The sequence below is a fragment of the Salvelinus fontinalis genome, chromosome 8 (genome assembly GCF_029448725.1).
Source record: "Salvelinus fontinalis isolate EN_2023a chromosome 8, ASM2944872v1, whole genome shotgun sequence".
Lineage (NCBI taxonomy): Eukaryota > Metazoa > Chordata > Actinopteri > Salmoniformes > Salmonidae > Salvelinus > Salvelinus fontinalis.
Window position 1 is genome coordinate 3,535,289 of NC_074672.1, and position 144,179 is coordinate 3,679,467.

The window sequence follows — 144,179 nt, forward strand, 5'->3', positions numbered from 1 at the left end:
TGGTAGCGTGTTTCGTTTCGGGGTTATCCCTCTGGACTTGTTAGGTCCTGGTTTTGGGTATCGTGTTTGTCTGCGCCCGTGAGTGTTGGCGCGCACGTATTTTCCCTGTGCCTAATAAAGCACTACTCAGTACTTTCTGCCTCCTGCGCCTGACTCCGCACCTTACTACGCTTAACTGCGTCACAGTTATAGCCAGAATTTAAAATTCATAAAATTTTGATTGTGTGTCACTGGCCTACACACAATAGCTCATAATGTCAAGTTTGACAAATTAACTAAAAATGAAAAGCTTAAATGTCTTGAGTCAATAAGTATTCAACCCCTTTGTGATGACAAACCTATATAAGTTCAGGAGAAAAAATGTGCTTAACACATAATAAGTTGCATGGACTAATAGCAATAACAATAGTTAACATGATTTTTGAATGGCTACCTCATCTATGTACCCCACACGTACAATTATCTGTAAGGTCCCTCAGTCGAGCAGTGAATTAAAACACCGATTCAACCACAAAGACAGAGAAGTTTTCCAATTGCTCGAAAGAAGGGCACCTATTGGTAGATGTGTAAAAAATGTAAAAGCAGACATGGACTATTCCTTTGAGCATTACGAAGTTATTAATTACACTTTGGATGGTGTATCAATACACCCAGTCACTAGAAAGATACATGCATCCTTCCTAACTCAGTGGCTGGAGAGGAAGGAAACCGCTCAGGGATTTCACCATGAGGCCAATTGTGACTTTAACGCTAGAGTCGATGTCTGTGCCCCTGTAGAAATCGAATTAGCATAATAAAAAAGGAGTGCTTTTTATTTACAGACATAGATCACAAAGCTCCTAACATTGTAAGCAACCAATTAACATGACATCATGAACGGAGAGCAAAATAAAAGAAGCAAGATCCTGAAAAAATCTCATGTTTTTCTATCACTCTCCATAACTCTCCCTGTAACCTACCCCCACGCTTGGCTGAGGCCCCGCAAATCCTAATGACTCCCATATTCTTACCATTACATAACATTGAGGGGAAGAGTAACAGCCATATGTTCAATCATCTTGTGGGAGCGTTTGCCAAGGAAAGCCAGGTGAAATGGTACGGCCCTCATGTCAACACAGACTGTAGCTGTCGAGGGCAGCGGTTTGGACCCCGGGAGCGATTGGGGGGTTTTCACCTTCGACCTATCAGAGGCTGTGAGTATCCCAAAGGTCCGGCCTCAAGAAACCATGCCAGAGCTGAGGGATGAGGTGAGATTGACATGGCTGGAGTCCTTAATGATATTCGTGATGTATTTAGGAGAACCCATTATTCAACGCTTATTCACTAGTACTAAACAATGAATAAACCGTGGACTATTACCATTTCTATTAAGGGTTGCTTCTGGATAATGTCTAAATATAAAACAGTTTCTGTTTAAAAAAAGGGGGGAGGGGACTGTCTTTTAGCAGCCAAGTTAGTTTCTATCAATCAATGTATTTTGGGTACTGTATTTTATTGTAAAACATTTTGGGTACTGTTTTTGATAGACATCCCAGTCTCCCCATGATAGTGACAACAGAGCCCCCTGGCCCTTGCCTTCAGCCCAGCCTCTGTTTTCAATCAGTCTGTCTGGCCCGCCGGTAGACAGAGAGGCCAACCAGGGCCCGATGGCGCGGGTCTGAGATGTCACGTCAGGCAAGTACTTCCTGTATGGCGGAGCAAGGTTTCAGCACGTCATTTGTCACCCCTATGGAGGTGGCGAAGGGCTGAGCCCGAGTCCAAGTCTAGCCAGTCTGCCAACCCCTGGGAAAGCGGCAAGAGAGGGGAGTGGGGTCCTTATACCCTAGAATAAGAGTTCCAGTCCAACCGTTCATTCTGCGAGTAATAGAGGCTGGAGGCTGATATGCTAGGCCACAGGGTAAGGTGGGATTGACACTTCTGTCACAGATGGAGATGTGCTGCAGTGTGCCAGACCGTCACAGCCTCTGTCGGTCTTCGTCTCAGATCCGGCCATATTTCTAGTCCAGGGAGAGAGAGTGATGATAAATTACTGCTTTCTACATTTAACATTTAAGTCATTTAGCAGACGCTCTTATCCAGAGCGACTTACAAATTGGTGCATTCACCTAATGACATCCAGTGGAACAGCCACTTTACAATAGTTATTTCTTGTAATTAACCGAAATTATGGAGATGGCTTGTTTGGTTAGAGGGTGGAGAGAGGAGAGGAGGCTGGGGGAGGAGGAGAGAGGAGGAAGGGCGAGGATTGGGGAGTTTCCTGCCATGGCCCAGGTGAGGTGTAGCTGGAGCGGTCTGGACTGAGATGGAGGTGTGGCGGGGAGAGGGTGCTGCCACTGTTTATTTTCAAAGCTTCAGCTCTAGCTGTGCATTGGATGGGGAGCCACCCAGCCTCTCCCGACCACATCCCTCCTGGTCTTCCCACTTTCTGTAGTCTGACCCTTCTTTCTACATTTTGAGTAAAAACACCAGAGCAGGATGCAGGCGCAGACTCTCCCCCTCATGGTCAGCCCCGTGCAGCACCCAAAATCAGAAAGGAATCCGTCATCAGTATAAGAGCACATGACTGTTGGGTCTGGGCCGAGATGACAGCATTGCATTTACCTCGGCTGCACCAACAAAGACAGACAATATAAATATTTAATTTAACTAATCATTTATTTGTCATTTACTATTTAAAGTCAGTGGTCATTGCATCAGAGGAAAATGTATAAGGAAGACTTGATAATAACACGAGTGATGAAAGGGGGGTGCATGGGGCGGAAGGCAACACCCCAAGGCAGGTGGACAATGTCTGTGTGAGTAGTGCACCATACTGTAACTCTGTGGCCAGAATGTCACGAGGAGGAAGGGGGAGGCAGCATTTCACTGTATGACCCTGCTTTTTGAGCAAGATTTCACAAGTAGTCTTATGGTTCGAGCCCTGAATGCTGAATGGCTGACAGCCGTGGCATACCAGACCGTATTCCACGGGTATGACATAACATTTCTTTGTACTGCTGTAATTACGCTGGTAACCAGTTTATAATAGCAACAAGGCACCTTGGGAGGTTTGTGATGTATGGCCAATATACCACGGCTAAGGGCTGTGTCCAGGCACTCCGAGTTGTGTCGTGCGAGACAGCCCTTAGCCGTGTTTGTCACGCCCTGGCCTTAGTTATCTTTGTTTTCTTTATTATTTTACTTAGGTCAGGGTGTGACATGGGGGAAGTTTGTGTGTTTTTGTCTAGTCTAGGGTGTTTGTATTGTCTAGGGGGTTTTGGTAGAGTTCATGGGGTTGTGTTCAGTGTAGGTGTTTATGTAAGTCTATGGCTGCCGTGATTGGTTCTCAATTAGAGACAGCTGTCTATCGTTGTCTCTGATTGGGAGCCATATTTTAGGCAGCCATAGGCATTAGGTGGGTTGTGGGTAATTGTCTATGTCTTGACGTTAGTTGCTTGTGGCTGCACTTTCGTGTGATAGCTTCTTTGTTGTTTTGTCTAGTTTGTATTAGTGTTCGTTTCTTCTTCTATTAAAAAGAAGATGTATTTATATCACGCTGCGCCTTGGTCCTCTCTTTCACCTAACGACGATCGTGACAGTGTTATATTGGCCATATACCACACCCCCTAATGCCTTATTGCTTAAATAACACCTGGTGGCAGTAGGTCTACTGTTGTGGTCACAATCATTTTGGGCTTGGATATGTACCTAAATGTTTTATGTATAATCATTTCGTTTGTCTCCCCGGCTTGTTAGGTCAAGAATAGGCTTTGCAAAGACAATGACAGAAAAAGCTATTGGCAGTTCAGTACATATTTACATATTATACTTAATGGGCAAACGCTCTCCTTCAACCTCTTTAACCTTAACTCACTTTTACTCACTTTCCATTTGTGTGTACAATCTAATTGTTTTCAAGGTACTAACGAAGGTACTGACGAACCCATTCATTCACAAACACACTTTCTCTCACTCTCCCTTTAAGCGCTCACACACACACCCCCTCGCTCTCTTTCACTCTCACACGCACACACACCTACCTGTGGACATTATAAATAGTGCCAAAGGAAAACAAAGAGCGCGATTTATGACCCCGGTTCCACTACCAAGCTGTTGGGCTTGTTAACGTAAAACAACGGATGAAGACTGCAAAATCGCTTTCACGAGGGGTGCGTTTCAATTTCTAAACATCGGCAGGGTTTAATGAAGATTGTTACAGTATCTCTCGTCCAATATTCAGGGTGGCACAGATCAAAGAGGAAGAAAATGGAAACTGAGTGTAGGGATTTTTTGCCATGCTGGATATGATTTATAGCCTGGTCCCAGATCTGTTTGTGGGGTCTTGCCAACTCCTATGGCAAATTACCATAGGTGTTGGCAAGACAGTACAAAGAGATCAGGGACCAGGCTATATGACGAAGTGTTGAAGTTCATACTTGAGCAGCTAGGTACTGTAGACCGTGCAGTATAACCCTGTGAGGAAGCAGGTTTAGTGACGGGTTGAGTCTGAGAGGGGTTCTGGACATCCATCAATCCTGACAACGCTATCCCCATATATCAGGCCAGGAAATAGTGGCTACTGTAGCAACACCTGTTTGACAGCTTGTCATGGACGGCAATACATGAATAATCCGATGATTTGGTTGGGCATTTTTGTGAAACTCCATCTCTGGGAATTCCTTTCCTTCTACTTGGAAATGTCAGTGGTTCTGTCTGACCTCGTTACTGTTCTAAGAAATACAGTGACATATTACACCAACATTTATGGAAAACAACCTAGTTCACTTTGGTTATGGATTTGTTTTGGAAAGGTTTTCAGAGCACTGTGCTACACAAATGTTGAACTAACATCGTAGGATGCAAACATTGATACATACACTACATGACCAATAGTATGTGGACACCTGCTTGTCAAACATCTCATTACAAAATCATGGGCATAAATATGAAGTTGGTTCCCCTTTGCTGCTATAACAGCCTCCACTCTTCTGGGAAGGCTTTCCACTAGATGTTGGAACATTGCTGTGGGGACTTGCTTCCATTCAGCTAAAGAGCATTAGTGAGGTCACTGATGTTGGGCGATTAGGCCGGGCTCGCAGTCGATGTTCCAATTCATCCCAAAGGTGTTCGATGGGGTTGAGGTCAGGACTCTGTGCAGGCCAGTCAAGTTCTTCCACACCCATCTTGACAAACCATTTCTGTATGGGCATCGCTTCGTGCACGGGGCATTGTCATGCTGAAATAGGAAAAGGCCTTCCCCAAATTGTTGTCACAAAGTTAGAAGCACATAATCGTCTAGAATGTCATTGTAGCGTTAAGATTTCCCTTCACTGGAACTAAGGGGCCCGAACCATGAAAAACAGACCATTATTCCTACTCCACCAAACTTTACAGTTGACACTACGCATTAGGACAGGTAGCGTTCTTCTGGCCCAAACCCAGATTCATCCGTCGAACCGTCTTTTGGTGAAGCGTAATTCATCACTCCAGAGAACGTTTTTCCACTGCTCCAGAGTCCAATGGCGGCTAGCTTTACACCACTCCAGCCGACACTCGGCATTCCGCATGGTGATCTTAGGCTTGTATGCTGTGCGGCTGCTCGGCTGGTCATGGACACCCATTTCATGAAGCTTCCGACGACCAGCTCTTGTGCCGACGTTGCTTTGGAACTCGGTAGTGAGTGTTGCAACCCAGGACAGACAAGTTTTACACGTTATATGCTTCCGCACTCAGCTGTCCCGTTCGGTGAGCATGTGTGGCCTACCACTTTCGGCTGAGCCATTGTTGCTCCTCGACGTTTCCACTTCACAATAACAGCACTTACAGTTGACCGGGGCAGCTCTAGTTGGGCAGAAATGTGATTAACTGACTTGTTGGAATGGTGGTATCCTATCATGGTGCCACGTTGACAGTCACTGAGCTCTTCATTAAGGCCCTTTTGTCTATGGAGATTGCATGGCTGTGTGCTCAATTTTATACACTCGTCAGCCCCGGAAGTGGCTGAAATAGCCAAAATCCACTAATTTGAAGGGGTGTCCACATACTTTTGTATATATAGTGTATGAAGGAGGACCCACAACCATTACCCATAAAACGTAGTCTAGCCAGACACAATTTGTGTGAACGAATTCTAAATCCATTCAGTTTTTTTGGACAATATTTAGTAAACATTCTTCGCTGCAACAACATGATCTCTGAAGAAAGTACAATCATACCATGTGTCTGTATGTGGTTTTTACAGTTAACATCGTCTCATTTATAGACACTGAGTGTACAAAACATTAGGAACACTTTTTTTTTTTTTTTAATATTGAGTTGCACCCCCTTTTGCTCTCAGAACAGCCTCAATTCGTCGGGGCATGGACTCCCATTCGTCAAAAGCGTTCCACTAGGATGCTCGCCCATTTTGACTCCAATGCTTCCCACAGTTGTATGAAGTTGGCTGGATGTCCTTTGAGGGGTGGACCGTTCTTGACACACACGGAAAACTGTTGAGCATGAAAAACCCAGCAGCGTTGCAGTTCTTGACACACGTAAACAGGTGCGTCTATCATGCACTACCATAACCCGTTCAAAGGCACTTAAATATTTTGTCTTGCCCATTCACCCTCAACGGCACACATACACAATCCATGTCTCAATTATCTCGAGGCTTAAAAATCCTTCTTTAACCTTTCTAGACTGATTGAAGGTTATTTAACAAATGACATCAATAAGGGAACATAGCTTTCACCTGCATGAAAAGAGCCTGCATGTTTGTACACTCAGTGTGAAAAACTCCAAATGAAAACAAGACCTACACCACTTAAGGACTGCAGCGGACTTCTGTCACGTATCTAAGACACAGAAACACACGTTACAGAAGAGAAAGGAACAGAGGCCTGACAAGGAGAGAGGGAGAGACACTTCTGAGGGGCTTGAAAATGTGACAAACCAAACATAGCACTGCAGCCAACCAATCGCTAGCATTACATTACTGCTCGCTAGAATGACCCCTTAGCAATGTCTTTACGCTGTACTCTCTTTTTAAATAAATGCAATAAGGTCAAAGACAAACATCAGCATTAAGAGCAAACAGACGTTCCTTTGTGGTTTCGTTTCTGGCCTGATTTTCTCATTTTCTTGATTAAATTTAGGAACAGCCCGATGCATTATTGGCAAAAGAAGAGAGGGGTATGTCGGTAAGATGACTAAGAATGTTTCCTCTGGATTGTGATGTTAACATTTGTTAATTCCTTGCTCTGCTTATTGTAACTTTTTACAATAAGCAAAACCACAAACATGCAAATGTACAACGACATGTCGCCTAGAAGTTTCCGGACTCAATCATTTTGTCAATAAGCTACAGTTGAAAAGGAAGAGCCAAATCCAACCGTTTTCTGTTCTTCGTGAAATGGCACTTTTTGTTTTTGAGCTCTTCTTTTGGCAAGCGATCACTAGTCCGGCATTGGACACGTCGTCAAAAGTGGTAGAAAAAGACAAAGACAGAAATAATAAACAATATTGGTCACACAATGACATGTGCAGGACCTTTTTATCAACAAATACTGGAAGACATTATGCATAAAATCCTCCTGAGGTTTTGGGTATTGTTCTGGTCTGAAGCTGGCGACTTTCCACCTTGCTGGAGTCTCTCTCTAAAAAAATAATATATATATATTTGAGTCAGATAATGATGCATGGTTCAATTTCCTGCTCGTGGTGTGAGGGCTGGCGGGGGGGAGGGGGGGGGGGGTTATGGGAATCTGAGAACAGAATTACGTGAGTATAGAATAAAGGAGAAACATTATTAGGGTATAGAGTTAGTCGGTCTCTAAGCAGTGTCACTGTCTGTCCATGACTGGATCTGTAGAACCAGTGAGTGAGCGGTGGGGTCATTGTCAACAGCTGTGGCGTGTAGACTAGAGTCGAGCAGGTGCCTCTGTCTGAAGTCATATATGTACTGCAATGGCAGTGGTGGTAAAAGTGAGGTTTGGAGGTGGAGAAGGCCCCTGTGGGGACAGCCCTTGCTGTGGTGACGATCCTCTGTGGACGAGGATGCAGCCATTGTGGGGTTCTGGTCCAGAGATTCTACTGCAGAGAGTTGATGTCTACATATCTTACATATGGAATAAGAGTACAAGACAAAATGGCCTCTCTAGGCCAGTAATCTCAGTTGCGTAGAACAAGGTGGGGGTTTAGAGACAGAGAAACAGTGGTGGAGTAGGCAGATGAGCTGGAGGTTGTGCAGTTTTTCTTTTCATTGGTTGCAGCCTGCATGGGGGATTTTGCGACAACACAAAAAAATCAGTCTCTCTCTCTCTCTCGGATTATCTGAGTTTCATAAATACTCCTGGTGAAGGAAAAGGAAACCGCACACTGCTCTTGATAGTATCACCGATATTTAATAAGCTTACGTATCGGCCACTATTTCAGGTTTGATGATGAATACTACCTCCAAACGAATGGAACATCGATGGGCTCTACATTTGCTCCGAGCTATGCCAACCTCTATATGGGTCTTTTTGAAGAACGTTTTGTTAATAATGAAAACGAGAATCCATTTTTGAATAAAGTCCTTAATTAAGTGGTATCGATATATTGATGACATTTTTTGTATATGGGTAGGAACCGAAGAAGAACTGTCAGAGTTTATGGCACTACTCAATGACATTGACCCTAATCTCAAATTCACTATTGAACGTGACACTAAACGTGTTCATTATCTCGATATGTGGATTGAGAAATCAAATGGAACCTTGTTTACAAGTCTATATAGAAAAGAAACGGACAGAAATACTCTATTACAGGGTGACAGCTTCCACCCTGAGCCATTAAAAAGAGGACTTCCAAGAAGCCAATTTTTTAGACTGCGCCGTATATGCCACTCCACAGATGATTATCTAGAAAAAGCAGCGGAGATGCGCATGAGGTTTCTTAAAAGAGGCTATTCGTCACAATGTGTGGATGAAGCTCATAACTTGGCATTGGAAAAAACACGAGATGAACTGCTACAAAAAAGACCCGCTAAAGCTACAGAACACTCCGTAATGTTCACAACTACATATACTTTGAATTCGCGAAAAGTGGGAGAGGTGGTCAAGAAACACTGGCATATTTTATCATCGGACCCAGCTTTGCCGGCTGAATTTAAATATCCACCACGTATTGTGTATAGGAGAGGTCGCAATTTACGCGATAAATTGGTTCATGCCAACTGCCAGCCACTTAAGAAAATTAGCCAAGCACTTTTACGCCCTCTACCAAATGGTAGCTATAAATGCAGAGGATGCGCACAGTGCAACAACATGATGAAGTGTCAATATTTCTGTCACCCACACACAGGAAAAAGGTTCCAAATAAATGACATTATTACGTGTTCCACCACCCATGTTATTTACATTATTAAATGTCCATGTGGGCTCTGTTATGTCGGTAAAACCACCCGCTCTCTTAAACAGAGAATTAGTGAACACAAAAGTTCAATCAGGAGAAACGACAGGGAGTATCCAGTCGCTGTACATTTCAATGACATGAAGCATGACATTTCCACCTTTAGATTTTGTGGCATAGAGAAAGTTAAGATATCAGACAGGGGAGGTGATATTAATAATACTCTGAGTAAAAGAGAATGTTTTTGGATTTTCACCCTCCAGACATTGTTTCCAAAAGGACTTAATGATGAAATGCCTTTGTATGTTATGCTGTGAATTGGAACATGAAATGTGTGTCTCTTGTAGATTATTCTGACGTTTTTCATATGATGTACCCAATGACTAATGAACTTGCTATGTCCTCATTGTGATTATACAGAAGTGTTCAATACGCCTTATTTATACACTTTTGTATGAGTTATGAAATGCACATTGTTATATTTGGTAGCACTTATTTATTTTCCTTTGCTTCCAACCCCCTTCGATGTGTAGAACGGATGTGGGTGGAGCCAGGTCTACATAAGGGTGCAACTTTCAAAAAAATCCCAAAAGCTCTGACGAAGGCCGTGTGGCCGATACGTAAGCTTATTAAATATCGGTGATACTATCAAGAGCAGTGTGCGGTTTCCTTTTCCTTCATCTTGTCCAATTGATGCCATGCACCTGCAAATAAGATTGCTCAGATGTGCGAGTGCCTTTTTGTATTTGTATAAATACTCCTGGTAAAAAAAAAATGAAATGTGAGCTTTGATAGTTTCAAAACACATGGTGACAGGACGGGGGACTAAAGCAGTCTGAAAGGGGGGGGGGGGGGGGGGGGGTTGTGAGTGGGGGCGAGAGTTGACATTTTTTGCTGTCGTTGTCATTTCGTACCCTTTTTAACGGTCCCTTTTTAAGGCAGACCAATAGATTAGAGTCCCATGAGTAAAACAGGAAATAAAAATGAAATAGTTATACAATATACACAAAGTGGTCCTTAAAACAGCCAAAATACATGCAGTCTCTGTAATGTGCAGTGTCCCCGCTTTGGGGTTCAGGGTTTTTAGGGGGTCGGGGGTGGGGTCGTGTTTGTGAACTAGCTGAGAGCTAGGAAGGGGTCATGGGGGGTAGGAGTACGGGTGGGGGGTGCTGCTCTCTCTCCCATCATGCTTTGCTGCACTTGCCGTTCTTCTCTTTGCGCTGGAACTTCCGGAGGCGCCGTGTCCAAATGTCTCTCCACTGGATGACCAGGCTGTTCTTATCGGCCAGGAGCCCTATCCGCTCTGCTCCCGCAGTGGCCCCTACGGCCCCTGGTCCAGCTCTGGGCCCCCCAGGCCTAGAACCCCCGGGCCCGGTCTCGCTAGTGCCCATAACCAGGAAGTGCTTGCTCATCTGGATTTTTGGACACTTGCAAGCCAGGTCCTTCATGTGGATCCACAGGACGTTGTCGCCCCGTTTGAGTGGCTCTCCACGGCTCTTGTAGACAGACACCACGTTGACAGAGAACTTGGCCCAGTCGCCCACCGTCTCCATGTCCAGCACGTTGACTTGCATCGCTGACGAGACACACAGACAAACCAACCATTACAACTGATGCAGGTACAGTACTAACAAAAATGACAAACTAATTGAAAATACTATTCAGCAAAAAAGCCAGTAATAACATAATATAATATCATAATAAAATATAGCTACTAACAATCATGTTTTGGAGTGCTGGGTTGGTAATTCACTGTTATAATTCACTGATCCAGTATGGGTACTTTCTTTTTTCACCATATTCACCAATCATGTTGGATAAATAAATAGGCTGTATTCGTCTGTTCAATCACTCACCATAGTCTTTCTTGCAGTATTTCTTCATGTTGATCTTCAGATTCCCTTTCACTGGTTTGCAATATGACTCACAATCTGCTGATGAAAGAAAGAGTACCTTTTACACACCCACTAAAAGGCAGTCTCACATCTGGAAGTCTAACTTGCTGGGGATAGTTACACACTTACACACAAAACAGGACAGTGACACATATAGGGACTATTACGCACATAACCAGACAGTAGTTACACACTGGAGACGATAAAAAAGTGAAGATGGTGACATGGTTACATTCTCAGAACTGTTACACACTTAAGGCTGTTTCACATTAGAAGTTGTAATACACATTAGGAATCATTACACGCAGCAGGCTTTTGCACACTGAAAACACACACCAAGAGTGTTTTCAATTAAATGCACATATCACACGCACGTAGCACACACACATACACACCAAGAGACACAAACATGCACACACGCACCCACACACAGGCACGCACACACACACACAGGAACACACACACAAACGGCCGCATGCGCACACGCACACACACACCAAATGTGCCGGGGTTCTGAGACAGGCGCCTGGATAGAGGAAATGTTAGGTTTGGTCGGGTTAGTTGGAGTAAAATACGACCTTAGACAAATCACATGTAAGCCCCTGCAATAACCGGTGGGGGGAGTCGCGGCCGGTGAAATATTACAGAGGGGGGAAAGTGTTCCGTTTGACATGTCTTCCTGCCTTTGTGGGGCCCAGAGAATAGACAGCGTGCAGTGGAAGTGGTCATGGTTGGATGGCTGTGAGACCACGACCAGAAAGAGACCACAAAGCTGACCGTTGTACCTATAAGGAGGAAGAAGCTGCCCTGTGGTCGACGGTGTTTCTCTGGGACTTGACCATGTTTAGTGGGTGTTGCATCATAGACGTGTAAACTAGAGAGGTTGAAAAACGTTTGCAGTTAACAGAGTTGATCGACTGCATACATACTGCAGTACGGATTTTATTCAATTGAACCCGTAGAGATCTATATAGGACATTAGAAAACACATGACTATTAAAATGGCCTATTGGCTTTAATGTCACTGCAGTGGGAGTTGTGACAAAAGAACAAAGTGTCAAGCATGTTCATTAAACCACCTCTACAGTACTCGTTTTGCCTACAATTTGTGATTATGAAAGGATGGTGTACTTTAATATATGGTTTGGTTTAAAAGGTCACAGAGGGACACAGAGTTGCTGACCTGACATGTCTTCTAGTGAGCAAGCCAGGGAGCTTGGTGCCTGATCTAATTTTATGCAGGCTTTCGAAGGGGACACACAAAAAAGTCCAGAAGACACCAGGTTGCATTTATAACTAGCGTAAAATCGCAAAGACACTGAGCCCGGGTATCTGCGAACTCCCTGGTCTCCCTCTCTAGCTGCCTTCAAAGTGAAAACATTCAGAAGTTGGGAAGGGAAGCGGTCTCGCCCTCCAAACAAAACTAAATAAAAGTGATTGCTTGCAGGAATATGGCCCAAGAAACGGTTTCTGGGTAGGTCGCATACACTCCTTTTGCTGAGGGTTTGGAGAGAGCCTGAGCAGACTAGGGCAGGAGGAGGGGGAGGAGGACGAGAGAGGAGGCCGAGGAACCAGTAAAAATGTCAGGGAGGCTTGGCCCATATGTCAAAGTGATGGGCCTTTTATTAGCAACAAGCAGAGAGAGAGGCCAGAGCAGCTGCCTAGTGCCTATACCTCTCACTCACAGCAGCTTTCAATAAACCACAGTTAAACAAACCTGGGTTGATGTGTGTGTGAGTAAGTGAGAGAGAGAGAGAGGATTTCGTATGAGTGCGTGGGTACGTGGGTTGTCGAAGGGGCGCACTGAATGAATTGATGAAGTAGGCCACACTGAATCTGTCATGGGGAGAGCTGAATAAATCTGTTGAATGTCGAACTATAGGAGTGGAGAGAAAACACTCTTAGTGATGTGGGAGAGCAGTTCAACCGGCCAGTCAAGTAGAAAAGAAAGGTTCAACCTGCTCCCTGGCTTTTAACCATAGGGGCTTGGGCTCTAAAGTGTTATTTGTATACATATATGCTTGCACGTGTGTATGTACGGTATGTATATAAAGTCTTATTTTTCTTAAAACTGCACTGTTGGTTATGTAAGCATTTCACTGTAAAGTCTACACCTTTTGTATTCAGTGCATGTGACAAATAACATTTGATTTGATTTGATACACACTATATGTAAAACAAAGTATGTGGACACACCTTCAAATTAGTGGATTCGGTTATTTCAGCCATACCCGTTGCTGACAGGTGTATAAAATCGAGCACACAGCCATGCAATCTCCATAGACACACATTGTCAGTAGAATGGCCTTACTGAAGAGCTCAGTGTCAATAACTTCTGGTGCGCTGTGTCTAATTTTAAAGAAGTCTCGAGGTATTGCTCGTCTGAGATAAAATACCTCATGATAAGCTGTAGACCACACTATCTACCAAGAGAGTTCACATCGATATAATTCATAGCTGTCTATTTACCACCACAAACCGATGCTGGCACTACGAGCTGTATAAGGGCATAAATGAACAAGAAAATCCTCATCCAGAAACGACGCTCCTAGTGGCCAGGGACTTTAGTGCAGGCAAACTTAAATCCATTTGATCTTATTTATTTTATTATTATATTTATTTTTTACTTTTACCCATTTTTCTCTCAAATTTTGTGGTATCCAATTGGTAGTTACAGTCTTGTCTCATCGCTGCAACTCCCGTACGGACTCGGGAGAGGCGAAGGTCGAGAGCCGTGCATCCCCCACAAACACAACCCAACCAAGCAGCACTGCTTCTTGACACAATGCCCACTTAACCCGGAAGCCAGCCGCACATATGTGTCAGAGGAACCACAGTGCACCTGGCGACCATGTCAGTGTGCACTGCGCCTGGCCTGCCACAGGAGTCGCTAGTGCGCGATGGGATAAGGACATCCCTGCCGGCCAAACCCTCCCCTAACCCAGATGATGCTCCGCCAATTGTGCACCGCCTTATGGGTCTCCCGGTCGTGGCCGGCTGTGACAGAGCCTGGACTCGAACCCAGAATCTCGAGTGGCACAGTTAGCACTGCGATGCAGTGCCTCAGACCACTGCGCCACTCAGGAGCCCGGTTTTACCTCATTTCTACCGGCATGTTATATGTGCAACCAGAGGGGAAAAAACTCTAGACTGCCTTTACTCCACACACAAAGATGCATACAAAGCTCTCCTTCGCCCTCCATTTGGTAATTTAACCCAAGTTAAACAATTTAAAGGCAATGCTACGAAATACTAATTGAGTGTATGTAAACTTCTGACCCACTGGGAATGTGATGAAATAAATAAAAGCTGAAATAAATAATTCTCTCTACTATTATTCTGACATTTCACATTCTTAAAGTAAAGTGGTGATCCTAACTGACCCAAGACAGGGGATTTTTACTAGGATTAAATGTCAGGAATTGTGAAAAACTGAGTTTAAATGTATTTGGCTAAGGTGTATGTAAACTTCCGACTTCAACTGTATATGCACATCTCTGTGTGTGTGCCTGCATGTGTGTGCATGGTACCCTGGTACAGTGGCCAGCTGTGCAGCCCATGATATCAGTGGTGAAATTCTGGCTCAGGGCCAGTGTGTGTTTTCCCATGAAGAGTCACTTACTGATGGGCATTCACCTGGAAACCCCCCCATGAATCAGCCATTGACCCAGAAGAGCCGCGGCTGAAAACACACAATCACATGCATTGGCGGCTCCGGTTACTCTTGCTCCCCTGTCCCTGTTCACAGCGTGGTGACAGTTACAAATTGCATCTACCACCCCCTTGCGCGCGCGCCCACACACACACACACACACACACACACACACACACACACACACACACACACACACACACACACACACACACACACACACACACACACACACACACACACACACACACACACAGACATTTTCAGGTTTTGGGTTTCTGAGGGCCTTATGCAGGAGGAGAGGTGTGTTCGTCTATGGTGGGTTGGACGGGAGGAGAGAGAGGGATGGGACATTTTCCTATATGTTGCCCACTTGTGCAGAGATGAGTTGACGATAAACAACCATTCTTGTTTGTTTGTCACAGTGGGAAAACACTTTCCCAGGGAAGCAGAAACACAGAGAAGTGTATTGTGTGTGTGTGAGGGTTACAAGCCCAAGCAGAGATTGGGTTGGTGTAAGCAATGTGGTGAAAATTCCACCTAGCCTATCAGAGGGCAAGGTGGAACTGCTAAGCCTATCTAGCTGTGGTCTGGCAGGTGGAACGATGAGATGACTCCACAACTCACACGGCCGAGATAGACATTTAAGTTATTTTAAGTTCCCTCCTATTGCAATTTCTTCAAGTTGAGACCAAGTCTGTCTTTGGCTCACTGTAGTGTTTTTTTTGGACTAAAACACTACAGTGAATAACTACAGTAAAGTCCGCAAAGCCACTACAGGGAATACTGTAGTATTTATACCATAGTATACTAAAGTATTTTTTCATGTGGGTTGTGAGAACTTCCAGGCCTTGCAGCACATATCTTCTGCACTGGGCCTTGCGAAGTGGACCGTATCTCAAACCAACTGTGAAAGCTGAGGAGGGGTTGATGTAGTTGTGGGAGGTATATCTGTGGTCGCTGCAGCGTGGAGTTATGTCGTTAAAGCCTGTGATGAATCACCGTGCTGCGATTCCACGAGACAAGAGCGTTAAAAAACGGGAGGGGGGATAATTGACCCATACTGTTGGTCGCCAACACTCAACCCCCCCCCCCCAGGTTTTAAGATAATGGAACATCTCACTTGGATAAAGAGCAGTCAAAATAGAAACACAGGGATGCCAGAAATCTTAAAAAGGGTGTTTTTTTCTCCTACACAGGTGTCAGGTGTGAAATGAGGCTGGGGGAGTAACTGACCTGCCGGTTCCTCTGTGCTGCCGCTGACCATGGCTGTAGGGTTCACCACTGGGATCTCTGAAACACATACAGAGAACAACAGAGTTTTAACAAGAGCTTTATGGAAAAAATGTATGTCCATATTAGTTTATGTAGACATAGACATTGCTTTGGCCATGTGCCTACTGTTTACATATGTGGTCAAGCAAATTCAGTATTCCTGAATTGAATCAGTTATTTGACATAGGAAGAAAGAGAGGAGGGTGTAGGTTGAAAATATCAACCTAAATACACAGTGATAAAGATAGTGATATTGGCACACAGACACAGACACACACACAGACACACACACACACACACGCGCTTTGTGGAAATATACTTTGAGTCGAACTCTCTTCCTCTGAGAACAGTAGCACCAAACAAACACATTGTGCAAAATATCAATGTATTAAAAAATTGAAATATTAGACAGATGGCAAAGGAGGGAGCCACCCATAATAGTAACATCTTTAGACAGATGCAAACTCCCTCAATACGCCTGATTAGCTCAACCAAAACCCTTCGCCGTTCTCGACCACAGTCAAAACAATGCAATCCTTAAGGAAGTCCCTCCAAAACAAGGGTCATTATTCAATACAAATGCTAATACTACGCAAAAAAATGCTAACAACAAATCCACTGATAACAACAGGCTAATTGGACGCTGGCTTGGCATCGTTAGCGTGCACCCAGAGGGACTTGCCTTTCGACTGGGGAGTTAGAGGGACAATGAACCGGGTTGGAGTCAAACAAACAGACGGGGCTTCCTTGGAAAGTGTGTTTTGAGAGGCAAGCGGCAGTTCTCTCGCTTTGAAATTATGGACACCCCCACGAAGAAAAACAAATAGGGCATTGAGCTTTGGAGTGCTTGCTAAAGGCAGAGAGGAGAGGAGAACAGCTGGTCAAAGGCACGGCAAGCTGTGGGCGTGTCCTCTGAAGGTGAAGGGTTGAGGGGCGGTGGTATCATACTAATTGGGCGTTAGCAGTCCTGGTCTCTGTGTCTTACCGTGTTAGGGGGCAGAAGGGCTTGACCGGGGACGGATGGATAGTACCAACAAAATGGAGGGCGTTTTGGGAAGAGATGCCTTCGTACATGCACGCGCTGACAGACACACACACTGAGGCCAATAAACACTCTCTCCTCATTGGGTGTCTTCAGTGGCCCTGGAAAGTGTATGGTTGGTTAGTTTGGCCGTGACCACCATTGTTTTCTCCTTTTTTGCCCTCCACCATCTGCTCTGTAACACCAATGTGAAACCAACAACACAGCACCATGTGGCACGACGTGGTATAGCGTAGCTTGGTATGGCACAGCATGGTCTGTTGTGGCTGGTTCAGGGTTACACAAGCCTGGTGTGTGTGTGTGTGTGTGTGTGTGTGTGTGTGTGTGTGTGTGTGTGTGTGTGTGTGTGTGTGTGTGTGTGTGTGTGTGTGTGTGTGTGTGTGTGTGTGTGTGTGTGTGTGTGTGTGTGTGTGTGTGTGTGTGTGTGTGTGGGTCATTGTGCCAAACCACATGGCAGAGCACGATGGCAAGCTACCCTCTTTTCCTCCAGCCCGCAGGTGGTGGACTAGTGATCCGATTCATACATACAAACACATACTCACTCACAGAGCACGCGCACGCAAGTGCACACACAATCACACACACGTGACGGTACTAAAGCCTGAACGGTAAACAAGTACTGAGGTCTCAGAGTAGACCACCATGATCTGCCTTCATATGTGTGACTGATGCCAGCTTGGAACCTCTCTATCCCTACCTTTGTTTCACCAGGGCAGGTTAACTGAGAACACATTCTCTTTTACAACCCGGCCAAAGAGTGAGCAAATGTTTCTGGGGTTATTGTCTAATTATAACTCTTTTTTTTTTAAACAATTGCTGCAAAAGGCATCAAAAACTCTGACTTTCTCTTTCAAACACAGGCAATGGTGTTATCTAACTATAGAAATGAGACCGGGAATGAAACAGGTGTAGCTGCCATATTACATGGGTGGCTCTAAACCCCTCATTGGTACATGGTTCATGGTTTCCCCATTATGTTACACACACAGAGCCACTCACAACAATCATACACACCATAATGGATGTTTTTGAAAGAAGGTTCAATACATATACAATACATGACGCTTCACTCATGAGAATGTGTTCCTGCTTTGGGGCCTCCCCTGTGTCATAAAGTCATTGACATGCACTTAACAGAACCACATATTTACTTCAGTCATCAGTGGAAGTACTGTTTTTGCAATCAGTGGCCCTGCGTGTATGTGGCTGTGAGTATATATGCAAGCAGTTGGTGTGAGTGTGACTTGTGAGTGTGTGACTTGTGAGTGTGACCCATAATTGTGAAACCTATGCGTGTGCTTGTGTGTGTGAGCTACGAGAGCTATGAGTGAATATGTGACCTGCGAGTGTGCGCGAGGGTGACCTGCAAGCTATGAGTGTGTGTGTATGTGATCTACTCACTGATGCAGGGGGCCACGGGCGAGCGGCTCTGCTGGTAGCCCTTGGCACAGCGGTTACAGGTGATGCCCGTCACGCCGTCCTTACAGGGGCACTGGCCCGTCGTCTGGTTACATGTCTTCCCTGCCGCACCCACCGGGTGGCAGTCACAGGCTGGAGAGAGGGAGGGAGAGGGGGAAGAGGTGAAAGGGAGAGAGAAGGCAAGGGGGGGGGGTGGTTAGCTGTGGCATTTTGAGAAACAATCAATGGTTTGTCACACAGATGTTCAGTGTCACTTTCAAGGTTTATTTGTGACTCGACTCAAACACGATGGTACTTTGAACCCTTTCATGAATAGGCTCCGAGGTACAACACATCCTAGTTCATCATCATCTGCCACAGTATTCCACAGTATTCCAGATGCAACGGGACTGAGTGTTCCTCTAGTCTATTTCCTCTATCCTCCAGATACTTAGGTCTGAGATTACTTCTGCTCACTTGGGCTACCCTGCCACTGTCGCCTCCAGGTTTTGGGACCTGGCAGTACCCTGCAAACGTGTGTTTGTGCGCGTGCATATGTGTGTGTTTGTGTGTGCAAGTGCATATATGTGTTTGTGTGTGTTTGCATATGTTTGTGTGGACGGGGAAGAAAAGCCTCCATTTGTCTAGTCTCTCAAGAGCTACGCTGGTGCCTGTTTGTGTGTGTGTGACACACTCTGACACACACACCCACCCACTCTGCTGTTTCATCGCTTCCTGAAAATCTGCCCGCCGCCCGCTGAGTGCCAACAGCAATACGCCAGCCAGAAAGAGTCCCAGTCCCCCTGTCCTTTATGGTACGCTATGGCCGTCCAAATGCACATTGAGCAATAGAGGGCTTTTTATGTCTAAAAAGCTGCAGAACACAAGACTCGGCTTGTCGGTCAACTCCTCTCTTCCAAGAGCTCTTTACAAGGTGACAGAGAGGAGACAGAGGAGGAGAGAGAGAGAGAGAGAGAGAGAAGCAGAACAGGGGAGAGGGACACATACAGAGAAAGTGGAAAGAGTGTGAGAGAGAGAGAGAGAGAGAGAGAAAGAGAAAAATGGTGTGTTAAAATTGAGAGCGAGAGAAGAGATAGAAAGAAAAAGAGGAGAGAAAAAGTAGAATAAAGAGAGAGACACACAGAGGGGGAAGAACAGTGAAAGGCAGAGGGTGAGAGATAACATGGTCCAAACTTTGCTTCTGGTGTGCTCATCATCGTCAACAATACTAAATCTCCCTCACCTCACCCTGGCTCAAGCCAGCTCAACAGTTAAAACAGAAATGTGAATGTGTTCTTTAAGAAACCACATATTATCGGAAGATAAACCTCTCTGTCCACACACTATCACGTATCGCCGTTACACTTTACACTGATCCAATTTGACAGACGTGACCCATCCTGACACAAAAAACACAAACTTGAATATCTCAGTAACATTCTGCTTTAAAGGGTGCGATTGAATGATTTGACTTGGAACTGCAGTTCCTCTGTCCAGAGTCAATAAAAAACAATGTTTTAAAAATTTGAAAAACTTTTTTTGTTTGTTTTAACTCTGTCCCCAGGATTTGATAATGAAATGGTACATTTTATCTTGTCGATCAGTTCTGGTATTGAGAATAGCTTTTGGCCCAAAAACTTTGAAAGGATAGGGGAGGACGCCTCTTTTCCCCTACTTAATTAGGTAGAAAACACATTCGCTGAGTTACAAAATGGCCAAAGCAAACTGCCTTACTTTAAAGGGATACTTTGGGATTTTGGCAATGAGGTCCTTCATCTACTTCCCCAGAGTCAGAACTAGTGGATACTATTTTTATGTCTGCAGTTTGAAGGAAGTTGCTAACTAGCGTTAGCTAGCATGCTACCAACTAACTTCTATCATACTGGAAACAGAGACATAAAAATGGTATCCACAAGTTCATCACACTCTGGGGAAGTAGTTAACGGGCATCATTGCAAAAATCCCAAAGTATTCCTTTTGACTGTAATGTGATAGCTGGTATTTGTCCTCTCGCTTTCATAAAAACAAAAAGAAATGGCGAAACAAGCATTTGGGGAAAACCCAGTAACCAAACAGTCTCTGAGGAATGGCAGCTGCTAACAGGAGTTTTCTTCAGGGCCTTGCTTTGTTGTTCCCCTTGGTATGAATCTGTTTATTTATGCTGCTCATTTTGCCATCAATGAGGAGTAAGGACTCTACAACCTGTTGATTTGGGAGGGGGTGGGGAGGTGGAGGGAGTCTGTACCATGTGAGCTGGTAATGAGGGAGGGTGTGGTCGGGTGGGGTGGGGGGGGTTAGTGCTCTGTTCTTCAGACACACATGTGGCTGTTCCGTCCGGGTGTCCGGCTGGGGTGTCAAAGTGCGTCGGTTCGTTTGCCCCGTAAATCTAACAAGCTCACGTTCCGTGCAAAATCCCCACCACCTGACCTGGCTCCAAACTCACGGAAGGCTTTGATTGGCCGTGGGTTGGCAGGGTTTGTAGCGCAGTGCTAGTCTGTATTGAGTGGAGTGGCGCACGGGGAGGTTGAAAGTCAAATGTGGGTCTGGACTCAAGGTACTTCTGGTACGAATTAGTTCCGTTCCATGTCTACAATGTGACTTCTCTACTGCCAAACGCTCCGAACTTGTTCCTGTGCCTAGGTGCAGCGCAGACGGGGCCTCCATCTCTATTTGGGAATTTTGGGCATCCCTGGGATTGGTGCCCCTTTAGACGTGTTATTGAAACACAGCTGATGAGTCCAGTAAAAAGTCACTGTTTCGGAGCCCGTGGCCATAGGTAGTAGAACACATCGAACTCTCTGGTTTCATATCGCAACACTCCTCTATGCACGATAGCAATGCTCTACAATCCAACTGGAGGGACTATAATAATCTAGGAGTTTATAAAAGAAATATAGCAAATCATGTACGAACTGGTTTGCTATACTAAATGGGGGGGGGGGGCAGAAGTGTAAACGTTTCGTCATTTGATCTGTCTGGTAAAGTCTGTTCCAGTCTGGATGATACCTGCATGTCTAGACCAATCCATTGTCTCACTGATTGTCTAATGACAAAGGCAACCGGTACCAAACTTAGTGTTACTAAATCAGAACGAAATGAAGGAGATGTCAGAATAGGATGGTCTTATATGGATGGGTACAATCAAAACATATTTAGCTACACGTTTATGAGTCATACGGAACACCTCATTTAAAGTCAAATATGTTGTTATAATGTACATTTATGTGTGTTCTATCCATGTAACCTCTTTAAAACAGGATTAGAGTAGTCTGTAAATCTACTGTTACATGTTGTGGGTGAACAGTCTTCGCTCAGAAAACAACAGACGAGTGCCAGGATGGTGTTTTTGGAGGGGCCTCCCCCAGCCACTCTTCTCCGTCCCCACACTGTCTTTCTAAAGTTGTATGCAGGGGCTTGGGCCAGTTAGGAAGCAGTAAAAATGTCTTTAGATGTTGATGACTTTTCAAGCCTGTGTGACTGAAGGCGTGACAGACAAGCACCGCTTTGGGACGTTTGCCCACTCTTGAACTCTGAATGGATCAGTAGCGCTCAGTGTGTGTGTGTGTGTGTGTGTGTGTGTGTGTGTGTGTGTGTGTGTGTGTGTGTGTGTGTGTGTGTGTGTGTGTGTGTGTGTGTGTGTGTGTGCGTATGCAAGTTTGTGAGCGTGCGTGTGTTTGAGCAAACAGTGCGAGTGTGTGTGGGTAAGTAAGTACACCGTCCTTTTAAAGGGGTCCAAGTATTTCACTTTTTCTAATTGGGCTGTTTGCTCTGTAGACATTTGCTCGATACTGGCATGTGTCACAGCCTGATCTGTTTCACCTGTCTTTGTGCTTGTCTCCACCCCCTCCAGGTGTCACCGATCTTCCCCATTATCCCCTGTGTATTTATACCTGTGTTCTCTGTTTGTCTGTTGCCAGTTCGTTTTGTTTGTGAAACCTACCAGTGTTTTTTCCCCTGCTCCTGTCTGTTTCTTGCTCCTGTTTCCTAGTCCTTCCTGGTTTTGACCGTTCTGTCTGCCCTGACCCTGAGCCTGCCGTTCTATACCTTGCCCTACCTCACTGGATTATTGACCCCTGACTGCCCTGACCCTGAGACTGCCTGCGGTTCTGGACCCTTTGCTCCTTCTCTGGATTACTGACCCCTGCCTTTGACCTGTCGTTTGCCTGCCCCTGTATTAGACATACACTTGTGTTTCTTTGACACTGTCTGCATCTGGGCATTTTGGTATTGGAATGACTCATCTTGGATTTCCTAATTCTGTTTCTATAAATGTATTCTATAAAATGATTTAGCTCCACTTCAGAAGCTACTTGGAGGTCTCAATGCATTAAGTATAAAGTCTATTTGTGGCATTCTGTCGGAGAGTGCTGCTGACGTACTCAACGGTCTGAATTTGAATTCCATTCATTCTAGTCAATATAGATGCCAAACTTACAACATGTTAGGAGACATAAAGCGCTGACATTGAAGACCTCATAGGTAAAGACTGGTTACAGTCGCACCGGTGATGGCCTGCAAGTTTCTTTCATTTGCTGGCTGTTTTTATGCACGTAGCAGCATAAAGCCGTGGATTGAGAGTGGCAGCGGCCGCTGCCCCAGCGCGCAGGAGCTGAGCACCCCACAGAGAGGCACTGCGGATGGGGGGTGGAGGGGGGATGGGACCTGTGTGTGTTACCTAAGCACCAGGGTGTAACTGAGAGCAGATGGGAGAGACGCTGCCACTTGACCCTCCATCAGAGTCTGGCCTGTCCATTAAACTGGCAATCCTTAAAGAGTGTGTGTTGGACCCTCACTCAAGCACGCGGACACACACACACACACACACACACACACACACACACACACACACACACACACACACTGCAGGTCCGACATGGACACTCGTCCACAAAGGAGGTCTGATTGGAAGCAGGCAGACATTCCACCCCCCAACCCTCAAGACCCACTCGCCCATTCCTCACTTCCTTTAAACATAGGGGTGGCAGGTAGCCTAGTGGTTAGAGCATTGGGCCAGTAACCGAAAGGTTGCTAGATTGAATCCCCCAGCTTTCAAGGTAAAAATCTGTTTTTCTGCTCCTGAACAAAGCAGTTAACCCACTGGTCCTGGGCTGTTATTGTAAATAAGAATTTGTTCTTAACTGACTTGCCTAGTTAAATAAAGTAAAATATATATATATCTTTTTTTTAACACCTGTGTTTTATTGCCGCTACTCCACTTCAGACATGACACCGATCATATTTTAACCCCTGACCATTATCCTGGCCCTGTCACATGTGGACAAATATACAAAACACTGCGGCAGAAAAAAAGCTAGAACGAATCAGAGGATCAGAGAGAAGTAGAGAATAGAAGAGACGAGAGCTTGGTCCTCGCGAGAGGGAGAGAAAGTGAGAGAGGAGGGGAGAAAGGGAAAGAGACAGGTCCTAAAAGGAGCTGGGATTGGTCTGATCAATCATGGTACCAGCCGCCCAGGTTGAGGGTCGTTTCCACAGGAACTTTAATTTCCGTCACATCTGGCCTTCCGAGGGGAGGGAGATCAAGTTTTTACTTACTTTGACCTGCTGCGCGCACTGCTCCGCTTTGATAAAAACAGATCGCACAGCCTCCCAGGCACGGGTTGCGTGTGTGTGTGTGATGTGTCTTGCATTGGCAACAAGGACATACGTTTCGTTACAGCTGAGTCATAGCTACCTATAATTATGCTGTATGTTACTTGTCATTTGTAAAGGCCAAAAAACAATTGCTAAAGTCAATTACTGTGTCACGTCGTGCTATGGTCAATTGCTCTGTGAGTGGAGAAATGGCATGGGTATTTCCCCCCCCAAAAAAATCACTGTTGTGGCACTGTTGTACTGTACAGTATAATGAAAATGTATTTAATAGTATTGATATAATATGGACAATAGTAATGTGCCATCACACCATTGGGAACTCCTTTTCGTTTATAGTTACTTGGGTCATTCCATCAGGTTTGGGTCGGCCCCGGAGTGGAAACCTGACCAGGATCCAATGAGGGGAGATTCCCACCATGTAATCTCCAACAAAAGCCCTTCACAGCTAGGAGTGTTGCTAGTTCTCACCATCCACGTCGTTTTGAGTTCTCTGTAAAGTAATCCCTTAACTTCTCACTCTAATCTACAGAATCAAGAAAAAATGCCAGCTCCCTCTTCTATTGATTTTCACATTTCCCCAAGCAACAAGGGCAGGAAACTGGTGTTGTTCTTGAAATGATAAAAAGCTCTCAGCCTAAAAATTTGCCCGAAAAATATTCACTGCAAATTCTAAACATTCCACAATTCAAACACCACTTTTTCCACGAGCAATAACTCAATCGGCTGCTAATTTAATGTGGCTTGTGGTCCAGTGGAATATTTTTTATGTGGGTTTTCAGGAGAACAGCTTCTGTGACAGATTCAAATTATTTACTTAAGGAGGCTTGGCATTCATTTGTTTTTACCCTAGGAGGGTGGAAAGAGCCAATGAGTTGGAAGTGAGGTTGCCAGCCTACTTCTTATAAAATAGTTTTACTAATCCTGTTATAACTGTGATACATCAGTTGATGTAAATAAATACCAATTTCGAATAAAACATCATCGACTGAATCGAAAAGGACCATTTACACTATAAACACTGTTCTGAGAGATAGAGTATACTCCATACCTTTGCAGGCGCGGCGGTGTGCGATGGGCTTGGCCATGTCCCGGTAGAAGCCTTCCTTGCAGTAGTGGCAGTGGCGTCCAGCCGTGTTGTGGCGACAGTTCATGCACACGCCTCCGCTCTTTCTCCCTGACAGCTTGTACAGCTCCATGTTGAAGCGGCAGCGCCGGGCGTGCAGGTTGCAGTTACACGCTAATGAGGGAAGGGGAAAAGAGAGAGGCAAAAAGAACGTTTAGATGTCTTGTATGTTCAGTGAGAATAGCTTTACTTCTTCATATATCAAAACATGTCCAGGGTACTTAAAAACCGGTAATAGTTGAAAAGCATTTGGTAAATTGGCATCGCCACAGGTTGAAATCAGCATTATGGGTATAGTCTGGGTATACGCCATAAATCACACTATTTCAAAGCACATTTTCAAAACACTCATTCAGATATATGATTATAGCTTGCTCAGTAGATGTAGGCCTCTTGTAAGGCAGCGTCGCCTATGGGCACAAACACACCGTCACTGGACCAGACAGGACTGGCAAAAAGTGCTCTTCACTGACGAGTTGCGGTTTTGTCTCACCAGGGGTGATGGTCGGATTCGCGTTTATCGTTGAAGGAATGAGCGTTACACCGAGGCCTGTACTCTGGAGCGGGATCGATTTGGAGGTGGAGGTTCCATCATGGTCTGGGGGCGGTGTGTCACAGCGTCATCGGACTGAGCTTGTTGTCATTGCAGGAAATCTCAACACTGTGCGTTACAGGGAAGACATCCTCCTCCCTCATGTGGTATCCTTCATCCTGACATGACACTCCATTATGACAATGCCACCAGCCATACTGTTTGTTCTATGTGTGATTTACTGCAAGACAGGAATGTCAGTGTTCTGCCATGGCCAGCGAAGAGCTCGGATCTCAATCCCATTGAGCATGTCTGGGACCTGTTGGATCAGAGGGTGAGGGCTAGGGCCATTCCCTCCAGAAATGCCCGGGAACTTGCAGGTGCCTTGGTGGAAGAGTGGGGTGACATCTCACAGCAAGAACTGGCAAATCTGGTGCAGTCCATGAGGAGGAGATGCACTGCAGTACTTAATGCAGCTGGTGGCCACACCAGACACTGACTGTTACTTTTGATTTTGACCCCCCTTTTGTTCAGGGACACATTATTCCATTTCTGTTAGTCACATGTCTGTGGAACTTTTTCAGTTTATGTCTCAGTTGTTAATCTTGTTATGTTCATGCAAATATTTACACGTGTTAAGTTTCCTGAAAATAAGCGCAGTTGACAATAAGCGGACGTTTCTTTTTTTGCTGAGGTTATATTGTCTTAAGAAAATGTTCTATTTTTATTATCCTCAAACACCAATTTAAGCATATCTAATTTCAAAATAGGCCACCGTCACTGTCAATCGTGAATGCTAATTATTCACGTTTTACCGGTGAAACATCATCTCCATAGCAGTCATTTGATCTTAATCAGTTTCATGGGAATAAACATTTCGATCTTCTTGAATTACTGTGTTGTGAACAAACTAGAGCAGATGGTGTTAACAAACTATAGCCTCGTCAACAGCGTTCCTGTATTGTGTTTAAATCCAATCACATTCGGCCTAATGGTGAGCGCGTTTGAGTTTTGGCCGCATGAAAAAAAATTGTGACTATTCAGATAACCACCCTAAAACCCCATAAGAAATGATGTGGTGTTTTTGCTGTAATAGTAACGTTATACTATGCTATTAAATTTGGTTCTGTTATGTAGAATACTAATGAATCCAAGGCATTGATTCAGCTTTTATCTAACTTTAATAGCACCATTGTGAGAAGTGGCCAAGTGACACTCCAGCACTACACCGGTGCGCTCCAGCAATACTACACTGGTGCGCTCCAGCAATACTACATCGGTGCGCTCCAGCAATACTACACCGGTGCGCTCCAGCAATACTACACCGGTGCGCTCCAGCAATACTACACCGGTGCGCTCCAGCAATACTACACCGGTGCGCTCCAGCAATACTACACCGGTGCGCTCCAGCAATACTACACCGGTGCGCTCCAGCAATACTACACCGGTGCGCTCCAGCAATACTACACCGGTGCACTCCAGCAATACTACACCGGTGTGCTCCAGCAATACTACACCGGTGTGCTCCAGCGGCACTACACCGGTGCGCTCCAGCAGCACTACACCTCTGCACCAAAGAAGCTAATTGAATTGCACCTATCCTACTCTTTTGCCTGGCGTAAAATGTGTTGATGCAGAAACGAGAGACCACGTGACTGTTTTATGAAAATCTGGGTATCTTTGGCCAAGGAAACATTTCTGTTTGGTCTCAGAGAACGTAAAACAGTTAGGAAGGGATACTTTTAAAACGCGATTGAGTGAAGTAGTAGCAAATATGTAGAATGAGCAACGAATGAGCCTAGAGAGCCTTACAAGTTTGACAAAATTACTTTATTTCTTTCAGTCTAATATGGCTATTTACTTATGCCTACTTCTGTAGCTCTTCGTCAGAAGCACACTTTTTGTAAGAAGGTCTAGTTAGTCGTGACTGTCCTCTCCAAGGTTGGCTGGAATTTAACCTGAAAGGATTTGAGAAATGCCATTGGTTGATGATAGTCTTGGGCGGAGCAGAATATCATATGTCAACAATGATTGGAGAAGTGATTAACGTCACCAGTACCACATCCTTATGATATATATCTTGTCTTAACCGCAAAGTGACTCCAAGAGAAAGGCTGGAATGTCTGACTCAAATATGGGACAAATCGACCATTTTTTCTAAATTACTGTTGTTTGAATTTGTTGATCAAATGCGGAACAAAGGGCCATAATGTGGGACATTTGGTCACTCTAGTCTGCACTGAATGAAAGCATGGTGCCATGAAGTGTTGCCAATCACAGTGTGTGTGAGAGAGATAGACTGACTGTGACAGACTTCTTTGTTATAGCCAAGAACAGTGTTATAACCACATCCAGTACAGAGATTGCCACCACGTCAAGAATGGGTTTTCAAGCGTGACTTTTAATTTGACAACAAAATTACCTTTGATGGGACCATGAGATACTTGAACGAAAAATCTCAAGGCCATATCAATAATAATGGGAATTTGAAACCAGCCGACAGTGGAATTCTGTTTCTCAAATGCTACTTCCCTCGGAAGAGGAATGCCTGGCACAGGGAGATGGGAACGAAGACTTTTCTCCACACAGTTTTCCAGGGTCGCAGGCCCCAGGAAAAGAGCACATTCTCAGACTCCTTCCCTCAATTCCATCTGCCAGTTATTATGCAGCCAATTTCCATGGTCTTCTACATTTAATGAAATACTAGTTGGATTTGAATCCCCCTTGGACATGTCCTGTTTCTGAAGCTACGCTGCTGCTGGCTCTTTAGTGGTGTGTTCTGGGAGGCTGGCGGCATGGGGTCTGGGTTTGACCCTTGACCTCAAGCCATTTTAACGGAAGGGTTTGGACCATAGACATGACATCATTGGACTGGTCACATGGATGGATGTTATTGAGGTACTGTATGAAGAACTGGGACGGATGAAACCCACAGTAGGTTTAATAAAAACACTTACCATAATTTAAAAAAATGTGGAAAAATACAGGTAGTCTAAAAATGTCCATTGATTATATCTATTGTTCCCTGGACAGCAGAAAGATGGCAGTATAGCGCAGCTGTTGAAGTATTTTTTTGTACTGCATGATGGGACTAGTTCACTGTGTCGTATTTGCCAGAAGGCAGTCGATTGTTTTAAACAAGACAATTTAGAGTGACATTTCCAGGCACACCATGCACACTTCGACAAAACATATCCACCACAAAGCAACCTCAGAAACAACAAAATAACGCAACTCAAAAGGACAGCTCAAAGGACAACAACAAGTGATGGACAGATCTAGCACTGTTGCAGAGAAAACGACAGAGGCAACATATGAGGTTGCATGGATAGTCGCGAGAAACAAACATTCGCAGACGCGGAGATTGTCAAAGACTGTTTTAAGGCCTCAGCCGAAATATTGTATGCTGATTTCACAAACAAGGAAGCTATTTTAAAGCAAAATAAGGGACTGCAACTCTCAGACTTGACCATAACAAGATGAATAGACGACATCAGCGAGGCCATCAGTAAGCAACTGATTACTGACATATCCCTGGCGCCGTGTTTTAGTATTGCGCTTGACGAAAGCACTGATGTAAGTGACATTGCCCAATTATGTGTTTGGGTCCGCTTCCCTCAAAATGAGTTGTTCAGAGAGGAACATTTCTGTTTTCTGCCGCTCCAGGGACAAACACGAGGAGAGGATATCTTGATAGTCCTTGTTACATTTGTTTCTGATAATAATATTGACTGGTCAAATCTGGCATCTGTGTGCTCTAACGGCACCCAAACATTCGAGGGAAGGAGAAGGGACTCATGGGCCTGATGAGAAAGAGAGCATATTCTCGAATTTGTTACGTTTCATTATATCATTCATCAGGAAGCACGTGTGGCTAAACTCAAAGACTGTGACTTACAGAATGTGATTCAGCAAGTTGTGTGTGTGGTGAACATTATTATTGAGAGGGCACTGAATCACCGGCATTTCCGCAAGTTGCTTGAGGAATACCAGACAGAATACGGCGAGTTTTGAAAAGATGTCTCTCTCTCCTCCCTCAAATCCGTGAATTTGTTGCAAACAAGGGGAGAGGAGCCAGAGCTGGGTGATCCACAGTGGATATTAAAGCTTTTATATCTGACATCACCTGCCACCTGAACACGGTGAATCTCCAGCTCCAAGGGAAAGCTAAAACTCCGTTCAAATGCTGCGTGTGGTCACAGCATTACAAAGTTAAATCTCCACACTGTCCATACCTGACATACAGTTTGTTCATTTCCCAAAACTCAAGAGCAGTCGCCAGATCCAACCCAGACACACTGCAACATTTTAGCTATGATGCATTTGTGCGTGTGTTGGAAGAGTTGAAGTTGGGAGTCTGAGTCAAGATTCAAGGATATCATGGAGTACAAGGAGTTTTTCTACTTCGTTGAGAACCCCTTTCATGTGCCAGTGTCACCTCTGACCCCAGTTGTCACAGCCCTCTGTCCTGACCGTGCTGGAATAGAGAGTGAGATAGTGGAGCTGCAGGCATAGGACACATTGCAAGGTGAACTAAGATCAGGTGTTACCCATTTCTGTAGCCTTGTGTCAGACACAGAGTATCCACTTCTGAAGCAGTGTATGCAAAAGGTGAACATTTTTTTGTCAGCACTTATTCACGTGAAGCCACATTTTCAACAATGAACATAGTGAAACAAAAACAGATAAACAGACTTACCAAGGGACACCTGGATTGCCTCACAAGCAACAACAGACTATAAATTTAGAATGAATTGAGTCAAGGAGCAGACGGGACGTTTGAAGTAACCCTTAATATGGGTCTTATATATGTGAGGTAGCCTATTTGATGTGTGTATATATATACACACACACATCAAATATATATATATATATATATATACACACACATCAAATATATATATATATATATATATATATATATATATACACACATATCTATATATACACCCATCAAATATATATATATATATATATACACATATATATATATATATATATTTGTGATGTGCTGTACATCTGATCGTTGATACAATTGGAAGACAAAGTACAAAGATCTATGCGGCCCTCTGAATGATTGTCTCAAAGTGGCCCCCTTACAAAAAATTGTGAGTAGCACTGGTGTGTGGAGGGTGGGCGAACTGGAGAAGGGATGGAGATTGTGATCAAACGTCTTAAACACACACACAGTGCTGTGAGCACTTGTGTCCACTATCACCGTGTAGCAGGATCACTGGCACTCTTATTTTTCTCCAGCCTAAATCCTATACTGCCATTACGTCCCTCCTTCACATGGAGGAATTCAATGTTCAATTCAATATTGGGACTTTTCCACACAAAACGGACAAAGAATTTTGGATCAACGGATTGTCTAAAATGCCATTGTGAATAGGAATAAACTGGACAATAAAAGTCCAGTTCTAGAGCTGGCATCCAATATAAGAGGAACGCTCCGATGCTGGATTAGACCTGTTGAGAACGGGAGAGTGTGTTTCTGTGTTGTGAACCAGTTGCACTACCGGCTGGACCTGATACTTTAAACAAGACGTTCCCATTATTCCTCTCTCTCTTTAAAAAAAGACGGGAAGGAAGAGAAATGAGAAAGAAGAGAAATCTAGAGAGAGGTGGGTGGGGGGGGTGTTAACTTCACCTCAGTGCCTGCTCGAGGATTTGCTGCGGCACTTGGAATGTTTATGGGTTTGTTTTGAAGTGCTTTGTGCACAACTACAAGCACACACACAACACATGCACATGCACACGCACACACACACACACACACCAGACAAACTCACTCTAATTAGGCTCAGCAGGGATAATTAAACACCGGACAGGGCCATTTTTCAATTCATTAACACATCAAAGCTCCACCGGAGGTCGGGGCTCCAGATAGCATATGAACACGTCAAAGCAATATATATATATTTTAACTTCTTATGGCTGCAGGGGCAGTATTGAGTAGCTTGGATGAAAGGTGCACAGAGTTGCCCAGAGTAAACGTCCTGCTCCTCAGTCATAGTTGCTAATATATGCATATTATTATTAGTATTGGATAGAAAACACTCTGAAGTTTCTAAAACTGTTTGAATTATGTCTGTGAGTATAACAGAACTCATATGGCAGGCAAACACCTGAGAAAAAATCCAAACAGGAAGTGGAAATTCTGAGGCTGGTAGATTTTCAACCAAGCTCCCATTGAAATCACAGCGAGATATGGATGAGTTTTCACTTCCTACGGCTTCCACTAGATGTCAACAGTCTGTAGAACCTTGTCTGATGCCTCTAATGTGAAGGGGGGCCGAATGAGAGGGGAATTAGTCAGGTCTGCCATGACCTGACCATTCTTTGACCATGAACGTTCACATGAGGGACCTCTGTTCCATCGCTCATCTGAAGTCAATGAAATTCTCCAGTTGGAACGTTACTGAAGATTTATGTTAAAAACATTCTAAAGATTGATTCAATACATTGTTTGACATGTTTCTACTGACTGTTACGGAACTATTGGACATTTCGTCAGCTTTTAGTGAACGCGCTTCCTGACGTTTGATTTGTTTACCAAACACGCTACAAAAATAGCTATTTGGACCTAAATGATGGACATTACCGAACAAAACTGCATCCAACAGAAATGCATCCACAGGTTACCTCCAATTGACTCAAATGATGTCAATTAGCCTATCAGAAGCTTCTAAAGCCATGACATAATTGTCTGGAATTTTCCAAGCTGTTTAATGGCACAGTCAACTTAGTGTATTTAAACTTCTAACCCACTGGAATTGTGATACAGTGAAATAATCTGTCTGTAAACAATTGTTGGAAAAATGACTTGTGTCATGCACAAAGTAGATGTCCAAACCGACTTGCCAAAACTGTATTTTGTTAACAAGAGGTTTGTGGAGTGGTTGAAAAACTAGTTTTAATGACTCCAACCTAAGGGTATGTAAACTTCCAGCTTCAATTGCATATGCTTTTAAATAGCACTTCTGGTTTGAACGGGAAATGCCCAGCCATTTCTTGCAATTTTCTTAGTAGGAAAAACTGTAAAATATTAAACCCACGCAGACACAGTGCTTATTCTGAAATATTGCAAAGTAGCGTGCATTGTACTCCCCCGGTCTGCTAGTAGTACTCTGGTGTCCAATAAATTAGATGACACGTTTGCTGAAGAATGAAGATATAGCATGAAGAACAGAGGAGAGAGAGAAAAATATAAAGGAAGTCAAAAAGTGATTGAATTGATAAAGTACAACCCAGATAAGAAAGGTGCAGAGGAGAGAGAGCTAAAGAGAACATTTATTTTCTTTTGAGCTCTTCATCCCCCTCTCTCTAGGGAGAACAGCTGCATTTTTTCCATCATTTTCTCACAGTGGGTCCTAATTGGCTCCACTCTCTATATCCGTCTGTCATTATTTCAGTCTGATTACCATATCAAACCCCACATCACTCTTTTTTCTCTCCACCCACACTTAGCAGTCCTGTAACACACCTTTATAGCCTTGTTAATGTGTCTTGTTAATGTGCAAAGTACACAAACTACAGATTAGCGTGTTTTAGAGAACAACCTTAGCTGTTCGCAAAAAAATAGGTAAGGATGAATTGTGGCATGTTTTCCTAATGGCAGACGATCATTGACAAATGTTGCGCTCGCTCGCTGGAGCTGAACTAGCAGGTGTCTAAACACAAACTCTTTCAGCCTATGAACGAGTTTGTCAAGCGTCCTATGACAAATTGCCTCATCAAATAGTGCTATCCAAATAAAACTCAATTGCATTGAGTGTGCAACGTCTCAACTCCAGCCCCATATGTTGGGGATAAATCTATCCTCATTTCTCCTTCGCCAAGCCGGTGTGCCCAGCCATGGATGCTTGCACAAACCAAATCCCATTGCTAAAATTGGTCTTTGAGGGCCCTCCCCCATCCTTGCTATGTGGGACCCTGCCATCCTCTGTGAGTGTGCTTCTGTGTGTGTGTGTGTGTGTGTGTGTGTGTGTGTGTGTGTGTGTGTGTGTGTGTGTGTGTGTGTGTGTGTGTGTGTGTGTGTGTGTGTGTGTGCCACCATTTACTGGTGGGGTAATATTGAATATGTGTATATTACATTTACCCCACATGCAACCAGTGATAAGACATTGCATTTATTTTACTTAACCTTTATTTAACGAGGCAAGTCAGTTAAGAACAAATGTTTATTGACATTGACGGCCTACCCCGGCCAAACCCTAAGCCAGACGACACTGGGCCAATTGTGCGCCGCCCTATGGGACTCACAATCACAGCCAGTTGGGATACAGCCTGGAATCGAGCCAGAGTCTTTAATGACACCTTTAGCACTGAGATGCAGTGGCTTAGACCACTGCGCCACTCGGGAGCCCCAATTAGCCTATTCAAATGTTTATCTTACACCATAAATAGCAATACGTAACAGAATATATAATTGAGTTACAGTAACAGGCAATCAAGAAATGTCTGAGAATGGAATTCTAAATACAAGTGTACTTAATTACTTCGTAAAATGAATGGATTCACATACAAGGCATAGAGCTTAAGTTACGTAGCATTAACAAGCGTTACAAGGCATTATCATAAGCATGATCACAGAGGGATATAGAGAGACAAAGAAACCATGACTTGTGCCATGGCCCATAGCTCATGGGAGAGGGAAAATTAAAGAAAGAGTGAGTATCTCACCAGCGGAGATCGGGAACAAAAAAGAGAGAACAATGAATCTAAGACCCTTTTATAACAGTTGTTTGGATTGAAAATTGGATTTGTTGACCGATGGTATTACTGTACAGTTAACCTCCAATCAGATATCTGACCTCCAGACCTGTAAAGACAACAGAACCTCTACTTGTTAGAAGTGTGACATTGGGGGATGGCAAGATAACAGAGAGAATGCTTGCATGTAGTGTAAAGAGTAAATTGGGGGCTGCCCTACACCAGCATGTCCGTGTGTGCCAGGCTGCAGGCAGGTCCATATTTCCCTGACCGGGGTATGGCCACAGGCACGCCCCTGCCTGTGTATGTGCTCTGTTCCGCCTGGCCTGGTCCAGCCACCTGCTCCAGAGCTCTGGAGGAGCCAGGTTACTTATCTTCTCATTAGGGCCAGGTCCAGTGTACACACACACACGGAAACACGAATGCACACACACATAGGACCAAAACGAATGACCACACACTGAAGACAGCAGCTGAACACCAGACAGCAGAGAGACATGAGACCATATCAGACAACCACAATGACCAGAAACTAAAGATGGAGGACTAGATTATGTGAGTGTAGACTAAGGCTAGACACCTGACACTACTAGGGCCTAAAGCCCAGGGGAAACAACAGACCCTTTAAAGGATTCTCAACAGCCCCATATCTATCATTTATCTAAGAGAGACACTTCTGGCCCAGTAGCACAAGGAGGGGTGGGAGACGCACACACACGCACGCACACACACACGTCTGTGTCTCCCTTCCTCCCTCTTGACTCCCCCTCCCCTCATTTTGCGGTTAGCCAAACAGCGTCGGCTTAAGAGCCAGTTCTCAGGAGGTTATTTGAATTGGGAGTCCCTTAATTCCTCCCTCCCTCCCTCCCTCCCTCCCTCCCTCCCTCCCTCCCTCCCTCCTTCTAATAGTATCACTTTCTTTTATACATCCTACTCTCTCTATCACTCGCTTTCTCTTTCTCTCTTTTACATCCCACTTTATCCCTCACTTTCCCTTTTCCTCCCTCCCTCTGGATGGCACCAACAGGGCGAAGAGTTTGACAAGATAAGGCTGGAAGGTTGCCAGATTGGGGCATGTTGCCAGTGGGAGTCTGCTAAGCTCTGGTCTTTCTAGTCCACTTCACCTCGCCACGTATAAACATTGTTATCTCTATCCCCTCTCTCTCTATTTCTTTCCACTGGAAAGAACCAGGGATCCTCAGACAGGCAGGGAACCAATTTTTTTATTTGATTTATTTCACCTGTATTTAACCAGGTAGGCAAGTTGAGAACAAGTTCAACATTTACAACATGCAAGAACACAGAGTTACACATGGAGTAAAACAAACATACAGTCAATAACAGTAGAAAAATAAGTCTATATACAATGTGAGCAAATGAGGTGAGATAAGTGAGGTAAAGGCAAAAAAAGGCCATGGTGGCGAAGTAAATACAATATTGCAAGTAAAACACTGGAATGGTAGATTTGCAGTGGAAGAATGTGCAACGTAGAAATAGAAATAATGGGGTGCAAAGGAGCAAAAATAAATAAATAAATACATACAGTAGGGGAAGAGGTAGTTGTTTGGGCTAAATTATAGATGGGCTATGTACAGGTGCAGTAATCTGTGAGCTGCTCTGACAGCTGGTGCTTAAAGCTAGTGAGGGAGATAAGTGTTTCCAGTTTCAGAGATTTTTGTAGTTCGTTCCAGTCATTGGCAGCAGAGAACTGGAAGGAGAGGCGGCCAAAGGAGGAATTGGTTTTGGGGGTGACCAGAGAGATATACCTGCTGGAGCGCATGCTACAGGTGGGTGCTGCTATGGTGACCAGCGAGCTGAGATAAGGGGGGACTTTACCTAGCAGGGTCTTGTAGATGACCTGGAGCCAGTGGGTTTGGCGAGGAGTATGAAGTGAGGGCCAGCCAACGAGAGCGTACAGGTCGCAGTGGTGGGTAGTATATGGGGCTTTGGTGACAAAACGGATGGCACTGTGATGGACTGCATCCAATTTATTAAGTAGGGTATTGGAGGCTATTTTGTAAATGACATCGCCAAAGTCGAGGATCGGTAGGATGGTCAGTTTTACGAGGGTATGTTTGGCAGCATGAGTGAAGGATGCTTTGTTGCGAAATAGGAAGCCAATTCTAGATTTAACTTTGGATTGGAGATGTTTGATATGAGTCTGGAAGGAGAGTTTACAGTCTAACCAGACACCTAGGTATTTGTAGTTGTCCACATATTCTAAGTCAGAACCGTCCAGAGTAGTGAATCTGGACTGGCGGGCAGGTACGGGCAGCGTTCGGTTGAATAGCATGCGTTTAGTTTTACTTGTATTTAAGAGCAGTTGGAGGCCACGGAAGGAGAGTTGTATGACATTGAAGCTCGTCTGGAGGTTTGTTAACACAGTGTCCAAAAAAGGGCCAGAAGTATACAGAATGGTGTCATCTGCGTAGAGGTGGATCAGAGACTCACCAGCAGCAAGAGCGACATCATTGATGTATACAGAGAAAAGAGTCGGCCCGTGAATTGAACCCTGTGGCCATAGAGACTGCCAGAGGTCCGGACAACAGGCCCTCTGATTTGACACACTGAACTCTATCAGAGAAGTATTTGGTGAACCAGGCGAGGTAATCATTTGAGAAACCAAGGCTATCGAGTCTGCCGATGAGGATGTGGTGACTGACAGAGTCGAAAGCCTTGGCCAGGTCAATGAATACGGCTGCACAGTATTGTTTCTTATCGATGGTGGTTAAGATATCGTTTAGGACCTTGAACGTGGCTGAGGTGCACCCATGACCAGCTCTGAAACCAGATTGCATAGCGGAGAAGGTGCGGTGGGATTTGAAATGGTCGGTAATCTGTTTGTTGACTTGGCTTTCGAAGACCTTAGAAAGGCAGGGTAGGATAGATATAGGTCTGTAGCAGTTTGGGTCAAGAGTGTCCACCCCTTTGAAGAGCGGGATGACCGCAGCTGCTTTCCAATCTTTGGGAATCTCAGACGACACGAAATAGAGGTTGAACAGGCTAGTAATAGGGGTTGCAACAATTCCGGCAGATCATTTTAGAAAGAAAGGGTCCAGATTGTCTAGTCCGGCTGATTTGTAGGGGTCCAGATTTTGCAGCTCTTTCAGAACATCAGCTGACTGGATTTGGGAGAAGGATAAATGGGGAAGGCTTGGGCGAGTAGCTGTGGGGGGTGCTGTGCTGTTGACCGGGGTAACCAGGTGGAAAGCATGGCCAGCCGTAGAAAAATGCTTATTGAAATTCTCAATTATAGTGGATTTATCGGTGGTGACCGAGTTTCCTATCCTCAGTGCAGTGGGCAGCTGGGAGGAGGTGTTCTTATTCTTCATGGACTTTACAGTGTCCCAGAACTTTTTTGAGTTTGTGTTGCAGGAAGCAAATTTCCGCTTGAAAAAGCTAGTCTTGGCTTTTCTAACTGCCTGTGTATATTGGTTTCTAACTTCCCTGAAAATTAGCCATTCACGGGGGCTGTTCGATGCTAATGCAGAACACCATGGGATGTTTTTGTGTTGGTTAAGGGCAGTCAGGTCTGGAGAGAACCAAGGGCTATATCTGTTCCTGGTTCTAAATTTCTTGAATGGGGCATGCTTATTAAAGATGGTGAGGAAGCGTTTGACAGTGATGAGTGGAGGTCGTTTGACGGTTGACCCATTACGGATGCAGGCAATGAGGCAGTGATCGCTGAGATCTTGGTTGAAAACAGCAGAGGTGTATTTAGAGGGCAAGTTGGTTAGGATGATATCTATGAGGGTGCCCGTGTTTACGGCTTTGGGGTGGTACCTGGTAGGTTCATTGATAATTTGTGTGAGATTGAGGGCATCAAGCTTAGATTGTAGGATGGCTGGGGTGTTAAGCATGTCCCAGTTTAGGTCACCTAGCAGCACGAGCTCTGAAGATAGATGGGGGGCAATCAGTTCACATATGGTGTCCAGAGCACAGCTGGGGGCAGAGGGTGGTCTATAGCAGGTGGCAACGGTGAGAGACTTGTTTTTAGAGAGGTGGATTTTTAAAAGTAGAAGTTCAAATTGTTTGGGTACAGACCTGAATAGTAGGACAGAACTCTGCAGGCTATCTCTGCAGTAGATTGCAACACCGCCCCCTTTGGCCGTTCTATCTTGTCTGAAATTGTTGTAGTTAGGGATGGAGATTTCAGAATTTTTGGTGGTCTTCCTAAGCCAGGATTCAGACACGGCTAGGACATCCGGGTTGGCAGAGTGTGCTAAAGCAGTGAATAAAACAAACTTACGGAGGAGGCTTCTACTGTTAACATGCATGAAACCAAGGCTATTACGGTTACAGAAGTCGTCAAAAGAGAGTGCCTGGGGAATAGGAGTGGAGCCAGGCACTGCAGGGCCTGGATTCACCTCTACATCGCCAGAGGAACAGAGGAGGAGTAGGATAAGGGTACGGCTAAAAGCTATGCGAATTGGTCGTCTAGGACGTCTGGAACAGAGAGTAAAAGGAGCAGGTTTCTGGGGGCGATAAAATAGCCTCAAGGTATAATGTACAGACAAAGGTATGGTAGGATGTGAATACAGTGGAGGCAAACCTAGGCATTGAGTGATGATGAGAGAGATATTGTCTCTAGAAACATCATTGAAACCAGGTGATGTCATCGCGTGTGGGAGGTGGAACTGAAGGGTCGCATAAGGTATAATGAGCAGGGCTAGAGGCTCTACAGTGAAATAAGCCAATAAACACTAACCAGAACAGCAATGGACAAGGCATATTGACGTTAAGGAGAGGCATGCTTAGCCGAGTGATCATAAGGGTCCAGTGAGTAGTGAGGTTGGTTGGGGTCACGCCGACTCAGACAGCTAGCCGGGCCATGGGTAGCAAGCTGGCAGAGGATGGAGGACTGTTTTTAGCCACCTCGTGCGTTTCCGTCGGTAGATTATTACATTTGTTTATTTACATATTAATATTACACAATCATGTTCGCTCCATGTGGGACTGATACGGTGAGATGAGAAAGATAACTGTTTTGGAACAGCATCTCCAATGAGAATTAAGACAGCATGTAAGCAACTCTGGGTGTCATTAGTATTCACCCTCCTTGGATTTCTTCACATTTTGTTGTGTGACAAAGTGGGATTGAAATGGATTTCGTTTTTTTTTATGTCATTGATCGACACAAAATATTCCATCATGTCAAAGTGAAAATACTGAAATAGTAGTTTCAAAAGTATTAACGCCATCAGGAGTCAAATTTGGCTTAACAAAACACATAATAATTACATGGGGTTGACATGGTTTTTGAATGACTACGCTTTCCTTTGTCCCCCATACATACAACATCTTCAGTCCCTCACCTAAGTATTGCATTTCAAGTACAGATTCAACCACATAGACCAGCGAGCTTTTCGAAAGCCTTATAAAGGAGGGCTTAGATTGGTAGATGGGTACCAATAACAAATCAGACATTGAATATCTCTTTTAAGCGTGGTCAAGGTAATAATTATGATGTAGATTATGTATTAAACCACGCAGACACAACAAAGATAGAGTCATCCACTCATCCTTCTGAGCTGAGCTACAATAATGACCTAAATGACAGTGTGAAAAGAACAATACAAATATAAAGAATCAAAATATTCCAAACAGACATCCTGTATGCAAGAAGGCACTAAAGTAATACTGCAAAAAAAAACACAGCAAAGGAATACACTTTTTAGCTTAAATGCAAAGCTGCATCTTTGGGAAAATCCAGCACAACACATCAATGAGTAACTGCCTCCTTTTTTCAAGCATGGCGGTGGCTGCATCATGGTATGGGTATGCTTGACATTGACAAAGACTGGGAAGTTTTTCAGGATATAAAGTTATAGGATGGAGCTAAGCACAGGCAAAATCCTAGAGGAAGACCTGCTTCAGTCTGCTTTCCACAAGACACTGGGAGAATAATTTGCCTTTCAGCAGGACAATAACCTGATAAAAGGCTAAATCTCCACTGGAGTTTTATACCAAGAAGACAGTGAATGTTCCTGAGTGGCCAAGTTAAAGTTTAGACTTAAATTTGCTTGAAAATCTATGGCAAGACTCGAAAATTGCTGTCTAGCCATCATCACCAACACCTTGACAGAGCTTGAAGAATTTAAAAAAAGAATAATGGGCAAATATTGCACAATCCAGGTGCGGAAACTCTTGGAGACCAAAGAAGACTCACAGCTGTAATATGCTGCCAAAGGTGTTTCCAACATGCATTGACTCAGGGAGGTAAATACGTATCTAAATCAAAGTATTCGTGTTTTATTTTTCAATCATTTTCCTTCATTTTTCTTCCACTTTGACATTAGAGTATTTTGTGTAATGCAACAAGATAACATACAAATCCAAGCGGGGTGAATACTTATGATAGCCACTGCATTTGGCATTAGAAGACAAATGGAATGCGCAGGCTTTAGGTGGTGCTGGAAATTGTTTAGGAAACATGGATCATATTCAGAGACATGAACTGTAAGCTGTGGGTCAGGTGAAGAAGCGTTGCGTTGCAGTGAACAGAAAGTGGGACTATTAAGGACTGAGATATTCTAATGAAGAGAGAGAGAGAGAAAAAAAAGAGAGTGAAAGAGAAGAGAAAGATGGGGACTAAAAAAAAGAGTGGGAGCAACAGAATAACGGTGTGTGGAAACAGGGCGAGAGAGAGAGAGAGAGAGAGAGCGAGAGCGAGAGCGAGAGCGAGAGAGAGAGAGAGAGAGAGAGAGAGAGAGAGAGAGAGAGAGAGAGAGAGAGAGAGAGAGAGAGAGAGAGAGAGAGAGAGAGAGAGAGAGCTAACAGACCTAAGAGCATATTTCTTTCCCAAAATTATAACTCAATACAAAGAATTTGAAACTATAAAAGATGAAGAAAAAATCAAATATTTATTGGGTGAAAAGCCAAAATGTGCAGTTTTGGCAGCCAAATATGTGTCCTCCTGCCACAACCTGAGGGACAACCAGTGAAAAATGCAAAGTAATGTTGATAATATTTCCCATTTAGCTTAGTTTTGTTTTGTCTTTCATACCAGGTCATATGTCTTCTCAAGTCATATTGACTGGTCTACTACTGTTGCTTTAATTTATTGTTGTTCTGATTAATATTGTTGTTGTAGTTGTTGTTAATGGTAATCCCATGTCCACTACTACTGTGCCAACTATGTGAAGAATCTGTTGATGTGCCCTTGAGCATGGCACTTAACCCTAATTGCTCCTGTAAATCGCTCTGGATAAGAACATCTGCTAAAATGTAAATGTCATCCATGTTTAAAGTGTTATTTTATGATTTCTTACTAAAAAGCTATTGTTTAAAAGACCCTAAAGCTATTGTTTACCTTTTATATTTCTAAATAGATCATGTCTATTTGTTCGGCCCGCAGCCCACCACTCAGAAGACGTGTTGGGTTAAATGCGAAAGACACATTTCAGTTGAAGGCATTCAGTTGTACAACTGACTAGGTATCCCCCCTTTCCCAATTGAACCCCCATATGGGCAGACCAACACCCTCCCTCCTCTCCCCACCACCTGGCTGGCATTGGAGCGACATATGTTCACAACACCTGGAGAACAGAAAACTGAAACGAACATTCTCAATGGGATCAGGTAATATCTCCTCCGTTTCAAAACCCATTCTGTATTGAAATAACTATTGATTTTTTGGTTCATTAAGAAAGATACATTTTGTATTTTTGGTTGCTGAGTCAATTAGACCATTCCTTGCCCATTTCAAGCTAGTCCTTCTAAATCATTTTAAATTCATTTCAGAACATTAAGTCAAGTTAGCTGGCTAACTCATTGATCCTGCTTTGTAGTACAGCGCTCAGCTATAGAATAGACTATGGACACACAGCCATCCAAAACACGGATGAAACAGCCTTGACAGCACAGATGGACAGATCTACGTTCCTCAGACAGATATGTTCTGCTCTCCATAGACCCACAGATTCTCCTGCCACGATGAACAATGGCCAGGAGCCCAAACCCACATATTTTAACAGGAACACTTTAAAAGGAATACTCCACTGAGACCTCAAACAGAAAAAAGTCCTAAACTGAAACATATTAGAAATATAGTACATTTTATGATATTAAGATGATAAAAAAATATATATATATACATATTCAGCATAAAATAGTATACCCCATCCTTAAAAAACTTAACTCCCATAGAGTAAATTCTACGCTTGGGGAGGTCACCGACTTTGACAAGATTCAATTACGTCTCAGATCACCCCAATGGTGGGCACCTATGGTCGTGATTGCAAACATCTGTGGAACAGAGTGGGATGGGGTCATGGGAGTTTGGGCGGGTGGGCACACTAGCTAGCTGGAGCCCCAGCCCGGCAGCTTGCCTTGGCACAGGGATGAAACGGCACATCTCAGATCACACTCCCAGATTATACAGTGTGTGGCTCACACAGACCCATACATACACAAAACGCATGTACGCACACGCAAACACCACACACACACACACCCCGCTGCCAGCATTCACAGAAGGTTCCCAGGGTTCCAACATTACTCTGCTGATGCTGTGGATATGACTGTCTTAAAATATTGTTTTTAGTGTTTTAGTGTCTTTTCTTGCTGCCATAAAACCAAATGCGTGGCTTAATAGAAAAAATAAACACCAATTAAACCTCGGCAAACCACTCCAATGAATCAGACACATCCAATCAACAATGTCAAACAATCCCAAAAGCTTCTGTAAAAACAGAGGAAAACTACTAAACTACCAAGCCTCCCACCAATAATAAGGGAACTGCGTCAAGCACTTACCTGGTGCCCCACTCAGACACACACACAAAGGCACTGTCAGCTTCACCATACATGCCCCCGACAGTGTCTCACACTAACCACCCAAAAGGCACCATTTCATAGGGCTGATGATTTCAGAACAACATTCCTCGTGATTATTTGAAACCACTGGAGGTCTCCCCACCCCACAACCCTCCCTCGACCCAGCACAATTCATTTGGCCATCACGCTGTAAGTAATTGAAGTGTCGGGTCCCAGCGAGCCCCGGGCGACAGCAGAGGTGAAAGCGGGAACATTGCAACATGCATGTAACAACAACACAGGTTGAGGCACTCAGAGAAAGCCAAAGGTGTCTGTCTGACACATGGACACTCACGGACACACCAGTGCCCTCTAGGGCCCGACATCAGAACTGACCCCTATGGGTCTCCCTCCAACGGTGGAAATATGTAGACCTACACACACATACATCTCATGTCTAGAAGTGACTATAAGTTATTACATTCTAATGCGCTATGTTTTTAAAATTCTATGTGACCTTCAACCTGAACCGATGTTTTGTGTGTGAAAATTAAGTAATTTCATGATCTGGTGTCTAAATGTCGTGTGATGAATATGTCGTGGGGCGGAAGAGGAGAGGTGACCAGGAGAGAGAGAGAGAAAGAAGAAGAAACGAGTTGCCTGTTTTGGCGTTTGGGGCTCCTTCAGAGTTTCAACACAGATATGTTTGCTTAGCACTTATAGCTCTGTCCCGGGGGATGTGTCTGTGCTGGGTTTGGGTACGACATAAGTAGAGCCCAACCAGACACACACACCCTCCTGGACCGCCCTGCTCTCTCCTGCAACCCATCTGTCAAATCCCCCTAATTCCAGCTAATAGTTTCCAAAAAAACAGAGGCCCACCAAAAATACTGAGCCCCCTTAGAAGACAGAAAGATTTTGTCAATAAAACTTCAAAAAATCACTACAGTCTTTCTCCTCCAAAATTCCCCTCTCTCTCTCTATAGAACACCTATTTCCAAGTCAAGCTTGCCTCAATATTGCTCTAGTGTATACTGAGTAAACAAAACATTAGGATCGCCTGCTCTTTCCATGACATAGACTGACCACGTGAATTCAGGTGAAAGTTATGATCCCTTATTGATGTCACTTGGAGACAGGTTAAATAAGGATTTTTAAGCCCTGTGACAATTGAGACATGGATTGTGGATGTGTGTCATTCAGAGGGTGAATGGGCAAGACAAAATATTTAAGTGCCTTTGAACGGGGTACGGTAGTACGTGCCAGGTGCACAGGTTTGTGTCAAGAACTGCAACACTGCTGGAGTTTTTCACGCTCAACAGTTTCCCGTGTGTATCAAGACTAGTCACCACACAAAGGACATCCAGCCAACTTGACAACTGTGGGAAGGAATGGAGTCAACATGGACTAGCATCCCTGTGGAATGCTTTTGACACCTTGTAGTGTCCATGCCCCGACGAATTGAGGCTGTTCTCAGGGCAAAAAGGAGGGGGGGTGGGGTCAATTCAATATTAGGAAGGAATTAGAGCTGGGCGATTTGGACAAAATCCATATTGTGATAAATATTTTAAAAAATTGCGATAATAATACATCTGCGATAAATTACGATAAAACAAATTGTGGGGAGGTGCAAAAATTGGGCAAAATGGACAAAATGTCATGATGGATAACAAGAAATACTACGATATACAGTTGAAGTCAGACGTTTACATACACTTAGGTTGGAGTCATTAAAACTGTTTTTCAACCACTCCACAAATGTCTTGTTAACAAACTATAGTTTTGGCAAGTCGGTTAGGACATCTACTTTGTGCATGACACAAGGAATATTTCCAACAATTGTTTACAGACAGATTATTTCACTTATAATTCACTTTATCACAATTCCAGTGGATCAGAAGTTTACATACACTAAGATGACTGTGCCTTTAAACAGCTTGGAAAATCCCCCAAAATTTGGTCATGGCTTTAGAAGCTTCTGATAGGCTAATTGACATAATTTGAGTCAACTGGAGGTGTACCTGTGGATGCATTTCAAGGCCTACCTTCAAACTCAGTGCCTCTTTGTTTGACATCATTAAAAAATCTAAAGAAATCAGCCAAGACCTCAGAAAACATATTGTAGACCTCCACAAGTCTGGTTCAACCTTGCATGAAATTTCCAAATGCCTGAAGGTCCACGTTCATCTGTACAAAAAATAGTATGCAAGTATAAACACCATGGTACCACGCAGCCGTCATACCGCTCAGGAAGGAGACGCGTTCTGTCTCCTAGAAATGAACGTCTTTGGTGCAAAAAGTGCAAATCAATCCCAGAACAACAGCAAAGGACCTTGTGAAGATGCTGGAGGAAACCGATACAAAAGTGTCTATATCCACAGTAAAACGAGTCCTATATCGACATAACCTTAAAGGCCACTCAGCAAGGAAGAAGCCACATCTCCAAAACCGCCATAAAAAAGCCAGACTCCAAACATCATTGTTATGTTTGGATTCAAAAGGGGGAGGCTTGCAAGCCGGAGAACACCATCCCAACCGTGAAGCACAGGGGTGGCAGCATCATGTTGTGGGGGTGCTTTGCTGCAGGAGGGACTGGTGCACTTCACAAAATAGATGACATCATGAGGGCGGGAAAGTATGTGAATATATTGAAGCAACATCGCAAGACATCAGGCAGGAAGTTAAAGCTTGGTCGCAAATGGGTTTTCCAAATGGACAATGACCCAAGCATACTTCCAAAGTTGTGGCAAAATGGCTTAAGGACAACAAAGTCAAGGTATTGGAGTCACCATCACAAAGCCCTGATCTCAATCCTATAGAAAATGTGTGGGCAGAAATGAAAATGTGTGCGAGCAAGGAGGCCTACAAACCTGACACCAACTCTATCAGGAGGAATGGGCCAAAATTCACCCAACTTGTTGTGGGAAGCTTGTGGAAGGCTACCCGTAACGTTTGACCCAAGTTTTACAATTTAAAGGCAATGCTACCAAATACGAATTGAGTGTATGTAAACTTCTGACCCACTGGGATTGTGATGAACGAAATAAAAGCTGAAATAAATAATTCTCTCTACTATTATTCTGACATTTCACATTCTTAAAATAAAGTGCTGATCCTAACTGACCTAAGACAGGGAATTTTTACGAGGATTAAATGTCAAGAATAGTGAAAAAATGAGTTTAAATGTAATTGGCTAAGGTGTATGTAAACTTCTGACTTCATATATATATCTGTATATATATTTTTGGGGGGATAGTTACTTTACATTAGCGGCAGGGCTCTAGACACATTTTTATGACCTGCTTTCAGACAAATGCTAGGCATATTTTAGAAGTAATGTGCTCCATGCTTGGTTCATGTGCTTCATCGCCCGAGTGTCTGGTCATGTCCTGTCTGTTTCCATTAGATCTGGTGGGGTCTGGCCTGTACTGAGATTCCCAGTGTGGACATCTGGTTTACAGAGGGCCGAACCTAGCACAACCCAGGCATGGTGTGTAGAGTATAGTCTCCACCAGTGGTCACCAACCTTTTCTGAGTCAAGATCACTTTCGGATTCGAAATGCAAGCCGAGATCTACTGCTCAGATCTTTTTTTGCAACGTTAACCAATTAAACATAGTTCTGTAGCAATGAGGTTTGTGCAGTAGGCTATTGGCTGTGCTTGAATTGCCTTGCCAATGTTGTTCTTCTCAAACCATTTTGAAATTATATGAAAAACATTTAGGTATAGTCACGCTGGTAATAAAACATTTGTTGTATTACTTGTGAGGCACAGCTGAGTGAGCATAATACTGTTTTTTTTTTTTACTGGACCGATGGCCCACATCCTGCCTGTCTGTCACCCGACTCACCGTTCCTCTGCTCTCCCTCCTTCCGCTGAGAAAAAGGAGACCGTCTTCCAGCTGATGGGATACTCAAGTCACACTGCATTATTTCTGCCTCATGCACCAATTCATGTTGTTACTCCTATGACCAGAGAAAGTTAAATATTCCTTTATAATTAAAAAGGCACAAGCTGCTACTAATAACAACATAAGCTTATTGGAACACTTTGCTATACTCATCCATTGCAGCTGCAGTGCTGGTGGTAGCGTGAGTGGAAGTAGGAAGATTTTATGATTATTTATATGAGTGTTGCGCAAAGTGTTGACAATAAGAACTTACATTTACATTTAAGTCATTTAGCAGACGCTCTTATCCAGAGCGACTTACAAGTACATACATTCATACTTTTTTTGTACTGGCCCCCCGTGGGAATCGAACCCACAACCCTGGCGTTGCAAGCGCCATGCTCTACCAACTGAGCCACACGGGGCCTGAACTTACTCATACGACAGCAGCTCTTCGCTGTATTCGTTGAGTCTCTCTAGTCAGGGTTTTAAACTTTTTGAAATCTCACAGTATCAACATTCCGGTCCGTTCGAGGTTTCTTTCTACAGTCTATGGCTCGAGGAAACTGGTCAGACACAGTGATGTGAGCTATCTGATTGGCCAGCGGTAGTTATATAGGTGAACTTGATTTGCTTTCTGGGCCTGCTGGGTAGGCGGGGTTCTACCTTCAGACACATGAAATAGTTCAAAATGGGAACACTTTGCCTTCCCGGTACTAGGGCTGCTGAATCAAGTACACCTACTGCCAGCAGCACGAAACGAATACAAAAAAATAGGAACGCAAGGCTTTAAAGTTGGGTTTTTTACAGAAATGTTTGCTGATCGACTAGGAATGCCTTGGTTACGATCGACCGGTTGGTGACCACTGGTCAACACTAATGAGAAGGAATAGCAAGAGGGAAGAGCAAAAGGACTGGCTGGCAAAAGAGCTAACCTGGGCAGGGCAGGGTAGGGGTGAGCAGGGCTATCACAGGTAGAGAGCCAGGATTGGAGGGCTACAAAGTCATAGAATAAATAGTTATGGTCAGAGAGTCAACAGTCAAAGTCAGTTTTTTTTTGTCAAAGTCAAATTAAACAGTCACCTTCATTACAAGTCGTTGCATCACACTGTCATACCATGACCTGCCAGTCAGGCTCTCATACCACCATATCATCTCGGTAATACATCTTTGTAACTCTGTACTACCAGCATGCCATAGCCATAACAGCATCGTCACTGTCACACCAATGCCAACTCACCATCCCTATCGCTGTAAGTAAACTAACACTTGTTATTCACCTCTTCCCAACCACATTTTATCTTTTGGCTCAGACACTAGAGAGACCAGACTATTTTTCCCATTATGTCTGTTTTAGAAAAACCGTCCCTCTCAACATCTCCTACATGGGCTTCTTACTGCAAACTGCTCAGGCTCATGCTTGTGGCCGGGCAGGGAGCATTTGTGAGCTGGTTTTTGTCTGCAGACGGTTCCTGGGCCTGACGAAAGCCCAGACAGTAATCTCGGCAAGGCGCATGTCAAACATTAGCGAGACCCATGAAAACTCAAACAGGACTAGAGAGACAGCTCGGCTTGGCTCACACAGCAGAACACATTCTTGATTCAGTTCCATACCAGGAGGTGGATTAAAAGTATATTTTAATAACCTTGAAGAAGTTTTAAACACTATGGGGCACGATGCATGTGTCACAAAAACGAAAGGCGATGGTATCAATGGCAAAAAATAGTTTTTGTTTGAATATAATAAAACACATTTACTTCATGGTAGTCAGTAAGGGGGGGGGAGGGTTTGGATTCTTCTGTTGGTCAGTCTCTCTTTCTGCCCACCTGCTACTGACACCCCATTCCCCTTCTTGAACTCCCCTTTAAACCCAGCATCCCCCGGGGCGTCTCCCCATCAGCTTAACCTTGTCATCACCCCACAGAGGATCATGACCTCAGCCCCCCCTCCCCAAACACGCCACTAGCCTCAATGCCCCGCGGCCTACAGGAGGGCTCCGGTGATACCTGGGGGACGCCGTCTTCTTAAAAATGTGGCAATCTCACACCTTCTCCCAGTCTAAACATACACACACGCCTTGGCCAGCACCACAGATGGCTGTTGCTGCCGAGACGGTGGTGTCCCACAGGGGTTGTTGCTCGTCCCGCTGCTTTCTGCAGCGCCATGAAGAAAATAAAAAAAAATAACAAAGTTGAGGGGACACTGAGAATGAGCTTTAGTGTGCCGTGGGGACCTTTTTGAGACTGGGGTGGAGACATTCTAGAATGAACCCTAAAGGGCCTTTTGGAACAGTGGAATTAGGGACATGTTGGAATGAAACATGGGTTTGGTGTCCCCACTGTTCTGTGATCAGGTATAGCATGCAACGCACGTCAGGTTTTTACTGCCCTGTATCAGCGCTGAGATTAGGTCATCAGTGTTTGCTGGAGCACACAGGAATTCAGTCTGAGAGTAATGGACAAAGGTGACATATCAACCCAGGCATAACGTTTCCCAAAGAGGGGTGGTGTGGGTGGGGAGAGGAGAGGGGAACAGTGAGGGAGTTAGTGTTATGGGATAGAGTCGGGTGTGGTGGTAGAGGGTTGAGAGTAAGAAAGAGTGTAGTAAAAAGAGCTGGACAATAGGGCGCAGAGAGGGCGAGACAGTGACAGTGAGAAAGAGGTGTGGCGATGTGGGGGAAGTTAGAGAGAAGGGCGGGAATGGGGGGTGCTGGGCTGAGTGGGGTGTTCCCTATGAGACACTACGGAGAGCTTTGGGTATGAAGTGGGTGTGAGAGGACAGGGTTGAGGATCTGGGGGGGGGGGGGGGGGGGGGGGGGGACAGAGTAGGGCGGAAATAGAAAAAGACCCGCTTCTTGGCCCAGCACTGCAATGGCCTGACTCTATTCCTTTGGCCCTGTCACTCTCTCTCCCCCTTAATAAGCAGATCTGGCACGGCTCAATATGATTTCATATTGAGCGCTATCACCACTGGCATACTGTAACAGAATTACTTGTAGAACGCTCATGAAATACACTACATGACCAAAAGTATGTGGACACCTGCCAGTCGAACATCTGATTCCAAAATCATAGGCATTAATATGGAGTTGGTCCCACCTTTGCTGCTATAACAGCCTCCACTCTTCAAGGAAGGCTTTCCACTAGATGTTGGAACATTGCTGCAGGGACTTGCTTCAATTCAGCCACAAGAGCATTAGTGAGGTCACTGATGTTGGGCGATTAGACCTGGCTCACAGTCGGCGTTCCAATCCCAAAAGTGTTCGATGGGGTTGAGGTCAGGGCTCTTTGCAGGCCAGTCAAGTTCTTCCACACCAATCTCGACAAACCATTTCTGTATGGACCTCGCTTTGTGCACGGGGGCAGTGTCATGCTGAACCAGGAAAGGGCTTTCCTCCAAACTGTTGCCACAAAGTTGGAAGCACAGAATCGTCTAGAATGTCATTTAAATGGGTTCGATCCCAGGCAGAGTCACAGCCGGCCGTGACCGGGAGACTCATGAGGCGGCGCACAATTGGCCCAGCGTTGTCTGGGTTAAGGGATGTTTGGCCGGTCAGGACTTCCTTGTCCCATCGCGCTCTAGCGACTCCTTGTGGCGGGCCGGGCGCCTGCAAGCTGACTTCGGTTGCCAGTTGGACGATGCTTCCTCCGACACATTTGTGCGGCTGGCTTCCGGGTTCAGCGAGCAGTGTGTCAAGAAGCAGTGCAGCTTGGCAGGGTCGTGTTTCGGAGGACACATGGCTCTCGACCTTCGCCTCCCCGAGTCCGTAAGGGAGTTGCAGCGATGGGACAAAACTGTAACTACCAAATGGATATCATGAAATTGGGGAGAAAAAGGGGTAACATTTTTAAAAAGAATGTCATTGTATGCTGTATCGTTAAGATTTCCCTTCACTGGGCCTAGCCCGAACCATGAAAAACAGCCCCAGACCATTATCCCTCCTACACCAAACTTTACCGTTGGCACTACGCAGAGAGGCAGGTAGCGTTCTCCTGGCATCCGCCAAACCCAGATTAATCCGTCGGATTGCCAGATCGTGAAGTGTGATTCATCACCCCAGAGAACGCGTTTCCACTGCTCCAGGTTCCAATGGCGGCAAGCTTTACACCACTCCAGCCGACGCTTGGCATTGCACATGGTGGTCTTAGGCTTGTGTGCAGCTGCTCGGCTATGGAATCCCCTTTCATGAAGCTCCCGATGTACAGTTATTGTGCTGACGTTGCTTCCAGAGGCAGTTTGGAACTCGGTATTGAGTGTTGCAACCGAAGACAGATGATTTTTACGCTCTAAGCGCTTCAGCACTCGGCGGTTCCGTTCTGTGACCTTGTGTGGCCTACCACTTCATGGCTGAGCCGTCGTTGCTCCTAGACGTTTCCACTTCGAGGTTTTGCTCGCCAGAGGTAGAGTATCTCATGATAAGCTGTAGACCACACTATCTACCTAGAGAGTTTTCAGCTGTATTTTTCGTAGATATCTACATACCACCACAGACCGATGCTGGCACTAAGACCGCACTCAATGAGCTGTATGCCGCCATAAGCAAACAGGAAAATGCTTATCCAGAGGTGGTGCTCCTAGTGGCCGGGGACTTTAATGAAGGGAAATTTAAATCTGTTTTACCTCATTTCAATCAACATGTCAAATGTGCAACCAGAGGGAAAAACATTCTAGACCACCTTTACTCCACACACAGAGATGCATACAAAGCTCTCCCCTTCCCTCCATTTGGCAAATCTGACCACAATTCTATCCTCCTGATTCCTACTTACAAGTAAAAATTAAAGCAGGAAGCACCAGTGACTCGGTCAATAAAAAAGTGGTAAGATGAAGCAGATGCTCAGCTACAGGGCTGTTTTGCTAGAATAGATTGGAATATGTTCCGGGATTCTTCCGATGGCATTGAGGAGTACACCACATCAGTAACTGGCTTCATCAATATGTGCATCGATGAAGTCATCCCCACAGTGACTGTATGTACATACCCAACCAGAAGGCCTTTATTACAGGCAACATCCGCACTGAGCTGAAGAGTAGAGCTGCTGCTTTCAAGGAGCAGGACTCTAACCCGGAAGCTTATAAGAAATCCCGCTATGCCCTCCGACGAACCATCAAACAGGCAAAGCATCAATACAGGACTAAGATTGAATCATACTACACCGGCTCCGATGCTCGTTGGATGTGCCAGGGATTGCAAACTATTACAGACTACAAGAGGAAGCACCGCCGATAGCTGCCCAGTGACACGAGCCTACCAGACGAGCTAAAATACTTCTATGCTCGCTTAGAGGCAAGTAACACTGAAACATGCATGAGAACACCAGCTGTTCCGGAAGTCTGTGTGATCACACTCTCCGCAGCCGAGTAAGACCTTTAAAACTTCTTGTCAATACGGGGGCGCTGTTTTCACTTTGGGAAAAATCGTGCCCAAATGAAACGGCCTCGTACTCTGTTCTAGATCATACAATATGCATAATATTATTACTATTGGATAGAAAACACTCTCAAGTTTCTAAAACTGTTTGAATTATATCTGTGAGTAAAACAGAACTCATTTGGCAGCAAACTTCCATACAGGAAGTGAAAAATCTGAAAACGAGGCTCTGTTTCAGGGCCTGCCTATTCAACTGGCTTTTATTTATCGATATGCATGCACTTCATACGCCTTCCACTAGATGTCAATAGGCAGGGGAAGGTGGAATGGGGTGTCTAGCTTGATCTGAGGCCGAACAAGAGCTTTTGGAGTGACAGGTCCGGTATTTTCTTTGTCTTTGACGGCGCGTGAGGGACCTCGACATTGTCTTCTGAAAAGCGGTCGGTATACACGGTGAATATCTCCGGCTCTGATTTTATTTGATACATATGATAATAACATCATAAAGTAGGTTTTTTCAACCGAGTTTTATCAGTTTATTCAACGTTTATTGGGACTTTGAGTTTTCCGTTCTTTGCGCCAAGAGAGGATGGGAATGTTAGCAACCTTGGCTAGCATTGTGGCGCGAATTCGACAGAAGAAATGGACATTCTAAAACCAAACAACGATTTATTCTGGAAATAGGACTCCTTGTACAACATTCTGATGGAAGCTCAGCAAAAGTAAGACAACATTTATGATGTTATTTCGTATTTCTGTGTAATATGTTGATGTCTATTCTCCGCCGTGTTGGTGAGCGCTGTCTCACAATAACCCAAGCTGTATGTTGTGGTAAAGTTATTTAAAAAAATCTAACACAGCGGTTGCATTAAGAACCAGTGTATCTTTCATTTGCCATACAACAAGTATTTTTATGTAAAGTTTATGATGAGTTCTTTGATTAGGTGAGTGTCCAAAATATCTCCGGACATTCTGGGGAAATGTTGCTACGTATTCACAATGTATAACCACGATTTGCAGCTCTAAATATGCACATTTTCGAACAAAACATAAATGTATTGTATAACATGATGTTATAAGACTGTCATCTGATGAAGTTGTCCAAAGGTTAGTGATTAATTTTATATCTATTGCTGTTTTTTGCGAAAGCTACCTTTGCGGTGAATAAATGCGTTTGTGTGTTTGGCTATTGCGGTAAGCTAATATAATTCTATATTGTGTTTTCACAAGTCCAATACAGCAAATGAAAGAAAAACAGCTTGTGAATCCAGCCATCATTTCCGATTTTTAAAATGTTTTACAGCGAAAACACAATATTTATTTCTATTAGCTAACCACAATAGCCAAAGACTCAACCGCATATTTTCACCATGTTTCTACCGCATAGGTAGCTATCACAAAACCGACCAAATAGAGATAAAATTAGTCACTAACCAAGAAACAACTTCATCAGATGACAGTCTTATAACATGTTATACAATACATTTATGTTTTGTTCGAAAATGTTCATATTTGAGGTATAAATCATAGTTTTACATTGCAGCTACCATCAAAAATATCACCAAAGCAGCCTGTCACGATCGTCAAAGGGACTGAGAGAGGACCAAGGCGCAGCGCGTGGAAAGTACATCTTCTTTTTATTTAAAGAAGGAAAAAACAAAACAAACCAACAAAACAGACGACCGTGAAGCTATACAAACATAAGTGCTGACACAAAACACTTCGACATAGACAATTCCCCACAAACAGCTAAAGCCTATGGTTGCCTTAAATATGGCTCCCAATCAGAGACAACAATAACCAGCTGTCTCTAATTGAGACCCAATTCAGGCAACCATAGACTTTCCTAGATACCTACACTCAACCATAGACACAGCTAGACTTCTATACCAAACATAAACCCAACTACTCTAATAAACCCCCTAAACCTTACAACCACCCTAGACACTACAAAAAACACATACATTCCCCATGTCACACCCTGACCTAACAAAAATAATTAAGAAAACAAAGAATACTAAGGCCAGGGCGTGACACAGCCAGAATAATTACAGAGAGCAACGTGAAATGCCTAAATACTCATCATAAAACATTTATGAAAAATACATGGTGTACAGCAAATGAAAGATAAACATCTTGTGAATCCAGCCAATATTTCCGATTTTTTAAGTGTTTTACAGCGAAAACACAATATAGAATTATATTAGCTTACCACAATAGCCAAACACACAAACGCATTTATTCACCGCAAAAGGTAGCTTTCGCAAAAACCAGCAAAAGATATAAAATTAATCACTAACCTTGAACAAATTCATCAGATGACAGTCTTATAACATCATGTTATACAATACAATTATGTTTTGTTCGAAAATTGGCATATTTAGAGCTACAAATCCTGATTATACATTGTGAATACGTAGCATCGATTCACCAGAATCTCCAGAGATATTTTGGACACTCACCTAATCTGACCAAAGAACTCATCATAAACTTTACATAAAAATACTTGTTGTATGGCAAATGAAAGATACAATGGTTCTTAATGCAACCGCTGTGTTAGATTTTAAAAATAACTTTACCATAACATACAGCTTGCGTTATTGCGAGACAGCGCTCACCAAAACGGCGGAGAATAGGACTCAACATTTTACACAGAAATACGAAATAACATCGTAAATGTTTTCCTACTTTTGTTGGTCCAGAATAAATCGTTGTTTGGTTTTAGAATGTCCATTTCTTCTGTCGAATTAGCAACCTAGGCTAGCCATGTGGCGCGAACATGCCCATCAACTCTTGGCGCAAAGAACGGAAAATTCCAAAAGTCCCAATAAACGTTGAATAAACTGATAAAACTCGGTTGAAAAAACCTACTTTATGATGTTATTATCACATGTATCAAATAAAATCAGATCCGGAGATATTCGCCGTGTATACGTAACGCTTTTCAGAAGCCAATGTCGAGCTCCGCGGCGCGCCTTGGTAATCAAAGAAAATTCCTGACCTGCCACTCCAAAAGCTCTTGTTCGGCCTCAGATCAAGCTAGACACCCCATTCCACCTTCCACTGCCTGTTGACATCTAGTGGAAGGCGTATGAAGTGCATGCATATCGATAAATATAAGGCAATTGAATAGGCAGGCCCTGAAACAGCCTCGTTTTCAGATTTTTCAATTCCTGCATGGAAGTTTGCTGCAAAATGAGTTCTGTTTTACTCACAGACATAATTCAAACAGTTTTAGAAACTTCTGAGTGTTTTCTATCCAATAGTAATAATAATATGCATATTGTATGATCTAGAAAAGAGTACGAGGCCGTTTCATTTGGGCACGATTTTTTCCAAAGTGAAAACAGCGCCCCCCTATTGACAAGAAGTTTTAAGTAACTCCACAAGAACATTTCACCCTCATCTTCACTTGTGTCAGCAGCAAGTCATCTGGTGTATTCAGGCAGCACACACATCTAGCCTTAATGTAGTCAAATCTCATTTTAACTATCTCTTTCTCTATCTGCAATGCTGAGAACATTACAGCAACTTCGGAGAGAACACAGATTGAGAACGAATCAAATGAACTTTAAGATAGCATTAGGGAAAGATTTGTTGAAAATGAGAGAAAATGTTCTCACTTGGGGGATTATAAATAGTCATAGGGAAAATGACTAATTCATGTGTTGCTTTCAAATGTTTTGTCCATAAATAAATACAAAATATTGTTATGCTCCTTGTCATATAAAGGAACTGCCAAATGTAATTCAACAATTAGCTAATTATTCACAGGCTTTTGGGAAGACAATGCAGAGAAGGGAGAAAGCGAGAGAGAGAGGGAGCGAGAGAGAGAGAGAGAGAGGGAGAGGGAGATGGAGAGAGGGAGAGAGACCCAGAATCCCAGACAGACGTGTGTTTGTCTCGCCTCACAATTCCACTGATGGGTAGGTGTGCAACAGGGCCCAATCCCCATCCCACTCACATTCCGTCATTAGGAATTCTGAGACACATTCAGGTGCTTGTCACTGGCAGAGAATAACTCCTTCACACAAAGGGAGGGCGGGAATGGTGAAGAGAGGGAGAGAGCAAGACAGGATGAGAGAGAGAGAGAGAGAAAGAGACCCAGAATGGTGAAGAGAGGGAGAGAGCGAGAGAGAAATAGGTACGGATATACACAGTGTACAAAACATTAGGAACACCTTCCTAATGAGTTGCACCCCTTTTGCCCTCAGAACAGCCTCCATTCGTCTACAAGGTGTCGAAAGCGTTCCACAGGGATGCTGGCCCATGTTGACGCCAATGCTTCCCACAGTTGTGTCAAGTTGGCTGTATTTCCTTTGGGTGGTGGACCATTCTTGATACGCACGGGAAACTGTTGAACGTGAAAAACCCAGCAGCGTTGCGGTTCTTCACACACTCTAACCGGTGTGCCTGGCACCTACTACCATACCCCATTCAAAGGCACTTAAATCGTGTGTCTTGCCCATTTAAACTCTGAATGGCACACATACACAATGCATGTCTCAATTGTCTCAAGCCTAAAACTACTTCTTTAACCTGTCTCCTCCCCTTCATCTACACTAATTGAAGTGGATTTAACAGGTGACATCAATAAGGGATCATAACTTTCACCTGGTCAGTCTATGTCATGTGGAAAGTGCAGTATAATGAAGAGAGTAGACCCCACTCTCAGTCGCATTAAATGTGCATGGTCCTTCCAACATGATGACAATTGAAATGATGAGTATTCGCACAGACCAGACAATTGAATGATGTTTCTATAACGATTTGTACAAAGTTGCAAGATACCAATGTATGGTAAATCCAATCAACAGACCATCACAAAACGTCTTCTATTAAAACTGAGTACTGAAGAATTCCCATCCATGCTTACACAGTCATTGTAAGAATATGTATGGGTGTGTATAAATTGTATAATAAATATAATATATAATACATTTCTAGTTACGGGGGTGAGTTCTCCATTAACAAAACCTAATTCTTTAATAATTTTTTGTCTTTCTCTAGTTTCCTCCCCTTTTGTGCGTATTCATATACCTTATTGTCAATTGTCAATATAGAAAATGATGTTGACATTAGCACACACAGTGCATTTGAAAAGTATTCAGATCCTTTTTCCACATTTTGCTACATTACAACCTTATTCTAAAATTGATTAAAATGTATATTTTCCTTATCAATCTACACACAATAACCCATAACGACAAAGCAAAAACAGATTGATAGACATTTTTGCAAACGTATAAAAAATAAAAAATGAACTGAAATATAACATTTACATAAGTATTTAGACCTTTTACTCAGTACTTTGTTGAAGCATCTTTGGCAGCGATTACAGCCTTGAGTCTTCTTGGGTATGATGCTACAAGCTTGGCACACCTGTATTTGGTGAGTTTCTCTCATTCCTCTCTGCAGATCCTCTCAAGCTCTGTCAGGTTGGATGGGGAGCATTGCTTCACAGCTATTTTCAGGTTTCTCCAGAGATATCCGATCGGGTTCAAGTCTGGGATCTGGCTGGGCCACTCAAGGACATTCAGAGACTTGTCCCGAAGCCACCCCTGCGTTGTCTTGGCTGTGTGTTTAGGACCGTTGTCCTGTTGGAAGGTGGACCTTCACCCCAGTCTGAGATCCTAAGTGCTCTGGAACAAGTTTTCATCAGGACCTCTCTGTACTTTGCTCCATTCATCTTTCCCTCCATCCTGACTAGTCTCCCAGTCCCTGCCGCGGAAAAACATACCCAAGGCATGATGCTGCCACCACCATGCTTCACCGTAGGGATTGTACCAGGTTTCCTCCAGCCGTGACGCTTGGAATTCAGGCCAAAGGGTTCAATCTTGGTTTCACCAGACCAGAGAATCTTGTTTCTCATGGTCTGAGAGTCTTTAGGTGCATTTTGGCAAACTCCAAGCGGGCTGTCATGTGCCTTTTACTGAGGAGTGGCTTTCATCTGGCCACTACCATAAAGGCCTGATTGGTGGAGTGCTGCAGAGATGGTTGTTCTTCTGGAAGGTTATCCCATCTCCACAGAGGAACTCTAGAGCTGTCAGAGTGACCATTGGGTTTTTGCTCACTTCTCTGACCAAGCCCCTTCTCCCCCGATTGCTCAGTTTGGCCGGTCGGCCAGCTCTAGGAAGAGTCTTGGTGGTTCCAAACGTCTTCCATTTAAGAATGATGGAGGCCACTTTGTTCTTGGGGACCTTCAATGATGCAGAAATGTTTTGGTACACTTCCCCAGATCTGTGCCTCGACACAATCCTGTCTCTGAGCTCTACGGACAATTCTTTCGACCTCATGGCTTGGTTTTTTCTCTGACATGCACTGTCAACTGTGGGACCTTATATAGACAGGTGTGTGCCTTTTCAAATCATGTCCAATCAATTGAATTTACCACAGGTGGACTCCAATTAAGTTGTAGAAACATCTCAAGGATGATCAACGGAAACAGGATGCACCTGAGTTCAGTTTCGAGTCTAATACCAAAGGGTCTGAATACTTATGTAAATAAGTTTGTAATTTGCAAAAAAATTCGAAAAACCTGTTTTCACTTTGTCATTGTGTGTAGATCGCTGAGGAAAATGTTTTATTTAATCAATATTAAAAGAAGGCTGTGACGTAACACAACGTGGAAAAAGTAGAGGGGTCTGAACACTTTCCCGAAGGCACTGTATAAGCATGCTGATGTCATTGGCATTGAGAGACCGAGTCAGATCTGCCTTTGTGTGCCCATGTCACTGATTTAAGTGGGCAAAGCTGATGGCATCTCTTTGTAAAACCATACTAACATTATGAATGCTACTATATCAGGAATTACTATGTCTATTTACAGTGCACATACTGTACCTGCTAACCAACAAGGGTCAACAATAAAGAATTGATCCCAAAAATAAATAATGGAAAATAAGAGAGTGAAAAGAGTGGAAAAGCGCAGAATCTAAAATAACAATCAAAACCGATAGAAAATGCTGAATAGACCTGGGACTCACGTAAACACTCGTTGGCCTCACGGGCGCTGGCCCTCTGCCACGGCCGGTCGTAGTGGAAGGGCTTGCAGTGGTCGCACTCGGGCCCCTCCGTGTTGTGCTTGCAGTCGCACACCAGCTTGCCCTCCTTGTCCTTGAGGCAGCGTGAGGCGTGCCCATTGCACTTACACCTCCCACCCACCTGGAAGTCCCCCACCGCGTAGAAGTACGCCGGCAGAGACGTGGGCGGTACCATTGGCTCCTCATCCGGCTGGCCTCCCCTGCCCATCCCCCCCCCTTCTCCTGCCCCTATTTCGCGGGGCAGCTGGGGCCGGCTGAAGACCACACGGATGTCGGTGACTGATACCCAGTCCTGGAGCACAGGGCTGTTGTCAAAGTCTTTCCCGGAGGGCCGCCCGTCCAGAGTGCTGAAGGCAATGAGCCCTCCGGAAAGGGGGTAGAGGTCAGTGTGGCCGTCGGTACAAAGGGCCTCCTGCTCATTCTGCTTTGTGATGGCCGCCTTGTTAGGCCGGTTGTACATGCGCCGGCACTGGGACGAATAGTACTGGTAAGGCGTCCAGCTCTTGCCGTAGTCCATGCTCTTGTAGATTGCCAGTGACTCTGGGCGGGGCGAGCAGAACTGCAAGCTGACGTAGGTGATTTCAAACTTCTTTCCCAGCGACAGCGTGAGGTTGACGTTGTTTGGCGAGGTGTGCAGATTCTCCGACTGCCAGCAGGTGAGGTTGTGGGCCGAGTTGAGGTCGGTGAGGTAGGAGGGCGGGTGGGCACGCCATGGGTCCGCTGCGTCGCAGATCTGGCAGGTGCCCACTGAAGGCCGCTCCTCAATGCGCTCCACCATGCTACAAGAGCGCGACGACGTCGGCCAGCCGCACACGCTGGACACGGCCACCTCCTTGCCAAAGGCGGCGTTGATGAACTCGGGGATGCAGCGGCGGGCGGCGCCTGCGTCATCGTAGCAGGGGTCTGGGGGCATCTGTTGCCCAGCAAAGGGGTTGGCGGCACCGTGGGGGGAGGCGGGGGAGGCAGAGCGTGCCAGGAGGCACAGTCCCAGCAAGCACCTCCAGCCTTCCCTCATCCTGCAGAGTGTCTATGCGAGGGAGTGTGTGTGTGTGAGGGGGAGTGGAAGGAGAGAATCCCAGCTCACAGACCCTTCCTTTAGGGTGACCGTGACCACCGCAGTCTGTCCTGTGAAAAAGAGACAAGAGAGAGAAAAGCACGAGAGATCAGTGCTATCGTTGCCATAAAAGGATTCAAAGCAACAAGCGACATGTTTGACACCTGCTTATTGATGGAAATATTCACAGCTCAGTAATGTAGTTATTCTTATGTCATTGTTGACACGTCCATTTGTCCCAAACACACCCAGTCATCCTATTGTCGTCAATTCAATCCTACTATATGTGCAATCTTACTCATATGAGCTAAATATCACATTTGTGACATTTCAAAACACCTCAGAACCTTATGATGAGTAATGGGGTGTTTTCATTAACTAAAACCCTGCAAAAGAGAGAGAGGAGAAGGAGGAGAAGGAGGAGCAAGAGAGTGAGAGAAGGAAAGAGAAGAGAGAGATGGGGGAAGAGAGAGTAAGAAAAGGAGAAAGAGAATAGCCATATAAAGAGAGACGTTAGGGGCCGGATTGGAGCGACTGTGTCCTGAATTTCAATGGCGCTACTCTTTCAGCACCTCCATTCAGTTCGTGGAGAGGCATTTTGGTCATACTTCAGCGGCGCACGCGGCAGAAGTCACCCAATAATCCCCCCGTTCAAAATATGCAGGCAGAGCCATCAGCAGCACGTGACCTTAGCCAATACCCAATTCAACAGTTTAAAAAAACGCTGACCTAAAAAGGATCTAAAGAGGAACAAGTAATGTGCCTTGCTTTGGAGGTATTAACCACTTATCGTTGTCAATCCAGCTTTACAGAGTAGGACTGTAGTGGAATAACTAGCTGCACACGGTGTTAAACACAACATAGTATTTATTTCCCCATTTGGCAATTGCAACGTTATATGCCCATTGAACATGAAACATTGAACATATACCATGGTAGCTGCTATATGTAGGCTACGGTGGCGCCAATGGGTTCTTTACAGACTCCATTGGCAGAGCTGGCTGTAACATTGGTTTGGACTGAAAGTTCTCTCTAAATCTCAGCGTTTACATGCACACTAATAATTCAATATGAAACTGATTGTGGCAGTAGTCAGAGTACGGAAATAGTCATGTAAACACCTTACTCTGCTCGTCTTAAATCGGCGTGAGGTCAAAATCGAAATAAGCATATGCCGATTTAAAACAGCTGATTTTCTGAGCAATCTTTCGAATTATTAGGACACGTAAACAGCTTCGAAAGTAGTTCCAGTGGGGTGTTTGATCTGCGCAAGCCTCCCTCTTATACATTAGTGAAGTGAATTCGGAAAAAACTGAAAGTATGCATCTTCAAAATAGTTTTCACATACAAACTTTATTTCCAACATTGTCAATGTTATAGAAAGTCACTGTGGTGGCAATTTTCTGCATTTATCAAAAGTCCCATCAGCCTGATTTCGGATGTGTGAGAGACGTGGGGCAGAGAGAGAAATAGAGGGAGAAAATCCACTGATCCAATTTCCAAATTGAAATGTTCCCAATGAGATTTCAACCTTTATTCACCCACGCTAAAAGTCAGCCGGAAGTTCATTGAATTCCCAATGTTTTCAACGATCTAAAAGCGCAACCAATCTCCAATGGAAAACAATGTCTGATTTTTGGTTTAGTTGTCGCCTAAATGTGTTATCACTGCACTTTCAACCACTTAAAAGCACAACAAAGTTCTGATGGGAATACTGTGTCAGATATTTTGTATTTATAGAACAACTTAATGTGTTATCACTGTGCTTTATCCAGTAGCAACACCAAATGACCTGGATTGCAGTTGATATTACATTAAAAGTACATAGTGCTCAACGCTGTTCGAGATTCTGCACTGATTATTAGAGCAATTGTGAAGATCTCCACAGACCTGTGCCCTTTGCATGCTTTCTTGACACTTCCTATGATTACCGTAAAACTTAAATTAATAGCCTGGGCATTTATTTACTTAAATCATTTAATTCAACATGCGCTTATTAGAGACAGGCTTCTATTGGGGCCAGGTATCCATTTCCTTAATGCACACAGCTTTTGCTCATTTGCATAGTTAATTGTTTAACTCAAGCATTCACTTCCAGCATGTATATACATTTCTTCATTTCCTGCACTAAACTGTTAAAAACCAGCAAAAGATATAAAAATGAATCACTAACCTTGACCAACTTCATCAGATGACAGTCTTATAACATCATGTTACACAATACACTTATGTTTTGTTCGAAAATGTGCATATTTTGAGCTGCAAACCGTGGTTATACGTTGTGAATATGTAGCATCGATTCACCAAATTATCCGGAGATATTTTGGACAGTCACCTAATCTGACCAAAGAACTCATCATAAACTTTACTAAAAAATATATGTTGGACAGCAAATGAAAGATACACTAGTTCTTAATGCAATCGCCGTGTTAGATTTTTAAAAATAACTTTACCATAAAAAACAGCTTACGTTATAGCGAGACAGCGCCCGCAAAAAGGAAGGAAAATAGGACTAAACATTTCCCACAGAAATACGAAATAACATCATAAATGGTTCTTACTTTTGCTGAGCTTCCATCAGAATCTTGTACAAGGAGTCCTTTGTCCAGAATAAATCGTTGTTTGGTTTTAGAATGTCCTCTTCTCCTGTCGAATTAGCAACCTTAGCTAGCCAAGTGGCGCGAAGATGTCCATCTTCACCAAACGCAGAGAACGGAAAACTCCAAATCTCCCGATAAACGTTGAATAATCTGATAAAACTATATTGAAAAAAATACTTTACGATGATATTATCACATGTATCAAATAAAATCAAAGCCGGAGATATTAGCCGTCTATACCGAACGCTTTTCAGAAGCCAATGCTGATAGCCTCCCGGGTGGCGCAGTGGTCTAGGGCACTACATCGCAGTGCTAGCTGCGCCACCAGAGTCTCTGGGTTCACGCCCAGGCTCTGTCGCAGCCGGCCGCAACCGGGAGGTCCATGGGGCGACGCACAATTGGCATAGCGTCGTCCGGGTTAGGGAGGGTTTGGCCGGTAGGGATATCCTTGTCTCAGTAATATAATGTATGCACTCTACTGTAAGTCGCTCTGGATAAGAGCGTCTACTAAATGTCCTTCCCGCGCCTTGGTAGACAAAGGAAATTGTTGTCACGTCATTCCAAGAGCTCTTGTTTGACCTCAGATCAAGCTAGACACCCCATTCCACCTCCCACTGCCTGTTGACATCTAGTGGAAGGTGTATGAAGTGCATGTATATCCATAGATTTCAAGCAATTGAATAGGAAGGCCCTGGAACAGAGCCTCGATTTCAGATTTTTCACTTCCTGTCAGGAAGTTTGCTGCAAAAGGAGTTCTGTTTTACTCACAGATATAATTCAAACGGTTTTAGAAACTAGAGAGTATTTCCTATCCAATAGTAATAATATGCATATTGTACGAGCAAGAATTGAGTACGAGGCCGTTTAAATTGGGCACGATTGTCCCCCAAAGTGAAAGCAGCGCCCTCTGTCCTCAACAGGTTAAAACCCTGGATGGGAGACCAAAGGATTGCTGTAGATAGATCAACACCCCAGTAGGAGGATCTGCCCAGCGTACTGTTTTTTTTCTGGTAGTGGATATAACGTTGAAGATCTGATGTTGTTTCAAAGGTACAAGTTCAACATATTTTATAGAAGGTTAGGTCCCTAACAATGTTGTAGTTCTAAAAAAGGCCAAGCATTCAGATATAGAATTTCTATAGGCACCACTAGTTTGTCACCTTAGTTAGAATCACCCACTTTCTTAGCCAATCACATTTGAGCTAATCCTGCACCTCATTGCCCCTCCCCCTTTCTAGTCAGAGTGAGAATGTGTACAGTTTAGGAGAGTTTCCCTAAGTTTTCCTACAGCTTGACTTGTTGCGATTGCATTTCAAATACCAAACCACACACTACTGTATCTCCAGTTATTCATCAAGGAACCATTATATGTGGAATAAACCTGTTCTAGAGACATCTGGACCGGACAGACTTGTGTCGGCTGAACCATATCCATTGGCACTTACAGTACTGCCTGTTATTCATGATCCTCCCGGATCAAATCTTAGTATTTTTCATAGTCCTTCGAGCTAGATATCATCAGCTACCACAGCTCAAGATGTTAGTGTCCTGGTATTGGTCACCACCCAACTCATCCCAGTCTTCTCTCCCTTGACAAAGACGAGCAGACAAGTCTCAAGACACGAAATGACACTTTCCTGGTCATGGTGACCAGTTGGCAGAAGACTGGTTGCATACTATCAGCGAGAGGTCCGAAGTCCTCCGCCGCAGCACAGCTCTCATCTTTAACCTGATGCTACTTGAGGCCAAGCAGAAGCTCAAACAGATGGAGCAGTTCAAGGCTACACTTGCCAAACCACCCCACAGCCAGCTGAACCTCTTGTCCCAGCACATCCCGGAGAGCCTATGAAAAGATACACGAAATGGATCTACCATGAGGAGAAGATAACCACCATTGGTCACCAAACGGGATGCCCATCCCGACCAAGTGGAGTCTGACCAGTCCTCACATCCCCTTTCTCAAGCACCTTCTTGCCAGCTGTTGTGGCTCACCATCAGAGGGATGCTGCAGATTTACACCCTGCAGCGTCACTCCGCTCTCGCCAGCCTAAAGCACCTTCATCAGCATGAGCCCTTGACAACGCCCTCACCATCAGCATCAGAGTCGCTAGCCGCCCTGGTCTCTACTAACAGAGCACCCCATAACTGTGCTCCAGCCGACCCCAGCCATTCAGATCCAGTCTGCTCCGAGCATGGAGCTCAAGTTAGTAGTGGATCCTAATACACCTGCTCCTGGCATGGAGCATCCGCCTTCTCCAGGGACAGAGGAGCTACCAGAGCTCACCCTGGAGGAGCACCCCACCACTGTGATCAAACCTACTTCAGCCATGTGTAACACAGGTCAACTAATGTTGAATACTAATCGTTACTAGTGAGATTCCAGTAACCAATCATATTAGACTATATTGCTATTGATATGTTAAAAGGGCTACGGTCCTTTTTTTAGAATTTCCGCCTGACTGACGTGCCCAAAGTAAACTGCCTGTTACTCAGGCCCAGAAGCCAGGATGTGCATATAATTGGTACCATTGGATAGAAAACACTCTGAAGTTTGTAGAAATGTTAAAATAATGTATGAGACTATACCACAATTGATATGGTAGGAGAAAATCCAAAGAAGAACCAACCCCCAAAATTGTTTTTTGAGATCCCATGCGCTTACAATGGAAAGCTATGGGTCCTATGCAATTCCACCTCCCAGATTGCAAATTTTATGGCTTCCACTAGATGTCAACAGTTTTTGTTCAAGGTTTCAGGCTTGTTTCTTCCAAAACGAGGAAGAATTTTGAGTTTTGGTACTGGGAGTCACAGAGTTGGAAATCAGTCTGTAGGTGCGCGACGAAGAGGACGCGCACTTGCTAATTTTACTTTTCTATCGAACATACTACTTTCCGTATCAAATATTCTAGTTTAATTACATTTTAGGGTACCTGAGGATTTTATAGAAACGTAGTTTGGCTTGTTTTCCTAGCTTTTTGGATTCCTTTGTCTGCATGCTGAACTCAAATCGATGGCGCCAACTAAACAGACTTTTTGAGATATAAAGAAGGATTTTATCTAACAAAACAACCATGCATCTTGTAGCTTGGACCCTTGGATTGCAAATCAGAGGAAGATTTTCAAAAAGTAAGTGATTATTTAATGGCTATTTGTGATTTTATGAAGTCTGTGCTGGTTGAAAAATATGTAGATGTGGGGCGCCATCCTCAAACAATCCAATGGCATGCTTTCGCTGTAAAAGCCTATTGTAAATCGGACAATGCCGTTAGATTAACAAGAATTTAAGCTTTCAACCGATATAAGACACTTGTATGTACCTAAATGTTTAATATCCATAATTTTTATGATTATTTATTTGAATTGCGCGCCCTCCAATTTCACCGGAACTTGTCGACGGGTGTCCCATTGGTGGGATGCCTAGCCTTAAGTTGACAGCTATTACAAATCAGCTGTCAGAAGCTGCATGACGAGCAGTTTATTTTGAGCCAATCAAACTCAATATTCTCGTAGTCCCTCTCCTAACCTCACGTTATACACCAGTTGGCGCCAACATGCAAAAAAGAAAGAGCAAGAACGGAACGTGAAGAGCTACCGCCATTCCATGGAAGAAAAACTATGTTTCAAATCGTTGAGAAAAAGAGAGAATTGAATATTAACACTCACTTATCTATACAAACGTGCTGTGAAGGGATTGAGGGTAAGATTGAAGCCAGGATTTTGTCTTTTCTTTTAGTAAGGATTTAGTTTCCACCAAGGATGGCAAGGGATGGCATGTCCTGTGTGAATTGAAGTATGCTCTCTCTAATTCTTTCTTTCTTTTTTTCTTTATTTCTTTCTTTATTTCTTGCTTTCTTGCTTTCTTGCTTTCTCTCTCTCAGAGGACCTGAGCCCTAGGACCATGCGTCAGGACTACATGGCCTGATGACTCCTTGCTGTCCCCAGTTGCTGCTCCAGTTTCAACTGTTCTGCCTGCGGCTATGGAACCATGACCTGTTCACCGGACGTGCTACCTGTCCCATATGTGCTACCTGTTTTCAACTCTCTAGAGACAGCAGGAGCGGTAGAGATACTCTGAATGATCGGCTATGAAAAGCCAACTGACATTTACTCCTGAGGTGCTGATCTGTTGCACCCTCGACAACCACTGTGATTATTATTATTTGACCCTGCTTGTCATCTATGAACGTTTGAACATCTTGGCCATGTTCTGTTATAATCTCCACCCGGCACAACCAGAAGAGGACTGACCACCCCTCATAGCCTGGTTCCTCTCTAGGTTTCTTCCTAGGTTCTGGCCTTTCTAGGGAGTTTTTCCTAGCCACTGTGCTTCTACACCTGCATTGCTTGCTGTTTGGGGTTTTGGGCTGGGTTTCTGTACAGCACTTTGTGACATCAGCTGATGTAAATATGTTTATTTACAAAGTACAAGCCGGCATTCTTTTCCTAAATTATTCACTTGTGTGGTTTTCATTTCTCTCTACTGCTCCAGTAGCGAACCTAACTGGTCCAATAGAGTTTAAGCTTAAACATACAGTAGCCCATAGTGTTAATTAAGCTATTGTTACCAATGGTGTCCCAACAGGTCTCCACTGTGGTTCCATATCCTTCTCCAGGGCCAGAGAAGCTGCCAGATTTTACCCTGGGGGAGCACCCTGCCAATGTGCCCTAGTCGACTTCTGACAGAGTCCCTCACAGTGGTCCCACAGCCTTCTCCAGGGACTTCGGAGCTACCAGATCTCAACCTGAAAGAGCACACTACACGAGCCGACCTACCTCCATACCCTCCAACTCTCGCCTCGGGAGACCCTCCTAACGTCCCCGTGGGGGACCCTCCTGACCTAGGTAGCCAGTGTCCTGTTGTAAGAGGCACCTGACTCTGCCCTACTATGTCTTCAGTCTATAGCCACAGTATGCCCAGAGCATCTTAGCTGTCAGTTCCCTGATCTCCTAGAGTCTTTACAGTCCCCTGCTATGCTAGGACCCCAGTTGTCTTCCCCAGTAAGCCAAGAGCCTTCTTGACGGGCTGGCCAGATGCCTATACTCTACGTTTCTGACAGGGTGGCCAGACACACTCAAGGACTGGGGTTTCCCTTGTCTGGCTCCTTTACACCTATACCTCTCTGCCCTGGTGGATGAACACACACTAGTAGTCTTATGTCATCCCCTTGAAGTCAAGCGTTTTGTTTAGAGTTCATATTTGCCCAGTATAAGTGGGGGTGGCTGTTCAAAAGGCCAATCATTCCAATATAGAATGTCTCTATGCACCCTCAGCTTGCTCCTTTAATTCGAATCATGGCTTAGCTATTCCCGCATCTCACTGCCCCTCGCCCTTTCTAGTCAGAGGGAGTCAAATCGCCTCATGAGAATGTGTACAGCTGACAAGAGTGTCCCTAAGTTTTACTACAGCTTGACTTGTTGCGTGTGTATTTCAAATACCATACCACACACACACATACACTCTATCTCTAGTTATTCATTAAGGAACCATTATATCTGGAATAAACCTGTCCTAAAGACATCTGGATTTGTTCTTGCCGGACAGACCTGTGATGGCGGAACCATATCCACTGGCACCTATTGTCCGCTATTTATGCTGCTCCCGGATCAGTTCTTAGTATTTTTCAGTAGGGAAATAAAGTAAAATATGATTTGCCTTTCTCGTGAACAGTATTTGGATCTAGAAAGGCAACACATAAATAAATAAACCTGTCACGACTTCCGCCGAAGTCGGTCCCTCTTCTTGTTCGGGCGGCGTTCGGCGGTCGACGTCACCGGCCTTCTAGCCATCGCCGATCCACTTTTCATTTTCCATTTGTTTTGTCTTTGTTTTACACACCTGGTTTCAATTCCCCAATTACATGTTCATTATTTAACCCTCTGTTTTCCCCATGGTTTTTGTGCATGTTTGTTTTATGTATTTCGGTCCTTTTGTTCGGACTTGGTATTACTACATGTATTTGGCAATTTTGAGTAAAGTTACTTTTATTACTCATCTCTGCTGTCCTGCGCCTGACTCCTCTGCACCAGTTACACCCAGACCTTTTACAAAACCAACTCTTTCGCTTCCCAAACATTCAACAGTACTGAAGGCCAAATTGAAGTACGGAATGGAATCCTCTCAAATAGCCATCCAAGCATCTTCCAAAAGTCCTAAAAAAAACCTGTAGACCTCACATAAAAAAATACAATTCCATGTTATGAAAAATAGAGAGTAGGAATGGAACCAAGGTGGTTCATAAGTTATTTGGCAGGGAGGGCCAGATGGAAACATTGATCAATGGGACATGTCTGAGGGGGAAGTCTAAAGTGGGCGTGCAGGTGGAAGTATTGGAGGCATCATCAAAGTCTGGCTGGCAGACCAGGCAGCCAGGGCAGGCCCAGAGGAGGAGAACTCTGATGGAATTAGCAACTCATTAGCGTCGCGGTCCAGCTTCCCTCAGCACTGCGTCCATCAGAGAGAGGGAGAGGTAAGAGATAGGGGGAGAATTGAGAGAGGGAGAGGGCTGCAGTGAGAGAGAGAGAGAGAGAGAGAGAGAGAGGGAGAGGGAGAGAGTTTGGGTGGAAAGGCAGAGGGGTACAAAGTGGGGTACAAAGTGTCAGAATGATAGAGCAAAACAGATAACTGAAAGAGGCAGAGAGGAGAATGGGATGAGGGGGAAGTAGAATAGATGAAATGAGGAAGTAGAGGGAGGGAGAAAAAAAGAGGAGGGAGACAGATTAAGATGGAGGAGGACTGCGGTCTGTGGTGGCCTGTGAATGACTAAATATGGTGCAGTCAAAACACAGCTCTGCTCGGCCTGCCGGGAGACTCTTACAGGGGTTTTCTGCTCTCAAGCACGTCTGGCAGATGAGACGCATAGGTTAAACAGAGACGGAACAGGCATGTCGCCGGTCTAATTCCACATCTCCAGCTCCCTGAAAAGCACACTTAACAAGCAACTATGTGTTAGCTTTTCAAAACATAATCCGATAGTAAAAACATACGCTAATGCTAACAACTCAAGATAACCACCACATAGCCACTCGGGTCTAGCTCTGAACAAGAACCTGTGCTCAGTAAGGAAACGTCACTGACTGACATGGTTGCACTTGACTGTTCTCTGTTGAATTTTCGAAGACAAGTGTACGTGCCAATTCCGCAAACTTCTCAGCTCAGACGTCAGCTAAAAGACATAGCATGTGGACCTCTACGAAACACTTGGTAAGTTTGAGCTCCAGCACGGAAGTCTCTGCTCCGCTCAGCCTCGACTGCGTTTTTCACAAGCCACACGTTATCCTCGACAGGGGCAGACATTGTCTCATTAAATGTGAAGTAGCAACAGCTGTGTGAATGTCTGTGAGTAGGGAATACCACACTGTAGCTATAGCTACAGCTAACTACTGAGGAGAGGCTACTTGTTACAAAGTGGAGCACTCCACATGTCATGTCCTACAGGTTATAATTCAAATCTACCACCTAAAAACACAAACCTACTCAAAAGACAGCAGTTCTACCCAATTGGCTAAAGTGCCTAGTCATTCAGTAAGGACTGAAATGTCCAGTTTCAATATTATGCTGCTCATGACAAGATGCTTTACTGGTTCGGGAAAGGAGCAAGATGCTTTACAGAGTACTGCAAGGTTAACCAATGTATTTCCCCAGGTTGATATATGCCTTCATGTGTATGGAATACGTGCCAAATGATCAGCCGATGACATTAAGCAACTTGGAAACAAGGTTTTGCAATGTCACAAGGACTACAGTATCAGCCTATTTATGTGATTGGAATGGATCCAATAGGTTTAGCCTAAGAGGTTCAATCAACAATTGATAGAACAAAAATATGAGAGAGAGAGAGAAAGAGAGGAGAGAGAGATAAAAGAGAGAAAGGAGACAGAGTGACAGCGAGAGAGCGAGATACGTTGCTGCTACTGTTTATTATCTGTCACTTGTGACCAGTTACATGTAAAGTGCCGTGAAAAAGTATTTGCCCCTTTTCTAATTTTCTCTACTATTGCACATTTTTGATACTGAATGTTTTCAATCTTCAACCAAAACCTAATATTAGATCAAGGGAACCTGAGAAAACAAATAACACAACAATTAGTGTAAGGGGGCAATTACTTTTTCAATTGGATTTGGGTGTCGCATAACTTGTTAATTAAATAAATGTAATAAGTATATGAACTTGCCTTCGGAAAGTATTCAAACCCCTTGACTTTTTCCACATTTTGTTACGTTACAGCCTTATTCTAAAATTGATTAAATTAAACATTTTCCTCAGCAATCTACACACAATATCCCATATTGACAAAGCGATACTTATTTACATAAGTATTCAGGCTCTATGCTATGAGACTCAAAATGTAACTTCTGTTTCCATTGATCATCCTTGAGATGTTTCTACAACTTGATTGGAGTCCACCTGTGATAAATTCAATTAATTGGACATGGCTTGAAAAGGTACACACCTGTGTATATAAGGTCTTAAAGTTGACAGTGCATGTCAGAGCAAAAACCAAGCCATGATGTCGAACGAATTTCCGTAAAGTTCGTAAAGCTCTGAGATAGGATTGTGTCGAGGCACAGATCTGGGGAAGGGTACCAAAAAATGTCTGCTGCATTAGGTCCAAACGAACACAGTGGCCTCCATCATTCTTAAATTGAAGAAGTTTGGAACCACCAAGACTCTTCCTAGAGCTGGCCGCCCGGCCAAACTGAGCAATCTGGGGAGAAGGGCCATGGTCAGGGAGGTGAACAAGAACCCGATGGTCACTCTGACAGAGCTCTAGAGTTCAACTGTGAAGATGGGATAACCTTAAAGACGGACAACTGTCTCTGCAGCACCATCAATCAGGCCTTTATGGTAGAGTGGCCAGACAGAAGCCACTCCTCAGTAAAAGGCACATGACAGCCTGCTTGGGGTTGCCAAAAGGCACCTGAAGACACACCATGAGAAACAAGATTCTCTGGTCTGATGAAACCAAGATTTTGCCCTGAATGCGAAGCATCACGTTGGGTGGAAACCTAGCACCATCCCTACAGTGAAGCTTTGTGGTGGCAGCATCATGCTGTGGGGATGTTTTTCACCATCAGGGACTGTGAGACTAGTCAGAATCGAGGGAAAGATGAACAGAGCAAAGTACAGAGAGATCCTTGATGAAAACCTGCTCCAGAGCGCTCAGGACCTCAGACTGGGCCGAAGGTTCACCCTCAAACAGGACAACGACCCTAAGCACACAGCCAAGACAAAGCAGGAGTGGCTTCGGGACAAGTCTCTGAAGTCTCTGAATCCAAGTCTCTGAATCCAGTTTGTTGATCCCAGCCTATAGACAGAAACTAAAACATTAAACACCCATGCTCAGGTCTGTTCAACGCTGGTCAGACCAATCTGATTCCGCGCTTCAAGATTGCTTTGATCACGTGGACTGGGATATGTTCTGGATAGCCTCAGATAACAACATTGATGTATACGCTGATTCTGTGAGCTAGTTTATTAGCAAGCGCACCGGTGATGTTGTACCCACGGTGACAATTAAAACCTTCCCAAACCAGAAACCGCGGATTGATGGCAGCATTCGCGCAAAACTGAAAGTGCGAACCACTGCTTTTAATCATGGCAAGGCGACCAGAAACATGACCGAATACAAACAGTGTAGCTATTCCCTCCGCAAAGCAATCAAACAAGCTAAGCGTCAGTATAGAGACAAAGTAGAGTCACAATTCAACGGCTCAGACACGAGACGTATGTGGCAGGGTCTACAGTCAATCAAGGATTACAAAAAGAAAACCAGCCCCATAGCGGACACCGATGTCTTGCTCTCAGACAAACTAAACAACTTGTTTGCTCGCTTTGAGGACAATACAGTGCCACTGACACGGCCCGCTGCCAAAACCTGTGGGCTCTCCTTCACCGCAGCCAACGTGAGTAAAACATTTAAACGTGTTAACCCTCGCAAGGCTACCAGCCCAGATGGCATCCCTAGCCGCATCCTCGGAGCATGCGCAGACCAGCTGGCTGGTGTGTTTACGGACATATTCAATCGATCTCTATCCCAGTCTGCTGTTCCCACATGCTTCAAGAGGGCCACCATTGTTCCTGTTCCGAAGAAAGCTAAGGTAACTGAGCTAAACGACTACCGCCCCGTAGCACTCACTTCCGTCATCATGAAGTGCTTTGAGAGACTAGGCAAGGATCATATCACCTCCACCCTACCTGACACCCTAGACCCACTCCAATTTGCTTACCTCCCCAATAGGTCCACAGACAACGCAATCACACTGCACACTGCCCTAACCCATCTTGACAAGAGGAATACCTATGTAAGAATGCTGTTCATCGATTACAGCTCAGCATTTAACAGCATAGTACCCTCCAAACTCGTCATTAAGCTCGAGACCCTGGGTCTCGACCACGTCCTGTGCAACTGGGTACTGGACGTTCTGAGGGGCCGCCCCCAGGTGGTGAGGGTAGGAAACAACATCTCCACTCCGCTGATCCTCAACACTGGGGCCCCACAAGGGTGCATTCTCAGCCCTCTCCTGTACTCCCTGTTCACCCATGACTGCGTGGCCATGCACGCCTCCAACTCAATCATCACGTTTTCAGACGACACTACAGTGGTAGGCTTGATTACCAACAACAACGAGACAGCCTACAGGGAGGAGGTGAGGGCCCTCGGAGTGTGGGGTCAGGAAAATAACCTCACACTCAACGTCAACTAAACAAAGGAGATGATCGTGGACTTCAAGAAACAGCAGAGAGAGCACCCCCCTATCCACATCAACGGGACAGTAGTGGAGAAGGTGGAAAGTTTTAAGTTCCTCGGCGTACACATCACGGACATACTGAAATGGTCCACCCACACAGACAGAGTGGTGAAGAAGGCGCAACAGCGCCTCTTCAACCTCAGGAGGCTGAAGAAATTTGGCTTGTCACCAAAAACACTCACAAACTTTTACAGATGCAGAATTGAGAACATCCTGTCGGGCTGTATCACCGCCTGGTACGGCAACTGCTCCGCCCACAAACATAAGGCTCTCCAGAATGTAGTGAGGTCTGCACAACGCATCACCGGGGGCAAACTACCTGCCCTCTAGGACACCTACACCACCCGATGTCACAGGAAGGCCATAAAGATCATCAAGGACAACAACCACCCGAGCCACTGCCTGTTCACCCCGCTATCATCCAGAAGGCGAGGTCAGTACAGGTGCATCAAAGCTGGGACCAAGAGACTGAAAAACAGCTTCTATCTCATGGCCATCAGACTGTTAAACAGTCATCAGTAACATTGAGTGGCTGCTGCCAACATACTGAGTCAAATCTCTAGCCTCTTTAATAATAAAAAATTGGATGTAATAAATGTATCACTAGTCACTTTAAACAATGCCACTTTATATAATGTTTACATACCCTACATTACTCATCTCATATGTATATACTGTACTCTATACCATCTACTGCATCTTGCCTATGCCGTTCGGCCATCGCTCATCCATATATTTATATGTACATATCATTATTTATTCCTTTACACTTGTGTGTATAAGGTAGTTGTTGTGAAATTGTTAGATTACTAGAATTTACTGCACGGTCGGAACTAGAAGCACAAGCATTTCGCTACACTCGCATTAACATCTGCTAACCATGTGTATGTGACCTATACAATTTGATTTGATTTGATGTCCTTGAGTGGCCCAGCCAGAGCCCAGACATGAACCCGATCAAAACATCTCTGGAGAGACCTGAAAATAGCTGTGCAGCAACGCTCCCCATCCAACCTTATATAGCTTGAGAGCATCTGCAGACAAGAATGGGAGAAACTCCCCAAATCAGGTGTGCCAGCTTGTAGCGTCATACCCAAGATGACTCAATGATGTTATCACTGCCAAAGGTGCTTCAACAAAGTACTGAGTAAAGGGTCTGAATACTTATGCAAATGTATATTTAAGTTTTTTATTATTAATACATAAGCAAAAATGTATCTGGTATACACCATTATAGGGTATTGTGTGTAGATTGATGAGAAAAAAACGATTTAATACATTTTAGAGTTCACACATTTTCACGGCACTGTAGCTATCTGCCTCATTTACCTCGTACCCGTGCACATCGACGCGGTACTGCTACCCCTGTATATAGACACATTTTCATTACTGTGTATTTATTATTACATGTTCTATTTTTCTATTATTTCTAAATGTTCTTTCTCTCTGCATTGTTGGGAAGGGCCCGTAAGTAAGCATTTCACTGTTAGTCCACACCTGTTGTTTACCAAGCATGTGACTAATAACATTTGATTTGATTTAAGTGAGCAAGGAATAGGGTGGTCCCGGATGTGAGATCACAGGGAAAGTTTTTGTTCAGCTTTGCCATTTTACCATGAGATCATCCCATGTTGAGTTGTATCTCTTTCAAAGCGTGGCTACTCTGGCAGACTTCACGGATTAGGAAAACGAGAGGTGCTGAGAGGCTTAATTTGGCTTGGGCGTGAGGGATCGGGGAAGGAGAACCAGAGGGACAGCTGAGCCACCTCGTAGCCAGTCAGAGGCTCCCATGCTGGGGCAGTGTGCTGGAAAGGTGGCCCCCTCACCATGACGCTGAATGGAGCTCCTTGGGGATCCTCCACTCAGTGCCCAGTGTACAGTAATCCCTGATTGGTCTGTTAGAAGTTGTGGCAACTGTGGAGGACTTTTAAATTGGTGAACAAGAGGACACTGTGCACCGTCTATCATGGTCCAGAGTCATCACCCCACAAACATACATACACACACACACACACACACACTGGGTAAATAAACGTGACTGACAGTCCAAAAGTAAAAGGGTACTAGTGACAGAAACCAAATCCAATAATGGAGGGGGGTGTAACCTAGTGGTTAGAGCATTGGGCCAGTAACCGAAAGGTTGCCGGATCGAATCCCTGAGCTGACAAGGTGAAATCTGTCGTTCTGCTCCTGAACAAGGCAGTTAACCCACTGTTCCCTGGTAGGCCTTCATTGTAAATAAGAATGTGTTCTGAACTGACTTGCCTAGTTAAATAAAGGGTAAATAAAGGTTAAAAAGAAGGAAAAAAATGGGGGGGTGTCAGTGTGGCTCTCTGGTATTCATTAGCAGTGAGAGAGAGGGGGAGGCAAAAGGGGGTCAACTCTCACAGCTGAGGGTGTCATTAGCAGAGGCATCACTGACAAATTCAGAAAAGCTTTAAGTCTGCTCTGAAGCTGAGCGGGAACCTCCCTCCACTGTCCCCCAGCCCTGGACTATAGCTCTGACACACAGACACACAGTGTGCCACTGAAGGTGGGTTCCAGGGGCAGAGATCAGTTTCTTTCTTTCTCGCCCTCCTTCTCATCATTCTGAGAGAGTGAGAACGCCCAGGAGAGGAACGCAGCCAGCCTGCTCTCCTGGCCAGCAGTTGTAAAACAACAGAACCTGATCCAGAACTACTAAGAGGAGAGGAAAGGAGAGGAGGCAGAACCTCAGGCCAGGCCACTTCTCATAGATCTAGACAGGAAGCTGTACTCAACGTAGGGTTCTCTGTGTTACACTCCACTACAAAGGGAGGCAAAACTGCTGATATCACATGTTTGTAGTATTTTCTGTTCATTAGATATTTCTGTGAATTCAGTGTTTTTGGTCTGTGAGTAGCAGTCTGTGGAGTAGAGGAGGAGGGTTTGAAGGGGAAGGGGAAGGATATGAGACCGCGAGCATGGCACAATGTCAACTCGTGTGTCAAACATTAGGGGGCAAAGAGGGGGAGGTTGGGTTGGACAACACAACTGACCTTAGATCAGTGTCAGGGAAATATCATCCTACTCTCAACAGACTCCCACCAGAACACACTAGTCTAAAGTGGCTTCCTCCTTTGAGCTTATTGAGATTGGATGAGTGAGTGGGTGAGTGAGTGAGAGAGCGAGAAAGAGCCAATTGAATATTGCCAGTCCAAACTTAAAATTGTTGCCAATAGGCCTACAAATGCCCCCCATCTGGGTTTGAGGACATGCAGATTTTAACGTGGAGTCTGGGCAAGAACAAGGCCTCATCCCTGAGTTTCATAGAACACATACTTTTCATATGAAATATGCTTTATACGGGAATCAGGGAGAAGATGAGGAGATAGAGGCTTGTTCATTTCATAACATAGTGGCGGTTTAGACTTTGCCAAAAGAAATTATAGCCAGTGTCAAAGTGTGATCCACTTTTATATAAAGTTAACATACTGTATTTCCAGTGATGTCAAGTACTTAAGTAAAAAATACTTTAAAGTACTACTCAAGTCGTTTTTGGGGTATCTGTACTTTACTATTTCTATTTTGGGCTACTTTTACTTCACTACATTCCTAAATAAAATAATGTACTTTTTATTCCATACATTTTCCCTGACACCCAAAAGTACTCGTTACATTTTAAATGCTTAGCAGGACGAGAAAATGTTCCAATTCACGCACTTATCAAGAGAACATCCCTGGTAATACTTACTGCCTCTGATCTGGCAGACTCACTAAACACACATGGTTCGTTTGTAAATGATGTCTGAGCGTTGGAGTGTGCCCCTGGCTTTTCGTTTAAAAAAAGAAAATGGCGCCATCTGGTTTCCTTAATATAAGGAATTTGAAATGATTTGTACTTTTCCTGTTCCTTTTGATACTTAAGTATATTTGAACAATTACATTTACTTTTGATACTTAAGTATAAAATCAAATACAGTATTTTACTGGGTGACTCACTTTAACTTGAGACATTTTATATTAAGATATCTTTACTTTTACTCAAGTAGTATTCTACTGGGTGACACTTTTACTTCAGATGTTATCTATTAAGGTATCATTACTTTAGTATGACAATTGTGTACTTTATTTTCATTACTGTGTATTTCCCCCTATATATGTACTCAAATGGGACTGCTGTGTGAGACTTCAGAGAGAAGACGGAATACGTCCCGTCAGGATCTTCTAAATGAAGATCTCACAATATCGAGACATCAGTGTCAACTCCATGTAAGGCATATACGCCTATTCCAGAGAGGGGTGTCGAGGTGTGTGCTTCAAAGCCCTTTGATGCCTGGGTCTGTGGTAGGCAGGCTTGCGGTTTCTCCCCGAGTCCTCCGACAGGAAAACTGCTTTTTCCATTGCACAAGAGACTTCTCACAGCCAGAGCGAGCTGGGCCACTTTGAACTGGTGGGGGAAATCACCAATACTTTTATTAAGAGTTCAAAATACTATTAGCGTTAGCACACATGTACACGCACAAACACATAGGCACACCACACTCAATCACACAAACACATAGGCACACCACACTCAATCACACAAACACACAAGCACTCTCACACATGGAGACCCATACATTATCAGGGGTGCCAGGACTTTTGAAGGCAGGGACTGAATCATCGGACAACCCACCCTTCCCCTTGTCTCTTCTCCTCCCTCTCCACCTCCTTCTCCTCCTCATCCCATTTTCTCCCTCCCTTTCCTCACAAGGCCCGATGGTGAAGTCCATTTTGTCAGGCTGGAGCAGGGTAATGGTACACTGCACAGTGTGGCCGGGAGGCGAGAGAGTGGCATTAGGTCCTCCCACTCCATCAAGCTGGTCTGCTCTATGTTGCCATGGCAGCCCCCAAGGCCAGAGGAGAAGAGAAGATGTGAGGGAAGTATCGGATTAATTTGTATAGAACTAAAACACCTGCATGTGTACACTAGTGGCATTTCCTTTATCGATAGTTGAGATAAAACAACAGTTAAACCTTAAAATGGTTTACATAGCACCCTGAGAACAAACACACACACACACACACACATGCACAGACTTCACACACACACATCCTTCTGCATCTGGAGGAAATGTGTGCGGTTGACAAATGCGGACTTGGCAGGGCATGGGGGAGTGATGGGATGGAGCTTTGCAATCTCGGCATCATCCCAAGGGAAAGGGCGCGCGAGTCGTCACACTGACGAATAATGGAGCTTTGGAATCTTGGCCCGGGATCATCCTATGGGATGGGGAGCGAGGCTTCACACTGACGAATGACGAGCAGAAGTTAAACAGGGAAATCCGGCTTGCACCGACACACACCCCTCCAGACTGAAAAGTAGGGCTGTGACGTAATGGGATAACCGTGTAAATGACGGTTATGGATGAATACCGTGATTTTTTTTTAGGATATACAGTATATACGTTGCATTCGGAAAGTTTTCAGACCCCTTGACTTTTTTCCACATTTTGTTATGTTACAGCCTTATTCTAAAATGGATAACATGCATTTTTTTCTCCATCAATCTACACATAATACCCCCATAATGACAAAGCGAAAACGGGATTTTAGAAATTTTTGCAAATGTATTACAAATGAAAAAACGAAATATCTTATTTACATAAGTATTCCAGCCCTTTGCTATGAGACTCGAAATTGAGCTCACGTGCGTCCTGTTTCTATTGATCATCCTTGAGATTGTTCTACAACTTGATTGGAGTCCAGCTGTGGTTCAATTGATTGGACATGATTTGGAAAGGCACAAACCTGAATAAGGTCCCACAGTTGACAGGGCATGTCAGAGCACAAACCAAGCCATGAGGTCGAAATAATTGTCCGTAGAGCTCCGAGACAGGATTGTGTCGAGACACAGATCTGAGAAAAGGTACCAAAACATGTCTGCAGCATTGAAGGTCCCCAAGAACACGGTGGCCTCCATCATTCTTAAATGGAAGAAGTTTGGAACCACCAAGACTCCACCTACTGGCCGCCCGGCCAAACTGAGCAATCAGGGGAGAAGGGTCAGGGAGGTGACCAAGAACCCAATGGTCACTCTGATAGAGCACCATAGTTTGTCTGTGGAGATAGGAGAACCTTCCAGAAAGACAACCATCTCTGCAGCACCACCAATCAAGCCTTTATGATACAAAGGCCAGACGGAAGCCACTCCTCAGTAAAAGGCACATGACAGCCCGCTTGGAGTTTGCCAAAGGGCACCTAAAGACTCTCAGACCAATAGAAACAATATTCTCTGGTCTGATGAAACTGAGATTGAAAACTTTGGCCTGAATGTCAGGCGTCACGTCGGGAGGAAACCTGGCACCATCCATGTGGTGAAGCGTGTTGGTGGCAGCATCATGCTGTGTGACTGTTTTTCAGTGGCAGGGACTGGGAGCCTAGTCCGAATCGAGGGAAAGATGAACGGAGCAAAGTACAGAGAGACCCTTGATGAAAACCTGCTCCAGAGCGCTCAGGACCTCAGACTGGGGAGAAGGTTCACCTTCCAACAGGACAACTACCCTAAGCACACAGCCAAGTCAATGCAGGAGTGGCTTCGGGACAAGTCTCTGAATGTCCTTGAGTGGCCCAGCCAGAGTCCAGACTTGAACCCGATCAAACATCTCTGGAGAGACCTGAAAATAGCTGTGCAGCAACGCTCCCCATTCAACCTGATAGAGCTTGAGAGGATCTGCAGAGAAGAATGGGAGAAAGTCCCCAAATACAGGTGTGCCAGATTGCAGCATTATACCCGTGATGACTCTAGGCTGTAATCGCTGCCAAATGTGCTTCAACAAAGTACTGAGTAAAGCGTCTGAATACTCAAGTAAATGTGATATTTCAGTTTTTTTATTTTTAATAAATTAGCAACATTGTCTAAAAACCTGTTTTTTTCTCTGTCATTATGGGGTATTGTGTGGTGATTGATGAGGTAAAAAAAAGGTATTTAATCAATTTTAGAATAAGGCTGTAACATAACAAAATGTGGAAAAAGTGAAAGGGTCTGAATACTTTTCGAATGCACTGTATCTGAGAGATATAGTAAATATCAGGATTTTTTAAATATATATTTTTACATGTATTTTTACCCCTTATTGTTTTTACTAAACAGTCTCCATATACAGTACGAGTCAAAAGGTTGAACACACCTACTCATTCAAGGGTTTTTCGTCATTTTTACTATTTTCTAGAATGTAGAATAATAATGAACACATCAAAACTATGAAATAACACATACGGTATGGACCCATGTAGTAACCAACAAAAGTGTTAAACAACTGAAATTATATTTTATATTTGAAATTCTTCAAAGTAGCCACCATTTGCCTTGATGACAGCTTTGCACACTCTTGGCATTCTCTCAACCAGCTTCATCTGGAATGCTTTACCAACAGTCTTGAAGGAGTTCTCACATATGCTGAGCACTTGTTTGCTGCTTTTCCTTCACTTTGCGGTCCAACTCATCCCAAACTATCTCAATTGGGTTGAGGTTGGGTGATTGTGGAGGCCAGGTCGTCTGATGCAGCATTCCATTGATCTCCTTCTTGGTCAAATAGCCCTTACACAGCCTGGAGGTGTGTTGGGTCATTGTCCTGTTGAAAAACAAATGATAGTCCCACTAAGAGCAAATCAGATGAGATGGTGTATCGCTGCAGAATGCTGTGGTAGACATGTTGGTAAGTGTGCCTTGAATTCTAAATAAATTACTGACACTGTCACGAGCAAAGCACCCCCACACTGTCACACCTCCTCCTCCATGCTTCACGTTGGGAACCACACATCATCAGATCATCCGTTCACCTACTCTGCGTCTCACAATGACACGGCGATTGGAACCAAAAATCTCAAATTTGGACAACATCAGACCAAAGGACAGATTTCTACCGGTCTAATGTTCATTGCTCATGTTTCTTGGTCGCAAGCCTCTTCTTCTTATTGGTGTTCTTTAGTAATGGGTTCTTTGCATCAATTCAACCATGAAGGCCTGATTTATGCAGTCTCCTCTGAACAGTTGATGTTAAGATGTGTCTGTTACATGAACTCTTTGAAGCATTTATTTGGGCTGCAATTTCTGAGGCTGGTAACTCTAATGAACTTATCCTCTGCAGCAGAGGTAACTCTGGGTCTTTCTTTCCTGTGGCGGTCCTCATGAGAGCCAGTTTCATCATAGTGCTTGATGGTTTTTGCGACTGCACTTGAAGAATCTTTCAAAGGTTTTCAAATGTTCTGCATTGACTGACCTTCATGTCTTAAAGTAATGATGGACTGTCGTTTCTCTTTGCTTATTTGAGCTGTTCTTGCCATAATATTGACTTGGTCTTTTACCAAAGTGGGCTATCTTCTGTATACCACCTCTACCTTGTCACAATACAACTGATTGCCTTAAACGCATTAAGAATGAAAGAAATTCCACAAATGGAATTTGTGCATTCCAGTTGACTACCTCATGAAGCTGGTTGAGAGAATGCCAAGAGTGTGCAAAGCTTTCATCAAGGCAAAGGATTGCTACTTTGAAGAATCTCAAATATAAATATATTTTGATTTGTTTAATAGTTTTTGGGTTGCTATATGATTCCATATGTGTTATTTCATAGTTTTGATGTCTTCACAGTTATTCTACAATATAGAAAATAGTAAAACTAAAGAAACCCTGGAATGAGTAAGTGTGTCCAAACTTTTGACTGGTACTGTATACTTCCATTCATTTTTCAACTGTTACCAGGGGGCCTTCAGACGAATCATGCCGGCTTCCTAGAGCAAAACAACCGAAATGAACGTGAGAGTCTCATCTTTCCAGAGAGAGGGTCATAACTGTTTATAGGCCAAACCGTTCGCACGCTACAGATTATTTTGTGAGAAGACCCATTTCTGGGATATCTCATGGTCTGACAAACACCACTCTAGCTCTGTCACCTTTCACCGCAGATGCGGAAGTTCAACATAGGCGCGGATGCTGTGGATGAGACTCATCCAATAAAAAAAAAATCATACCTCTAGCTTAAACTGACATATTTTTATGGGGATGTTTTTATTATGCTAATTCGATTTCCGAGGGGGCTCGGACTTTCGGATTAAGAAGCATATCCATTTAAAAAAAGAGTACAAATAGAATTGGGACCTCCACTTTTTGACCCCCCCCCCCCCTCCTTCTGAGGCCTAGTGAAAAGCTACTTTTGAAGGCCTACGTCAAACCATTAGGTAGACATAGCAGAAAAACACTGCAGTAGATTTGAGAACGACATTGGCATTCAAATTAAATCATTTTTGGTCACATACACGTATTCAGCAGATGTTACTGCAGGTGCTGCGAAATGCTTGTGTTCCTAGCGCCATCAGTGCAGTAGTATCGAACAGTGCAGTAGTATCTTAAAACGATTCACAACAATACACAGACATCTAAAAGTAAAATAATGTAATTAAGAAATATATAAATATTAGATCGAGCAATGTCGGAGTGGCATTGACTAAAACACAGTGGAATAGAATACAGTATATACATATGAGGTGAGTAAAACAGTATGTAAGCATTATTTAAACATTATTAAAGTGACTCGTGTTCCATTATTAAAGTGGCAAGTGATTCCAAGTCTATGTATAGATACAGGGTTGCGTAGAAAGCGTGGAAGCCGGCTAGGGTTGGCTATTTAACAGTCTGATAGCCTTAACATAGAAGCTGTTGTTATTGGTAAGGCAATAATTGATTAATAAATGAAAATGTTCAGATATGAATCAAATGAATCTGCGATACTTGGCCTCGATGGCTGTTCTTCCATAAAGGGTCAAAGTTCAGTCCAATGTGTGGGACTTAGTTTAACACTCCAATCAGCTTGTTTAATTTGTTAAGGATTACAAATATTTATTTCTGCAAACCAACAGCTGTCTCAGGCCCACCGAAATAAGAAAAAACCAAGAGGGGGAAAAAGAACCAGCAGCATTCCGTTCCCCCATCAAGCTGTTCAAACCAGAGAAGAAAAATATATCGGACGTGTTGACTTTACTCGTTCAGGTGGACGGAGCCAAGAGTCCCGAGGAATCCTGCCTTTCAAAGCAAAGAGAAAATGATCTGCTTACGTTACGGCAACACACACACACTCCCAGAAGATTCGGCCACACACACACCACCACCAGAAGGAGTTTATAAACGTGCTGGAGTAAGTTCCTGTGGATTCGCTTACACAACCGTGTGCCTGAGCCCTGGTTGCTCCTGGCGCAATCTGTGGCTGTGTGCTATTGATGGATCATAACATGATGCAATTAAAAGACCGTGATTAATTAAAAAAACAATGAAATGACCGATATTCTCTGTGAATAAGTGTTGTTCTTGCATTCGACCAGAAAATCCTGGTCATAATTGTACCACATTTAAAACCATATCAATGTTTTCTGTATCTGAGTGAACAAATAAAGGTTGCATCAACAACGTCATATTTCAGGACAGCGTCCAGCAATTTTCCAGGAGAATAAGGATAAGTGGGTGAAGTGGTTGACACGGATCTCTAATGGAGGCACACTTTATCTCAATTGAAGCATTTAAGATAAGGAATCTGTTGCAGTTGTGGTCTCCCAGCAGCGTGTCTGCTTTTTACTACTAATCTGTCATATGTAGGCTATATGATTTGTGCATTGATAAAAAGGTGGGGCCCCCGAATTATAATTGCAAGGTGATTTTGTTTCACAGGACTCATGCTCAGTGCCATATCAGCCAAATCAACCTCGTCAAGACAAGACAACTTGCCAAGTAATTTCCTGAGTCTTTTTTTAAATGCGTTACTATTTTCTAAGATACTTGGGTTCATATATATAAAATAATCTCATAAACAATCTTCAATTCTGACTTGTATCTCAACAATAAGCGGGAACAAATCAATATTATCCTTCAATTCCTTTCACTAGGATTCTGATTGGGTTTACACTTGTTGGTATCAGCATTTAGACTTAAAGATATAACTTCCCAATCTTCCATAGGCCTAAATGCGTTTGTCTATACGAATGCAGTGGTGTAAAGGGAACACATTAGAAATGACAAACGCATTGGGAGACTTGGCATGTGGTGTACAGTCGAATGCGGGATCCGAGAAGTGCTGCTTGGTTTGGCATCGCTACTTGGCCTACATTGGAGAGCTATTAAAACACATGGACTCCATAGCCTACTTATTGTAACCTATATTGCTTAGGCTGCTGTTCTTGCTCTTTCCTCGGACCCACCCGGCAGCTGTAAACCGAGGAGAGTTCACACCGCGCGCTGGATCTCGCGCCCCAGGTTCTTTCATCGCCCACCTGTCCTCCGTGCCTTTCCATTTCAGTGCGTCCAGAGGTTCTCTCAAAAAATGTTATATTACTACACTATACTATTATGACTATAAACAATAATAATAATAGTAATCCGTTTTCATCTGAACGAATTATAGGCTGGCTGTTGCGCCATCATTTCAAGCTAATAACGATAACTTAATAATAACTAGAAATCGTACTGCAAGAAGGAAATAATGTTACTTGAATTCACTCAATACTTGAGTTCTTATAAATATTAAGTCGCCAACTGCGTAATTAACAGTGCTTTACGCATAGTGACTCAGCCTTATAATATATCAGAAGACAGAAAAAAAAACACAGTGAAATCCGTTTTAATAAACGCCATGAATGTGAGCTAAATAATAGAGCATGTGAAGACAGACAAACATCAAGGCTACTGGAAATGACTGAAATTAACTTCATAAACTCACCTGTTAAATGCGTAAAATTAACACTATCAAACTTACCGAAGACCCGGTGTATTGGCGAATCTTATAACGACAACACGGTCCAATGACTGAGGTCCAAAACAATAACAAAAATAAATGCGCATCGGTTGGAATAAAATATAAACTTCCCAAACACAACTGACGAGTCCCGTCTGCTCAGTCTCGAGCGTTTTGCGGAGGTAGACTACATTATAGAAAGACGTTAAGAAACAGAGGCACGTTCAGTATTGTCCAAATAGCGACAGATATAATGAGCAAGTACACAGTACAGAGGTGAGACACTGCACTCGCCCGCGCCGTTCAGACCAAGTGAAAAGAGACAAATGCACCCATGGTGTTGAAAAGTAGGCTACTCCCCAATAAAATCAATTGCAGATTTTCTCAGCCTTGCGCGCAAGAGCGTCTGGCGACCACAAAGAGCGAGAGAGAGAGTAAATATTTTTTACATAATAAGGCAACTTGTTCTTTGCCTCAACATAATGTGTAGTAGGCTAAATAACATAACGAAGAGCAATATCTAAACGAAACAACGCGTATCCTTTTACAACCAGCATATACTGTAGGTCTATCTCAGATGCTTTACTAATTGTGCTACTGTGAGGGTGCTAAAAGGAACGCCAGCACAGCCACATAATAGGACAGTCAAGGGAACAGGGAACCTTATTAAATAAACGGGTATTATATTTTGTTTTCTGCGACGGTCTTTGGTTGAAGATCCAAGAACAGGCCTATTGTGAAAACGTTCAGATATTAGAGGCATTTTCTATAGGCCTATTCCAGATCAGGTCCCTTCAGGCCCACAATGTCTCGCTATGGCTAGGGGTAAGAATAACTGCATTGCATCAATAAAGATCCCCTCTAGGTCATCCATTATTCCTCGTGGTTAATTTGTTAATAGGCCATATATTATGTGGCATATGCTTTGTCAGCGAGACTAAGCGTTCATTATTTCATTAAAAACCGTGTTGGTTAACGGCGCTCAGTTGCGTGTTTGGTTTCATTCTAAACCGTTCATTTACACCGCACACATAATATTCCGTCAGGTGTGTTATTGCAGGTGTACTGTAGCAATTCATAATTACACACACCGTTATGTTGTGAGCCTGCACCCTATGTGGTTCGTTCAAATCCTTAGCGTCTCCAAACTCCATTGTAAAATGATCAACATTCCTACTGTATTTAATGTACCTTCCACTGGGGGTAACAGCACTAGGTATACCACTGACTCATTTGTTCCTTTTTAACTTATTGAACTAAAACAATGGCTTTTTTAATATTCTCTAATATGGTTCTTAGCCCTGAAAAAATCGTACATTATTAAAGTTTGTACATGAGTTACAGAGATAGCTCTGTGTATCTGTGTGTGGTGTGTATGCATCCGTCTGTCTGTCTGTCTTAGGAGGGGTCAAACAGTGCTGGTGTAAAGGGTTAAATCAGAGAGTGGAATCCATGAATCCTAGATCCATAATACACCTGCCACCCACTCCTGATGTATGAGCCTTAGGTCTACCTCTAGACAGCTTCTCACACAGAGAGGAGAAGCTCAATGGGCAACAGAAAATATTCACCTTTATTAGTAAAGAACGCAGAGAGAGGAGAATTATTTTCACACTATTGTCCTGAATGACACAAAAACAGTGGAATAGAGTACAGCGGACAGGTTTAGAGGGGTGGAGGAGAAGTACATCAATAAAGACAGAGGGCCGAAAAAGTGTATCTTCTTTCCTGTTCTCCTTGCCCTACAGAGAGGTTTAAACCACAGTCTCATCTCCCTCCCCGAGCCCTATCTTTTCTTCTCGGGGTGAGAGGCTCATAGTTAACAACTATAGGTGAATGCATGAATAACCTCCGTTCTATTTAAGCAATATTGCCCATATACCACAAACCCCTGGGGTGCCTTATTGCTATTATAAACACGCTACCAACGTAAGTAGAACAGTGAACAAGTATGTTCACGTCATACCCGTCGTGTATTCAGTGTCAGTCAATCAACATCCAGGACTATTGTAGGGCCGGGCGACATATCAAATTGACTTGATTCATTAAAATGTACGTTATTTTTATTTATTTATTAGCGTTTACAGTATGTCCGCTTGTTCTCATGTCGTCTTTTTGGTCTCGTCTCCTTCACTCCTTCTTTGCTGTGTCCACCTTCCCATTTACACACGGCCAAGCCCCTGCCCTGCCACTCAAAACAACAAAGATGAGAGCTCTGACAAGTGGTTTCAACTCGCTATAAGAGGTTTGGTCGAACAGAATCAGTCATATGGACACCGAAACACAATTATACTTTATTTTACTGTAATAGAAGATAAATGAACTTTTCTGACGATACCCGTTTCATGTCTCAACTCCTCAAATTGTGTGCAGAGCAGACACTACTAAATGGGAGTAGTCCTATCAGTGAACATTGATTCTGGAAAATGTATGCTCTACTCAGTTTGTCGCGCGTGTCAATGTACCACATACCGCTAACAGCATTTTAGCCAAAGACGGATTATACTAGGCGTCTAGTCTGTGTTTTATAAATGTTTTATAAATGTGCAATAAGCATAAAACACAATTATTAAAGGAATTGGCAACTCATTCTCATTCTGAGAAATAAGGTAGGCTACTTGATTTCTATATCTGAACAAAGTGGACAGGCTAGCATGCTGTTCAAACAGTGATGGACAGAAGGGTGTGTTCAAAACAATGAATTTCTTAGCTAGCAAATAGATCCAAGTTGGCTAAACTTGAAATATAAATATTAACTGGTTACTCAGTAGCACCTGGGCTTGTGCTTGAGTGTCACGCCCTGACCATAGAGAGCTGTTTATTCTCTATGGTGGCGTGACAATGACTAGGATGGGTTATCTAGGTGTTTAATCATCTATGTTGGCCTGGTATGTTTCCCAATCAGAGGCAGCTGTTTATCGTTGTCTCTGATTGGGGATCATATTTAGGCAGCCATTTTCCCTTTGTGCTTTGTGGGATCTTGTCTATGTATACTTGCCTGTCAGCATTATTATAGCTTCACGTTTTGTTTGTTCGTTTTGTTGTTTTTGTTATTTGAAGTTTTCTATTCCAAATAAAGGATGGAAACATACCACGCTGCATCTTGGTCTACTCCTTATGACGAACATGACATTGAGAGATTGTTTATGAGACCTGAGTTAATTTTCTACAATGCCTGTTACAAGATGTTAGTCATTATTAGTCCATGTGAATTATGCATGCTTCTTGTTAAATTTGTAACAAAAATTGCATTTTCAATGATAGACTTGAAAGCCAGATCAGTGATTATTGACAAAAGGCAGGTTAAACTATTTTGATCAGACCTCCTGAGTGGTGTAGCGGTCTAAGGCACTGCATCGCAATGTTGCATTGTCACTACAGCCTGGGGTTTGATCCCAGGGCTGTGTCACAACCGGACCTGACTGGGGGTCCCAAATGGCGGCACACAATTGGCCCAGCATCGCCGGGTTAGGGGAGGGATTGGCCGGGGGGTGAGCTTAACTTGGCACATTTAGCTCTAGCGACTCCTTGTGGCAGGTCGGACCTCTGCAAGCTGACTTCAGTCGTCAGTTGAACGTTTTTTCCTCGGACACATTGGTGCAGCTGGCTTCCAGGTTAAGCGAGCGGGTGTTAAGAAGTGCGGCTTTGGTCATGTTTCGGAGCACGCATGGCTCAACCTTCGCCTGTCCCGAGCTCGTTGGGGAGTTGCAGCGATGAGACAAGATCGTAATTGGAAATCACGAAATCGGGGGGATAAAGGGGGTAAAATTAAAAGCTTAGATTTAGCCTTGTTATGATTTCACAAGACTTGATTATTGCTGACTGTTTGAAATGCAGTGTATTTGACCTTTTATTGTACATCAAAGCTTATTTACAGAAAACATAAAAAAAAATCAAGATATATAACATGAATCGACCAGAAATTTGAAAAAATGAAAACAGTATTTTTAGGCCATATCACCCAACCCTATGACCCAAACTACCCGGTTTATAATGTGTTATAAACAACTGCTCTATAATGTGACACCAATTCGGATGATCGTTTCCTTTCCTTCCATGTCTTCACCCTTTAATTTCTTCTCATTCCTCTTCCTCTCCACGAAGGCCCGTTTGCTATTCATCTCCTCTTTTCAGTCGTACCTCTCCCTTCTGCTTTTGCTTTCTTTGCTTCACTCTACAATTCCTTCACATTTGCCTCTCTTTTATCACTCCCCTCTTCTCCTTTTTGTCAGTTAATCGAAATACTTTCCCTCTCATCATCACGGAAAACTTGATACAGTTATTAATAAATTATACTACATTTAAAGGTGTATATTTGTTATATAGGCCCTTAGTCTCTAAGTTTGATCAATATTTTTGTTTTAAATACACACATCTACAAAACCACGATCAAGAAAAAGGCCCATCTACTTTTTGCACTTACTAATTTGACCTTATCTCTGTCATAATAATATGATATCTTGCAGTGTATTTGTGAAGGAATAGATGGCTTACAAAGGATTTACAACTTTGTTGAGGTTGTCATTGTGAAAAAGAATGTTGTTTTAAAACTGCTTAGTTCATTTCATCTGTATAGGGCTGTAATCATTTGAGAGCACTTAACACTAAACCCCTGGCCCATCAATCTGTCCACCCCAATCATTACCTTATGATGGAACATCAATTTGATTACATAGGTGATCATGCCAATGATTTAAACCAAGCAGTCATACACTGAATAGGAATTCGGCTACTAAACAGTGTGCCATGATGTAGTTTAGCCTGTTCTCCATGCAGTAAACATTTAACAAGCAGTGACATTTTAATACTGTAGATAAGTAGGCCTATGAACCGATGCATGCTCACAGCATGAAACATGCACCACTCAAACATCTCCATCCCACTGTAACTGTCCCGTCTGTCCAGGACAATGTAACTTAAACTAGGCAGGCACTAATCTAGGTAGATTTTCACTCTAATTACAAGTGGGGACATATTAGGCTGCAGTAAAGAAGGAATGAAAGAGTAAGAACAGGCAACACACACTCACTTTCTGTCAAAGGGAATCCAAGCGGGGGCCGCTCTGCAGTCCTTTGTGTTGCTGCACATGGATTACTGGATGTGTCTCAAAAACAATCTCCAGGGACTTTTCCAAAGCTTCGTTCTCCAGCGTTGGGTCCCCTGCAGCAGACACCTTTAAGAAAATGTCAGCCTCCGGCTTTTGCCTCGCTTCATTTTTGGCACCTTCCTCTGAGTGAAGTTCCACAACTGCATGCACGTGGGTAGAGTGCGCCCTCTTCTGACCACGCTTGGCACTTGCAACAGTAGGCCATTCAATAAGAAACCTTCCTTAATCATGTAACTAATTAAACAAACTCAAAAGTTAACAAAATAGGCTACAAACAATGAAAAATACACAGACAAATTGGAGACCTAAGACCCACCTAACTGACTCTGTCAAGAAACAGTGAAAGAATAGCAAAACCTCTTACAAATGTCCTGCGTCTAATGTAATAGGTGATTTGATTTGTGGAAACCACTGATGATATGTGGTGTGCTCATAATAGAGCTGGAAAATAATTTGTAGTCTCGTCAGTCTGTAAGTAGTAACACAAAATAGGATTGCAATTCATCTACTGGACAGCTGATAACATTAGGCCTATGAAATCTTCAAACATAAACTAGTAGGCCTAATCCTAGTGAGATTCTTGAAAACACATCTTGAAAACTTGATTGCTGACATGCAAAACATCTTGGGACTATATCAACACTTGAGTAATCAAACATATATCAAAAGATCGTTTTTGGGCCGACTTTTCCTTTAAGTGAGTTGGCAGGACTGTGTAATAATTGTTTCACATTAAATACGCTTTAAATAAGAGCTTATCAAGAAATGTCCTCTGTAGTGGACACCCAGATGCCGCAACTATGTTTTTCACCTACTGTACCCATTGGCTGTAATGATTATTTTTGTATATTTACGTCCTAATGACCACTACAGAGGACAATTTTTCAGTTACAATTAAATAGTGGTAACAAACACTTATGTGTATATTCTCCCGGGTCTTAGGAGTAATATACACTAGATGACTGATAAGGGGCTCTGTTGAAGCCACAGGGCCTCCATCTTGACACTCCTAGACACTCCAAGCGTTGACATTATTATTATTTTTTTATTAATTATACAGAAATGCATGTATTAATGTCTACTTTCGTTTTTGACACATTTATTAAATACAGACACCTCTACTTTTAAATTATATTATGTGAGCTAAAAATAAAATAAAATGTGACTCATCACCTGGATTTGGTCTTGTGCAGCAAAATTTGAAATGGTGTTTTTTTACATTGGATAAAAGACTCAGAGCTACAAATGGCATATCATACACTGCATGTTTGAAGACCAATGGGAAAGTAAATCTGCTTTGAAAGATGATAAACTTGTAAACTCACTTTTGAGACATTTTCCGGATTGACTGATCTTCAGGTCTTAAAGTTAAAGTAATGATGGACTGTTGTTTCTCTTTGCTTATTTGAGCTGTACGTGGCTTAACATGGACTTAGTCTTTTACCAAATAGGGCTATCTTCTGTATACCATGTCACAACAAAACTGTTTGGCTCAAACTCATTAAGAAGGAAATAAATTCCGCAAATTAGCATTTAACAAGGCACACATGTTAATTGAAATGCATTCCAGGTGACGACCTTATTAAACTGGTTGAGAGAAAGCCAACAGTGTGCAAAGCTGTCATCAAGGCAAAGGGTGGCTACTTTGAAGAATCCAAAACATAAAATATATTTAGATTTGTTTAACAATTTTTTGGTTACTACATGATTCCATATGTGTTATTTCATAGTTTTGATGGCTTCACTATTATTCTACAATGTAGAAAATAGTCAAATAAAGAAAATCCCTTGAATGAGTAGATTTGTCCAGACTTTTGACTGGTACTGTACATATATATATATATATGTAAATATATATATATATTTATATATATATATATAAATATTTTCCTTAAAGAATATGTACTAATGTTACTGTCACCACTATAAAAAAAAACTTAAATACATGTTATTTTGTCCTTAAAACATTTCATTCAAATACTATAGAATTTAATTTATTCTTATGCAGGACCGCTCCTACTGGGGTGCCAATATGCTTCAAAGCCTCTCAATGGCCAGCATCAGCAATCCAGTGTTTATGTACAATACATATTTTTTGTTAATTCCAGTGGTGTAAAGTACTTAAGTAAAAATACTTTAAAGTACTACTTAGGTAGTTTTGGGGGGTATCTGTAGTTTACTTTACTATTTATATTTTGGACAACTTTTACTTCACTACAATCCTAAAGAAAATAATGTAGTTTTTACTTCATACATTTTCCCTGACACCCAAAAGTACTCGTTACGAATTACTTTTAGACTTTTACTCGAGTAGTATTTTACTGGGTGACTTTCACTTTTACTTGAGTAATTTTCTATTAAGGTATCTTTACTTTTACTCAAGTATGACAATTGGGTACTTTTTCCACCACTGGTCAGTTCCTTAGTAGGCAAACGGTAGTGTCCTCCCCTGCTCGATAGTGACCTTTCATCGAGGATACTCATGTATATCCTACTGCAGAATCATTCTGAAATCTGCCAAACCCCTTTGAATCAGCTTTTATTTTGTCAGAGGAAAAAAAAACTGCAAAAGTTTAAAAACAATAGTCTACTTATTGTTCTACCCATAAAATGTCTTGCACAACTAACTTAATTTGTTTTGAGCACTTTAATAATCAAATCAAATCAGATTGTATTGGTCACATACACATGGTCAGCAGATGTTAATGGGAGTGTAGCGAAATGCTTGTGCTTCTAGTTCTGACAGTGCGGTAATATCTAACAAGTAATCTAACAAATTCACAACGACTACCTTATACACACAAGTGTAAAGGGATGAGTAAGAATATGTATAAACATGTCGTTGAGCGATGGCTGTGCGGCATAGGCAAGATGCAGTAGATGGTATAGAATGCAGTATATACATATGAGATGAATAATGTAGGATATGTAAACTTCATTAAAGTGGCCTTATTTAAGGTGACTAGTGATACCTTTATTAAATCCATTAATTAAAGTGGCCAGAGATTTGAGTCAGTATGTTGGCAGCAGCCTCTCTATATTAGTGATGGCTGTTTAACAGTCTGATGGCCTTGAGATAGAAGCTGTTTTTCAGTCTCTCGGTCCCAGCTTTGATGCACCTGTACTGACCTACCTTCTGGATGGTAGCGGGGTGAACAGGCAGTGGCTCGGGTGGTTGTTGTCCTTGATGATCTTTTTGGCCTACCTGTGACATCGGGTGCTTTAGGTGTCCTGGAGGGCAGGTTGTTTGCCCCCGTTGATGCGTTGTGCAGACCGCACTACACTCAGGAGAGCTTTGTGATTGAGGGCGGTGCAGTTGCCGTACCAGGCGGTGATACAGCCAGACAGGATGCTCTCGATTGTGCATCTGTAAAAGTTTGTGAGTGTTTTAGGTGACAAGCCAAATATCAACAGCCTCCTGAGGTTGAAGAGGCACTATCTGTGTGGGTGGACCATTTCAGTTTGTCCGTGATGTGTACGCCAAGGAACTTTCCACCTTCCCCTCTACTGTCCCGTCGATGTGGATGGGGGGGTGCTCCCTCTGCTGTTTCCTGAAGTCCACAATCATCTCCTTTGTTTTGTTGACGTTGAGTGAGAGGTTATTTTCCTGACACTACATTCCGAGGGCCCTCACCTCCTCCCTGTAGACCGTCTCGTCGTTGTTGGTAATCAAGCCTACCACTGTAGTGTCGTCCGCAAACTTGATGATTGAGTTGGAGGCGTGCATGGCCATGCAGTCGTGGGTGAACAGGAGAGGGTTGAGAACGCTCCCTTCTGGGGCCCCAGTGTTGGGGATCAGCGGGGTGGAGATGTTGTTTCCTACCTTCACCACCTGGGGGCGGCCCGTTGGAAAGTCCAGGACCCAGTTGCACAGGGCGGGGTCAGGACCGAGGGTCTCGAGCTTAATGACAAGTTTGGAGGTTACTATGGTGTTAAATGCTGAGCTGTAGTCAACGAACAGCATTCTTACAGAGGTATTCCTCTTGTCCAGATGAGATAGTGCAGTGTGATGGCGATTGCATTGTCGGTGGACCTATTGGGGTGGTAAGAAAATTGGAGTGGGTCTAGGGTGTCAGGTAGGGTGGAGGTGATATGGTCCTTGACTAGTCTCTGAAAGCACTTCATGATGACAGAAGTGAGTGCTACGGGGCAATAGTCATTTAGTTCAGTTACCTTAGCTTTCTTCGGAACAGGAACAATGGTGGCCATCTTGACGTTTTGGGGACAGCAGACTGGGGTAGGGATTGATTGAATATGTCCATAAACACACCAGCCAGCTTGTTTGCGCATTCTCTGAGGACGCGGCTAGGAATGCAGTCTGGACCGACAGCCTTGTAAGGGTTAATACGTTTAAATGTTTTACTCACTTTGGCCACGGAGAAGGAGAGCCCACAGGCTTTGGTAGCTAGCCATGTCAGTGGCACTGTATTGTTCTCAAAGCGAGCAAAGAAGTTGTTTAATTTGTCTGGGAGCAAGACATCAATGTCCGCGACGGGGCTGGTGTTCTTTTTGTAATCTGTTATTGACTGTAGACCCTGCCAAATACGTCTCGTATTTGAGCCATTGAATTGCGACTTTATTTCGTCTTAAAAGCGATGGTTCGCGCTTTCAGTTTTTGGCAAATTCTGCCATCAATCCACAGTTTCTGCTTAGGGAAGGTTTTAATAGTCACTGTGTGTACAACATCTCTTATGCGTATACGTCAATGTTATTGTCTGAGGCTACCCGAAACATGCCTAGTCCACGTGATCGAAGCAATCTTGAAGTGTGGAATCTGATTGGTCAGACCAGCCTTGAATAGACCTGAGCATGGGCATTTCTTGTTTTAGTTTCTGACTTTAGGATGGGAGCAACAAAATGGAGTCATGGTCAGATTTGCCGAAGGGAGGGCGGGGGAGGGTTTTTTTATGCATCGCGGCAGTTAGAGTAGCAATGGTCCAGAATGCTACCAGCTCGTGTCACGCATTCGATATACTGATAGAATTTAGGAAGCCTTGTTCTCAGATTAGCTTTGTTAAAATCCCCAGCTACAATAAATGCAGCCTCAGGATATATGGTTTCCAGTTTACGTAGAGTCCAGTGAAGTTCTTTCAGGGCCGTCGAGGTATCTGCTTGGGGGGGGGGGATATACACGTCTGTGACTATGATCGAAAATAATTATCTTGGAAGATAATGCCATCGGCATGGGATTGTAAGGAATTCTAGGTCAGGTGAATAAAAGGATTTGAGATCCTGTATGTTGTTATGTTTACACCATAAGTTGTTAATCATAAGTCATACACCCCGGCCCTTCTTCTTACCAGAGAGATGTTCTGTCGGCGCGATGCATGAAGAAACCAGGTGGCTGTACCGACTCTGACAACATACCCCGAGTGAGCCATGTTTCCGTGAAACAGAGAATGTTACGATCTCTGATGTCTCTCTGGAAGGCAACTCGTGCCCTAATTTCGTCCACCTTGTTGTCTAGAGATTGGACATTGGTGAGTAATATGCTCGAAAGCTGTGGATGGTGTGCTCGCCTTCTGAGTCTGACCAGTAGGCCGCTCCGTCTGCCTCTCCTGCGTTTTGGGTCGGCCTCTGGGATAAGATCCCATGTCCAGGGTGGAGTTCCGAACAAAGGATCCGCTTCGGGAATGTTGTATTCCTGGTCGTAATGTTGGTAAGTTAACGCTTTTATATCCAATAGTTCTTCCCGGCTGTATGTAATAACATTTTAGATTTTCTGGGCTAACAAACTTTTAGTCAAACTGAACGCACACATTTACTTTGGGATCCACCCCTGTAAACGTCCTCTGCCTAATGGCGCACGAGTGGAGAAGGACCGTTTAATTTGAAGCAAGCGCATTTCCATCCACGTTCACTCTCCTCGCCAACTATCCTCGATTAACTTTTTACCTTTTTCAAAAGTAAGCGAGAGAGGATTGAGGACGAAGGAGGTGAGCAAATCTAATTGATCAAGGCCCTAGAAAACTTTTCAAAATACTTCCGCTCACGCGCAACCAGCCTAAGGATGAGGTTACTTTTCACTGTGGGTTCGTTCAGTTTGACTAAAAGTTTGCTACGTTTCGTGACGGTTTGTACCCTTACCCTTACCTACTGTAACCATAACCCTAGCCTTTACCATAACCATCAACTTCAATGGGGTAAGGATGTCCTAAGGATTCCGGATAGCATGGACCCTTTTAGGTACGTTTGCTCAGTTTGGTAGGTGTAGCGGGGTGTGGTTTGAAGAAATTAGTGACGTAATTAAAGGGTAGAGGAGCGTTCCTCAACCCACAATCCAACCCCTCCCCGTTTTTCAACTGGTCGTTCAGAACAGCAATGTTTCTGTTTAATTCAACAACAAAAAATTGTACTGAACACAGCCCAGGTTTCAAGGTTAGGGAATGTAGGAGGCCTTGGCCTATGCCATTTCTATAATCATGTGTCACTTGTACATCTAAAAAAAGATTAATAGGTTACTATTCAAGTCTATATTAGGCTATTGCTAAAACTAAAACAAACAAACTTCATAATTAAAATACTTTTACCCTACTAAATTTCAACATGCAAATAGCTAGGCTATAACCAGCATATCTTTACTGTAGGCCTACACATGGAGGTGAGAGAGAAATGCCAAACTGCTTCTAAAACATTTTAAGTAGTGTGAGTAATCTGTGTGACTAAGAGACTAATCCATTTCTAAAGGAACTAGGGGCCCGTTTCCATCCTCTGGAAATCATTATGCAGCATATTAAATGTCATCCATCAGGCGTATGCAGGAAGAGCCAGCCCCAGAGAGTGATCCCATTTTAATTGTGTTGCTCATGTTTGTTTGGCCCAGAGTGCCAGAGCATCATCAGATCCGGAGTTTATCCACTCACAGACAATTCCCAACCCGCAAGGTTCCTCACATCCTTGACGGCTGCCAGCGATTTTCCGTCCCTGGGTGGAGAAATCATGAAAACCTCGCCCCATATCTCTTCCTACCCATCACTTTGATGGGTACTCATCACTGGGTGAGTATGAACAGCAGAGGCGGGCTTAATTGCATTTCAATAACACCAACCTACAAATGTCAGATTTGGAACCTTGTTGTAGAAAGATGAGTTTTGAGTTTCCCACTTGGAAAGTATCAGAATAAACCAATAGGAACCTCTACACAACCTAAGCAATTTTTTTTTAACTCAGAGGATCAGAGTTTCCGAGTTTTCTTGAAAGCACTATTACCACGTACTCCTCTTTGCCTCCTGTTGGAGCATAAGGTCGTAACAAGCCCACGCCCCTTTGCAAAGTAGACCTACTACGTCCCGTTAATAAAAAGAGTAACACAGTGACAAGTCATGATTTACAAAGCCATGCTAATATTTCTGGACTAGAGATATTTCATTTAAAGTTTACAAGTAAAATGTAGCTTGCAGGTGAAGGCAATATTGAATGTAAGCTAACAGGTTTAGGCTAAGATATGCAATTTCCATATGCGTCCACGTATGCATTCTACAGAGAAAGGAGGGTGAAATTAAGAAACAAAGAAGTCTAATAAACTCCAACACAGTGATATTGGGGGCTGTTGGCAAAGATCAACCAGTATTGAGCATATAAAGCCGAAAGACCGCAAGGCACTTCAAACAGCACAGAGGTCCATTATAAAATAAACACTGTCGGGCCCTTCTCAACACATCTACTGTTTATATCCAAGCCTCTCTGGGAGCCGAGCCTGTTTACTTTCCCCGCTTGACTCATCTTAAGTCAAGGTGGCACGCTGACATTTTCTGTATACATCCTCTCACACACTCACTCACTCATGGGGAAAAGAGGCCCAGTTCAAAGGATTGGTGACGTGGTGAGAGCAAGAAAGTTACTAATAATGATGATAAGGCACATATGTGCACACACACACACACACACACACACACACACACACACACACACACACACACACACACACACACACACACACACACACACACACACACACACACACACACACACACACACCATGGAGAGAGAAATAGGAGATTTTCCACACACAATCAGTGCCACAATCAGTATCACTTAATTAAGTATGCTCTTACACGTGTTATTGTCTCTCTAGTGATGTTTAAGCTGAAGTGGTCATCCTTATGCCTTCACAAGCCAGTCAGGTGAGTGAGGCGGGGTTAGAGTTAGGATACCTGCTAGTGCTCTTTTGTGTAGCGTGTAGACCAAAAAGGGGTTTCGACTAAAGCTAACCCAGCTAGCACATACCGTTCTGAGAACCATGCGTTTCTTACAGCTTGGTGAGAGCGTAGTTGTCCATATGGTTATTTTGCATACAACCTTCCCACAACGTTCTGGGAATGGTGCAGGATAGTTGCTTGTCATTTGAACATTCTCAGCACATTTAAGGAACTTGACAAAAATACTATATTTTCTTGGTATGTCATTACTTTAACAGAACGTTTCCTAAAAGGTCAAACTTGGTGCCTTTTAATTTCAAATTTGGTAATTTCCTAGGAATGTTCTCCAATTGGTTTGACATCGGGTATGTTCTCCAATTGGTTTGACATTGGGTATGTTCTCCAATTGGTTTGACATTGGGTATGTTCTCCAATTGGTTTGACATTGGGAATGTTTTCCAATTGGTTTGACATTGGGAATGTTCCCCAATTGGTTTGACATTGGGAATGTTCTCCAATTGGTTTGACATTGGGAATGTTCTCCAATTGGTTTGACATTGGGAATGTTCTCCAATTGGTTTGACATTGGGAATGTTCTCCAATTGGTCTGACATTGGGAATGTTCTCCAATTGGTTTGACATTGGGAATGTTCGATTAGCTAAGAGAACGTTAAGAAACAACTTTCTTCTGTGGGAATTTCAGTACTACAGCATCAAATAAAATTGTATTTGACACATGTGCCGAACACAATCTGGATACTATCTGGATGGAAAATGACTGAGGATAATAGCAGACGATATTGCCACTCCGATTTTCCACATCTTCAATTTAAGCCTACTAGAAAGTGTGTTTCCTTAGTCCTGGAGGGAAGCTAAAGTCATTCCGCTTCCCAAGAATAGTGAAGCCCCCGGTACTGGCTCAAATAGCCGACCAATCAGCCTGTTAACAACCCTTAGTAAACTTCTGGAAAAAAATGTGTTTGACCAGATACAATGCTATTTCACAGTAAACAAATTGACAACAGAATTTCAGCATGCTTATAGGGAAGGACACTCAACAAGCACAGCACTTACACAAATTACTGATGATTGGCTGTGAGAAATTGATGATAAAATAATTGTGGGGGCTGTCTTGTTAGACCTCAGTGCAGCTTTTGACATTATCGATCATAGTCTGCTGCTGGAAAAACGTATGTGTTATGGCTTTACACCCTCTGCTATAATGTGGATAAAGAGTTACTTGTTTAACATAACACAGAGGGTGTTCTTTAATGGAAGCCTCTCAAATTTACTCCAATTAGAATCAGGAATTCCCCAGGGTAACAGCACTTGGGTGGTGCTTAGAGGAAGCAGCTCCACAGTTATTTCTTTCTGTGTTTTTTGAGGACATTTCACAACTCAAACCCATGGATTTTACCCAAGAATCTACAAGATTTTCCTATTCCCATGAAGAGGGCCAAAGGATTATTACCACTACCTCATTGCTAGATGAGATGACTGCCACAGAGAATACTGGAATGGACTTAAACAAGGCTTACAGAGACTTGCAACACCTTATGGAGAAAGATACTAAACTTGACCTCAATTCTATCACCTTGTCTGACTATTGGAGGAAAGGCCTAATCCCCAGAGGACTCCGTATTATGAAGTTTCCAGCTAATGGAGCACAAGGTAAAACTGAATTCAAAGATAAATGGGAGGCTATTCTCAACAAGTGTTCTTTTGACCTAATGCTACTTTTAATAGAAGATTCCAAAAAGGACAGACAAGTAGTCCAAACAGAAATTGAAGAATTAAAAAGGAAAATTTCAGAACACAGTGATATTTCTAACAAAGCACAATGTGATGAGATCTTGAAAGAGAAAGTAGACACATTCACTCTGACATTGAAGCAAGACAAGCTAAGAAAATTTAGAAGAGATGAAGTAGATTATAGAGATGGCAAGGTCTTTGCCTGGAGAAGACCAACACGCAAGAATTCAGAATCACATCTGCAGAGAAGGAAGCCTAGATCTGTTTCTTTCAACTTTACAAGCAGTGACGATGAGGATCACCCCAGACGCTCAGAGGCCAGCTCCTCCCTAGATTTTTTAGATCAGGAAGAGGAGCCACGCAGGTTCCTCAACAAGAGAGGGAGAGGACGCGGAAGAGGCCAACACGGAGGGGGAGGAAGAATTCAAGACTATCCAACCACACGGAGCAGGACCAGAACAAGGCTGTGATCAACATTTCTGGAGAACCCCTTTCTGATGATTGCATAAGGGTCTTGTCTAAAGGACTGTCCTTTGCCCCCACATATTCAACTAATGAATTTAATACAAAGATTGACCTATTTCGTTTCTACAGGAATCTACATCTGAAGGCCTGGTACAAGCAAAACATCTGTCCAACTACAGACGCCAGTGTCTCAGGTCAGGCAGTTACTGTTCCCTCAAAAACACCTTTTAAGCCCAAGTCCACTTTTTGTCCCATAGTCCAGAATGCCACACTAAATACATTTGCCAAGAAAGTTAATTTTGATGTGGAGAATCTGTTTAAGGGTAAAATTGATTCCAACAAAACACGACGTAATCTTTCTAAGACAGAGAGGGATGCAGTTGAATCATTATCCAAAAATGAACGGATTGTAATTAAAAAAGCTGACAAAGGTGGTGCTACAGTAGTGTGGTGTAAAGACAAATATGTGACAGAAGCCTACCGTCAATTAGACAATGACGAATTCTACCAATCTCTTACCTTCAACCCTACAGAGGACCTAAAAGCTGATTTGAAAGGGATCCTCACAGAAGCTAAGGAAAATGGTTACATTTCAGACAATGAGTTCAAATTTCTTTTCAATGGCAGTCCGCGTATGGCCTCTTTTTACCTTCTTCCAAAAATCCACAAAAATCTTGAAAACCCCCCAGGCAGACCAGTCATTAGTGGTAATGAAAGTCTGACAGAACCCATCTCTAAGTACATTGATTACTTTATTAAGCCTTTTCTGTTGTCACTTCCAGCCTATCTTCAAGATACCACAGATGTGTTGAACAAAATTAAGGAATTGAAGAATATAGGTACAGCTTCCTTTTTAGTCACCATGGATGTGGAGTCTCTATACACCACCATTGAGCATCAACAAGGTTTGGCAGCGATGCACCATTTCTTGAGTACCCGGCCTGAAACTGAGATGCCTCCTACAGAATTCATTGTATCACTGACTGAATGGACTCTTAACCATAACATCTTTATCTTCCAGGACCGTATTTTCAAACAGGTCAAAGGATGTGCCATGGGAGCTTGCTACAGCCCTTCCTACGCTGGTTTGTACTTGGGTAAATGGGAAAATGACTTCATTTTGGATCCTTCTAATAACCATTTCTTTGACCGGATTATATGGTGGGGACGCTATATTGATGATGTTTGCCTGTTTTGGTCCGGCTCAGAAGATGAACTTATTTCCTTCCACCAATACCTCAACAGCATTAACCCTAACATCAAACTAACTATGGAATACAGCAAGGATAACATTCATTTTTTGGACCTCGATATTAGTAAAAATGACAAAGGTTGTTTGCACACATCAATCTTTAGGAAGCCTACAGATGGGAATACCATTCTGAGGGCAGACAGTTTTCACCCCAAAAGGCTAAAAGAGAATATTCCATATGGCCAATTCCAAAGAGTCCGTAGAATTTGCGATCAGGAAACAGACTACAGTGTCAAATCTGCAGAATTGGAGAATCGCTTTTTGGATCGGGGCTACAGCGTTCAGGTCCTGAAAGATGCAGGTATAAGGGCTGGATTACTTGACAGAGAGAACTTGTTACGAAGAGGAGTGCCCCGTGATACATCAGAGAGAGTGTATTTTGTTACAAAATACAGCACTGAAGCAGAGAACATTAAAAGAATCATTAAAAATAATTGGGGAATCATCCAAAGTGATACGCTACTGCCAAGTCTTTCCTGAACCACCAGTCATAAGCTTTAAGAGATGTCCTACCCTAAATGACAAATTAGTCCACAGTTACCTTCCGGGTGACTCTCAAAAAACTTGGCTTGACCACAAACCCAAGGGCTCTTTTAAATGTTACCAGTGCAACCATTGCAGTAATATTGTACAGAAAAAGTATTTTGTTGACACAGCTTCTAAAATGGAGTATTACCTCAAGCATTTTATTAACTGCAAAACCACTCATGTCATCTATAGACTGGAATGTCCACAGTGCAAGGTGTTCTACATTGGACGGACAAAGAGACGCCTTCAAGATCGCTTGACGGAACACAAGTACGCCATACGGGTAGGCAATGAAGACTACCCCATGGCAAGGCACTACAAGTCCTTACACCATGGTAACCCTGCCTCCCTACAAGCTATGGGTATTGATCATGTTCCGGCCTCTATTAGAAAAGGGGACCGTCTTAAACAGTTAAACCAAAGGGAAAGTTTTTGGATTTACAAACTACAGGCCACTAAGTACCCTGGTTTAAATGAAGATATGGATTTCTCACCCTTCCTGTAGGGTCGTTATGGGTCCATTTGCTGTCATCTAGTGGACATTTTGCTCAATAGCCCTCTAGCTATGTTTGGACTGTTGTTCATGTTTTGCTGTGATCTGTGGAATATATTCCTTTCTTGTTCTGGACACTTCTCCCAGTCATGGTTAGGGTTGGAACTGCCTCTCTGGGTGTTCTGATGCTTCTAGCTTGGAGTTGTATGCTCATGATAACATAGCTACAGTATTTTACCTTTTCATGTGTATATTATTGCTTACTAGGTGTGTCCAATTTGGTAACCACTCCCTCTTCTAATTAGGGCTAATTGGAAAAGACTTTCAAAAGAGGACATTGTATTCTCTTTTTTCTGTACTCCCTGACGAAGGCCATGCAGCCGAAACGCGTCGGTTTTTAAACAACTTTGTTTCTATTGAACATGCCATACTAATAAAGGCATTTTAATTAATTTATGAAGAGTGCCTTGGTCCTCCTTTCTTTTTGATCCCCAGGGTAGTTGTTTTGGCCCCTTGCTTTTTTCAATTTTTACTAACGACATGCCACTGACTTTGAGTAAAGCCAGAGTGTCTATGTATGTGGATGACTCAACACTATACACGTCAGATACTACAGCGACTGAAATGACTGCAACACTCAATAAAGAGCTGCAGTTAGTTTCAGAGTGGGTGGCAAGGAATAAGTAATCCCTAAATATTTCTAGATTGTAAACTGTCAATGTCAAAACATATTGATGCATATTGTCTGTCTATAATACAGGGATGCTTAAAACTTCTTGTCAATAGGGGGGGCGCTATTTTCACTTTGGAAAAAATCGTGCCCAATTTAAACGGCCTCGTACTCTATTCTAGATCATACAATATGCATATTATTATTACTATTGGATAGAAAACACTCTCAAGTTTCTAAAACTGTTTGAATTACACGGCGAATATCTCCGGCTCTGATTTTATTTATGTGATAATAACATCGTAAAGTAGTTTTTTTTCAACCAAGTTTTATCAGTTTATTCAATGTTTATTCGGACTTTTGGAGTTTTCCATTCTTTGCGTCAAGAGAGGGTGGGAACGTTATCAACCTTGGCTAGCATTGTTGGCGCGAATTCGACAGAAGAAAAGGACATTCTAAAACCAAACAACGATTTATTCTGGACCAAGGACTCCTTGTACAAGATTCTGATGGAAGCAAAAGTAAGAATTATGATGTTATTTCGTATTTCTGTGGAAAATGTTATTTCTATTCTCCGCCGTTTTGGCGGGCGCTGTCTCGCAATAATGCAAGCTGTTTGTTATGGTAAAGTTATTTTTAAAAATCTAACACGGCGGTTGCATTAAGAACCAGTGTATCTTTCATTTGCCATACAACAAGTATTTTTATGTAAAGTTTATGAGTTCTTTGGTCAGATTAGGTGAGTGTCTAAAATAGCTCCGGACATTCTGGTGAATCGATGCTACGTATTCACAATGTATAACCACGGTTTGCAGCTCAAAATATGCACATTTTTGAACAAAACATAAGTGTATTGTATAACATGATGAACATGTAGTCATGTCTCTAGGTAGTACTGTGTGCCTCCCATATTCTGTTCTGGACATGGGGACTGTGAATAGACCTCTTGTGGCATCTCTTGTGGGGTATGAATGGGTGGCTGAGCTGTGTGCCAGTAGTTTAGACAGACAGCTCGGGGGATTCAACATGTCAATACCTCTCATAAATAAAAGTGGTGTAGAAGTCAATCTCTCCTCCACTTTCAGCCAGGAGAGATTGACATGCATATTATGAATATTAGCTCTCTGTGTTCATTCAAGGGCTGCCCTGTTCTGAGCCAATTGCAATTTTCCTAAGTCCCTTTTTGTGGCACCTGACCACACTACTGAACAGTAGTCAAGGTGCGACAAAACTAGGGCCTGTAGGACCTGCCTTGTTGATAGTGTTGTTAAAACCTCTACCGCTTCTCTCTCCCGGATCCGGGATCCTCCTCATCAAAAAAGCTGACTAGCATAGCCTAGCCTAACGTGATAGGGATATCATATAATATAATTTTAATGAAATCACAAGTCCAATACAGCAAATGAAAGATAAACATCTTGTGAATCCAGCCATCATTTCCGATTTTTTTAATGTTTTACAGCGAAAACACAATATGCATTTCTATTAGCTAACCACAATAGCCAAAGACTCAACCGCATATTTTCACCATGTTTCTACCGCATAGGTAGCTATCACAAAACCGACCAAATAGAGATATAATTAGTCACTAACCAAGAAACAACTTCATCAGATGACAGTCTTATAACATGTTATACAATACATTCATGTTTTGTTCGGAAAATTTGCATATTTCAGGTATAAATTATAGCTTTACATTGCAGCCACCATCACAACTCTCACCAAAGCAACTAGAATAACTACAGAGAGCAACGTGAATTACCTAAATACTAATCATAAAACATTTATGAAAAATACACAGCGTACAGCAAATGAAAGACAAAGATCTTGTGAATCCAGCCAATATTTCAGATTTTTAAGTGTTTTACAGCGAAAACACAATTTAGCATTATATTAGCTTACTACAATAGCCAACCACACAGCAGCATTGATTCATGCACGTTAGCGATAGCGAATAAACCAGCAAAAGATATTACATTTTTCACTAACCTTCTCAAAACTTCATCAGATGACAGTCCTATAACATCATATTACACAATACATATATTGTTTGTTCAAAAATGTGCATATTTAGTGGCACAAATCGTGGTTATACAATGAGAATAGTAGCCAAGCTGCAAAGAAAATGTCGGGAGAAATCTTGGGAGAGGCACCTAATCTAATCAATAACTAATCATAAACTTGACTAAAAAATACAGGTTGGACAGCAAATGAAAGATACATTAGTTCTTAATGCAACCGCTGTGTTAGATTTTTAAAATTAACGTTACTACGACATACAGCGTGCGTTAACCTTTCAGGAGCCTCTACCCCGGGTCCGGGAGCACCCCCCCCCCCACCCCCCCACACTGATTAGCATCGATAGCATAGCGTCACAATTAAATAGTAGCATCTAAATATCATTAAATCACAAGTCCAAGACACCTAATGAAAGATACAGATCCTGTGAATAAAGCCACCATTTCAGATTTTTAAAATGTTTTACAGGGAAGACACAATATGTAAATCTATTAGCTAAACATGTTAGCAAAAATCACCATTTTTCTTTGTCCACCATTTTCTCTCAACACCAGTAGCTATCACCAATTCGGCTAAACTAAGATATTGATAGCCACTAACCAAGAAAAACCTCATCAGATGACAGTCTGATAACATATTTATGGTATAGGTGTCACGGTCGTCTATAGGAGAGAGTGAGGACCAAGGCGCAGCGCGTGAAAAGAACATCTTCTTTTATTAAGAAGAAAATCAAACACAAAACGAAACCACTTTAACAAAATAACAAACAGACGAACGTGAAGCTAAGAATGAACTAGTGCATACATAAACCATAGAACATCGACATAGACAATTCCCCACAAACAGCTAAAGCCTATGGTTACCTTAAATATGGCTCCCAATCAGAGACAACAATAACCAGCTGTCTCTAATTGAGACCCAATTCAGGCAACCATAGACTTTCCTAAACACCTACACTCAACCATAGACACAGCTAGACAACTATACTAAACATAAACCCCACTACTCTAAATAAACCCCCTAAACCTTACAACCACCCTAGACACTACAAAACCCACATAAATGACCCATGTCACACCCTGACCTAACTAAAATAATAAAGAAAACAAAGAATACTAAGGCCAGGGCGTGACAATAGGATAGGTTTTGTTAGAAAAATGTGCATATTTCAGGTATAAATCATAGTTTGCCATTGCAGCCAGCATCACAAATCTCACCAAAGCTCCTAGAATTACTACAGAGAGCAACGTGTATTACCAATTTACTCATCATAAACATTTCTTAAAAATACACAGCACATAGCAATGGAAAGACACAGATCTTGTGAATTCAGACAACATTTCAGATTTTCTAAGTGTTTTACGGCGAAAACACAATAAATCGTTATATTAGCATACCACATATGCAAACGTTACCCGAGCACTGATTCAAGCCAAAGAGAGCGATAACGTAATCATCGCCAAAATATATACATTTTTTCACTAACCTTCTCAGAATTCTTCAGATGACACTCCTGTAACATCATATTACAACATACATATAGAGTTTGTTCGAAAATGTGCATATTTAGCCACCAAAATCATGGTTAGACAATGACAAAAGTAGCTCAGCTGGTCAGAAAATGTCCTGCACCATATTAGACAGTGATCTAGTCTTATACATAAATACTCATAAACTTGACTAAAAAATACAGGGTGGACAGCGATTGATAGACAATTTAATTCTTAATACAATCGCGGAATTACATTTTTTAAATTATCCTTACTTTTCAATACAGGTTGCGCCAAGCGAAGCTATAGCAAACAAGATGGCGGCATAAGCGTTTAACATTTATCGACAGAAACACGATTTATCATCATAAATTGTTCTTACTATGAGCTGTTCTCCCATCAGAATCTTGGACAATGAATCCTTTCTTGGGTCTAATCTTCTTTTGGTCGAAAGATGTCCACTTGTCCGTCGAAATGCCCACTAACGTACGACCGGGACCCCGAAACGTGCCCGGAGCTTCAAAGTCTATTACAAAGCAATGCCTCAAAATCGCACTAAACGGATATAAATTGCTATAAAACGGTTTAAATTAACTACCTTATGATGTTTCTAACACCTATAACGAGTAAAAAGATGACCGACGCTATATTACTGGCTAAACCAAGGCTTGGAAAAAGGCCAGTCAGATATCCTACTTGCGTTGAGCGCAGTGTCCAAAGGAACGCTACTTCCGGTATTTGGTGATTTATAGAGCCAATGATTGCGCAATCGACTCCATTCAAATTGTCACCACATACTGACATCTAGAGGAAGGCGTGGGCAGTGTTTGTATCCTCATAGGATTAACAGTGGCTTTAAAACTGATCTGGAACCAGAGGCCAAGAGTTCTGAAAACTCACTCACTGGGAGGAAAAGTGCTGTAGAATGAGTTCTGTTCCACTCAGAGACATAATTCAAACGGCTATAGAAACTAGAGAGTGTTTTCTATCCAATAATAACAATAATATGCATATTGTACGAGCAAGAATTGAGTACTAGGCAGTTTAATCTGTAGAGAAAATTATGCTAATGCGAAACAGCACCCCCTATAGTTGCAAGAAGTTAAAGCGAGACCGCACCGAAATTAATGGCGGAATAGTAGTGTAACATTTTTCAACAGAACAACGAATACACATCATAAATAGTTCTTACTTTTTGATGAGCTTCCTTCAGAATCTTTTGCAAGTTGTCCTTTGTCCAGAATCATCGTTGCTCGGTTGTAGATTGTCGTCTTCAACTTAGGAATTAACAGCAAACATTAGATATGTGGCCCAGACGTGTCCAACTCTTCATAATGCAGCACAAAGAAAATTCCGAAAATCGCAATATACTGATATAAACTGATATAACTCGGTTTAAAATAACTACATTATGATGTTTTTAACACCTATATCGAATAAAATCAGAGCCGGATATATCTAAGGCCTATAACGAGAGCTTTTCAGAATGGCATCCTGAGGTCTGTCTTGCGCCATGACAAACGTTGAAAAGAGTGCACCCCCGGTTCCAAGAGCTTTTATACGGCCTCAGATCCACCTAGCAACCCCATTCCAATTCTCACTGCTTACTGACATCTAGGGGAAATCGTATGCAGTGCATGTCGACTCATTGATCACATGCAAATTAATAAACTGACCCTGGAACAGAGTGCCCGATTTCAGATTTCTCACTTCCTGACAAGAAGTTTGCTGCAACTTGAGTTCTGTTTTACTCACAGATATAATTCAAACGCTTTTAGAAACTAGAGAGTGTTTTCTATCCAAAAGTAATAATAATATGCATATTGTACGAGCAAGAATTGAGTACGAGGCAGTTTAATTTGGGAACGAATTTTTACAAAGTGAAAACAGCGCCCCCATATTGACAAGAAGTTAAAAACTTCTTATGGATCAAATCCCTTTAGCGGGATCGATTTTACAACAAATGGCAGAGCGCCAAATTCAAATTAAATTACTATAAGTATTAAACTTTCATGAAATCACACATGCAATACACCAAATTAAAGCTACACTTGTTGTTAACCTCTTGGAACTATAGGGGGTGCTATTCCGCATTAGCATATTTGTGTCTCCAAATTAAACTGCCTCGTGCTAAATTCTTGATCGTACAATATGCATATTATTGTTATTATTGGATAGAAAACACCTTCTAGTTTCTATAGAAGTTGAAATTTTGTCTCTGAGTTGTACAGAACAATTTCTACAGCACTTTTCATGACAGGGTTCAGATTTCAAATTTTTTTACCTCTGATCTGGGGTCTGTTTTTAAGGCGACAGTGAATGCTATGAAGAAACCGACACTGCCTACGTCTTCCTCTGGGTGTCTGTACGTCATCACGCTTTCAATGGAATCGATGGGATTTTCACAGCCATTATAAAAGACCAAAATGTATAGAGACCGCCCTTTCTCGTCGTGCGCCTGAAGCGTGAAGGACATCGGACCTGCCTCGTTCCAAATCGTTTTCTAACCAGCAATATTTCTCCGGTCATGTTTTTACTCGTTCTAGGTGTTAAAAACATCATAATGTAGTTAATTTGAACCGTTTTATAGCAATTTATATCCGTTTAGTGCGATTTTGAGGAATTTATTTGTTGTGCACTCTGAAACTTTGGACACGTTTTGGGGTGTCGGTCGTTGGTGGTGGACATTTCGAAGGACAGAGGACATCTATCGACCAAAAGACGTTTATAACATAGAAAGGATACATTGCCCAAGAATCTGATGGAAGAACAGCTCAAAGTAAGCAATATTTAATATGATAAATCGTGTTTCTGTCGAAATATTTTAAACGCATATTTCGCCATTTTGTTTGGTATAGCTTCACTTGGCGAACCCTGTATTGAAAAGTAAGGATAATTTTAAAAATGTAAATCAGCGGTTGCATTAAGAACTAATTTGTCTTTGATTCCTGTAAACCCTGTATTTTTTAGTCAAGTATATGATTAGCTATTAATTAAACTAGATCACTCTGAAAGATGGCGACCGACATTTTCAGGCTTGTTTTGCTACTATTTTCATTGTGTAACCACGGTTTTGTATGGCTAAATATGCACCTTTTCGAACAAACTGTATATGTATATTGTAAAATGATGTTACAGGAGTGTCATCGGAAGAATTCTGAGAAGGTTAGTGAAAAAATTAATATCTTTTGGCGATGTTGACTTTTATCGCTCACTTTGGCTAGAATCAATGCTGGGCTGCTATGTGCTATGTGCTATGCTAATATAACGATTTATTGTGTTTTCGCTGTAAGACACTTAGAAAATCTGAAATATTGTCTGTATTCACAGGATCTGTGTCTTTCGATTAGTGTATGCTGTGTATTTTTACGAAATGTTTGATGATTAGTAGTTAGGTAAACACGTTGCTCTAAGTAGTTTTTCTAGTCCATTTGTGACGGTGGGTGCAATTGTAAACTATGCCATCTACCTGAAATATGCACTTTTTTCTAACAAAACCTATCCCATACCATAAATATGTTATCAGACTGTCATCTAATGAGTTTTTTTGTTGGTTAGGGGCTATAAATATCTTAGTTTAGCCGAATTGGTGATGGCTACTGGTGTTGGTGGACAAATAAAAGATGGTGGATTATGCTAATGTGTTTTTAGGTAATAGATGTACATCTTTACATATTGTGTCTTCCCTGTAAAACATTTTAAAAATCGGAAATGGTGGCTTTATTCACAAGATCTGTATCTTTCATCTGGTGTCTTGGACTTGTGATTTAATGATATTTAGATGCTACTATCTACTTGTGAAGCTATGCTAGCTATGCTAAACAGTGTGTGGGGGGTGGGGGGTGCTCCCGGATCCGGGTTTCTGAGGCAGTAGAAGTTAATCCAGTCAACGTGTCAGAATTCAAAAAAGCTTTACGGCGAAAGCAAACCATGCTATTATCTGAGGACAGCACCCATCAAACAAAGACAGACAATCATATTTCAACCCGCCAGGCGCGACACGAAACTCAGATTCATGCCTTACCTTTGACGAGCTTCTTCTGTTGGCACTCCAATATGTCCCATAAACATCACAAATGGTCCTTTTGTTGGATTAATTCCGTCGTTACATCTCCAAAATTTCCATTTATTTGGCGCATTTGATCCGGAAAAACACCGGTTCCAACTTGCGCAACATGACTACAAAATATCTTATAAGTTACCTGTAATCTTTGTCCAAACATTTCAAACAACTTTCCTCATACAACTTTAGGTATTTTTTAACATAAATAATCAATCAAATTTAAGACAGGATAAACTGTGTTCAATACCGGAGGAAAACAAAGTGGAGCGAGCTTTTCAGGTCATGCGCCTCTATCAAACAGTACACTTCACTCGACCCTCGTTCTGAACAGGGCTACTTCTTCATTTCTCAAAGAAAAAACATCAACTAATTTCTAAAGACTGTTGACATCTAGTGGAAGTGATAGGAACTGCAAGCAACTGCCTTAGAATTCTAGATTCTAAAATGCTTGTGCTTCTAGTTGCGACAATGCAGTAATAACCAACGAGTGATCTAACCTAACAATTTCACAACAACTACCTTATACACACAAGTGTAAAGGGATGAAGAATATGTATATAAAAAATATATGAATGAGTGATGGTACAGCACGGCATAGGCAAGATGCAGTAGATGGTATAGAGTACAGTATATACATATGAGATGAGTAATGTAGGATATGTAAACATATAAAAGTGGCATTGTTTAAAGTGGCTAGTGATACATGTATTACATAAAGATGGCAAGATGCAGTAGATGGTATAGAGTACAGTATATACATATGAGATGAGTAATGTAGGGTACGTAAACATTATATTAAGTGGCATTGTTTAAAGTGGCTAGTGATACATTTTTCCATTAATTAAAGTGGCTGGAGTTGAGTCAGTATGGCAGCAGCCTCTCAATGTTAGTGGTGACTGTTTAGCAGTCTGATGGCCTTGAGATAGAAGCTGTTTTTCAGTCTCTCGGTCCCTGCTTTGGTGCACCTGTACTGACCTCGCCTCCTGGATGATAGCGGGGTGAACAGGCAGTGGCTCGGGTGGTTGCTGTCCTTGATGATCTTTATGGCCTTCCTGTGACATCAGGTGGTGTAGATGTCCTGGAGGGCAGGTAGTTTGCCCCCAATGATGCGTTGTGCAGACCTCACTACCCTCTGGAGAGCCTTACGGTTGTGAGCGGAGCAGTTGCCGTACCAGGCGGTGATACAGCCCGACAGGATGCTCTCGATTGTGCATCTGTAAAAGTTTGAGAGTGCTTTTGGTGACAAGCCGAATGTCTTCAGCCTCCTGAGGTTGAAGAGGCGCTGCTGCGCCTTCTTCACCACGCTGTCTGTGTGGGTAGACCAATTCAGTTTGTCCGTGATGTGTACGCCGAGGAACTTACAGCTTACTACCCTCTCCACTACTGTCCCGTCGATGTGGATAAGGGGGGTGCTCCCTCTGCTGTTTCCTGAAGTCCACGATCATCTCCTTTGTTTTGTTGACGTTGAGTGTGAGGTTATTTTCCTCATGAATCATGACGTCATGATTGTCGAATCATGACGTCAGTGATATTCAGATCGGAGCTCTAGAAAAAGGCCCGAGTTCCTGACTTAGAATTCCGAGTTGAAAACGTTTGAAAACGTATTTTCCCAGTCGGGGCTGTTTTTTTTTCAGAGTTGTCTTGAAGTCTGAGATTTCCCAGTGCTGAGTTTCCAGTTGTTTTGAACGCGGCAGAAGTCCTGTTGGACAGCATGGCCAATGTATTCAAGCTTTTCTGGCGCATGGTGTTGAATGTTTATCCTTTTAAGCTTGGAAAAGAGACCCTTAAACCCAGACTTGGACCACACACCCACTCCTCTGAATAGCAGGCTAGTGATTGCTTGGCAATGCTTGCAGTTAGCCACTGATTCCTTCCAAACCACTTACTGTTGAATTTCCAACTTGTTGTGTAGTGTTTATGTCCAATGGCCGTTGAGCACCAATACATTTTATCTATAATTTATCTTCATATGGCAAGGATTGAAAAGGATTTTTGCTAGTAGATTGTTGACATGATTCATGTGATGACTGCTTGTCTAGCTTGCTAGCTAAGATTTAGAAATCCTGATGCTATGATCAGTCCAATCAAAGCTACGGTAGATATAACATGATTTGGCGTAATTTAATCTGTGGCCTTCTTTGATTGGCACTTCTAATGTAACTCTGTGGCAGCACCCAAGGGGCTTGACCTTTCAAGCCCTCCCCGTAGATTTTGAAATGACGTAGTCTCCATGAGTAGCAGAACACTGAGCCAGTCACGACGCGACTAGAGAACATTGCCAATCCCGATGCTCTGTATTTTCTGCTGGCTGCCCTACCACGACAGAAAGCACTGAGCTAGGCTGAAACACCTGCATTTTGGAGCTGCCTTACTCAAGACAGCAAAAAAGAGACCATGTTTGTCTGCGGCATTATTAACTCAATGATCTGTTGACAGTATACTCTGTTCTACCCTCAGAATTGACAGAACACCCCGTGGTGGCCGTGGCCGTGTGTTGACCGACCAGCAGGAGTGGGCAGTGGTGGAAATGGTGAGGGACAGGAATGACATACGGCTGTCCAAAATAAATCAGGCCATTTAGGAGAATGATGACACTTTTGCCCATGTGGCATTCATCAGTCTACCAACAATCGCCTGCCTTTTGAAGAGGCACCCGATTTTCTATAAAACACTTACCTGGTGCCTTTTGAGAGAAACAACGACTGGGTGAAACAACTGCGGGGCGAGTATGTTTAGTTACAGCACTATGTACTGTATTACTGTTACTATTTGATGCACATGCTACTTCACAATATCATACTGGAACTATACTGTAAAAATAACTAACCAAAATATATTTTTAGAGGGTGATGGCGCTTGATGCTGCTGTGAACCATCACAAGTATATCTTTGTTGATGAAGTGGGATTCAACCTGGCCAAAACACGGTGCTGTGGGCGGAACCTCATCGGCCAACGGCGACAATCCAAGTGCCTGGACAATGTGGGGGAAACATCTCCATGTGCTCTGCTATCTCTGAAGATGGTGTGGTAGGACGTAGGCCGTTACTTGGATCCTACAATGCTTCACACCTAATTGTGTTCCTCAATGACATTGAGCAGGCCTGTCAAGGTGAAAGGGTCCTCCCCTATGTCATTGTGTGGGACAATGTCAGGTTCCACAATTATGTTGTGTTTTGGTGATTTAAACCAATGTTTTCATTACATTTCACAAGAAACGTACATTTTGAATCAATGGTTGTGTGGTGACAGATGTTGAATGAATACACAATGACAGGTTTTGAATGAAAGACTGGCTGCGTTACAAGTGTGACCTGTTTGGAGTTTTGTACTAAGAGTTTTGAACACGTACCACATACTTTTAAAAATAGTAAAAGCAATTTAAAAAACTATAGCTATTACTAAGGAAAGAGGAAAGAGAGGATGCACTGTAAAAAGATTGGATCAAGGCCCATTTGCAAGGCTAAAGCATCAGCAAATGGGCAGGTACAGTGAAGCCAGCAGTTTGAAGATCAAGATTTAGCTGTGTGTGTGTGTGTGTGTGTGTGTGTGTGTGTGTGTGTGTGTGTGTGTGTGTGTGTGTGTGTGTGTGTGTGTGTGTGTGTGTGTGTGTGTGTGTGTGTGTGTGTGGAGATGTGTGTGTGCACACATTGTGTATTCGTAATTGCATACGCGCGTGTGTGTACGCAGGCGTGTGTGTACGCGTGTGTGTTGTGTGTTATTATTTGCATAAATGTGCTTGTGTGTGTGCGTGTGCGCACCCATATAGATACTGCAAGTGTGTGTGCGTGCACGCACATGTAAACGTACGTGCGCGTGTCCACGCTGGCATAGACAGAGGAGAGGGCAGCATGCATGTTCACTCAGGTACCAGTCCGGTGGTATTTAGCCCTCTTCATTTGTGTGGAATCCAGCGTATTACCCCAAAGTGTTTCCATCTGGAAGTGCTTCGGAGTTCCCATTTGAACTCAATGTGTGTTCTGAGAGAGTGTTAGAAACTCTAACCAAAGCTAGCTCATGATCTGTTTCTAATTCCGCTTTGATATTCATGAGCTCGGAATTCGGAACAATCGCGATCAGTTGGCTGGTGTATGGCAAGGAAAATGCCACCCAAGGCTTAAAATCCTTTGGAATACAGTAAGTTAGAAATGCTGCTCACTGATGATGGAATACCCTGTATGTTTGTGTCTGCTTCGGTTGGATACTATCGGTCTTTTTTGCAGTGTATATATATCATGAACAAGATCTGGTTTGAAGTAGATGATGAGTCGTGCTTTGTAATGCTACTTCCACAGCATTCATCGAGACTGAAAAAAACGGTGCACATTGTCACCTGAAATGTACTACCAGGAGTTTGTTCAGGATGGGGCAACGTTACAGAACGTTCAGATAATCTGTTGTACAACGTACACCACCGTTCAAAAGTTTGGTGGTCACTTAGAAATGTCCTTGTTTTTGAAAGATAAGCACATTTTTGGTCCATTAAAATAACATAAAATTGATTCGAAATACAGTACAAGACATTGCTAATGATGTAAATGACTTTTGTAGCTGGAAACGGCAGATTTTTTAATGGAATATCTACATAGGCGTACAGAGGCCCATTATCAGCAACCTTCACTCCTGTGTTCCAATGGCACGTTGTGTTAGCTAATCCAGGTTTATCATTTTAAAAGGCTAATTGATCATTAGAAAACTATTTTGCGATGATGTTAGCGCAGCTGAAAACAGTTGTTCTGATTAAATCATTAAATAGTACCCACAAAACACCAGTCTCAACGTGAACAGTGAAGTGGCTGGCCTAGGCAGAACACTTTTTTCCAATCTCCACTGTCCAGCGTCTGTGTTCTTTTGCCAATCTTAATCTTTTCTTTTTATTGGCCAGTCTGAGATATGGCTTTTTCTTTGCAACTCTGCCTAGAAGGCCAGCATCTCGGAGTCGCCTGTTCACTGTTGACGTTGAGACTGGTGTTTTGCGGGTACTATTTAATGAAGCTGCCAGTTGAGGACTTATGAGTCGTCTGTTTCTCAAACTAGACACTCTAATGTACTTGTCCTCTTGCTCCGTTGTGCACCGGGGCCTCCCACTCCTCTTTCTATTCTGGTTAGAGACAGTTTGCGCTGTTTTGTGAAGGGAGTAGTACACAGCTTTGAACGAGATCTTCAGTTTCTTGGCAATTTCTCGCATGGAATAGCCTTCATTTCTCAGAACAAGAATAGACTGACGATAAATGCTGATGCTCCAGATACTCAACTAGTCTAAATAAGGCCAGTTTTATTGCTTCTTTAATTAGGACAACAGTTTTTTAGCTGTGCTAACATCATTGCAAAAGGGTTTTCTAAGGACACTTCTAAGTGACCCCAAACTTGTGAACGGTAGTGTAAATGATTCTTATACAATATGAAATCATTGCAGCTCTAAACTGTAGCAAATTTTGGGGGTAGAATACATTGCATTCATTACATATCTGTAATGTTCTGAACATTTCATCTTACTGAACAAGCCCATGATTTATGCTAATGTGGCCCGGGGTGGAAATTCAAAGTAGAGTTAAGTGCAGTTCAACGATTTGTGAGTGAAGAAAAACCAACTATAGATGCATAATGCCAGTGGATATTATAGGGATATTGAGTTATTGAGTTGTCAGTTTCAATGATCATAAGTGAACAGTCCCCTTTGCCCCTAAAGGCTGATGTAAGGTTAGTTTTGCCGTATGCTCCCTATGTTAGAATATGGGAAGCACAGGGAACAATGGAAGTGGTAGTGTTTGGACTTTTACACCAGGGGGCACTGTCGCTCCAGGCAATTCAGACGCTCATTGGTTTTCGGTATAATAAACTAACTTAGTAGGAAAATGAGGCTCAAAGCATCTGTTAGTTTTGGCTTTTGACAGAAGGGGAGTTCAACCTTGCTATACAATGGGTGGTCGGTGTTAAAGGTCAAGGGTGAGTCTGTAATTACAGTGGAATTCAATATCCTCTCCAAATATTACATGGATGTTGCTTCTATTGAACTTGAGAATTAAACTTCTAATTGGTAGTGGGTGTTACAAGGCTTATACAGTGCCTTCGGGAAAGTACTCCGACCCGTTGACTTTTATCACATTTTGTTACGTTACAGGGTTATTCTAAAATTGATTAAATATTTTTTTACCCTTATCAATCTACACCCAATACCCCATAATGACAAATTAAAAACAGTTTTTTAGAAATGTTTGCTAATTTATTAAACATGAAAAAATGAAATATTACATTTGACTAGTCTCCCAGTCCCTGCCGAATTGGTGGAGCGCTGCAGAGATGGTTGTCCTTCTGGAAGGTTCTCCCAGCTCAACAGAGGAACTCTAGAGCTCTGTCAGAGTGATCATCAAGTTATTGTTCACCTCCCTGACCAAGACCCTTCTCCCCAGATTGCTCAGTTTGGCCAGGCGGCCAGCTCTAGGAATAGTCTTGGTGGTTCCAAACTTCTTCCATTTAAGAATGATGGAGGCCAAGGTGTTCCTGGGGACCTTCAATACTGCAAAAATGTTTTGCTACCTTTCCCCAGAACTGTGCCTCGACACAATCCTGTCTCAGAGCTCTACAGCCAATTCCTTCAAACTCATGGCTTGGTTTTTGCTCTGACATGCACTGTCAACTGTGGGACCTTATATAGACAGGTGTGCGCCTTTCCAAATCATGTCCAATCAATTTCATTTACCACAGGTGGACTCCAATCAAGATGTAGACCGATCTCAAGGATGATCAATGGAAACAAGATGCACCTGAGCTCAATTTCGAGTCTGATAGCAAAAACCTTTTTTCACTTTGTCGTTATGGGGTGTTGTGTGTAGATTGCTGAGGATTTTTAAATGTTTTATCCATTTTAGAATAAGGCTGTAACGTAACAAAATGTAGAAAGAGTCATGGGGTCTGAATACTTCCAGAAGGCAATGTATATACGAGATACGTTTTCTAAGTCAACCTTGTGGCTTTTATGTGGCTTACCCTTCCAATCACACAAACACGGACACTCTGTGAATGTGTTTGGTCGCTAAGGTTCCGTCATCTAATTCATATTGTTTTTTCTCTTTTCCTTGCCTACATTTTGAGGACGTAAATACCAGACACACTAGTTCATTGGACCACAATTAACAAGAAGCATCAATGGCATATAGGATAACCCGGGGCAGTGCGTTTTCCGCATAAGACACTACTACTGCCTTACATTGTCTTGCTATGTGTCTCTTTCTCAATGTACCATGATACCTAAATGAGTTCTAATGCACACATACACAAACAGGTTCATAGCAATGTTCCCATGGGGTCAAACTTGTTCACTTTGAGTTGAAAAAGCATCCCTTTGGGTCACCCTTGACACATCCATTCTTTTCTCTATTCGCACACACACACACACACACACACACACACACACACACACACACACACACACACACACACACACACACACACACACACACACACACACACACACACACACACACACACACACACACACACACACACACACACACACATCCTCCCCCTTCCTCCCACTCCGAAGAACCCCTGTGGCCCTATATACCCATCTCCTAATTGGTTCTTTCTTCCCAGGGAGAGAGGGACGAGTGTGTGTGTGTGTGTGTGTGTGTGTGTGTGTGTGTGTGTGTGTGTGTGTGTGTGTGTGTGTGTGTGTGTGTGTGTGTGTGTGTGTGTGTGTGTGTGTGTGTGTGTGTGTGTGTGTGTGTGTGTGTGCATGTGTGTGTATATGTGTGTGTGTGTGGATGTGTCTCTCTCCCGCCCAGGGCAAACAAGCAGTCTCAATTCAGTCCCTCTCCCAACGCCGGCGGTGGAAGTTGGGGTAAGGGGGGGACAAAAGGGGGCACGGGGGCCCTTTCTCAGCGGGGCCGTTGACACCAATAAATCCCTGCCACTTCCTCTCCGGTGTGCCGGGGTTATGTTAGGAATGTCCTGGCCCTATTGTGTGCCGGCCCGCTCTGTTTTTGGTAAACCATCACCAGGCATTCTCCAGCCCCTGTGTTCAGCCTATTGCCCCTCGTCCTCCTCCCTTACACCCCCCCCCCCCCCACCCCCACGGCAGAGTGTCCCCGCATCCCCATGCTCTTAATAGACCACCTCGTTGAATACGACAAACAGGCAGGCATCAGAACTTCAGGTTCAGTGGCCCAAGTCATGCTGGGGCACAATAGAGATAGTTGTTTTCACCTGTTTGATCCCCTCTCCTTCTTTGTCCAGAGGAGAAAATAAAACAATGGACTGAGTGCTTCTCTCCCTTGCACTCGTTCACTTCCAGAGCTTTTCGGAGAGCAGGAGAAGGAAGATGAGGATGGCTACCTTCCCCACTCTATAGAGACGTACAGTATACATGGGTATACACAGACACACACGCACACACACACACACACTTTCTCATATACACACACACACACTTTCTCATATACACACACCCACACATTGGAATTAACACACACACTTTCTCATATACACACACCCACACATTGGAATTAACACACACACTTTCTCATACACACACACCCACACTTTGGAATAAACACATCAATCCACGAACGGACCTAGCATGATCACAAAGGCATGTACACATTCTAACACCTGCCTTCTTCTAGGATGTTATTTACCATTTCATACAGTCAGAATTGTGTCATGAATCACTCTATCGTGAAATATGTGTTCTTTACCGTAGTGGATACACAGTCTCACATACTTGGTGCACAGACACACACACACACTTGGTTGCGAAACTCCACAAGCGTGAGGTTTGATTTGTTGTTTGGGGGGTGTACACATGTTTCGGAGCGAGGCGCCATCATGGCCTAAAAAACTATTAGGCTCTGTAAATACACACTGTGGCGAAGGTAAACATTCTCGGCATGCCAACCATGCACACAGAGGGGCACTGGGAGACAGCCGCGGTATGGAGAGGGCGTAGGGAGGGGTGTAGGGAGGGGAGGACTGGACGACTTCACTTAACTGCAATCAGGAGCCGAGAGATGGATGTGTAACATGTCAAATCTAATGGGGGAAAGCTGAAGTGTGTAGCCTATATCTATCTCCCCCCAGCCTGAAGCAATCATGATGGACTTGAGTGGACTGGTAAACAACTTAGACGGTGGTTCCCAAAGCACCTGTGTTTGTCGTTAGAATCATGGGAGGGGATTCAATTGAATCCTGAGGAAAACAGAAATACACCTGACGTGTGTTTTGTGTGCTGGTGGTAAGTGTTGATGTTGAGATGATGAGGTCATCAAACATCAGACATTGTGTGTGTGTGTGTGCATACATATGTGTGGTTGCGTGCTTGCGTGCGTGCCTATTCAACAGGTCCCACATCGTCTGCTGCGTCACAGTTCAAAAACTTCAGATGCCATTTTTAGACGGTGTAAATGTTTGTGTGATTTGATGGGGAACCGAATGTCTCTTTTTTGGTTGCTTGAGGCAACAGAGGGGATGTCTATGGTGGTAAAGTGCAAATTTGTGCCTATACGTTTACAACTTAGATACCAGACTGTCGTAGTGAGTACTAGTCAAACACTAGACAGACACTAGGTTCACTAGACACCCACTGCTCCATTAACTTGTATACTGTTTTTAAGCCCTGACTGGAGAAAACATGATAAAGGCAAAATGTTGACTTTTTCAATTGTCTGGCTGCATTGAAAGCAAAAGGAAAAGCCATTTAAGCCAATCCTGGATATGAAAAAGAAGGGAGTAACCGTGGAAACAGAGCATGGCGTATGCCCTATTCCCAGGCAGAAAGCCACTTCGCACGGCTCCAGACACAGCGGCTATTTTTAGCCCTTTCCTTTTGGCTTACGCTATCTGTTACATCTAACAAGAGTTTAAATAGAGAAGTCACTGAGCGTGACTGAGGAAATTTGACTCTGGCTCTAAGTATCTGATAAAAATGGATATAAGATCAACATGTAAAAAGTGTGATTTTTTTTTATGGAACCTCCCTCGACTAGCCATCAGTGGTTTGGTAATGTAAGAGAAGTGTGCACTTTGAGCTTTGAGGACATGAGAGTACAGGGTCCGCCCCCCCCCCCTTTTCCCTTTATAGTGTACTACATTTGACCAGGACCCATATGGCCCTGTTCAAAAGTAGTGCAATATATAGGGAATAGCGTGTCATTTGGGACATATAGACGGAGATATTATAGTGTTTTCTACAGTCTTAGTCAAGAGAAGGGTCTTTGCAAATGGTTAGTATAGAAGACATATCAGGTTGGTACATATGAGATAGACAAAGTAATCCTACTTTTACTGTATGCATGGTCCCACTGCTCACAGACGTCATTTTAACGTCTATTCCACGTTGGTTCAACGTACTTCCATTGAAATGACGTGGAAACAGCGTTGGAGGTATACCGTAACAATGTGAGAGTGAAGAGAGGACAAAATGTTAAAGAAACAGCCTTACAACGCATACAGCAACACATTTCAACTCTGCAAGTGAATGCCATCATTTGATGGTTGGGGTCTCAAATGAACGGCATATGGTGGCTCAGAGACAGTTACCTCATCCAAAGACCACCAGGAAGTCAGTTATAGATCTGGTAAACCTGCCCATCCAGACATAAACACACACACACGCAGTCAACCAACACACACGCACCTATACCCAGATCTCACCCAATGCACACACACATACCACACTCACACATCTTAAACTTAAGCACATACACAATCTACACTAACGTTAACACACATATACTACACACATACACACAGACTGCGCCAGCACTACTTTTGAACAGGGCCGTATGGGTACTGGGAGTCGGGGCGGAATTCCGCTCAAACCCTCGGACGGCAGAAGTGGTGCATTCGGTATCAGCATCTCCTCATCCTTTCCCATCATCTTCCCTCTGTATTTCTTCCCTCTTTTCTCCATCTAATACCCTGTCATCGTCAATAACCTCAGGACTGCTGACTCACAAGCTTCTACACCCATGGCTTTGGGGGTTACAGGCCCTGTCCCTGTGTCTCTCTCCCTGTCTCCAGCCAAAGCCACACTAGAGACTAGGGAGTGTGTGTGTGCATGTCAGGTAGGAGTGGCAGTGGCTGCAGGCCCTCAGTTCTTTGGAGGAGTCTCTGGAGATGGACCAGGATGTCCAGAGCGCTCCACACCGCCTCCTACAGGACCTACGCAGTGCTGCCAAGGACCTCATGACCCACATGAACATCCCCATCAGCCAGGTCAGCATCCATCCATCCATCCATCCATCCATCCAGCCAGCCATCAATTATTGCTTATAATCACTGGATAAACATTGTAGATCCTGAGCATTCCAAGAAATAAATGTGTGTGTGTGTGTGTGTGTGTGTGTGTGTGTGTGTGTGTGTGTGTGTGTGTGTGTGTGTGTGTGTGTGTGTGTGTGTGTGTGTGTGTGTGTGTGTGTGTGTGTGTGTGTGTGTGTGTGTGTGTGTGTGTGTGTGTGTGTGTGTGTGTGTGTGTGTGTGAACCAGCATCAACACATCCCCATCACTCACGACTGCAGCTATAATTTATCATGATCATTTAGTTAATCTGATGATGAGCCTCATAATTTAGCTGTCCTTATCATTATTGTGTCAACTCCACTCATAGTTAACTTAACAATCCCCAAGCCAAAATGATTCAATTGCCTGTATGTGAATAATACGAGAGAGAGAGAGAGACTGGGAAATGTTTTACAGTCGCATTTATCTCAGGCATAAGGTCCTGGGCCCATTTCACAAATTGTCTCAGAGGAGTGCTGGTCTAGGATCAGTTTTGCCTTTTAGATAAGGGTTTCCCAACCCTCTCCTTGGGGCTCCTCAGACATTTCACATTTTAGTTTTAACCCTAAACTGGCACACCTGATTCAATTAGTCAAAGGCTTGATGATTAGTTGACTAATTGAACCGGGTGTGTCAGTTTAGCATTAAAACAAAAAATGCGAGGGGCTCTCGAGTGGCGCTCTGTCTAAGGCACTGCATTGCAGTGCTAGAGGCGTCACTACAGACCCTGCTTTGCTCCTGGGCTGTATCACAACCGGCTGTGATCGGTAGTCTCAAAGGGCAGCTCACAATTGGCCCAGCGTCGTCCGGGTTAGGGGAGGGTTTGGCTGAGGGGGCTATACTTGGCTCATCGTGCTCTAGCGACTCCTTGTGGCATGCCGGGCGCCTGCAGGCTGACTTCAGTAGTCAGGTGAACGGTGTTTTCTCCGACACATTGGTGTCGGCTGGCTTCCGGGTTAAGCGGGCGGGTGTTAAGAAGCGCATTTTGGCGGGTCATGTTTCGGAGGACGCATGACTCGACCTTCGCCTCCCGAGCCCGATGGGGAGTTGCAGCGATGAGACAAGATCAAAATTGTGGAGAAAAAGGGGGAAAAATAGGACAATAAAAAAGTGAAACATCTTGAGGGACCCAAGGAAAGAGTTGGGAAACCCTGTATTAGGAGTGACGTGACCCTAGATCGGCACTCCTACTCTGAGATGCTTTATGAATACGGGCTCTGAATATTCATGGGACGGTTTCCTGGACTAAAAACCGAGATGGTTTCCTCCTGCTGGACTCTTCATTGACAATGCTTTTTAGTCCATTGAAACTAGACATTTTCTGGGTCTGGGAAAGTGGCCTTATAAAACACCAACATCTCAGGCAGAATTCAATATGATGGAGTAACTGTACCATTGATCAACAGTGACTGTAGAGTGGTAAAAGGCTGATACTTAACCAAGGAACGTGTTTCATTCATGACCTTCCTTGGTGATGAGACCTGTAGCTAACTTCCAAAACGTATGTCTAAATGGTATCAAACACACTGTCATAGCTTTTCTCCTACGACAGGTATAGTAGTTTACAAACGCAGAACTAGTGAATGACTCAGACAAATCCTTCAGCCTATCAATGGCCTACTGCCCTAATCCATTGACATGTCACTAGTGCACATGAAAAGGCACACTTGGAATGTTGTTGGGGACCCCTTTCACTCTCATGCCTCACCACTGTAACTGTCAATCGTGTCTTGGAGGTCAGGTTTCTCCTGTCAGCCCTTAGGATTTCAATTGAACTTGACAAAAGATGTTTACGTCTGGTTATAGAGTGTTATGTCAAAAAAACAGACTTCACGGGTAGCCTTTAGGTCATTTAGGTATGTGGGTGTTGAACCATTGACACAGCATGGCATTCCACTAGACTAGGCATATAGAGAACCAGTCTATACTCAGCCAGACGCGATGGTGCACTACCTGTCTTGGTGATGTAGTTTAGGCTAGGTCCAAATGTAAGGTGCCCATTGAGGTTTGAATGAAGCAAAGGGTTTCAGAACCCCTGTGTTGTTCGTGGTCGGCTAGCACGTTTTTTTCCCACACATACACGCATCATACCTTCCGGGTCGCAATTCGTTCCGTTGTGCGCAACTTGATAGGGAAACAGGTACTGTACTGTACTGTATCCCTTGGTGAAAACGTTTTTTTTATGATTATTGGAATAGCACTTTTTATGACGGAATAGCAAGATCACAGACATAAAGTAGTTGACACAAAATTCCTGCATAATCTGTCATTTTAACATGAACTATTAAACACGTGCGTCATTTCTGTTTTTCATATGAACTCCAAGTTTATTGCATATAATTTGTCTTCCGGTGGCTTACTTTTCTATAAAATGCACACCTTACATTTGGGGAGGTATATACATTCTACATATCAATTATATGAAATTGCAAGGAAACTGGAGTCATGGCACAGAGGAATCCAAACTAACAGCTCCAGAATGCCTGACAGGGCTGTTCTAAAAGGTGCGCACCTAGCTCGGCGGAGTCACTGCGGCGTATTGCCTTTCACACGCTTCTAAAATATACTCCGGGCAGAGCCTGAAAGGGTTACTGTTTCCCAAAGTGCTTCATTCTGCGCAGTCGAGAGGGGGCGGCTGAGTGGCGCCGCCGAGTCAGAGACGCAGTTTCCAAAACCCCGAGACATCATCAAGAAAGAAGCTGACAGTAAGGAAAGCAGCCCCCCTCTTCCTCTGGCATATTGCCGCTCTCCTCTCCTTACAAAATCCCTTCAGTATATCTGTCACAATAACCGTGTGACATGTGTCAAATCCATCTCATCGCGCGAAGACACAAATCACTTAAAGGCGCACAAGATGGTGTTTTCCGGGAAATTATACAGCTCCAATTTTGGAACATTTGGTCATGTTCTAAACATTGGGTAATGACGACTGTTTAAGTCGTTGATTGTATTTAAAGAATAATATAAACACCATAAATTCCTTACTTGGAGTAAATGAGACGTTGCTTGATTTCATGGAGTAATTCCATGCGTGTCTAGGGCGCTTTAATTGACCATATCTCTTTAACTTGCAGACAGCTCAGCCGCTCTCAAATTAATAGTCTGGTAACGTCAAAAACAGTTGACCATTGTTTAATGGTCTTTGTTTTTTTCGAATGCTGTCATAGGGTTTGAATAGGCGCCTGTCTGCTCTACCTCAACACAACCCCCCCCCCCCCCTCCCCCCGTAGAACTTTGTGCAGCAGAGCTTCATGTGAATAGCACAGACCCAGACGCCCCTGGCTTGCCGTATACCCCGCCATTTCATCATCGGACACCGTCTGAATCATATTTTACAGTTGTGTTAACACCTTGGATCCGATAAATTAGCATGTGCATGAGAGAGGGGATAGATATGCATGTGCTCTCTTCTCCGCTGGCTCAAACAATGAATGCCAGTTCTGTCGAGGCGTTTTAGGTGTGTTGCGCATTAGTTACACAACATAGTAAATCACCCGTTTCTAAAATCACAGTGACAGCGTGGAGCGTTTGTAACGTCCCCCTCCTCGACTCATTTCAGCTCGGACTTACTGTGCATTTAGCAACTCCATTCCACTCCACCACCATACACGCCCCCTTGAACAGGGACACACTTTATAAGCAACTTGCTCGACATAAATACATGTTGAAAATATTGACTTTATTGCTAAAACGTGTAACCATAACATGTACACTGATATGTTAACTTTTTATTTAAAAAAAAAAATGAAATATTCAAGTAGACATCTCCCATAATTTCTGGTATACTCTGCTATTTTCTTTGCTTATGTTCTATACTCACAATCGTTAAAATAATAAATAAACCGTACAGATTTGTTTTTTTTCTACAATATTCCAAAAGCTGAGTTCACGCCTTTATATATATATATATATATATACACATATATATCTTTATCCTCAACTTTCAATTTAATTATTATTGATATTAATATCATACAAAAACTCTAGGCAGCATTGCAGTGAAATAACAGTCAGCATCAATGTTCAGTTGAAAAAAAGTGAACTTCTTGGAGAAGTTGTGTATGCTTTCCATCTTACATTTTTCATAAAAAATAAAAGCTCTTCTTTCTGAGGAACACGTCTCAGGGATGAAATAAAATATGGTCCTGTTCATTCAAAAAAATAGCTGCATCTTTCTTAAATATGTACAATGTTGGCATTTTCATTAAAATGCTATATAAAAAAATAGATTCGCTATGGTGCCCACCTCTGTTCAGAGTTTACAGTGCAATAGAAACCGTATATTTCCAATCCACTTCCCAACCCTTCTAATTCCATTGAAACTCAGCAAGAGCACTTACACTCTGAGATGATTGGGTATTGCACCGGTATCCACGTACAATATTTCTGTCTTAAAAACCCTTGACAATACCACCGGAGAAAAGTCTTGGTGATTGACTTGACAGGTTTGCAAAACATCCCCTCGGGGAAGGAACAAGATCGCTCATTGAAGCAATTTCCTTCCTTGATGTAGCGTGGCCAGAACCTCAAGCCCAAATCCTTCCAGGTATACACCACCGGACAGTGCGTATACGTCCACAACCACTGCAGAAATTTCCTGCGGGCTTTCTTGCCCAATTTTACCCGCTTACCGTAGGGGGACTCTGAGATATCCAGTTTTTTAATCTCGTTTGGCATGGGTCCTTGCAGTTTCAGCTGGGTGTCTTGTACGGAGAGATTCACCAGCATGGGCGAGCTGATGGACATAAAGTTGGGATCAAAGTTGCTGCCAAGCTTTTTCCGCAGAGTCCTCTCGGCCAAGTCCTGTTCCCGGGGGTCGTATTCCGGGTCGGGGTCCTCCTTGAGGACCGGCACGGGAAGATGCTCGCTGGGCGAGGGGCGCAGGCGTAGGTAATGTTGCGAATCTCCAAGGTGAATGGATACCAGTACATAAACTAGTAGCGTCTTTGCGAAGGCCATATTTATATTGATTGCCTAAAGGCTCTTCTGGTGTATTAGCCTAAATATTTATTGATTTTCACAGCTACTATGCTCTTTGAAATTAGTAGCCCGGGGGCTTCACAAATAGTTGAAGTAGAGGAACGAGCAAGATGATACTTTTAATAGACCACGTCGGCTTTGAATGACATTGAGTGGAGTTTCTTTTTTAGGGATCCTTAGCAATATGCCTCTTACGTTTGCTTGCTGATGCAATCTTGTCGAACGCAAAGGGTGTCTCTTCTTTGTAAAAAAAATAAATAAGTAAAAATGTAGGCTCAACCAAAACAGCACAAAACAAAATGGAAAAACTAAACATTCACTTTGGGTTTATGGTGGTTGTCATGGTTACGCCAGGGCCACTCAAAGCAACGGCAAATTGTCTAGACTGGATGACAGTGGCTGAGGCGAGAGTCACATGGAATGAAGTTTTTTATAAAGATCCGCTTTCTCAGAGACAAAATAGATCCAGAGCGCCCCGAGAGAGAGGGGTGCACAAAAGAGTAGGCTACTTCACCAAGTTTTACATTTCACTGTTCCGGCAATGACGGTTGTCTTGGCCAGTGATATTTTTACGCATGACTTTTATAAACGTGGCTTCTTTCAACTTTGCGAAAACTTTGAGAAAGTCCAAACGCGAGCGCAGAATCCATGGAGTGAGAGGTGTCCTGTGACTTCAGTGCGATATTCCAACCTTCTGCTTGGAGTCTTAGGACCTCACTGAAATTGTCCATGCGTATTCAGATGTCTTCTCTTTGGCAAAACGCACCACTGTAGTCTCCCACACCTATGCAAGCTGAACCATTTCTCGGTCCTGTTGAAAAGGTCTATCCAAACCAAAATGCAGATATACCTCTAAAAAACAAAATTATACTCCTCCGGGACGCAGTTTTTCTTGCATACAAAAAGTCACAAAAAAAGTCACATCTTAATATAAACTGACTCGAATAAAATGCATATCAAACGCAAATGGTGACGAGCCAGTTTAAGTTCACTACAATTTGATGTTTCTTTTCACCTCGATGACATTGGTGATTTCTCTACGGATATCAAAAAGAGCCACCGACGTTGCATGGTTGAATCAATCCGAGTTCTGCCTTCTTTTGCACGGTCAGTGTTTGCGGTAATTCCTGGGGGAGAATCTTTACTCCTTTGAAAGCTGGTACAGTTCTCCTTACTACCTCGCTCCTACTTTAGGAGGTCTGAGACTTGGCGCTGAGCGTCTCTTTGCTTAGGCACACTGTGTGTGAGTGTGCCTGTTGCGAGCGGTGCTCAATCCCAAGTTAAATATCCCCCTCCGACAGTACAAAGTGTCAACGGGTCCTGCCCACCACTGCCACTTTCCCTATGATTGACAGCACCCCTCGGCCCCCTCTCCTCACAGAACGCGAAAAATATCGGCCACAATCAGACTATCCACAGGGTCCTAAAGAAACTGATTTATCATCGAGAGACACAATATATCCTAAACCGTGATGTAGCCACATATTTTGCTTTCTCCCCCAAATAAAATAGTAATAAGCAGTCTCCTCACATTGCAATCTGCATGTCTCTCCTCATATTTCGGGAACTTGTGCGCAATGACTATCTTGCTGCAACGCTCTCGAGTTAACATGTTCAATACGCTGTCAATATTTAATTGAAGTACTGAAGTGTTTCCCCGTTGATAACATTCCCGGGAGAAGGGTGGGAAACGTTTAGTAGCATGTATGAGGGGTTCTAACTGAAAACGAGCGTCACATTCCACCTTTGTTCATGAGGACCTCTGTCCGCACACAGGAATTCGCTGTTTGAACTTTGGGGTCACAAAATAAGCGCGCAATTAAAGCTTTAAATGGATAGCCTTACTAATCGTAACCTTTTATCATGCTGACTAACCGCAGTGATTAGAGTATCATGGATGCTTGAGCCTCAAAGGTTGGTTTCAGTTGAATATATGTAGCTGTCAATAATGCTGTGGTTGATATGGAGAAACTGATTTAATTTGTAGGCCTAATGACGCGTAATCAGGCCTTTATAAACGAATGTTGATGCCACTGACATTATCTTACTATCAACACAGTCACTTGTCATTAATACCTAATTAGCAGTTATTAGATGCACTTTATGCTTGGTCAATCAAATGTAACATATTTTGGAATAGTGTTCAATACTTCACCTTTTGACGCATACACTCACAATACAATATTTTTAGGTTGTGGCTATTTGATAAGTATCATTTGTATTGTCTTTTGTCATTTCCAAACTTAGATTGTTGTAACTATGCTCGGTACACAGTGGATAGACAAACTGATTTGTGTTTAGGATAGGGTACTTGCTCTTATAGTGGTCACTAGGGGGCGTTGATCCAGCGTGCAGGAATCCCAGGATTGTTTGCCTTACCCATGCATTCTTATCAATCAATCACATATGTCATTACAATGTGATAACAAGTCTTTGTTTACTGACTTCTATCTTTGTAGCATCTTCTGCATCTAAAGAAAATTGGTTAGAGAATTTGATTAAAAGCATACTTTGATTCATGTTTTTTTTTGTGTGCCAATTAACCCTAATTATCTTATCAACGATAGTCTCTGTGTTAGAGGTATGGATATACATTGAGGTAAAGCATGGAGCTTCTAAGAAAATAACACTTTTTTATTCTAAACTAAGATTAAAGAAGAAAACTTATATTTGAAAGGATGTTATTATTAAGAGTGTTATGGGGAGTTGTGTAAGAACTCACAGCAGTATAATTTACCCTCTAGCGCTAAACCCTGTAACCTCTCTAGTCCTCATGCAGTAGCTGTCTAGCTGGCTAATGACTAGGAACCAGTTAGCAGTAGGGGACCTGGGCTGACCTGGGCTGGCTACTGTAGACCCTGCTATTGTCCAGCGGCAGCCCCCCCTGACAGGGAGCAGGGAGTCCAGGGGAGGACAGGCAAGCCCAGCGAACACCGCTTCCCATCTTCTCATCTTCCCATCCCCTTTATGCCGGCCAGACCAGCGCCAAGCCCTCCGGCTAATTACCTAGGATAAAGAGAGGACCGGAGAGGACTGGGGGGGGGGGGGGGGGGCAGTCAGGAGAGGGAAAGGAGGAGGGTTGTAGTGGGGGATTGGGGAGAGGCAGGAGGAGGGAGGAGGGCGGCAGCAAGCAACAGGGGGACACGGCGGTAGCAGTTTGCTGTGGAATGGCTAATTAAATGATGTGATAAAGGGCCGGGCTCGCTTTAACGAAGCCCTCCAAGCCTGACATGGGGGGGGGGGTTGAGTGTGCGAGAGAGGCGTGGGGGGCACACACAGAGGGAGGGGTGGAGGGGTGTGGTCAGTGCTGAAAATTGGCCTTGTATAACAAGGAGACTTAGCTCTTTGGTTTTGGCAGCGATTTTTCACGCTTCCTTAGGCCTCAATAGTGCGCACGGCAAGAGTGCATTAGGGGGTCGGCCCCAGCACAGATTGAGAGCCCCCTTCCCCTTGGCTGCGAGCGCAGGGCCCCCTGCTCCATACAAACAGGCTGCTTCCCAAGGAAGGCCCACTGGGAGCTTAACCAGCACAGGCACCACCAAGGGTAGCCCCAGCCAGACTGGCTGACTAGGGTCCTAGGGTCCTCGGGGAACTGCTAGAATGGTACAGAAGACAGAGGGGGTAGGAGACAGAGGGGGAAAATAAAGGAGAGGAGAGAAAGGGACAGGGAAAAGGGGGGCATCACTACTTTACTAAGACAAAGAGCATCACCAGGGGTAGCTGTGTTGACAAAGTTTTTTATTTTTACTTCCCAATCTTTTCAGTTGCCCCGAGGGACTAGAGAGGAAGGCTATTTTAGATTGTACAGAGAATTGAGGAATTTGGCTTGCACCTAACATTGTAGCTAGTACTCTCCCCTACACACACATACCCACACACATACACACCTCCTCATCCTCCTCCTCATTCCAAAACAACAGAGGGGTTTGAAAGACACAATACATTTCCCCACTGTCCTCTGTCAATATTACACCCCTCTACAGCCCCTACCACCACCCCTCACATCCTACCCCTCACTCTTGCTCCTCCAGCTCAATAACCCTAACTTGAAGCAGATGGGTCGGGAAGCATGACAAAAATCTGTGTCCCGTTAACAGGATACTTTTGAAGCTTTCTCTTTTTATTCTTTTATGATTTTTTTTTTTGCAAAACTAGTAAACAGCATCAAAGTAAAAAAAAATCCGCCTGATGACAACAAAAAAATAAATCATAAATTGCTGCTAAGCCCTTTATGAAATTGGTCCCCCTCGTTATTAAGAAGGCCTGCTCTCCGTCAACGAAAGACCTAGGTTAAAATATGACTTTAAATCATGTAAAATACTTGATCTGCTTGATTGAGTAAGCCTGCCTGACCAATAAAATAGCTCCAGAAATCTAAAGCCCACCCAACTGGCACTCCAGACAGGGTGGAGTAAAAGCTCAACGTATTTGAAAGATTTAAAGTGGTATTTGAACCAAGTTCTGGTCGATGGCAATCTGAAGTCAATCTGAAGTCAATCTGAAGTCAATCTGAAGTCAATCTGAAGTCAATCTGAAGTCAATCTGAAGTCAATCTGAAGTCAATCTGAAGTCAATCTGAACGTCGGACAAGTTCACGGTTTCTATATGACATTCCAGTCGGGATGAAGAAGCACAGCGCTTTATCACATGCTATGATTAATCGTGATAGTATCGCGACTGGCTTGATGCGCTTGTGATGTGACTGCTGGAGTTGACTTTGAACTAGGCCTCTAAGGGATTCTTGAGGACTCTTTGCACTCATGCGACTAAAAGTCAAAACATCCTAGCTAATACTCACACATGCTTGTGTTTATATTTATACTCATATTATATTTATACTCATATTTATATGTGTACTCATATATGTGTACTCATATTTAGGCACTTATAGTCAGAGTCACACCCACAATAATACAAGAATACACACACACACACACACACACACACACACACACACACACACACACACACACACACACACACACACACACACACACACACACACACACACACACACACACACACACACACACACACACTGAATGGAGAAAGTGGTGGGGTGTGAGAGGTCATCCTCTGTGGTCATGATGACCCTGGACATCCTTAGACAACGGCTCCCTGGAGAAGCAGGGTCTTAGTGGTGGATCTACACACTCTCTATAACTGTCTGTCCATCTGTCCAGTGTGCACACTGAGTCCTCGCCCTGACAGACACGGACAATGTTCTTGGAAAGGAGGGGCGGAGCAATGACGGGAGGGTTCCTAAGGGCTCCCTGTACTCTGAGTTGTGAAGCAACGGATTGGAGGGTGGTTGCTGTGTGGTGGAGGGGGGATAGTTTCTGTAAACCATTCCCTTTTTTTTGCTCTGAATCGCCACCATTCTTCCGTAATCATCCAGACAACTTTTAATTGGGGCAGTCGAGTGACCTCATTGCATTCCAGCATGATTACCCTTATTCATGTCTCTGAGAATTAAAATAAAAGAGAACGAACCCCAACAGCCTCAACAGTCTTAGCCCTTCCCCTTTGCTTTTTCAGTTTTTTATTATTTGATGCGTGCCCCAGCCTGTTTCGGGAACGAGCGATAGAAGCACCCTGTCGTCTTTCTATTCTCTCCCTCTCTTTTTTTTTCACCCATCGGAGAAGGAGTGATGAGGGTGGAATTCAAGTGATCGCTGCCTTCCGGAAAACAACAGGAAAGAACGGCGCATTCCGAACGCCAGGAGGGCGTTCTCCCTGGTCTTCCCTACGGCGCGGTGACATCATTGGCAGCCTGCCCAATTCCCACCTCTCACAATAGGGTCGCTGTGACTTTCTCCACAGTGGCACCTCAGCCAAGAGAGAGAAAAAACCCATCCAGCAGTGTTGAGACCTGCAGCCCTGCTCGTGCTTCACTACAATCTAACCACGCTCAGTGTTTCTGCTCCTCACTCTACTGGGTGTGTGGGAAGTCATAAAGCCTTCATTAGGCTGTCGTAGGGCTGTCCTAGACATGACTTTACAGGTGTCATGAGAACATTTACCAAGAATAATATGTCACATAATGCAGAGTTTATTGGAGGATAGTTAAACAGCTGAAATGTGTCATCGAGGTGGTGCATTTCAGTTTCAGCGTCGTTTAACAGACTGAAATGTAAATCCTAATCATGAAACTTGCTTACTTTCTTTCACCGTTTTCATATTCAATATTCCACTGACACAACTGAGGTGAACGTCTCCGCAGCAGTGCCAGTACCGGACTAGAACCATAGCCCTTCCAAGTGTGGAACAGATTCCCCTAACCTAACCACTAAGTCATTGTGTTGCCCCCAATACAAAACCACCTGCCCACAACCACACACTGACGGATGACCACAACAGATGTTCCCTCTGTTTTTGCTCCCCCGTAGCATATGTGTGCTGTTGAGTTTCCATGTCTAACTGGGTCGTTCCATAGTCACTCATCATCGCTGAAGCACACTGGGGTCATTTTGAGCCCGAATGGCTCAACCTACCCAAACCACCCAAACCCTGGGCTGTGCATGTCGACAAACAGTCAATGTCGGCTCACCGTGCCCTTTGCCCCCTGGTATGTTTGGAGAACATGCGGGAGGGTAAGAGGGTGAGGGTCGCCAAAGACACCAGGAGGGATGAAAAGGCTTTGGGAAATGTCTCGCTGGGGTGCGAGTGCGAACGTTCCCCCCCGCCTCGGGAAGCCTGTCTGCTTGGGAACGGGACAGGGGGGCAGCAGACCGGCAACGATGTGTGTATATGTGTGTGTGTGTCGAAGGGGGGTGAGGGGGGGGGGGGGGGGTGATTGGACAGAGGATGTACCAACTGTTGACTTGCACTGGTTTGCTAATCGAGAGCTACAAGCCCCTGGAGCCATGAGTAAATACCAGCGTCTGCCTCGCTCTGTCAGACTGGGGAAAGAGAGAGAGTGATGGAAAGAGAAAGAAACATGGAGAGAGGGGAGTGTATAGAGTAGGAAGACAAAGGAATATGAAGAGGGATATGGTATATGTGTAATTAGACAACAGATATTATGGAAGAGTTGGAAAGAATTGGAAAGAAAGAGAGAAAGAAAGAAAGAAAGAAAGAGAGGGGGAGCAGGGAGACTTTGAGCCCACGTCTGTTAGGTGCCTCCTAAGAAGAGGTCGGTGCAAGAGTCAGGAGCAGGAGAGCAAGGAAGTCCCAGTCCCGACAACAGGTGGGGAAACACACCCAACGAAGTCGGCACACACAGGGAAGTAACGTCCCACATGGAGGAGAAACCTCTACTCCTAATTACAGTCCAAACGGCACAACGACCGTGAGAAAAAAAACCCTGTGGCGCAAACACGCACCTCTAACAGAGCAAACAACAGCAAATAATCCCTCTCATAGAATTAGCAGGCAGCGGAGGTTAATAATCCCGCCGAAATTAACTAATAGGACACAGGTGTAAACAAAACAGACAGACACAAACGAAAAGGAAAAATGGATCGGTGGCAGCTAGTAGGCCGGCGACGACGACCGCCGAGCACCGCCCGAACAGGGAGAGGAGCCACCTTCGGTGGAAGTCGTGACAACGTCACTCAGCTCTAAATCGAGGATTGGGCTGGTGTCCAGAACCAGGCACAACAACCATACACTGCTGAGACAGACAGGCAGACAGGCAGGCAGGCAGGCAGGCAGGCAGGCTGGCAGGCAGGCAGGCAGGCAGGCAGGCAGACAGACAGACAGACAGACAGACAGACAGACAGACAGACAGACAGACTACTACCTATAGAGTAGAAGACACTAGCAGCCAGAGACAGCATGCAACGGCAGACAGCAGAAGACAACAGACAGCAGTAATCAAGGGCAGTCGAGAGGACAAGACCAACACTAACAAAGATGGCCAATAACCCCAAACCAGACAAGCAAAGCAGAGACTGTGAAGTCTAGTCACACTTCAATAACCCTCACAAGGAGCAGACAGCCAGGAGAAAGAGAGCCCCAGTCAGTCAAACCATGTTGATCAACAAGGGGCTATTGGTTACAGTGATCTTGGTTGTGTTACCGAAAGAGTAACGTTGTTAACTTGATATAGCCTTGGATTTTGGTGGCAGGGGTTACCTCGGGTAACTCATAGAGAGAAGGGGTTCACTTTTGAGAAGAAAGTCAACAAGTTAATCTTACCATTCCCCAATGCATTTTTTTTTTATAGGTCAGTCCCGATAACATAAACGTTTATTAGTTTATGACAGAACAGTGGGAATATCAAAGTTAGGGAGATACAGTGCCGTGAAAAAGTAGTTTTCCACTTTTCCGATTTTTTTTATTTTTGCATGTGTTTGATACTGCATGTTATCAGATCTTCAACCAAAAGCTAATATTTGAGAAAAAGCAAATAAGAAAACAAATGGATACTTAATTTATTTATTGAATGAACAAAGTTATGCAACACCCAATTCCCCTGTGTGAAAAAGTAATTGTCCCTTACACTCAATGACTGGTTGTGCCACCTTTAGCTGCAATGACTCCAACCAAACACTTCCTGTCGTTGTTGATCAGTCTCTCACATTGCAGTGGAGTCATTTTGCCCCATATCATCCATGCAGAACTGCTTTAACTCAGCAACATTTGTGGGTTTTCAAGCATGAACTACTCATTTCAAGCCCTGTCACAACATCTCAATTGGGATTAGGTCTGGACTTTGACAAAACCATTCCAAAACTTCAACTGTGTTGCTTTTTATCCATTGTCATGTAGACTTGATCGTGCGTTTTGGATCGTTTTCTTAGCTGCATGACCCAGCTGCGCTTTAGCTCCAGCTCACAAATGGATGGCCTGACATTCTCCTGTAGAATTCGCTGACACAGAGCAGCATTCGTGGTTCCTTCTATTAACCCTTCTATTATGTTGCGGGTCAATTTGACTCATTTCCACTTTTGAGTGGTCTAAAATACTAGTTAACCTCTCTTTTTCTCCATGAAATTAAATGACTTTTCCTCATTTTAGGGTTATGAGCCTAACTTCAAAATGTGGACGCACTGTGGACGCACTGATGTTGTGGAATGTCTGTGGAATGTCTGTGTGGATTTTGTTTACAAACATGATGTTGTGGGTCATTTTGACCCGAAGGATTTCATGTGCCCAGGTCTAAGATAAACATGAGTCTTTGATGTATTTCGTTTTGACTGGTTCTGGTTGCACCTTCATAATTATGTTTGGGTGAAAAGGAGCTTTCCCAAGCTTCTCCTTCTCAGTGCGAGTGCGGCAGATCTCTGACACAGACATGCAAAAATGAGCTCCGAACAGAAAATGCTTGTCTGTGAGAACGGAAATATGCTTCCCAAATAGTTCTTAAAAATAGAATTTTTTGAAATCAAATGTTCTTGTATTTCTTCCTTCTGAAAGGTCTGAAGACAACATAACGTTTTGGTCGTAAAAACTTGATTCTTTGAACGTCTTGAGTGTGTTGAAACTGTGCGGGTCAATCTGACCCATAACACAATGGACATCTTTTTTTTCCAGCAAAACACCAGGGTTAAGGCATAGTTGTCCAGGTCCTGAGGCAGCAAAGCATCCCCAGACCATCACACTACCACCACCATGCTTGACCGTTGGTATGAGGTTCTCGCTGTGGAATGCAGTGTTTGGTTTTCGCCAGACATAATGGGACCCATGTCGTCCAAAAAAGTAGACTCAAGTTTGCCAAAAATCACCTAGAAGCACCTGGATGATCACCAAGACTCTTGGACAGATGTAAAGCGTACGGTTTTGGACAACGTGGGTCCTATTATGCCTGACGAAAACCAGATATTAGGTTTTGGTTGAACATTTGATAACATTCAGTATGAAACATTTAGCAAAAAGAAAGAAAATCAGAAAGGGGGCAAATCCTTTTCACAACACTGTACATTGCTGTTCTATTACTGTCTTTCACTGTGTGTGTTACACAACAACATCAGAAGTGACCAGTGAAATGACCACACAGCCGTGCACAGTACTAAACCAGACAAGTGACAGAGAAAGAACCAGAGAACCCTTCAAAAGAGAGGACAGAGAGACCGTCTGGTTCCAGTGTATGTGTATGTGTGTGTGTGTGTGTGCTGTAATTACACCCAGGTCACAGGCGAGGAGCCCAGTTTAAGTATCGTCACTCTGTCTCTGGCATGCGGTGACCTTCCCTCTCCTCTCGCTCCTCTGTCTCCGTGTCTCTCTCTCACTGAGACACCGTGCCCGGCCCGTCCTGCTCACACACAGGTGTTAATAGGAAAGCTGTCTCTGCTCTCTCTCGCTCTTTCTCTCTGTGTGTGTATGTGTGCGGCTGTTTCCATGAGTGTGTGTGTTTGTTTGTGTGTGTTCATTAGTGAACAACATACCTAGTGTCTGCATCAATGAGGTGATATTCAAGCCAGCATTTCCATGTTTCAGTCAACGTCTTTGCATAGGCCTTATAAGCCTGAGTGGGTGTGTCTAATAAATTGATGCTGTGAGTCGGTGAGTCACATTATTGTGTGTGTGTGTGGGGGGGGGGGAGGGTCTGACACTGTGGATGTGTGATGAGAGTGCATATATCCATAATCCTCTCATCTTCTCCTGGCTAAGGAGTCAATATACCTCACCTGTCTGTCTGTATCTGCTAACCCCTCTGTCTCCACGCTGGGGCCAGCCCCCTGTGGCCCTTATACCTCCCCTCCCTGCAGCACGCACACACACACGCATGCATGAATGAACACACACACACACAGCGCCTTAAGCAGTGGGGTCTGACACTAATCCTGTGGGGCTGAGGTACACAGCTGGGATGGGTCTATGGCATCTGTTGAAAATGCAGAGAATGTCGGGTTTGATACATGGACCAGGGGTATTTGTGTGTGTTCGTGTGTCATTGCTTGACTTGTAGTGAAACATTTGCCGGTACTCATTTTGGGTGTCGGTACTGTTTACATTTAGGTGCAGGAGCTCTACAATACTTTTGATTAAATATTCTATAAGAGGAGCAGGAGGTCAAGCAGTAGAACATTTGATATACCGGTACTCAGCTCCGGTGAGCTCCTGCCCAAGTCAAGCGCTGATTATCCAGTCAGGAATGTCTCGAGACACTGTGAATATTTACGCTCAACGTTGTGATCCTATGTTACCTGTTTCATTCTCTGAGACCAGTTTGGCCCCTAGTCAGTCTACTTATGTCTAAGACGCGAGGTCCCCTTTTTAAATCTGGGCAAATATTTTGAGTGGCCAAACAAGGGCAGACTTTTTGGAGGGCTGCTCCACACATACATATATGGTAATTATTTCAGTGGAGCTGACGGGTGAGTGACAAAACACTGCTCCTGTGACTGTCTGTGATTGTTTCTGAAGACGCACACATACACACACACACTCGCAGGCAGGCAGGCAGGAACAAGCGCACACCCACACACACACGCTCTAGCCTATTTAGCCACGTGCTTTTCCAGAAATAAGCAAAGTAACAGTTCATAGATTCAATTAGAAAGCGAAATATCACGCTGGTTTCTGTGAGGTCTCAATTCTTGCTGGTTTTCCTTTGGTTGAATTGGGGCGCAATTGAGACTTAGGAAATGTAGGCCTTTCCTATGAACACCTTACCTGTGCACTTCTCTGTACTTGGTATTTAGACTTACCTTGTGCAGGTGCGTAACGCAGGTTGACGTTTATTGTCATGTATTTTCCCTTTACATAGGCCAGCTGCAAAGTCAAAATTGGCTTTATTGTAAAAATGTATGAAAAATTTAATGTGATTTTTGGACTTAATTTAAGGTTGGGTTAGGCATTAGGGTTAGCAATGTGGTTAACCCGAGTCTAAACCCTGTCTAAGGGGGGGGTTCTAAGCTAACATATGGAATTGTTTTAAGATGGTCATTTCAAGGATAATTTAGCTATTAGATTTTTTATTTTAAGACCCCTTAAGGTATGTAAAAAATATATATAAAGAAAATATTGGATGAAACATTGAATTTGACATTACTGCTATTAGCCAATAGAAACACATTGAATAACAGATTCACGACATGGAACAACAGAGAGTCCCCCCCCGAAAATCTAAATGAAGCATTTTCTGAAGTGTCTGTCCTATATCTGAGAGATATAAGAAAGATCAGGAACCATTTATTTAACCCCTTATTTTCGGTAATAAACTATCTCCATAGATACTTCCATACATTTTTTAACTGGTACTGTGGACCGTCAGAAGAGGCTTGTGAGGCTTGTGGGCGCCCTAAAACAAAACGGAGAACCATCGTGTTCAGGAGAGTCTCATCTTTCAGTATGCCAAACCGTTCGGATGCAACAGACATTTTTGCGAGAAGACCGCTTTCGGGATGTCTCATGGTCTGCCGCAGTGTGTAGAACTGCGATATCGGTGGATGGGGTGGATTGAGATGCAGCTCATGCAACAAAAAAAAAACAGTTTAAACAGACATATTGTTGTGGGGATTTTTGCATTATGTTAATTGGGTGTCTGCGTGGCGTGGAGATTGTAGCCTAAGAGTTGAGTTTAGGGTTACGGTTAGCGATAGATATGTTTAATAAATTCAGATTTTATGACTTTGTGGCTGTGCCAGCTAGTGACCACTATACAGAGCTGCCTCCAGAGCAAGATTCATGATGAAAAACAAAGTCATGGTTCCTTTGCGTATGCTCAATACATTTTAGTCATCTGCTGATGCGAAATGTAAGGAAACTAACACTAAAGTGTCAGTTATAAATGTATGTGGGTATAACTTATGCTGGCTACCGATAGCAGCTAATATTTAACACGATAGTAAATTTTTAAAAATGCAGTGAAAAGTCTGGGCATATTGTCAGGTGTGTGCGTACTGGTAGCGAAGTCAGGTGCAGGAGAGCAGAGATTTGTGAACAGGCTCACACTTTATTGAGGCAAAAGTGCAAAACAGTCACAAGAATTATGTTTAACAATAAACATCTTCGTGAAATACCACGGAAAAAACAAACCAGTCTGGCGCATCAACAACAAATACGTAACACAAACAATCTTACACAAAGACATGATGGGGAACAGAGGAATAAATACATGTAGATTGATTGGGGAATGAAAACCAGGTGTGCAGGGAACAAGACAAAACAAATGGATACATGAAAAATGGAGCGGCGATGACTAGAAAGCCGGTGACGTCGACCGCCGACCGCCGCCCGAACAAGGAGAGGAGCCGACTTCTGCGGAAGTCGTGACACATAATTAATGCATTCTAGAAATCATAAATTAACTTGGTGGTTTTGGCGCTATACTGTCATTCACTACAGAAGCATATCAAATCAAGCTTTATTTGTACAGCACATTTCAGACATGGAATGCAACACAATGTGCTTCACAGGAAAAAACTTGTAAAAACTTAAATATTTACTACACAACAAACATTAGAGGATAAAAAACTAAAGAATAACAATAAAAACTGGACAAATAAAAAAATCACCATAAGAGACTTTAAGATCTCTTTTAAAACCTCTACAGGATAGGTGTCCCCCTGCGGGATGGTTGAGCTAACATAGGCTAATGTGATTAGCATGAGGTTGTAAGTATCAAGAACATTTCCCAGGACATAGGCATATCTGATATGGGCAGAAAGCTTAAACTCTTGTTAATCTAACTGCACTGTCCAATTTACAGTAGCTATTACAGTGAAATAATACCATGCTATTGTTTGAGGAGAGTGCACAGTTATGAACTTGAAAATGTATCAATAAACCAATTAGGCACATTTGGGCAGACGTATAACAGATATAACATTTTGAACAGAAATACAATGGTTCTTTGGATCAGTCTAAAACTTTGCACATACACTCCTGCAATCTAGTGGCCCAAGTCAAAATTGCACCTAACCTGGAATAATACATTGTGATCTTTCTCTTGCATTTCAAAGATGATGGGGGGAAAAAACTGCATGTTTTAATTTCTTTGTACTATCTTTTACCAGATCTAATGTGTTATAGTCTCCGACATTAATTTCACATTTCCACAAACATCAAAGTGTTTCCTTTTAAATGGTATCAAGAATATGCATATCCTTGCTTCAGGTCCTGAGCTACAGGCAGTTAGATTTAGGTATGTCATTATAGGCGATAAAAAAAAGGGTCCAAATATGTCCACAGTTTTGGCCCCCCTCGGGTTCTCTGGCAGGCTATTCCAGAAACTGGGAGCATAGTTTCTAAAGGCTGCCTCTCGCTGCCTCTTGGTCCTAGGCTTTGGGATAGTTAAAAGCCAGTGCCATAGGACCTGAGCGACCTACTGGGTACTTAACTTAAAAGCATGTCTGACATTTATTGGGGTGCACAATCGTGGGTTGATTTCAAAACTAATAGAAGCATCTTTAAATGAATTCAAAAACTCACAGGCAGACAGTGACTTTAAAACCGGTGTAATGTCTGCTCTCTGTCTGGTCTTGGTCAGTACCCGTGCTGCAGCATTCTGTATGTTTTGCAGTTGACCAATGGCTTTCTTCGGTAGACCAGACAGGAGAGTACTACAGTAGTCATGCCTGCTTGTAATAAAAGCATTGGATGAGTCTATCTGTATCAGCCTGAGAGAGAAACGGCCGCACTTTGTTCCCCACGTGGTAAAAAGCTATTTTGGTCACATTCCTGTGTGATTCAAAATTGAGTTCAGAATCTAAAATAACATCTAGATTTTTATACCTGGTGTTTTATCTTTATTGCCCGTGAATTAAAAAAATGTGTGGACAGATTCTCTCTCTGTGCTTTGGCTCCAACAATATGTACGTTAGTCTTGTCTTGATTTAGCAGGAGGAAGTTGTGATGCTTCCAAGTATTTACAGTTGAAGTCGGAAGTTTACATATACTTAGGTTGGAGTCATTAAAAATAGTTTTTCAACCACTCCACAAATGTTTTGTTAACAAACTATAGTTTTGGCAAGTCAGTTAGGACATCTACTTTGTGCATGTCAAGTAATTTTTCCAACAATTGTTTACCGACTGATTATTTCACTTATAATTCACTGTATCACAATTCCAGTGGGTCAGAAGTTTACATACACTAAGTTGACTGTGCCATTAAACAGCTTGGAAAATTCCAGAAAATGATGTCATGGCTTTAGAAGATTCTGATAGGCTAATTGACATAATTTGAGTCAATTGGAGGTGTACCTGTGGATGTATTTTAAGGCCTACCTTCAAACTCAGTGCCTCTTTGCTTGACATCATGGGAAAATCAAAAGAAATCAGCCAAGACCTCAGAAAAAAAATTGTATACCGCCACAAGTCTGGTTCATCATTGGGAGCAATTTCCAAACGCCTGAAGGTACCATGTTTATCTGTACAAACAATAGTACGCAAGTATAAACACCATGGGACCCACACAGCTGTCATGCCGCTCAGGAAGGAGACGCATTCTGTCTCCTAGAGATAAACGTACTTTGGTGCGAAAAGTGCAAATCAATCCCAGAACAACAGCAAAGGACCTTGTTAAGATGCTGGAGGAAACAGGTACACAAGTATCTATATCCACAGTAAAACGAGTCCTATATCAACCACACCTGAAAGGCCGCTCAGCAAGGAAGAAGCCACTGCTACAAAACCGCCATAAAAAAGCCAGACCACGGTTTGCAACTGCAAATGGGAACAAAAATTGTACTTTTTGGAGAAATGTCCTCTGGTCTGATGAAACAAAAATAGAACAGTTTGGCCATAATGACCATCGTTATGTTTGGAGGAAAAAGGGGGAGGCATGCAAGCCGAAGAACACCATCCCAACCGTGAAGCACGTGGGTGGCAGCATCATGTTGTGGGGGTGCTTTGCTGCAGGAGGGACTGGTGCACTTCACAAAATAGATGGCATCATGAGGGAGGAAAATTAAGTGGATATATTGAAGCAACATCTCAAGACATCAGTCAGAAAGTTAAAGCTTGGTTGCAAATGGGTCTTCCAAATGGACAATGACCCCAAGCATACTTCCAAAGTTGTGGCAAAATGGCTTAAGGACAACAAAGTCAAGGTATTGGAGTGGGCATCACAAAGCCCTGACCTCAATCCTATAGAAAATTTGTGAGCAGAACTGAAAAAGCGTTTGGGAGGAACGAGGCCCAGAAATCTGACTCCGTTACACCAGCTTTGTCAGGACGAATGGGCCAAAATTCACCCTACTTATTGTGGGAAGGCTACCCGAAACGTTTGACCCAAGTTAAATGTGGGAATGTGATGAAAGAAGCTGAAATAAATA

The 144,179-nt window shown here is 43.3% G+C and overlaps 2 protein-coding genes and 1 non-coding gene across 4 annotated transcripts; all 3 read right to left on the reverse strand.

Annotated features, from left to right (window-relative positions):
* Window positions 1–10,198: 10,198 nt before the first annotated feature.
* LOC129860388 (netrin-3-like) lies at window positions 10,199–86,354 on the reverse strand. Of its 2 annotated transcripts, none has more exons than XM_055930757.1 (7): window positions 85,803–86,354; window positions 59,601–60,782; window positions 25,275–25,463; window positions 18,617–18,766; window positions 16,135–16,191; window positions 11,208–11,282; window positions 10,199–10,927 (listed from the first exon to the last, which is right to left on the reverse strand). In XM_055930757.1, the coding sequence occupies exons 2-7, from the start codon at window positions 60,670–60,672 to the stop codon at window positions 10,536–10,538; spliced, it is 1,935 nt and encodes a 644-aa protein (XP_055786732.1). In that variant the 5' UTR covers window positions 60,673–60,782; window positions 85,803–86,354; the 3' UTR covers window positions 10,199–10,535. The 2 variants fall into 2 exon arrangements, with proteins under 2 accessions (XP_055786732.1, XP_055786731.1); XM_055930756.1 differs by having other exon boundaries at window positions 11,208–11,285.
* Window positions 47,594–47,669, reverse strand: trnaa-ugc (transfer RNA alanine (anticodon UGC)). Its single transcript has one exon. It is a non-coding gene; the product is annotated as a tRNA-Ala (tRNA).
* Window positions 86,355–126,693: 40,339 nt separating the features above from the next.
* LOC129860389 (noggin-2-like) lies at window positions 126,694–129,317 on the reverse strand. Its single transcript, XM_055930758.1, has one exon. The coding sequence runs from the start codon at window positions 127,990–127,992 to the stop codon at window positions 127,357–127,359; it is 636 nt and encodes a 211-aa protein (XP_055786733.1). The 5' UTR covers window positions 127,993–129,317; the 3' UTR covers window positions 126,694–127,356.
* Between the last annotated feature and the right edge of the window lie 14,862 nt (window positions 129,318–144,179).

Bases quoted from the DNA above. Each gene is read 5' to 3' on its own strand.
- LOC129860388 (XM_055930756.1), bottom strand. From the start codon at position 60,672: ATGAGGGAAGGCTGGAGGTGCTTGCTGGGACTGTGCCTCCTGGCACGC. The intron at 18,767-25,274 runs GTATGGAGTATA...CCCTCTCTCCAG, and splicing joins ACACCGCCGCGCCTGCAAAG to CCTGTGACTGCCACCCGGTG. The intron at 16,192-18,616 runs GTGAGTAGATCA...TATGTGTTTCAG, and splicing joins GCCCGTGGCCCCCTGCATCA to AGATCCCAGTGGTGAACCCT.
- LOC129860389 (XM_055930758.1), bottom strand. From the start codon at position 127,992: ATGGCCTTCGCAAAGACGCTACTAGTTTATGTACTGGTATCCATTCAC.